Genomic DNA, 121,896 nt, shown 5'->3' with positions numbered 1-121,896 from the left:
TCCTCGAAGGGTATGGGTTTTTTTTTTAAATTGTTCTATTGAGTTTAATTTAGAGAAGCATGGGTAACTTCTATCTTTTTTGATGTGAAATCACATGGGAGTGAACCTTAAGCTTTATTTCCACATATAAAGTTTGGTATTTGAACCATGTAATGGGTTACTGTTAACAATTGCCCTTTTGAGTCTGTTGGAAGTTCACTTGTGCAAGGAAGATACGCTTTAAACTGAACTCTCTCACTCTCAACTGCTTTATTAGTTTCTCAGCCAAGTAACAATTAGATTACAATTCTTTTATTGCATCTCAGCCAATACTGTCAGTGTTTGTATCACAATAAATAGTGGGTTTGGAAAGTATTGTACGAACATGCAAATTGCGTGCTTGTTTGGGCTGGGAAGTCATTTGATTTATATAAACACCAGGAAGTAAACGTAGAGAAAAAAAAACTCGCTAGTTGGTTCCTCAATTTTATTTGTGCTGCAGTGAGTGGATAAGGCAGCTGTAAATTTTCTCTGAACTGCTTTCTATTCAATGTGCAAAAACTTCGGTGTGTGTTTTAAACGTTCAGGAATCCACATGTAGAATATTTCCCTTGGATTGATAAAACCTCAGTACAACTAAAAGACCAATTCTATCCGACTCCCATTTGGTCACTGCGAGAGGTAAGTAATTTTCAGTCCCTGTGCTGCTTTTGAGTGAATGAAATGGACGTGGTGTGGAGCTTTGATCTTTTTTGCAAGCTGTTCCGTGCTTTTATCTTAAGGAATTAATAGCTGTTTTAACATAGTACAAAAGCAGTTCGGAATGTGTTTACCAGCACACTATCAGAGGCAATAAAATCCCTTGGTATTTGACTTGGTGCTTATTGATATGGATAAGTCGTCTTGGATACAAAAACCTTCAAGGTTACAAAGTGTTTCCCCTGCCAGTAACCAACTTATTTTTTAATTAATGGATTTTCTTTTAAAATGTGGATCACCATGTAAATATTTGCCAGCACGTAGCACTCGGAACTTTGAGGAAGCTAAAATTGGGCTTTCAGCAAGAAATGCAAAGCTTTATTGAACTAAAAGGGTTTGTGGAACTGCAAATAGAATCCCATTTTCTATGTTAAAGAATGAAGATGGGATCAATTTTCCAAATGTATACCTAGTTTTATCTAATTTAATGTAATCTATATCTTATGTTCCAGTAAAGTGCATTGGGACATTTTTGCCATGTTAACAATGCTATATAAATGCAGATTACATGGGATTTCCTTTGGTAATGACCAGGTGCTGCATTTTTTGTAAATCAGTGGACTTCACGATGAAAATGCAACTGTGTAACTGTTGATTTTGCTTTTCCTATTTTCTCTCTTCCAGGTTCATCTTTTTTTCTTGTCTTATTATCATCTCCCTTTGCTTTGCACCATCATTCCTTTGGTCATTTAATCTTTCCTGCTTTCCACCCTAAAAACCTTCCTTTTTGTCCTTCCCTCTTTCCTCGCCTCTATACTTGCTTAAAACCTGTTTACATCTCTAACTTTTTCCAGTTCTGGTAAAAGGTCATCAACCTGAAATATTAACTCTGTTCCTCTCTCAAATGCTGCCAGACCCACTCAGAAGTTCTAGCATTTTCTATTTTTATTTTAGATTTCCAACATATGTACAGTTTGCTTTTTTATTACTTGTGCATGGGATGTGGGCATTGTTGGCTGAGCTAGCATTTATTACCCAGCCCGAATTGTCCTTGAGAAGGTGGTGGTGAGCTGCCTTCTTGAACCGCTGCAGTCCATTTAGTGTTGGTACACCCACGGTGTTGTTAGGAAGGGAGTTCCAGGATTTTGACCCAGTGATGTTGAAAGAACGGTGATATATTTCCAATTCAGGATGGTGTGTGCTTGGAGGGCAACTTGAAGGTGGTGGTGTTCTCACACATCTGCTGCCCTTTTCCTTCTACATGGTAGAGGTTGTAGGTTTGGAAGGTGCTGTTGAAGGAAACTTGCTGAGTTGCTGGAGGGCATCATATAGATGGTACACACTGCTGTACAGTTTGTTGGAGGTGGAGGGAGTGAATGTTTAAGGTGGCAGATGGGGTGCCAATCCAGTGGGCTGTTTTGTCCTGGATGCTGTCAAACTTCTTGAGTGTTGTTGGAGCTACACTCGTTCAGGCAATTGGAGAGTATTACATCACTTTCCTGACTTATGCCTTGTAGGTGGTGAACAGGCTTTGGGGTGTCAGGAGGTGAGTTACCATCTGCAGAATTTCCTGCCTCTGCCCTGCTCTTGTAGCCACAGCATTTATATGGCTGGTCCATTCAGTATCTGGTCAATAGTAATTCCCAGGATGTTATTAGTGGGGGATTCAGCAATGTGATGCCATTGAATGTTAAGGGGAGATGGTCAGATTCTATCTTGTTGGAGATGGTCATTGCCTGGCATGAATGTTACTTGCCACTTATCAGCCCAAGCCTGAATATTGTCTAGGTCTTGCTGCATATGGACACGGATGGATGCAGTATCTGAGGAGTTGCGAGTGGTGCTGAACATTGTCCGCTGATGATTGCACATCTCCACTTCTGACCATATGATTTAGGGAATGTCATTGATGAAGCAGCTGAAGCTGATTAAGTCCAGGACACTACCCTGAGGAAATCTTTCAGTGATGTCCCAGGACTAAAATAATTGATCTCCAACAAACATAACCATCTCCCTTTGTACTAAGTATGACTCCAACCAGTGACGTGCTTTTCCCCCAATTCCAATTGCCTTCAATTTTGCTAGGTCTCCTTAATGCCACATTTGGCCAAATGTTTTCTATATAAATGCAGGTTGTTCCTCGTACAGATCAGTTCCTCGTACAGATCAGGTTAATTAATCATTAAACACTTGCTCTGTGTTAACTTTCAAACATTTGAATTGCCCCTCTTAAGGCTGTTATCAGTGAGATTGTCCAAATGCAGTAACTTTAAAACTTGGGATTAAAGTGAAGGTAGCACACCATTTAGTTTTACTGTTACCTTAAATCAACATTTTCAACACTGCTATCTTGAACTAGCAACTGTGAAAATGCCTGCTTTCATTTAAATTTAAATTAGGGATTAAAGTGAAGGCAGGACACCATTTAGTTTTACTGTTATCTTAAATCAACATTTTCAATACTATGCTATCTTGAACGTTTATTTAAATTATTTTATTTCCCGAATTAACAGTAAACCATATTGATCTGTATCCTTGGTTGGGGAGTGATGGAATATGTCAGCTCCAGATATGGCCATGGATGCCTTCAATGCTGTTTTTGGGTGGTACAGGAAGGAATTTCTTGACTAGCATTCCAACCCTTGATGGGCAGTTTGAGATTGGCAAATATTTTCTCAAGAGAAATATGTGAAAAGCTGTCAATTGAAGCTGGATTTTTGTACTGAATGTGTAAGGCTGCCTTTAAGATTTGAGACTGCTAAAATGTGAGGAGGCTGAAGAAAGCAAAATAGAGGTAGTCTGCTCAGAATTACAGATTATTTTGAATTGAAGTTAAGCAACAACAAAACCATCTCAATTTTTATTTGTTAAAATTGCTTAATATGACATATTTCATTTGTGGGAAGTGTTTGAATAATGATTTAAAATCAATAGGAATAAACAATATTTTAGTCTTGATAGCAAAAGAATAAATTATTACATCCATGAAAAACTGTTGCTATAACTAACAGTAATCTTTTGTTATGATATCACAGAACTGATCTCACAATGGGTCTAATAAGTTTCTAACACTTGTATTTGGTCTTGACCCAAAGAAACTATTAAATATTGATGTGCATAACTATTTGGATGTATTTGTGCATGAAACGAAAAGTTAACATGCAGGTAAAAGAGTGTGAGAGGAGGACCCATAGACAGGCAGCAGCAGCACCGAAGGGAGTTATCCAGTCCAGTCCAGTCTGCCGCTCCAGAGCAGACCGATCACATTCTGAGAAAAATAAAAGTGTATTGTCACAGGAAAACAGGTAGTTGATTGATGAGTATTTTTTCTTTCAAAACTCCAGTAACTTTAGTACTTGTAAGGTTTTATTAGTTGTAGTATTGTTTACTAATAGTAAAGCTTATTAGATTGGCTGGTGAGTATTTCCTATTTACCTGAACAAAAATGGGATAAGTAGAACATTTATTGAAATAATTAAAATATAAGCACAAGCAGGCTAGAGACAGTAATTAAAATGTAATTAAGCACTATAAAGATGGTAGGGTGGGTGATATGTGACAGCAGCAGAATATGGGAGCTCCACCTGTGAGATCCAAGGCAAACATGTTTACAGTAAGTGTCTGTGGTTGGGTGAACTGCTGCCCAGTCATTGAGCGGGAGGCCGAGCTGCAGACACTGCGACACATCAGGGAGAGGGAAAGTTACCTGGACGCTTTGTTCCAGGAGGTAGTCACACCCCTTAGGATAGGGTTGTCTGATATGGCTCAGGAACAGGACAGTGTGACTGCAAGTGAGGCGTGTATGGGGATCTAGAAGGTAGGAGTGGAGGACCCTCAGCCTTTGCAATTGGTGAACAAGTTGGAGGTTCTTGCAGCTTGTATGGAGGAAAGTGGGGGCTACAAGGTGCATGAGCAAACTGATCATGGCACCATGATACAGGAAGCCATCCAAACTGGAGGGAGATCATAGGAATGTAGTGGTAGTAGGGGACATTATAGCCAGGGGAACTAACACAGTTCTCCGCAGTTGAGAGCGAGAGTCCAGAAGGCTGAGTTGCCTGGCCAGTGCCAGGGTTCGGAGCGTCTGCTGTCAAGTGAAGAGGAACTTGTGTTGGGGACGGGGGAGGATCCAATTGTTATGGCCCAAGTGGGTACCAGTGACAAAAGTAGGACTAGGACAGAGTTTCTGCTTGAAGAGTATGAGCAGCTAGGGTCTAAATTAAAAAGCAGAATCTCAAAGGTCGTAATCTCGGGATTATTGCCTGAGCTGCGAGCATGTTGGCATGGTGTAAATAAGATTAGAGAGACGAATGTATGGCTCAAAGACTGATGTGGGAGAAGTGGGATTTTGATTCATGGGGCACTGGCACCTGTACTGGGGAAAGTGGGAGCTGTACCATTGGAGTGGTCTTCACCTGAAGTGTGCTGGGACCAGTGTTTTGGCAAGTTGTATCACTGGAGCGGTAGAGACGACTTTAAATTAAATAGTGCGGGCTGGGGATCAAGTGAGCGAAGACATGACAAAGAGGGAACACAAAAGCAAGGTCGCAATAAGGGTAATAATAATGTGTGTGGCAGGAAGGGACAATGTACAAATGTGAGTCAGCTGATAAGGCTAGGGAGGTTGTGAAAATAATAAAAAGACAGAATTAAAGGCACTCTCTGAATGCACACATTCACAACAAAGTAGATGAATTGACAGCACAGATAAAAGTAAATAGGTGTGGTCAATTGCCATTACATAGATGTGGCTGCAGGGTGACAAAGGCTGGAAACTGAATGTCCAGGGGTATTCGACATATAGGAAGGATAGGCAAAAAGGGGTAGCTGTTAATAGACAATGAGAGCAGTATATTAGTGAGAGAGGATCTTAGATTGAAAGATCAAGATGTAGACTCAGCTTGGGTAGAGCTAAGAAACAGAATGGAGCAACAAACATTGGCAGGAGTCATTTATAGGTCGCCAAACAGTATTAGTAATGTAGGGCATGGTATAAATCAAGAAATTAGAGCTGCATGTAACAAGCAGTAATCATGGGGGTTTTTAATTTTATATAGATTGAATAAACCTAATTAGCACTAATGCTGTGGAGCTCAAAGTCCTGAACTTTATACAAGATGGTTTTCTTGAACAGTATGTTGAGTAATTAACTAGAGAATGGGCTATTTTAGATTTAGTATTGTGCAATGAGAAAAGGCTAATTAATCTTATTGTACAGGAGCCTTTAGGGAAGAGCGGACTATAAAATGATAGAATTTTACATTAAGTTTGAAAGTGATGTAGTTCAATCTGAAACTAGGGTCTTAACTTCATAGTTTCCTTTTAGATTTATCAGGGGTCAGTTAGCTGTGGTAGATTGGGAAACAACATTATAAGGTATGCTGGTAGCCAGACAATGACTAGCATTTAAAGAATTAACACAGTTTACAACAAATTTACATCGCTCTTAGGCACTAAAACCCAGCAGGAAAAGTGACTCAACCATCTCTAACAAGAGAAGTTAGATTGTATTAGACCAAAGGAAAAGGCCTATAAAGTTGCCAGAAAAGCAGTAAACCAGAGGATTGGGAGCATTTTAGAATCCAGCAAAGGAGGACCAAGAAACTGAAGGAGGAAGAGAAAATAGAATAAGCAAGTAAACAGACAAGAAACATAAAAATGGATAGTAAAAGCTTCTTTAGTTGTGTAAAATGGAAAAGATTAGCAAAGACAAATGTAGGCCCATTACACAGATACAGAGGAATCTATAGTGGGGAAACAAGGAAATGGCAGATAAACTAAACAAATATTTTGTCTGTATTCATGGAGGAAGATACAAAAAACCTCCTAGAAATACTAAAGAACCAAGGAACCAATGAGAATGCGGAAAATAAATCAGAGTGAAAGTTAATAAATCCCCTGGATCTGATGATCTCTATCCCAGAATGTTGAAAGAGGTGGCTAGTTAATGGACAGAAAACTGAGAGTATGAATAAACGGGTCATTCTCAGATTGGCAAGCTGTGATTAGTGGGGTACCACAAGGATCATTGTTTGGGTCCCAACTATTCACAATCTGTATCAATGATTTGGATATGGGGACAAAATGTAATATTTCCAAGTTTCCTGGTGACACAAAGCTAGGTGAGAATGTGAGTTGTGAGGAGGATGCAAAGAGCTCCAAGGGGATTTAGACAGACTTAGTGAGTGGGCAAGAACATGGCAGATGGATTATAACCTGGAAAAAATGTGAAGTTATCGCCTTTGGTAGGAAAAACAGAAATGTGGCGTATTTCTTAGATGGTGAGAGATTGGGAAGTTTTGCGTCTGTGAATCTTTAAAAGGTGTTTTCCCAAAGTCGCCCGTGAACAATGTCTTTGTATATATGTTTGTGCGCCTGCATGTGTGTACACTTTCTTACCCGTGGAGCGGGAAATTCAACTTAAAATAGCAGCAAAGCCTTTTTACTGAAAAGGAAAGGGTTAGTTTATCTCACTCTATTACTCTGGAAGTTACCTAAGAAAAAAAATAAAGTTACTAACACATAAACACAAAGATTAGTTACAGAAGAAGATAAAAACAATACTTGCAAAAATTGGATCAGTTTGGTGTGCTTGAAGTCGAGATGTTGCGTTCTCTGAAGTGAAGGTCTTGAGGTTACAGAATTGTCTCTGCAACTCCGATGGCTTTTCCACTCGAATTTCTAGAGGTTGCTTTAACAGGTACCTTAGTAGATGGAATCAGATTTACAGGGAGGAGAGGTTCTGTTCTGCAGGCACGGCACTTTTAACTGCCTAGTTACTTTACAGCGGATCAGTAGCTGTTTTGGATGCCTTTCTTTATCTGTCCCTGGATTGAAGTGTTTTCCAGGGTCTGCATTTTTCCTACCCTTTTTGATGCTTTTTGCAGGTAAGGCAAGGTGGTCACCATGTGATCTTTACAACAATGCCGAGTCACTTTCCAACCAAGTAATGTGATGGTAAAATCACAGAATCCAAGGCCTGAATTTTTACGGGGACAGAGAGGGTCTCTGGCTTAGCCAAATGGTATCAGAGCCCTGATTCTGGAAGTCCCAACCCGACAGCCGCCATTTTCACCAAGGGAGGACGTAAATGGGGCAGGTTGTAGTTTGCACGTTCGTGGTTCATGGAGATAGCTGCACATATAAAAGTGCGGCTGCCTTCAAATGGATCCAATTTTTGTTTGTGTGATGTCCAAAACATGACTTGTGGTCTTTACATTTCTCAGGAAAAGATCTAAACTTGCTGGAGTTCTTTGGAGAGGTAAGGGATCCTGTTGGATGGGCCCAGGGTTGCTTTGGACAGGTCAAGTGCCCTTTGGGATTGTTAACAGTAGACATGGGATTGTGTAAAAGGTGGATAATCCTATTGGAGCTGTCAAAGCATCTAAATCTCCTGTCCTTTACGTTTTAAAAAGTTGTCAGTTTCTTTTTTAAAAATCAGTGCTTGCTATTCCACTCTCTCTGACATAAACTTGATCCTTATCCTTATAGGATTTGTGCTACATGACTGATTTTAGGACCTATCATTATCACAGTAGGGTGCCTGACTGTTCAGGTTTTGATTAAAAGCTCCAAATGGTAATAGCCTTTGTAGAGCTATGAATACAAATGTTTGTTTTTACAACGGACTAAGTACTTGACAGAATTTCAAGGTACTGAATGGGTTTTTCAGTTTTTTAAAAAGTGAAGTCATCAATAGACACTTAGAAATTTATTTCATCTCAGCATGGATCCTGAGGTCTGCTCATGGTGAGTTGGCATGGAGGGTGTAAGGGCAAAAGGTAAGTGGGGGGCATGGGTTACCATGAGTTGGCACTAGGTTGGCATGGGGCTATAAAGGGCCATGGGTGGGTAGAGGGGCATAGGTTGACATGGAGAGTATGAGGGCCCATAGGGGTTGGGTGGGAGACATTAGGTGGCATGAGGTTAGCATGGATGGAGAATGGGGTGTGTGTAGGGATTGAGGGCTGTTTTTTGTTTTCTTTTGCTTGAAAATCCCAGAGCATCAAGGCCAGCCTTTTTTTACACAGCCTGCCTCTGCACCTGGCAGTCCCTGTGGCTGCCTCCAAACTGTTTCTGGGGGCAGTGAGCCCGACTCCTGTTAACACCCTGGCCCCTAGAATGAAAGCTAGAACATCCAAGGCACTTTCTCCCAAGTCGTCAATTTTTCCAACTCTGGAGCAAAAATCCAGGCCCAAATGTCAGTTCGAGAAACTGAAGATGATGAAAAGGCAATAGTACATATCTCAGATGAAAAGCCTCTAATACAGTCAGTCAAGTTTAGAGGCACTTTGGCAGTGCTAATATGCCAGTGTTTACATGTCAGCAATGTACAAAAAGCTTGATAATCTTTAACCAATTTGTATTTTGAATTTCCCCTAAAACAAAATGTGGCATTTACAGTGAAATTTTTAAGTCTGTATACTTTAAATGTTAGCTTGGCTCCATGGTCATCTCTGACTCTGAAAATTGTAGGTTTGTGTGTAATACTGAAAATGTGATACATTGTCAGATATGGTGTATTTTGGAAAAGATGCTAAGGAAGTGCTCATGTACCTGATAAAATATCCCATCTTACTTGCAAAGGGACCTCTTCTGCTATCCTGGCCGGTAGCCATTCTTCCAACATGCAGCACCATATAACAGGTTACCTTGCCTTCATCGCATTGTTATTTGTGGGATCTTGTGGTGTACAAATTGGCTGTTTTCCTACAAACAATTCATAATATCATAGGATGATGCAGCTCAGAAGGTGGTCACTTGGCCCCTTGCATCTCTGCTGGATCTTCGCTAGAGCCAGCCAGCTAATCCCTGCCTTCTCCCTCTCAAAATCCTTCCTAAAGTATGGCGCCTGAATACTCTAGTTCAAGCTTAACCAGTTTTTTAATAGAGGTTGAATATTACTTCCTTGCTTCTGTATCCTACGCCTCTATTAATAGAACGAAGGATCTTATACTAATCCTGCCACATTCGAGAATTATCTGCATATAACCCCAGGTCTTTTTGTTCCTGCACCTTGTTTAGAATTGAGCCTTTAGTTTTTATGGCCTTTCCTCATAATTCCTACCCAAATCCATCATATCACAACTTCTATTAAGTTCAATCTGCCATGTTTCTGACCATTTCACCAATCTATCTATGCACTCAGAGGTCTATTACTATCCTCATTGTTTACTAAATTCCTCAGTTTTTTTGTCATCTGCAATCTTTGAAATTGTCCTGTAAATCCAAGTCCAGATAAATAATATACATCAAAAAGAGGAGTGATTGTGGGGAATAGCACTGTATATATACTTCTCTCCAATTTGGAAAACAATCATTCATCACTACTCTCCGCTTTCTATCCCTAAACCAAATTTGTACCCATTGTGCTGCTGTTCCTTTACTCCAAAGGGCTCTAATTGTGTGAACAAGTTTATTACGTGATACTCTATCAATTGCCTTTTGAAAGTTCATATACACAACATCAAGCATTGTCCCCTCATCAACACTGTCTGTGACTTCATCATACAACATCATGTTACTCAGACAGAACTTATGAGGAGAAGGCGGGAGAATGGGGTTGAGAAACTTATCAGCCCTGATTGAATGGCGGAGCAGACTCGATGGGCCAAATGGCCTAATTTCTGCTCCTAAGTCTTATTATGGTCTTAACTTGCCTTTAACAAATCTATGCTGACATTCCTAACCCATACGTTTTCAAGTTTCAGTTTTGTCCAGGATGATTGTCAATAAAAGTTTCTCCGATGCCTGTAATTGCCAAGTTTACTCCTCCCTATTTTTTTGTAACATTTGCATTGCTCCAGTCCACTGGCACTACTACCTAAAGTGGAGGTTCTGACCACTACTTTCTAATCCTCAATTTCCACCCTTGTCCCAGTAACCTAGAATGTAGGATGAGTTTTCTACTTAAAGTACTGACAGCCTTTGAATTACAACACAGAGATAAAAACAAAAAAACTGCGGATGCTGAAAATCCAAAACAAAAACAAAAACAGAATTACCTGGAAAAACTCAGCAGGTCTGGCAGCATCGGCGGAGAAGAAAAGAGTTGACGTTTCGAGTCCTCATGACCCTTCGACAGAACTTGAGTTCGAGTCCAAGAAAGAGTTGAAATATAAGCTGGTTTAAGGTGTGTGTGGGGGGTGGAGAGAGAGAGAGAGGTGGGGGGGGGTGTGGTTGTAGGGACAAACAAGCAGTGATAGAAGCAGATCATCAAAAGATGTCAACAACAATAGTACAAAAGAACACATAGGTGTTAAAGTTAAAGTTTGTCCCTACAACCACACCCCCCCCTCCACCTCTCTCTCTCTCTCTCTCCGCCCCCCACACACACACCTTAAACCAGCTTATATTTCAACTCTTTCTTGGACTCGAACTCAAGTTCTGTCGAAGGGTCATGAGGACTCGAAACGTCAACTCTTTTCTTCTCCGCCGATGCTGCCAGACCTTCTGAGTTTTTCCAGGTAATTCTGTTTTTGTTTTTGTTTTGAATTACAACCTATTTGCAGTGGGAGGAAAGTCTGTGACAGGCTGGAAGGCTTGCTTTCAGTCAACTTAATTCTCCATTCTCGCTCTGACCTCTGCCCTCAGCTTCCTGCACTATTCCAATGAAAAACAACCTAAGTTTGAGGAACAGCACTTCATCTTCTGATTAGGCACTTTACAGCCTTCTGAACTCAACATTGATTCATTGGTTTCTGTTAACAAGCACTCCCGTTCTATTGGCATGTTTTTGTCAATAAAGCTTTTCCCATTTATACCTTCTCATAACATGTTTTCTTTACTGGTTAAATTACCATCCCCTTTTGCCTTGCACCATCATCCCTTGTATTCTTTAATCTCTCCTGTTTTTCACTTTTCAAATACCTTTCTTCATGTTCACCCCCTGCCTTTCTTTGTCACTGTTCTTGCTTAAAACCTTGTAACCACCTCCTAGCTGTTTCAAGTTCTGATGAAAGGTGATCAACTTGAAGCATTGACCAGAAATTGATACTCACCGCTGCACCCCCCCACCCCCCCAACCCCAAACCACTACCACCACCATTCCCGCATCTCCCCAGAGCAAGTTGGGTTGGCAGGCAGGGGATGATATAAAATTGGGCAGCAGCATCATGCTAACTGCCTATCTCCCCCCAAAATGGGTATTTTACCTGTGGAGACATCGGGTGGACTGCTTACCCATGTGCCAATTGAGGCCCTTAAGTGGCCACTTAAGAGACACCTCATGCTAGTATCTTACCCAAGGTGGGGGAGGCTGTTGCCAAGTGTCCAGGCTGCCCAGTGTTGTGGCTAGGCTGGCGGGTGGAGGGGGTGCCTTCTGGTTGGGCATACTGTGCATATTGGAACCCCCCCCCCACTGTTGATCTTGGTCTCCCACCACTCATTGGGGCCTACCAGCTTGGCCCAGGAGAAACCCTGAACTTGCCTGTAATTCTGGGCTGGTGGGGGAGGTGGGGTTGGGGGGGGGGGCGCTGGCGGGCGCGGGGCAGGCACCCCATAAAATTCAGTCTGTTAATTCTGTTTCACACACTCAGATGCTGTCTGACCTGTTGAGTATTTCCAACAATTTGTTTTTAATTCCAATTTCCAGCATCTATAGTCTTTTGCTTGTCCATCTTAATCTTTAGTTATTTCTAAAACTCATTTGCTTTGTCTTATTTAACTTTGTCTTTGTTACACAATGATACAGATGTTTTCCAAACTTGTAGGTTGTTTGAGTACGTCTGTCAATTGATATTTTGCTGTGCAAAATTTTGTGTTGCCAGTTAGTGCCTACTATTGGGCAAAACTGATTGGGAGAAAGGATTGAGAATGAGACGGTACAGATTTAAAGTAATTTTCAAAATAAGCAAAAACAATATGAGGAAGAACTTTTTCATACAGCGAGTGGTTGGAATGCTTGGCCTGAGTGTGTGGTGGAGGCAGGGTCAATCGAGGCAATCAAAAAGGAATTAGATGGTTATTTGAAGAGGAAAAATGTTCAGGGTTACAGGGAGAAGACAGTAGAATGGCAGTAAGCCAGTTGTTCATTTGGAGAGCCAGTGCAGACACAATGGGCCAAATGGCCTCCTGCACTATGACTATTTTGTGAGTGTGTTTAAAACTACCCAAGCGTTTTTTGCACAGGATCTATAGTAGCCAGGAGAGTGTGTTCAACATCTGCCTGTGCTGGATTCCATAGAGAAAGAGATTAGTTTTGCTTGGAAATAGACTTTCTAATTTGAGACTTAACTTTTTGGATTTCTGCAGGGATCATCATAGATGAGAACAACTGGACTAAGCTGATCTGTTGGTTTGCTTAACCAAAAGAAGGATCTCTATTTTAGGTGTGACCCAGTGAGAGATCCCTGTGATGTTGTGAGAACGCTTCATTTCCGCTTAGACTTTCATTTCTCCATTTTAGCACTATTTAAAGATCGAATGCTCTGTGCACTGCTTCTCTGGAGATTAAACTGTATTATCTATTTGGCATCCTTTTAATTTGCTTGATAAAACAAATGGCCTGTTCACTTGGATTTGAATTTTCTTAACATTAGATCAACACTGTGTACTTAAATTGTATTACATTTCTGCTTTTCTAATATGATTCATTGTTTATATTGAATCACAAGTGGCTCTTTTTCTAAAAATTCTTTTTCCCTTTTTTTAAAAGAAAAAAGGCTTTCTTTCAGTGCCATACAGGTTGTTTTGGCTGAGGAGGTAGGAGGCAAGCTGCTCTCATGACTTTGAGACGGGTCGTAGTGTCTGCTCTTTCACCCACCTCCCCCATGTGGCTCTGGTAAATAATGTGAAAGACCAACAAGGACCTAACTGACCACTTCTCTTTTTGTGTTTCTTCTTGTCATGCAAGGAGCTGTAATAGCTTCCTATCACTCTGGGAAAAGCACTCCTTAATGGTTGAATGGTTTGTCAGTTTCCCAACTGATCCAGTTCAGCAAATGCGTTTTCATTTTTAAATAAACACACACAGGCCAGGAATTTCCTCAGAGCTACTCCTCCTTCATCATGGTACTTGTATTGACTAATTTATGGCAGCACAGTTCTGAGCCAAAACAAAAACAAAAACAGAATTACCTGGAAAAACTCAGCAGGTCTGGCAGCATCGGCGGAGAAGAAAAGAGTTGACGTTTCGAGTCCTCATGACCCTTCGACAGAACGACAGTTCTGAGCCATACAGTCCTGTTAAAATTTGGATAAAGAAAGCCCTTCAGACCATTTGATCTCTATTCTACCAATACCAATCTTCCTGCCTTCCTATTGCAGTATTCAGCTCTTTCGTAAATAGGTCACAAGTCTGGTCAAAACCATAAGTTATACTTGTTGATGTTTATCCTCTATTAACTCTTTACACCCCTTTGTCCTCATCCTGTTTTGATTAACTATACTTTTACTTCTTATATGTTAGAGAAAAGCGAGTTGCTCAGGGATGGAGGTAATGCAGAGTTATTAAACAATTATTTTGTATTGTTCCTTTTAGAGATGGTGGAAGAAAGCATGTAGATATACTTCAGGAGAATATAGAATCTTTGTTAGCAATACCATCAAAACATTTTTTAAAAACTGTCTTAAAACAAAGCAGCACACACCTTGGGGTGTTAGAACAAAATTAGAGAGTTGGGAGAGGCTCTGGCCACAATTTTCAATTTGCCTTAAATATGCAAATTATGCAGTGGGAGGAGAACAGCCATTTTAAGTCAAATGCTTTGGGAGAGAGAAGAATAAACAGACTAACTACAAACCAGTTAATGTAATATCAGTTATGGGCCAACACTGAAGGAGCAATTTTTAAGCTGAACTACAAAAATCAAATTAGAAAACTGCTATGATCCCAACATTCATCATTTTAACCGCTGAACAGGGAAACGTCCAAATTGGCTAGGGTCCTTCTTTACGTATGCATGTTGGATCCTGTTTATGTCATCAAGACCCTGCAGCAATTTGAATTGTGGCCTTGGTGAGGAAACCATTGAGCTTTCCTTCAAGATGCAGATTTTGGGAAGATGGTCTAGACCAGAAGAGCACCAAGTAGGTACATTTTTTTTTCTTTTAAATTTTTGTCCTTGTGGGGTCTGGAGGATCACTGCTCCACTTCTGGACCACAAAGGGAAAACTTAGTCTTTTGCTGCCCCCTCTTCCCAAATGTGAAATTTCCATGATTTAAACCAGGAAAACAATCCAGCCACCTATCTGTCAGTGGGTGGCTTCAGTACCAGATGGTTTTTTAGATGCTTTCCACCCATCACTGGATGGAAGCCAGTTGATGGGATTTAAATGAAGCCAGGGAGTTAAAATAGCCCAGGCCACATCTCTGGAGCAGTGGGTGAATTCCCAACTTTTCTTGCTATGCACCTACATAAGAGTTAAAATCCAGAGCCTTGGCTGGGGGGGGCGGGGGGGCGGTGGAATTTACACATTCTCTCCTGCCGCCAGCAAATTTGTAGAGGGGTGGGGGCAAGTAAAATAAAACGGGTGGCTAGCACCTCATCTTCCCACCCAGCCCCGAGCTGTCCCCCATATTATGATGGGCGGGTAATATGTCAGCCCACCTGCCCTTAGCCTTACTGAGGCCCTTAAGTTGCCAATTAAAAGTTACTTAAGGTCTTGTTTCATTGCTGCTGTCATCACATGGTGAGTGGGAGAAAGCGGAAGGAAAGTGACCAGCCTGCTACTTTAGCAACTCTGGGTAAAAGCTGGGAACCTTCTCTGGGGTTTCTTCTGTGCCAGTCGGGGGGCATTCTGCCTCAGGGACACAGCCTCCAGAACTGGAAAGTCTCTTCCTACCCCCACCCCCACCCCCTTGCTAGGGGCCTCAAAACCTCCCTGACCAAAAACCCTGCAATTAACTTGATGTCCAGCATCCATGATCATCTTCTATAGACACCCTTGCAGTCCCAACACTGCCGCTACTGCATTCTGGTGCTGCTGGGACTAAACTACCAACCAGATTGGCTGGCAGTTCTCGAAGGCAGGACTTACTATCCCTGAAGAGCGGAAGCCCCACTCTCACCTTGTTAAGGCTGTCCCCCATGTATTGTTGTTGTGGGGCAGCCTTTTTTAAAGTTGTCAAGCTGCTGAATGGAGCCCACCCTGGAAAATTCACCCCTTACAATCCATAATTTGAATGGCCTTGCTATTTATTGGCGAGATAGGCAGTATGAATGAAAAGTTTGTGTGCTGAGGCCTAGAAAGATTTTGACTCCTGAACATTGTTTGCATATTTAGGCTCCTGCTCCCACCCAAACCTGAGAGGGATCACTGCCTGGCCAGTGGGCTGGAACTAAAATTCGGACAGCAGAAGGCCATGGCCTGACTCTTGTAGGAAATGTCCCTACCAGTTGGAAAATGGTTGGGCGAAGGAAGGACATCCAGAGGCGATCACAATCTGAGGGAAGGGTTGCCAGGGCAAAGGTGCCCCAAGGTTTGTGGGGGCCAAAGGCACACTGCTGCTCTTCTTGGCCTATAAGGAAACTCAAACAGAATTAAAATGTACAATGCTGGGCCTGTTCCAGCACTTGATCCAGAAGTGCAGAAGCCACCACTGGTCCTTGCTCAGGCCTCAGATTAAAACAGCAGATCAGGACTTCATGACATTACTAAAACCCAACCTGCATATTTAAAGAGATGCCCATTGACTTGAGGTCTTTGCCATCTGGAAAGTAGCGAGTAACCCTTTCGTTTCATTTTTACAGGTTTCTGCTTTTCATAGGGAGTTACAATCAAAACCAATAAGTGAATATTTAGAAATACATCAGCTAATAGGGACCACAAGCATGGATTTATTGAGAGCAAGCGGTTACTATAAGGATACATAAAAGTTATCTATCATGTGGTGGATTTTTCAGAAGGAATTCAATAAAATGTCTTGAGTTTTGTTAGAAAAATTTGAGTGTATGATAGACAAGGATATGTAACAGTCCAGATCAAAAGATGGTTGTTAAACAGGATATGGAGAATTAGTGTAAATGATTATTCCTTGATGGTTTGGACTTGGATGTGGGGGGACATGTGTTTAAAATTTGGTGATGAAACGAAAGGATTCAGTAAAGTTAAGATGATAAAAGTCTTCAGGAAAACCTAAGGAACTTTTAGTGTTTCTGAAACAAGCAGAGAATACTAAAGTAATTAAGTAATGATGAATCTGTAGAAAGTATTGGTTAAGCTACGATTGCACTGTGTGCAGATTTGACTGCTCCATTATGAAAAGGCCATTAAAGACTTAGGGCAGCACTTTACCTGAAAAGGGGAAACGGATTCAGGTACTAAATGAGCAGAGGATTAAAGTAGCACCTTGTCTGAACCCAACATGGTCCCTCCCACTTCTGAGTTTAACCCAGATGGGTTTGCAGGCAAGAGGAGAACCCCTGCGGAGTTGTTGGATAAGTAATTAAAATATTCAAAGAAGCAATTAACTGAGTATTTAACCCAGGATTTTTGCCTTTGAAAGCCCATGCACTGTTTGTTAAAGCAGCGTGGAATTCACCAGGTGAGAGCGCAGCAGGGAGTGCTTCTTCAGTGAAACTGACAAGCTGGAAAGCCTTCAATTAGTGAAACTAAACAGTTGCAGCCATGTCTGGGTGAAAGGTTGGTACTCTTCTCCTGCAAGTGTGCTCTTACTGCTTGGCTGGTTCTTTCCAAATTCCTGTTCACTTGTTTTGGAGTTCTGTCTTGTCGTGCTGTGCTTCGCTGCTACCAGCCGACACTGCAGCATGGGAGCGGCTAATGCAGGTCTACCTTGGATATCTGATGTGGAACAAGAGAAACAGCAAGAAGAACAGCTGCCTCCTTGACCATTTGCTGCTCCACAGGACAAAGGAGTTGGACGTGGAGAGAGACATGACACTTGACATGGGGTTTATAGCAGAGGATCAGCTTCCTTGACCTGTGTGAACACCAATACCTCAGGAGGCTCGAGTTCGATAACAAGTCGCTACTAACATCTGCAGCCTTCTGGAAACAATCCTCCTTGCCAGTCGACCAGGTGGGGCATGCATTGCAGGTAGCCGTCAAGGTGGCTATCACTAGAGGCCCTGGTTCACTGTCTTGCTCACTCTTCTGTAAGGAGAGAAACAGAGTTGTGAGAAAGGGATTGTGCAGAAGGAAGGGTGCATGTGTGTGTTGGCTGTCCAGATGGCCATGTGAGGTGCCTGGCAAGAGAGGAATGAGCAGAGATGGTGTGTTCTGTGGAGTGCTGTGCAGGAGAATGCTGGGAATGTCAGAGACCCTAGAAAGTGTTTTGTCATTAACCTTCCCTGCACTCTGAGTTCCTTTAAAGCTCTTTGGGCATTGGCTCTTGGCTAGAGGGACCACACTCCTGCTCATTATCTCAGCCACTTCCGTCCACACCTGATTGGCTGGAGAGGCTGGTTTCTTCTCCCATCCTTAGCAAACAACACCTCATTCCGGTCTCCTGGATCCCACAGCAAGACCTCCAAATAAGAGTCAGAGACCTGGGGAGAGCCTCCTCGGGGATCGCTTATTCCTGTGGTTGCTGAAGCCACAAGAATCAATGGATCAGTAAGCCATTCTGAACCCCACTGCGGTCCCTTTGAAATCCTTCCAGGGCATTATTCTTTCCACTCTCTCTGGCCGAGAAACCCAGAAGCAGGATGCTAATGCTGTGGCTGAGTTAACGAGCCATGGCAAAGCCCACTGTCAGAACAGATGGGTTCCTGATCCGCCACCAGCCTTCTCACTGCATGCAAGTCTGTCAAGATAAGATTTTGCCCACCGAGAGCATAACAAGAATGAACAACAGAAGTTAAGAGTGAAGACTCAAGATTTTGGGATTATTTTTAGAGGATTAAATTTAATAGAGGAGTTTTTTTGTCCCAATTGAGTTCTGTTAGTGAATAGGGAAAGGTTATTTCCTCTGGTTGAGATGTGAGTGATAATGGATCATCAGTTTACAATTGACCCCCAAGTGCAAGGCTGGTTGAGCTCTCATTTAAAATCTTATTTATATCCTCCATCTTCAGTGCACTTCCTCCATTCTCTCAGAACGCTTGGTGCCATTTGGGAATTAAAATCAAAGTAATTTATGTATATCAGGAAAAATAAATTTCTGGATCACCCCACCAAAATCTTTTCCCTCCCTTTTCTCTTGCATAGATGTTATTAGTGTGTTGATTTCCACAGGCCTTAATTTGTAACTGAGTCTTTCATATAGTCTTTTCAGAAGCCTTTTGAATATACTATCACGTGGCTCTATTATGTCATAAGACTTCACTAGGCCTAATTGGGACATTGTTTCCTCAAAAAAATAAATCCACGATTGGTCAGACAAGAGCTGAAGATTTTTTTTTTACACTAATGTTATTAGAATATAATAACATTACCAAAATGCCATTGAGACAGATTATGGCTGGAATTTTTCAAAACGGTAAGCAGTCCTACTGCAAGCAAAAACGGGTCCCTACTCACCCCCACAGGTGGGTAGAGGGACCCTGTGTGTGGCTATTTATGGGTGGCAGCCGTTTGAGGCTGCTGCCAGGACAGCCGTCCAGTTGAGAACAACCGCCCATCTCCTGAAGCTGCCAGTCCAATCAGTGATGAGCAGTTCAATTGCATGACCAATATAGGTTGCCACTGCAGGAAGAGGAGGGGTCTTCATGCTGAGGTGTCTTCAAAGGCATGGTGAGTTTTTTTTTTCATAATGTGTTGGGGTGGGGGCTGTGCACCTTCCAATGGCAGTAGCATAGCTGTAGGAGGCATCAGTGCCATCCAGGTGGGTCATGAAGTGGCCAGAAAGAAGGGCCTGTTCTTCAGGAGCCAGCTTGGAGGCTGCCAGGGTTTACCTAATGGTCTCTATGTGGCAATGGCCCTTCCTGATGTTAGTAAAATGCTGGTGGGGGCAGGAAATGGCTTTTAATTGGCCACTTAATTGGTCTTCCACCTCCAGTCAGCAGATAGCCACCTAGCTGAGGTTCCCACCCTTGAGAATGTCCAAGGTGATGGGAAGATGTCTGGCTCCCCTCCAGAAACCTTCCCCCACCATTTTGAGGCCTCCTGGTCTCCCAAACCATCTTTAGATGGCTGGTAAAATTCAGCTCGATAACTTCATTTAAAATGTATCTGGTTTATTAATTAGAAAGGAAGAAGACACAGGATAGAAGGAAAGGGAATGGCTATAAAATGACTGTCTTGTTAAAACTATACAAGGTGCTAGTTAGACCGCACCTAGAATATTGTGAACAGTTTTAGTCCCCTTATCTAGGGAAAGATATACTGGCATTGGAGGCAGCCCAGAGAAGGTACACTAGGTTGATCCTGGGTGTGAAGGGATTTTCTTATGAGGAGAAGTTGAGTCGGCTGGGCCTGTGTTCATTGGAGTTTAGAAGAATGAGAGGTGACATTATTGAAACATATAAGATTCTTAAGGGACTTGACAGGGTACATGCTGAGAGGTTGGTTCCCCTTGTGGGAGAGTCTAGGACCAGAGGACATAATCTCAGAGTAAGGAGTTGCGCATTTAAGACAGAGATGAGGAGGAATTTCTTCTGAAAGTAGTGAATCTGTGGAATTCTTTACTACAGAGGATTGTAGTGGTTGGGTCCTTAAGTATATTCAAGGCTGAGTATAATATCAGCTTCATGACAGATTTTTAATCAGTAAGGGAATCAGGGTAATGGGGAAAAGGCAGGAAAGTGGAGTTGAGGATTGTTAGATCAGTCATGATCTCATTAAATGGCGGATCAGACTCCAATGGGCTGAACGGCCTACTTCTCCTATGTCTTATGGTCTTAACAGTCTTATATGTGTCATTGGTACAAGCGCAACTGGTTGTATGGTTTTAGTCATGCGATTCCTGGTGGACTTCCTGTTCTATTGGTCCAGAGGTTCTAAATGTAAATTGGCTCTGCATATTCTGAAGCTAGTCTGTATTTCATCAAATGATTGATAGAAAGATGAAAAGTGTCTGCCTTAAGTCTCTCCATTCTTCCTTTACATCTTTGTTACAGATCTAGTCAGTTGCAACTTAAAATGATTTGGCACTATAGGCTTCATGATAACAATTTGCATTTATATAGCATCTGGCAGGGGGATGGGAAGCTGAGCGGGGAGACACAAGAGGGAAACAAAAAAGAATGAAAGGCAAAAGTGTAAGGCAGAAGAAACGAGGGCTAGCAGCAAATATGGCCATTGTGCAACAAAAATGTTTAATAGCTAAGTCTCAAGGCACCGTATTTGAATGCATGGAACATTCGCAATAAGTTAGATGAATTAACAGCGCAAATAAATGTAAACTGGTACGATCTGATTGCGATTACAGAGACATGGCTTCAGAGTACCAAGGCTGGGAACTGAATATCAAAGGTACTTGATATTTAGGAAGGACGGGCAAAAAGGAAAAGAAGGTGGATGGCGTTTAGTTAAGGATGAAATCAACATGAAGTGAGAGAGGATATTAGCTCAGAAAATCTAGGCATAGAATCAGTCTGGGTGGAGCTAAAAAGCAACAAGGGGCAGAACACATTAGTGGGTGTTATCTATAGGCCACCAAACAATAGTGATAAGGTAAGGGATGGCATTAAACAGGAAATGAAATGCATGTAACAAGGGTGCCACAGCAACCATGGGTAACTTTAATCTACCTATAGACAGGGAAAACCAAACTAGCCATAATACTGTGGCAGATGAATTCCTGGAATGCATACGAGATGGTACTTTAGACCAGTATGTCAAGGAACTGACTAGGGAACAGGCTAACCTAGATTTGGCATTGTGCAATGAGAAGGGGTTAATTACTAATCTTGTTGTGTGGGGTTCTTTAGGGAACAGTGACCATAACATGATAGAATCCTCCATTAGGATGGAAAGCGAAGTAGTCCATCTTAAATTAGGATCTTAAATCTAAACAAAGGAAAATATGAAGGTATAAGGCATGAGTTGGCTAAGATAGACTGGGGGACTTCATTAAAATGCATGACAGTGGATAGGCAATGGATAATATTTAAGGAATGAATGTATGCATTGTAACAGTTATACGTTCCTTTCTGGCACAAAAATACAACAGGAAAAGTGGCCCAACCATGTCTAACAGAAGAAATTAAGGATAGTATTAGATCCAAAGAGGAGCCATATAAAGTTGCTAGAAAAAGTAGCAAGCCTGAGGATTGGGAACATTTGGAATTCAGCAAAGGAAGGCCAAGAGATTGATTGATTTAAGAGGGGAAAAATAGAGTATGAGAGTAAACTTGCAAGGAGTATAAAAGTAAAAGCTCCTATAAGTATGTAAAAAAAGGTTTGGTGAAGACAAATGTTGGTCCCTTACAGTCTGAAGCAGGAGAATTTATAATAGAGAACAAAGAAATAGCAGAGCAATTAAGCAACTATTTTAGTTCTGTCTTCACGGAGGAAGGTACAAATAACTTCCCAGAAAAGCTAGGGAATCAATGGTCTAGTGAGAAGGAGGAATTGAAGGAAATTAGTATTACTAAAACAATGGTGCTGGAGCAATTAATGGGATTGAAAGCCGATAAATCCCCAGGGCCTGAATCTACATCCCAGGGTACTAAAGGAGGTCTCCATCGAAATAATGGATGCGTTGGCTGTCATCTTCCAAAAATTCTGTAGATTCTGGAACAGTACTGGCAAATGTAACCCCACTATTTTTAAATAAAAGGAGGGAGGGAGAAAACCAGGAATTATAGACTGGTTAGCCTCACATCAGTAGTAGGGAAAATGCTGCAGTCTATTATAAAGGATGTGATAACAGGACACTTAGAAAATATCAACACGATTAGACAAAGTCAACATAGGTTTATGAAAGGGCAATCAGGTTTGACAAACTTACTGGAATTTTTGAGGACCTAACTGGCAGAATAGATAAGGGAAAAGCTTTGGATGTGGTGTATTTGGATCTTCAAAGCTTTTGATAAAGTCCCACATAAGAGGCTAGTGTGTAAAATTAAAGCACATGGGATTGAGGATAATATATTGGCATGGATTGAGAATTGGTTAGTAGCAGACAGGAAACAGAAGGAATAAATGAGTCTTTTTCAAAGTGGCAGGCAGTGACTAGTGGAGTACTGCAGGGATCAGTGCTTACTCACTTATTCACAATATATATCAATGATTTGGATGAGGGAAGCAAATGTAATATGTCCAAGTTTGCTGGTGAAGCTAAACTTGGTGGGAAAGTGAACAGTGGGGAGGATGTTAAGAGGCTTCAAGGCGATTTAGACAAGTTGAGTGGGCAAAGACAGATGAGGTATAACATGAATAAGTGTGAGGTTATCCACTTTGGTAGAAAAACAAAATGGCAGAGTATTATTTTAACTGGTTATAGACTGGGAAATGCTAATGTACAAAGAGACCTGGGAGCCCTTGTATATCACTGAAAGCAAGCATGCAGGTGCAGCAAGCAGTTAAGAAGGCAAAAGGTGTGTTGGCCTTCATTGTGAGAGGACTTGAGTACAGGAGCAAGGATGTTTTATCGCAGCTGTACAGGGCCTTGGTGAGACCACACCTGGAGTATTGCGTGCAGTTTTGGACTCGTTACCAAAGAAAGGATATACTTGCCATAGAAGGAGTACAGCGAAGGTTCACCAGACTGATTCTTGGGATGACAGGATTGTTTTTTGAGGAGAGATTGGGCCGATTAGGCCTGTATTCACTGGAGTTTAGAAGAATGAGAGGAGGTCTCATTGAAACATATATAATTCTGACAGGGATTGACAGACTAGATGCAGGGGTGATGTTTCCTCTGGCTGGGGGAGGGAGGTCTAGAACAGGGTTTCACAGTATCAGGATACGGGGTAGACCATTTAAGACTGAGATGAGGAGAAACTTCTTCACTCAGGATGGTAAGCCTATGGAATTCTCTACCACAAAAGGCTGTGGAGGCCAAGTCACTGAATATATTTAAGAAGAAAATAGATTTCTAGACTCAAGGTATCAAGGGTATGGGGGAGAGAGTGAGAGTATGGCTTTTGAGATAGAGGATCAGCCACGATCATATTGAATAGTGGAGCAGGCTCAAAGGGCCAAATGACCAACTCCTGCTCCTATTTTCTATGTTTCTACGTAGCATAACTTCCCAGTACAGGAATATTATCAGACGAAGTTTGACACTGAGCCACATAAGGAGGTATTAGAAAAGGTGACCAGCTTCTTGGCCAAATATGTAGGTTTTGAACAGTATGTTAAAGGATCAGAGTAGTTTCAATGTGGAGAGGTTTTAGGGAGTGAATTCCAACACCTAGGGCCTAGACAACTGAAGACTTGGCCACTTATGCCACGGTGAAATAAGTTGGTGACACCACAAACCAGAATTAGTGGAATGTAGAGTTGTCAGAGGATTGAGTGCAGGAGGTTAGAGATAAGGGGGCTGGATTTTCATGAATGAGACAAGCATTGGGAAAGTTTCTGACTACAAACCCATCTCCATTAAGGAGGCCCCCACCCACCATTTTTTCATTCCAGGGAGGTGGGGATGGGATGGAATCAGACCCGCCACCTCTGGAGGAAGGCCCAAAATAGCAATGGAGGCAAGCAGATGGCGAGACTGGCAGACTGGAACAACCGCCTGTTTACTGGGATATTGGCCTGGTTGTAATAAATGCTAGGCATTTATAAACCCTCACTGCCCGCCCAATGAACCCTCCTGCTCTCTTATCCCCTTTGCCCCATTAGGCATGGGAAACAAATGTTGGCTAAGCCAGAGATGCCCACATCCTGTTAAAGGATAAATAAAGTAAATGCTTCCTCCATGCATGCTCCATACTCGCTCCTCCAGCATTCACTATGTACAGAACTAATGAGTCATTGACAAGTCTTTGAAATTTTGTTAGTCTTTGGGAATCACTTTCCCAGGGAGCAGTGGAGGCTGGGTCATTGAATATGATCAAGGATGAGTTACGTTTTTGATCAACAAGGGTTATGGGGGGCAGGCAGGAAAGTGGAGTTCATGCCACAATCAGGTTAGACATGATCTTAGCAAATGGCAAAGCAGGCTTAAGGGGCCAAATGGCCCACTCGTGCTCCTAATTCTTGTGTTCTTGTGGACTGATCCTGAAATGCACAATACGCAGAGGCTTTGCGGGAGGAGAAATAATATCCCAGTTGTAGAGAGGAGGGGTGTTTTGTTTGACATCTCTATTAACCTTGTAATAAGCTGCAGTGTCTTTGAAGAGTTTTTAAAAAAATGTTCACTGCTTGTGTGTTTATTCAGACAAGACTAAGAGGTCTGATGTAGAAAAAAAGCTTCTGAGATTAAGTATGAACGGCTGTGGTTGATGACCAGCCTTATGTGAAGGTAAGAGGCCCAATGTATTTCAATGAGAATGTGGAATGGCTGTGTTTTTTGGTTACCCCACTGGGGGCTAGGGGCCCCCTGTGGTTCACAACTCCTCTGAGAGACTGTGAACCATATCTATGTATGGAAGAGCTTGACTCTATTAATATTGTGGAGGCCTTTGAACAGCTTGCCCCCACAATGGAGTGGCAAGGGCAGGATTGTGTGTGGGTTCATTACCCAAATCCTTATACCCTGCTGGCGAAAATTAGAAATGGGGATGAGGGTGGGAATCCGGAATCGGGTCTCACCTGCCATTTTTAAATGGCTCCTGAGTTGGCCCGACCCAGCAAAAATTTGGGCCAGGGAGTGGTAAGGTATGGAAGGGTTTGTACGTAAAAATGATAATTTTAAATTTGGTTCAGCATTCAGTGAGTACTGGAGAGCAGAGTTTAGTGCATAGTTGGATACTGGTAACAGATTTTGGATGTCTAAAGATTGTGGAGAATTACAGATGGAAGGTCAACCAGGTTTGTGAAGGTACAAGTAGGACACCTTGGTGACAGAGAGGATAGGGGCTCAGCTCAGGGCCAAATGGAAAACAAAGGTTGTTAAAAGTCTGGCCCAGGAATGTTTATGCTGATGTGGACTTCTCTGGCTTTTGAAGCTTTAATTTCTAATTAAGTTCTCACTACATGTTTAACTTAAAAAATGTGACGTACAAAATGTTTTCGAACTTCCTTTCCTATGAAGATTAGTTGGCTGTTTGCTTGGTGCATATTCATTCAGTACAAATAAACTGATGAAACCAAATTAATTTGGGAGACACAGTTGTGTACTGTGATTTTACAATTACTGGACTAGTAATCCAGAGGCCAAGGCTAATGTCCTGGGGTTAAGTGTTCAAATCCCACCATGGCAGCTGATGGAATTTGAATTCCAGGAATAATCTGGAATTGAAAAACTGGTCTCTGTAATGATCATGAAACCATTGTTGATTTTTCATTAAAAACCCATCTGGTTCACTAATGCCCTTTTAGGGAAGGACATCTGCTATACTTACCTGATCTGGTCTACATGTGACTCCAAACCCACAGCAATGTGGTTGACTGCTCTCTGAAAGGGTGTGGCAAGCCACTTAGTTCAACAACAATTGGGGATGGGAGACAATTGGGGATGGGCAACAAACGTTGGCCTTGCCAGTGACCCCATGAAAGAATAAATGAAGTTTGAAAAATTGCCAGTAAATGCATAGGTTGTCAAAGTAGATGTTCACATATCCAATTCTTAAAAAGCAAATGCCTGAATCAGCTGGTTCAAACACCATTCCAAGACTTGAGCGTATAATGAGTTTAGTGGTGAGATGATGGCGTAATGGTAATGTCACTGAACTAGTAATCCAGATGCCCAGGCAAATGCGCTGAGGGCAGGGGTTCAAATCCCACCATGGTAGCTAACGAAATTTAAATTAAATTAATAAAAATAATCTGGAATGTGAAGCTGGTTTCGGTGACGGTGACCATGAAACCACCATCAATTGTTGTAAAAAGCCATTTAGTTCCCTAATGTCCTTTAGGGAAGGAAATCTGCCACCTTTACCTGGTGGTGACTTCAGACCCACAGCAATGAGGTTGGCAAGCCACTCAGTTCTAGGGAAATTAGAAATGAGTAACAAGTGCTGGCCTTGCCAGTGATGACCACATCCCATGAAAGAATTTTAAAATTTGGAGGAAAATATAAAAACCATGCCTTTTTTCAATGGTTCAAAGTGAATCCTGTACTATTTGAAGAAGACTAGCCAATTCTCCTAATGACCTGGACCCTATTCTTTAATTTTAGAAGGGTCCTCAAATGAAGCCATGTGGGTAGAACTAAAAAATAAAAAAGGAGCAATCACATTGCTGGGTGTGTTCTATAGGCCCCCAAACAGTCAGAGAAATAGAAGAGCAGGTACATAGGCAAATTTCAGAGAAATGTAAAAATAATAGGGTAGTAATAGTGGGGGATTTCAACTTCCCTAGCATTAACTGGGTTAGTCATAGTGCGATTGGTTTATAGGGAGCTGAATTCTTAAAATGCATTTAGGAGAGCTTTTTAAACCAGTAGGTAGAAGGTCCAACAAGAAAGAGGGCAGTCCTGGACTTAATTTTAGGGATTGAAGCCGGGCAAGTGGTAGAGGTATCAGTGGGGGATCATTTTGCAGATAGTGATCATAACTCTGTTGGATTCAAGGGTGTTATGGAAAAGGACAAGGATGGGCCAGAAATCAGAGTTCTAAATTGGGGGAAGACCAATTTTTAATAAGATCAGATATGATTTGGCTACTTTTAGGTAAATTTGTGTCGAAGCAGTGGGACTCATTCAAGAAGGAAATAGGCAGAGTACAGGGTCAACATATTCCAGTAAAGACAAAGGGTGGGACCAACAAATCCGAGGAACCCTGGATGTCGAGGGATATACAGGATTGGATAAAGAGAAAAAGGGAGGCTTATGGCAGATACTGTGGGCTCAAAACAGCAGAAGCCCTAGAAGAGTATAGAATGTGTAGGGGGGAAACTTAAAAAGGAAATTAGGAGAGCAAAAAGGGGGCATGAAAAAAACATTGGCAGGTAAAATAAAGGAAAATCCAAAGTTATTTTACAAATACATTAAGAGTAAGGGATAACTAGGGATAAAGTAAGGCCAATTAAGGACTGTAGCAATCATTTGTGTGTGGAGTCGGAAGACGTAGGCAGGGTTCTAAATGAATACTTTGTGTCAGTGTTCACAAGTGAGAGGGATGACGTGGGTATGGAAATCAGGCAGAAGGACTGTGATATAATTAAAGAAATTAGCATAGAAAGGGAGGAGGTTCTAAGCAGCCTGGCAGGCTTAAAAATAGATAAATGTTTAGGCCCAGGTGAAATGTATCCCAAGTTGAGTTGAGTGAGACCAAGGAGGAGATAGTGGGGGCACTGGCAATAATTTTCAATACCCCTGACCACAGGAGATTTTCCAGAATACTAGGGGACAGCCAATGTGGTACCATTATTCAAGAAGAGAGGAAGGGATAAACCAGGGGACTACAAGCCAGTCAGTCTAACCTCAGTGGCAGGGAAACTATTGAAAGCAATTCTATGGGACAGAGTTAACCTACACTTGGAGAGGCAGGGATTAGTCAAGGACAGTCAGCATGTTTTTGTTACGGGGAAGTCATGTCTGACCAATTTGATTGAATTTTTTTGAAGAGGTGACCGGGTGTGTTGATGAGGGCAATGCATTTGACATGGTCTACTTGGACTTCAGCAAGGCTTTTGATAAGGTCCCACATGGGAGACTGATAACGAAGGTAAGAGCCCATGGGATCCAAGGCAATTTGGCAAATTGGATCCAGAATTGGCTGAGTGGCAGGAAGCAGAGGGTGATGATCGAGGGGTGTTTTGTGACTGGATGCCTGTGCCCAGTGGGGTTCCACAGGAATCAGTGTTGGGTCCCTTGCTGTTTGTGGTATATATAAACGATTGAGATTTGAATGTAGGAGAGTTGACAGTAAGTTAGTGGATAACATGAAAATTGGTGGGGTGGTGAATAGTGAGGAGGATAGCCTTGGATTACAGGAGGATATAGATGGGCTGATCAGTGGTAAATGGAATTTAATCCGGATAAGTGTGAGGTGATGCACTTGGGCAGGGCAAAAGGCACGGGAATACACGATGAATGGTCGGACCCTGGGAAGTACAGAGGATCAGAGGGACCTTTGTGTGCATGTCCACTGGCCCTAAGGTAGCAGGATAAGGGGGTTAAGAAGGCATATGGGATACTTGCCTTTATTAGCCAAGGCAAAGGTTATAAGAGCAGGGAGGTTGTGCTGGAACTGTTTAAAACACTGGTTTAGACATCTCTAGAGTATTGTGTGCAGTTCTGGAATCTGCATTTTAGGGAGGATGTGATTAGACTAGAGAGAGTGCAGAAGAGATTTACCAGGATGTTGCCTGGGCTGGAGAGTTTTAGCTATGAGGAGAGATTGAATAGACTGGGACTATTTTTCCTGGAGCAGAGGAGATTGAGGGGGGACATGATTGAGGTGTATAAAATTATGAGGGGCATAGATAGGGTAGACAAGAAGGAACTTTTCCCCTTAGTGGAGGGATCAATAACCAGGGGGCATAGATTTAAGGTAAGGGGCAGGAGGTTTAGAGGGGATGGGAGGAAGAATTTTTTTCAGCCAGAGGTTGGTGGGAATCTGGAACTCTCTGCCTGAAAAGGTGGTAGAGGCAGAAACCCTCATAACATTTAAGATGTATTTGGATGTGCATTCGCAATGCCATGGCATACAAGGCTATGGGCCTAGTGCTGGAAAATGAGATTAGAATAGTTAGGCACTTGTTTGACTGATGCAGACTCGATGAGCCTTTTTCTGTGCTTTAGAGCTCTGACTCTATGACTCTTTCATTGACCAACCCCATTGATTAACTGGTCACTCCTTTCTCTACAGTTTATGGGATCTTGTGTGCAAAATATCTGGTGTTGTCCATCATAAATTTGGCTAAGAAGGGAACTGAGAAAATATTCCTTTGCCCAGTCAGGAAAGGTAAATTGAAGTTCTCATGACTACTTGGGGAAGCATTTTTGCTTGCTAGTCCACTCCCTTAAAAGTGCAGAAATCGAAGGGAAATGACCTTGGGTGGAATTTTATGTTGGTGATAGGGGTCTCGCCTGTTGACTGAAGAACCAGCAGGAGCCCCGCATTGTCTGCATTGGAGAAGGCCCACCAGCATGAAGTGCCCATGAGATACTTAACTGGCCAGGATTTAGGACAGCTCTCCATTGTCCCAGAGCCACCAGGAGTGGTGGCTGCTGCCAGTAAGCACACTCACCAAAGCCCTCATATCAACAAGGGACCCAGGCCACAGGTGAGTGAGGGCGTTGAGAGGGGTCGCTGGCTAAGGAGTGAGAGGCGGTCGGAAGAAAGGGACAGGAGGTGGCTCTCTGCGCTTCCCCCCACCAAAAAAAAACCTCCTTCCTAATGCTGGGTCCCTTGATCAGGCACTGCCTAGCAGAGGCACTGCACCACTCCCCACCACAGAAGCCGACAAGCAAACCCAACAGGGTTTGTTTTTTGGGCTTCCTGCATGGTAATTCCCTTGCCTGCTTCTGGTTGAATATCAGCAGCAGGAAAAGGCCCTTAAGTGGACATTAATTGCCCACTGAAGAGCCTTATTTAGCATCAGGACAAAAATCACAGAATTACAAAACTGTTACAGCAAATTCCAAAAAATTACCTTCCTCTGAGTGAAGAAATCTCCCTTCATCTCAGTCCTAAATGACCTATCTCTTATTCTGAGACACTGTCCCCTGGTTCTAGACACCTCCCCCCCTCCCCCCACCCAGCCAGGGGAGAAATCCTTGCTGTTTCTCCCCTGTCAAGCCCTGTAAGAGCTCTGTATGCTTCAATGAGATTGCCTCTCATTCTTCCAAACTCTAGAGAATACAGGCCCAGTCTCATCAACCTCTCCTCATACAATCCTGTCACCTCAGGAGTCAGTCTGGTGAACCTTTGTTGCACTCCCTCTATGGCAAATGTAACCTTCCTAGGATAAGGAGATGCAAAACTACACACTATTCCAAGTGAGGTCTCACCAAGGCTCTATACAATTGCAGCACAATTTCTGTACCCAAATCATTTTGCAATAAAGGCCAACATACCATTGGCCTCCCCAGTTGTCTGCTGCACCTGCATGCTAGCTTTCAATGACTCATGAACAAGGAAATACTCTTTTTTTTTTCTTATCAAAGTGGATAACTTCATATTTTTCCACATTATATTCCATCTACAATGCCCTTGACCACTCACTTAGCTTGCCTAAGTCCCCTTGCAGCCTATTTGCATCCTCCTCACAACTCACATTCCCACTTAGTTTTGTGTCATCAGCAAACTTGAAAATATTACATTTGGTCCCCACTTCAAAATCATTGATATAGATAGTCAATAGTTGAGGCCCAATCACTGATCCTTCGTTATCCATTAGTCACGGTTTGCCAATCTAAGAATTACTCTTATTCATAATCTCTGTTTTCTGTCTGTTAACCAATTCTCTATCCATGCCAGTATATTACCCCAATCCCATGCACTCTAATTTTGTTTACTAATCTCTTGTCTGGGACCTTATTGAAAGCCTTCTGAAAATCCAAATACACTACATGCACTAGTTCCCCCTTAACTATTCTGTGAATTACATCCTCAAGAAACCCCAACAGGCTTGTCAAACATGATTTCCCATTCGTAAATCCAGGTTGACTCTGCCCAATCCTATGATTATTTTCTAAGTGTCCAACTATCACATTCTTTATTATAGACTCCAGCATTTTAACTACTACTGATGTCAGGCCATTAGATCTATAGTTCCCCATTTTCTCTCTCCCACCTTTCTTAAATGGTGGGGTTTTTTTTTGTGAACTTCCAATCTATAGAAGCCATTCTGGAATCCGAAGAATTTTGAAAGATTATCGCCAGTGCATCCACTATCCCTCAAACCACCTCTTTCAACACTCTAGGAAGTAGATCATCAGGTCCAGGGACTTATTAACTTTCAGTTCCATTAATTTATCCAGTACTTTTTTCTTTACTAATGCCAATTTCTTTCGGTTCCTTATTCTTGCTAGCCCTTGGTTCTTTAGTATTGCTGGCAGTTTTTTTGTACCTTCCTCCATGAAGACCAACATAAAATATTTTAGTTTCTCTGCCATTTCCTTATTTCCCCATCATAAATTCTCCTCTGTGTGTAATGTGCCCATGTTTGTCTTTACGAATCTTTTCCATTTTACATAAACTTTTGCAGTCCATTCATGCTTTTCTTGCTGGTTTACACTCCTATTCTATTCTCTCTTCCTTGCTAAGTTTCATGATCCTCCTTTGCTGAATTCTAAAATGCTCCCAATTCTCAGGCTTACTACTCTTTTGGCAACTTTATAAGCCTCTTCCTTTGATCTAATACAATTTTTAACATCTCTCGTTAGCCATGGTTGGATCACCTTTCCAGCTGGGATTTGTACCTCCAAAGGAATGTAAATTTGTTGTAAACTATGTATTAATTCTTTACATGCTTCCCATTGTCTGTCTAAAATCATACCTTTTACAGTTGTTTCCCAATCTACCGCAGCCAACTTGCCCCTCATACATTCATAGTTTTCTTTGTTTATATTTACGACCCTAGTTTTGGATTGAACTGCATCACTTTCAAACGTAATGTAAAATTCTATCATTATCTTATGATCACTCTTCCCTATAGGCTCCTTTACAGCAAGATTATTAATTTGCCCTTTCTCATTGCACCTACTAAATCTAAAAGTGCTAATTAGGTTTATGCAATCTATATGGAGGTTACTGCAATGATTACTGCATTACCTCTTGTTACATGCACCTTGATTTATACCATGCCCTACATTACTATTACCACTACTACTGTTTGGTGGCCTATAAATGACTCCTACCAATGTTTGCTGTCCTTGCTGTTTCTTAGCTCCACCCAGACTGATTCTACATTTTGATCTTTCGATCAAAGATCCCCTCACTCAATGTACTGATGTCATCCTTTGTTACAACACTACCTCAGCTTCTTTTCCTTTTTACCTATCCTTCCTATATGTTGAATACCCTTGGACATTCAGTTTCCAGCCTTGGTTACCCTGCAGCCACATCTCCGTAATGGCAATTGATCATACCTATTTACTTCTATTTGTGCTGTCAATTAATTTACCTTGTTCAAATGCTGTGTGCATTCAAGAGTGGCTTTAATTCTGTCTTTTTATTATTTTCACAGCCTCTCTAGCCATCAACTGTTTGTACGCTCTGTCCCTTCCTGCCACACACTACTTATCATACCCTTATTACTACCTTGCTTTGCGTTCTCTTTATCACATCTTCCCTCACTTGATCCCTAGTCCCCTCTACCACCCCAGTTATATCACTCACCAGAACACTGTCCCAGCACAGGTGAAGATTGGCACCAGAACTGGGGAAAGTGGGAGCAGTACTGTTGGGACAGTGTCCCATGAATAGAAACCCATTTCTCCCACACCAATCTTTGAACCATGCATTTATCTTATTTATCCTACACCAGTTTGCTCGTATCACAGCTAATAGTCCACAGATTATTACCTCTAAGGTTCTGCTTTTTAATTTATCCCCTAGCTGCTCATACCCTCCCAAGTGGAACCTCTTTCCTAGTCCCGTTCATGTCGTTGGTACCTACATGGATGATGACAACTGGATCCTTCCCTCCTCCCAGTGCAAGTTCCTCTCAGCCCAGAGCAGATGTCCCAAACCCTGGCACTAGCCAGACAACTTGGCTTTCTGGACTTGTGCTCCCTGCTGCAGAGAGCTATGTTTATCTACCCTGCCACCCCCCCCCCCCCCCCCCCCCCTATACTTTCCCCAACTGCCACTACATTCCTATTAATTGCCCCTGCTTGAATGGCTTCCTGTATCAAGGCGCCATGATCAAGTTTGCTCATCTACCCTGCAGTCCCCACTTCCATCCATACAAGCTGCAAGACCCTCGAAACTGTAGGACAATTGCAAAGGCTGAGGCTCCACCACTTCTACCTTCTCGAACCCCATACCTGCCTCACTTGCAGTCCCTGACCAAACTCTGTCGGGGGGACATTAAATTCAGCCCTTTGTACCTTGAAGAAAAAATCCTGATATAATTCAGGGCTCTCTACAATAAGGCTCTTCAAACTTGTTAGATGACTCAAATCTTTGACAAATAACTGTATTTCATTGGCGGGTAATGTGCAGTCTACATACGTTCAGTGAATTCCTTTTGCTGTTCTTGTGGTGCCACAAGGCACCCATTGCACTTTCCTGCCTGCAGGTAAGGATCTGAGGACCTTCAGGCAAAGTTTTTTGGACACTCGCATGGAAAATATTTTTGGGATATCTCTTTAGGATCCATTTTTTAATCATTCCTTTTTCCATGCAACTTTAAACTAAATCAAAAAAATGCAAAGCCACTTTCCATTTGAAGGAAAAAATACTTATACCTAAGTCTAAGTGATCTAGAACTGAAGCCAGGAGAACTGAAGGAAGGACTTGTCAATTCTCCTTGTCCTCCTGATGCATGTTTTCAGTCCTATTTTTAAAATATATTTTAAAAATAATATAGCCACTAAAATGGAAAGATAAACGGATTTTGTATTTTGAAAGTAAGGAAGCTGCTGCAGAAAGATATTTTTGCTCAAAGGGCCTTTTTTGGAATTTGCTGAGAGTATTATTGAATAGCGCTTTAAAAAAAACTATTCCATTCACCCAAACCAAAGATCAGAATGTATTCGCTGAAGAATTGAAGTCCTGAGACTGACATTTTTAGCTTTTGAGACAATGAGTTTATCTGCAATCTCTACCATTTCAATATCCAACAGACCAACTCAAGTCATTAAGAATTGTATATAGATTATGTTAAACTCGAGCAAGGAGAGTTTAGGTGAGATTTTGTCAATGATTTCAAGATTTTAATAGCCATTGATAAATTGAACTTTCGTAATTGGTTTGACATAGCTTGAGGTTACAGAGTTCATGGTTCAGAAAAGGGGTGAACAGGCCAATTATATTTAACTTCATACAAAGGTTGATATTCATATCGTGAAGTCTGGAGGTAAATACTGTTGGCAAATTCAAGTGATTGATTTTTTTGTTAAAAAAAATCAATTGAGTTACCTTAGTCAATTGCTAGATGGGCTGCAGTTGGTAAGTGTATTTATTTCACTAAACTGGCCTGGATGACTGCTGGAGTATGGAATGAATTGAACAAATTTGCTTAGATAATTACTGGCAGCATAGCTCCCTGCAGTTCAATGCATGCTGAAACAGTGGTAGTGTAGCAGTTTGTGGTCACATCTGCAAATAAATTGTTCTTATAAGGGACTCCGGTCTAAGTGTCTGAAGGCGTTGTTATTTTTGAACATATCTGGTTGTGGCACCGGTCACTTCTCCCCTGCTTTTCCTCTCTCTCACACCCAACAAAAACATGGCAAAGTAAGTTTTCATTTTGACACTTTGATCACTGAACCACTTGTCTCCCCTCAAGCTCACTCAATAATCAAACATATTTTGTATTGCAACCCAGGCACAGTCCCCTGACAAAGCAGGATGTCTGAGTCTGGCAGGGAGTTTAACTTTCTACTTCCCCCTTCCACCAAACGTGAAAGATGCCTTGTCCTGCCAAAAAAACTTCTGACAAGCTGCCTTCATCAACTTAACTCCCAACCCCCACCCTGCCCCACTGAGCCACCATTTTCTAGTATGCCATATTTATAGAATTCAGATGTACGCAAGCCTCTCTCAAGATTATGCACTGTGATTAATTCATCTTTGCCAGGCTGATAGGCTATTTCTCAAATTAATATTCCTCTCAATCTCCTCCAAAGATAGTGTTTTAGCACACCTATGCCAACTGTCCCATTTAATTATCACTGTGGGAAATACCCTGCAATTAACAAAGTTCTTTCTATATTGTTCTGAGAGGAAATGTTTATTTTTCTTGAAAGTGCAATTAAACTGAAATTTGTCTTGGGGTTGTAAATTACATGTGTCCAGCTATATTCTGTTATCATACTTTAAATGGTGTAAGTGACTGGCAAAAATTCCACTACTTGCCCCTATTTCTGTGGGGATGGCATAGAAGAAGATCTCTGCTTGAGAATCTGTTTGGATTTACAGAGCTTTATGTGCCAACTTAAATGTGCAATGATGTAAGTGACTGGCAAGAATTCCACTACTCATTCTTTATTTCTCTGGGGATGGCATAGGAGAAGACCTCCGCTTGAAAATCTATTTGGCTTTATGGAGCTTTATGTGCCAACTTATAATCAGCAGTGGAATTTTCAACAAGGGGAAGGACCTGGTTGACTGACTATAAGTGAGCTTGCCTTTTGATAGCCTCATGACTAATATCACACCACATTTTTCCCCTAAAATTGGGTAACAGTTTGCTAAACATTTGTCCTGTACTTTTGCGGAATATACAATATAACTGGAGCCCAAAAAGAAAAAAACAGTTCGGACCAGTACTCCTATTTCCCAGTTTTTACTGGTGTTCCATTTTAAGGTATACGAGACCGGTTCGGACCAACATTCTTATTTCTCAGTTTTTACTGGGTTTTCCTTCTGGGAGCTTGAGGAGCAAGACTCATTGTCAGAGAGAACAGATGTTAAGAGCAAATCACCAGTTGCCTTATCCATCGATTGCTATTTGTCACTGTAAAATGTTAATACTCCAGCATTGGCTCAAACAATTCTCAAATTGAACTGACTAATGTTCCCTGATGCAAGGGGCTAGATTTTTGTGGAGTTGGGTCAATTCCAGAGGTCTTTAAAAATGGCAAGTGAGACCCAAGTTCCACCCCCATTTCCAGCTGCTCCTATTTTTGCCGGTAGAGGAAAGGGGATTGGGGGTGGGGTGCGGGGCATCAATGGATGAGTGTAGCTCCAACAACAGTCGAAGCTCAACACCATCCAGTACAAAGCAGCCTGTTCGGCACCCAGTTCATCACAAACATTCACTCCCTCCGCCACCGATGCACAGTAGCAGCAGGGTGTACCATGTACAAGATGCACTGCAGCAACTCACCAAGGCTCTTTCAATAGCAACTTCCAAACCCACAACCTCTACAAGGTAGAAGGACAAGGGCAGAGGATATGTGGGAACACCATCACAGGAGGAGGCTATTTGGCCCATCCACCTGTAAGTTCCCCTTCAAACCCTCACACCATTCTGACCTAGAATTATATAATCATTCCTTCACTGTAGCTGAGTCAAAATCTTGGAATTCTCTTTCAACAGCATGGCGGGTGTACCTACATCACATGGACTGCAGTGGTCCAAAAAGCTGATTGCTCATGGCCCCCTCGAGGACCATTAGGAATAGGCAATAAATGCTGTTCTAGGCATATCCCGTGACACCCATATCCCGTGAAAGAATAAATTTAAGAAAAAGTCAGAATTGGAGGGGCATAGTTATTTGAGGGTCATAGGGCTGGAGGAGATTAGAGAGAGAGGAGTGAGACCATGGAGGGTTTTTGAAAACAAGGATAAGAATTTTAAAATCATAAGATATTTTTAAAAACCTAGTTAATCAAAGTAGTGTACAATATTGGATGTTCCTTCGTGAAAGAAGTGGTACAACTGTGTTTTCAAATATATGGAATGGAAATCATTTGAATAATTTTATTGCACTTAAATCACAAATCTTCATAGCAAGTTTATCGATCAATAATCGGGATCAATGCTGTATATTGTCTTAGTACATGGATTCTGTATTTTTAATATCTTTTACATTGTATTCTATGATTATAACTGTTTCCCATTTAAAAACTCCGATACACCTCTCCAATATTATTGAAGGCAGACAAACAGTTGGTAAGAAGGGAGAAGATTCAAATAATTATTTCACTGACACATACTTGCTAACATTCAAAGCAAGTTTCATTGTTCACTCAATCTCTCTCTTCCTCTGACGTGGAAAAAGAAGTAAACCACATGCCCTGTCAAAATTGTGGGCTGACTTGCCAATTTTTGGTATTCTTTCTTTCACACTACTGTTAACTATGTTGAATCATTTGTCTTTGTGCCCCAAGCCCAGGGTTGTTTGCCAAGGTCTGTTGTTAAAACCTCTGTCCGTGTTGACCTTTGTGCCTCCAGCAGCAGGAGGAGTGTGATGTCGATTTCCTCCCCATAATGATTTTCCGGTTGGTCTGTTAATAAAGATCCAACCTCTCCTCCTCCTTCCTTGGGCTGTGATTTACAAAGTGGCAATCTCCTGTTAAGGGGCCTGGGATGAGACTGTTGACCATTATTGTGTGAATTTGAAGTAGGCAGTGAGCCACAACATTTAGCAAAGTGAAATATATCTAATTTCAATAGACATCTTCAATGCCCTGTGACATACACTTTTTCAAAGTTTGTGCAAATTAATTTTCTTTGAAAACATAATGCTTAAACTCTAATATGTTCTGTGGAGAATACATCATTTGTTCTGTTGGGAAAATAATCAATTCCAAATGTACAAACATACAAAAATAACAAGCAGGAAAGGACCCGCTGAATCACCTAACCTGTTTTGCACAGTTGTGATGCCTTATGCATCAAGGTACACACATTTCCCACCCATCCAGACCATGTTAAAATAAACTGATTTTTATTTTGAAACTGGCCTACTGGGGGAAGCAAAACCATAAAATTACTCTGAGCCCCTTAGGCACCTTGAATACCTAATTGTTGAGTAGATTCATTCTTCTTGAGGAGTAAGAGTAGGAGCAATTGCACTGGATTAAAAATGGGCTCAAGATCAAGAGGTCAATTCAAATTGAGGGGACAAAAGGCTAATGTGCTGTGAAGGGACACTTATTTTGCAGAATTAAAATTGCCACGTACCCAAGATCTGTTTCTGAGCTAGCTTGAATAATAGCATTCTAATTGTTGTATTTTTAACAGCAGCTTTGAAGTTGGGGAAATATAGGGATGTAGTATCTGAATATCAATTTTGTTTTGATATGGTAACAGGCACTCTAAAAATGAGTGCAAAATTTTGAATAATTGTAACTAGTAAACCTTTAGTTCCTCACATGTTTTGAGTAAAGTGTCTTTATACAAAGACAGTGTAGTTGGTCTTGGGCAGTAGCACAAAATCGGCAAAAAGTGAGCCAGTAGCTTATTTAACATCCAATCTGGTTCAGTTTTTGTTTGGAGTTCCATTACTGCCAAGGCAAGTATTACTCCCAAAGTGTTTATGGAAGAGTGACAATAGGCTTTGAAATAAATATGCACCTTTTAGAATCATTGTTGAATACATAGCAACATGAAGTATGCACAGCAGTTAGTTCTGTAGAATTTAACCACTGTATTGTTTTACAGAAAATATGGGATGTATAAAGTCAAAGAACTTCACTGAAGAACCTAAAGAATTGAAGGAAAAACCAGTACGTAAATCTGAACCAACTATTTATGTGAGAGATCCCACATCCAATACACAAGTGCCAGTAAGTAGTGAAGTGAAGGGAAAAACCTCAGGGCACAAAGCTGGATACATGCATGACTGACCTATTGAAAAATCAGTTGTCCTGATCACAATTCTATGAACTGAAACTTCTGATTTGTCTAATTCACTTTATTTACCAATCATCACTTCATCACCAATAACTAATGTTGTATTTCATTTTAAACAAATGTCATGAACATCACTGAATTAAAACAGTTAGTTGTTAAAATATTCATCTCCCCCAAAGGCTCCCTATCGTGCTAGACTCAAACTTGCATCTTTCTCGATTCCTCTTTGTGCCCCTCCCTGAGCTCAACTAATCCATAAGACTCACTTCTTGCTCCATTGCTGCTTTGCTACTGATAGATGTAAAAGGTTTCCTCTCCTTTCATTTTGATGCTGCCAATGCATTCTCTGTTCTAAATAATCCAATCTCAAGCAATCTGTGTGCAAATTTACCTCCCCATCTCCAATCTCCCTTTTGTCTACCAAGTGTTTTGTCACCTTCTTAATTTGTGTCTCCATGACTCCATGGCAGGATTTTTCATTGGTCGGGCAGCTCGGCGAGAGCAGTCAGAAACCCGACCACCACCTGCGATCAGCTCCGCGCCGCCATTTTATGCAGGCAGGCCAATTAGGGCCCAACCAGCATAAAACCACGAGCGGTAGCACTGAGCGCTCCTTGTGCGGGCGGGGAGGAGGAGGGAGAGTCGGGTCTAGCGCTCTTTTGCACATGCATGCAAAAGAACGCTTCAATCTCTGAGGCACAGAGCTGCCTGGGGGCGATTGAAGCGCTTTTTAAAAAAATAAATAAAAACAATAAACATTTTAATGAAATGTTCCCTCATGTGACTGTGTCACATGCGAGACATGGTTTTTTTTTCCAGAAAATTTTTTTATATGATCATTATTAGCTTTAAGAAACCTCATTCCACTCGTAGTTGAGGTTTCCTAAAAAACGTAAAGGCCACTTGGCCTTTTCGCCTGCCCGCCAACCGTTGGGTTGGATGGGCAGCATAACATTCATGTTAGTTACCTGTTTAATGGCCTTAATAGGCCTATCAATTATCGGCGAGCGCGCAGCCAACTCTGGCACGTGCCAGCCAAACGAAATATCGTGAGACAGCGCAATGATGTCTGGACGCACGCCTGATTGCCCAGCCCCACACGCTCATTGGAAAATTTTGCCCCATGTTTGAATTGCTGCAATCTGGTTTTCACCCCTGCCACCATCATTTTGGTGAATCTGCACTACATCCCTCTAAGACCAATATATCCTTCCTGAGGTGTGTGTCCAAATAGAATACAATATTGCAGCCGGGGCCTGACCAAGACTCAATACAACTGTAGCAGGACTACCTCTACTTTGCCATTTATCACAAGGTGGTTGAAATGTGATAACCAAAGCTGAATATAATTAATGTAATGTAGTTTCTTCAATTTGTATTTGCTACTTTGGTTATTTCTCTCAAACTATATTTACTAATGATTCTTCACACCAAAGACTTGTGTAACATCCTGCCTAGGATAAAGGTTTCGATACTCTTCCAGAAAGTTCCCTTCATTATGTAATTTCAGATAATATTTAACAATGTTTTGCTTTATTTTTATAAACATTGAGCATGTATGTGCTAAAATACAATAAAGCACACTCCTATTTGTTTTAGCTCTGAGATTTCTAATGGTAATCCTTTGAGCTGACGCTGTTGCAGTGAAATGATTACAGCACCAGTTCATTCACTGATGGCTTGATCATTGACCCAGAGTAAACTGAAATATGTTTTAAGTTCTTGAATACTTATCTTGTTTCAGAATCCAAACCAGGATTCTCATCTTTTACCTGGCCAGAAGTTTCAGAAGTTTGAAGGTAAATTTATAAGCTGCTTTGTATCCGTGTGGAATCATTCTTTCTATTTTGACATCACAATCAAATTAATATACCTTCTATGTGTACAGAAACTGATGGCAAAATAGTTATAGCCTTGTATGCATATGATGGAAATCATACAGATGACCTGAACTTCAAGAAAGGAGAAAGACTGAAAGTGCTTGAAGAGTAAGTACTTAACATTTCCCACTCTTATTCACTAAGAATATATGTGCAATATTGGCATTAAATTCAGTGAAATTGCCTTGTATATACTGTTATCAGCTAATAGTAGGCAGGCGACAGAATTGCCTTTGCCAATGTGAGCTCTGCACAAGATACAAACTGGAGCCGTTGTCAGTAGTGATTCGGATCGATCCTTTCCTGGGAAGGGCCTGATGGATGAAGAGTGAGGTATTTCTTGCCTTTCAATAAACTTGGAGTATCAACATCTCAGCCACTTCAGGATGTGGTTCCTGCCTATCCAAAGATACTTCAAAAGATCATTCATGTGGAATCTGCTCTGCAGACAGTATTGAGGTTGAAACTAAACATTTATAGCCCAAGGCTATTTAACCAAAGGCGGAGGAGGCCCATGCTTTCCTTGTGGGGCCCAGAGAACTCTCCTGACCCTCTTGGTCCTCAAGGAAACCACCAAAACTTATTATGATCACACTCCTGCTTGTCCCCGTATTTCTCGGGTGAGTTTGGTATTCAGTGTGACACACGTACACGATCTGGGATTAAAATCATATTGGGGTCCTATTGCATTGTAGGACCCTGACATTCACACATTTGAGACCCTCGCCTGACTGGCTATTGTTTCCAAAGCCTCCTGAGACCCGACAGCTAAAGGTGGCAGTAGGGGACTGCTCGGGTCAGACTTAGAGGTGAGTACTCTGTCCCTCTTTTAATCACTTACCAGCCCTGTTCCCATTAACTGCCAGAATATCAGGATTCATGTCTATTTGGCAGTTTCTGGAACTTAGTTGTTTCTTTCACCTGTGAATTCTGACTCTCTTTGCTGCCACTGCAGATGACCATCCCTAGCCCCACTTGTGAATTATCTGTACCCTGAACTATTCAGCATTGTCTTTTGGCTGACCACATTCTGAATAGTTCTCTTGCCATGACTGAGTTCTGAGTAGAACAGTTGACTTGGGGGTCTGATGTCAGGCATATGATCGACATGTCCTGCCCAGCAGCATTCTGAATAGTACAATTCAGAAACCCCTGATCTTGTCTGATACCAGGGGCAGAATTTTGCCGTTGGAGAGCAGGGGGCGGGGCCCGCTCACCGGCTCATAAAATGATGTGGGATGACATCGGGCGGAACCCCCAACGTCATCCCGACCCATTTAAATTTTCAGGAAGGCGGGGGCACAGCGAAATCAGCTGCGGGCCTGCCAACCTGTCAATGGCCAATTGAGGCCGATGGCAGGATCTTTTAAACAATTAAAGGACCTGCCCGTCCAACTTTAAGGTTGGCGGGCTGGCCAGGAGCCCCAGCGAGCAATAGAAAAAGCATGAAACCTTACCCACTGGCGGGATGTGGTTTCATGTAGGGCTTTAAAAAGTTTAACAAACTTATGTAAATTATGAACATTGTCACATGAGGGGGACATGTTAGGGAATTTTTTTTTCTATTTTTCATACTCTTAAAAGTGTAAGCGATCTCCCTGAGGCAGCACTTAGCCTGAGGGAGATGTACGCATGCGCGAAAGAGCGCACTCACTTTTGGGGAATTCCCCCCCCGCCCCACCCACACAGGAAGCTTATGGAGCTTCCTGCCAGCTGGGTGGACCTTAATTAGCCTGCCCACATAAAATGGCGGTGGGGCCCGCTTCTCCGGAGGGGATCAGCTCCCCGTACACTGGCGATTGAGTCAGGCCCACCCGCCCGACAGGCAGAAAACTCTGCCCCAAGGGTGTGGCTGCTAAAGGAGAGTCATCTTTTTTGGCCCAGAAGTTCAAGTTTCTGAAACAAAACCAGAAAATGCTGGAAAAACTCAGCAGATCTGGCAGCATCTTTGGAGAGAAAAAGGGAGTTAACGTTTCGAGTCTTCAGAATAGGAGAGAGGTAAAAATGTGATGGGTTTTATAATGTGAAAAAGAGAGGGTGGTGCAAATGGAGGAAAATAGAAGTTCAGGGATAGATTAGAGGGAAGGTGAGATTAGATAACACATATATCATGGAACACAAGACAAAGGGACTGGTGATGATAGTATTAAAGACTAGAGCTTTGGTCCAGAGTAGGTGTTAATAGCAGAATAAAGGTCAGCATTGTTTGAAAGTAAAATAGCAGAATGTGTTAACAGCAGAAAAAGGGTCAGTGCTGTTTGAAAGTAAAAATATGAGAACAGGATACAGATTGGCACTTGGGAGGGGAATAAAACAAAATGGAGGACAGAGTACACGGCCTGAAGTTGTTGCACTCAATATTGAATCCATAAGGCTGTAAAGTGCCTAAGTGAAAGATGAGGTGCCGTTGCTACAGCTTGTGTTGAGCTTCACTGGAACATTGTAGCAAGCCGAGGATGACAAAATGTGAGCGTGAGATCAAGGTGGTGAATTGAAATGGCAGGAAGTTCGGGGTCATGCTTGTGGACTGAGCAAGAAATTTCTGAAACTGGATTGACAAATTCTGATGACTCTCATATCTCAATCCATACCCGTATTGAAAATTCCCTCTCCACTGGCTCTAAGATAATACTGTATATAGTGATAAGCTGGCTGGGGAGGAGGGGAGAGCTCTGGTACCTCAAGCTCAACTCCCTCAAATGCTCAACTCCACCCCTTGAGATTGCACTATTATTTACTGATGCACATGCAGTTAACTCTATATTATCCTTAGCTACCTAAATTTGGATTTGAATTATGCTGCCCACCTTACATATATGACTGTTCCTGTTTGGTGGCAAGAGTTACAGTTTTCAGTAATCCATAACCTTGTGTGTCCTCCAAACCACCTGACAAACTGCCATATAGTTTGTGTGCTGTGTTTAATCAGGAAAAGGTATTGTCACTTTTGTTATGTACCACATCACAAAAAGATTGAATAATTGTATTTTACAATTTGATACCACTCATTAGCATGATCTCCCCAGCCCTGTTGACTGTATAAATGGAGAAATACTACCTGATTTGAAGTATTTGTGGAAAGCACAGTAATTCGTTATTTTATTTTTATTGTTGTGTAGAAACCATAGGCTTGATTTTCAGTGTCACTCAGGCTGGAAATGGGCAAATGAATGTTAAAAATAGTGCTGGTTTCTTGATTCCACCCTCTCACCCCAGGCCATTTCCCTAGAGGTACCTGCCCACAAATGGGGTGGCCCACAGAGGCCAACCAGGATTTTCCATTGAACTCCAGTTTCCTATTTTTAGTGGGGACCAGTTTCGCTGCCTGGCAGGCAGCGGACCGAGGTGAGAGGCAAGTACAGAGCTCCAGGCTGGTTTAGAGGTCTTGCTTGCCAGTGTTCTGCCTCCACAGTGATGGCCTGGTTGCAAAAGCCATTGGAGAGAGGGCACCTCCGTTTTGATGCAACTTCTCCCTCAGTTACCTTCCCTCGCTGCCTGCTGCTGCTTTCAAGCTGGAAGCTCTGATTGGCTCTCCAACTTTGAGAGCACACCACTGTCCTTAATTGGATGGTGAACACATCCTCTGGCTATGAATTGGCCTCTGGGGAAAATCACATTTACTATTTCCCACAGTTCAGGGCCCCGACCAACAGTTAAGACTAACTGTGGGTTTCAGAAGCCCACAGGGAAAATTCTGCCCCATGTTTGGGTGAGATTACTGTCCTCAAACTCAGCTTTGGGAAAGAGGAATAAAAATTGTTGTTATCTTTCTTCTCACTCAGTTTTACAAAATACCTTGACCATAGTGTCCTATGGCTGAGCAAAGCCTCACTAGTTAATCAACTCTCCCTAATATAAATATACCTCATCAGTTATAATTCAACATTGCAGCAACTTTAAAACACTTTCATGGTTTATTTTTGCCTTCAGCTGTATAAACTTTATCAATAAACCTTAGCCACTTTCCAGTTATTTAATTTTAGGTCTGGTACAACTTTTTTTTAAGAACTCACCTTGTTGAGCCTTATAGAACAGAGTTCCTAGACTTGATCACCTCATCAGATTCCCCTGGGTCAAATAGAGGTAATGTTCCCAATTCTTAGTCTTGTTTTCAGAAGAGCATTTTGTAATGCCACCCTGCTCCCAACAGATAGACTACAGTGAGCTAAGGCTTTTGTCTTATCAACCTGGATTGTAAACAGTCTTGTTTTAGTGTTAGAGAGGAAACCCAAAAGGAAATGACTTCCTTCACTGTGCAAGGCATCTATTCTCTGATACACTAAACTAATTCTGCCACATGGGCTAGAAAGCAGACCAGAAATGTATATTGGTGCACATGGACAACAGTTAATTTAATCACGTAGATTTTCATCGTGTCACCTGTGCTTCAAACTACCACTGCTGATCAACCACCTGTTATTCTTTAAAGCAAAATGCAGCTACTTTAACTTGCATAGAAAATCTACCATTTTGATATTTTGCCATATCATTTCTGGGAAGCAGGAAGAAAAAAGTTTCAACCCAAGCTATTTTAAGAATGATAGTGTCATTAAAATTGGATTTTTCTACTTCCCTCCCTGCCTTTCAAAAGCCTATAGTTCTCACCATAATTCTTTTGTCACTTCTAATTCTCCTGCGAGCAATTGGTCAATGCTGTTCCACATGATGTCCTTTTGGACATAGTATTTTTAGCATAATAAAATGTAAATGGAAACTTTCTTTTTTAAGTTTAGCATTTTGACATGTGGTATTTAGTTCATCAGTTACCTCACTCATTCCAGTGTCGAAATGTGCCTACGCACACACACACACACACACACACACACACACACACACACACACACACACACACACACACACACACACACACACACACACACACACACATTTTTATTTCCTGAGATGTCAGAAACTTCCTGACTAACACAGTTCCTTCGGACACCAGCTGACTTTGGCAGCCATCATTGCACAATGAGGAATTTATGTGCTAGTCATCTGAATTCTGTGCTGAATCGTGCCCTTTTCTAAGCAGTATCAGCATCTTCCTATTACCAGGAATAAATGTTAGATGTTGCACCTTTCCCAACTATCATTATAAAAATTAAATATTACCACTTAATAAATCTATTAACATCAATTCGCTAAGTATTGCAAAGTAAACCAATCAAGCACAGATTTTAACAGAAAACTTACTCAGTTCCAAATTCGGTTTCTGGAAAAACTAAAATTAACATTTGCATTCTTTATTCAAGACCAGCATCAAACATTTGCTTGTTTGAAATGTAAGCTAAATATGGAACGTTGGGAAGCAGATGTTAGAGTTTACCGCATGCCTGTAGAAACAGATATCCAGAATGTTTCCTGGCTGAGATGAAGAAATGGGATCTAGCAGGTTCCATTTTCTCCGACAGAACTTCAACTATTTATTGTGATTTTTAAATAACTACATAAATGAATTTAGCTGCATTGTCCCGCAGCACTGAAATGATTTTATTGTTACTTAAATGGTTTCATCCCAACAAACTGCAAATAACTGTTTTAAAGCAAAAGATTTTTGTGAGGGGTGGTAGTGAGAAGCAAACTCAGGGACCTAGACTTTCTGATAGTAGTATTCATGGTAATCTATTCATTTTAAATAGGTTATCAGTTGTCTAAACCAATTGTAATCTGGGTTTTCTCCCCATGGAATATGATTTGCATTATCTCTTAACTGTTCTTTAAATGTATTATTTTTCTTGTAGGCATGGTGAATGGTGGAAAGCCAAGTCACTCGTAACTAGAAAAGAGGGATATATTCCCAGCAATTATGTGGCAAACATCAATACACTGGAAACTGAGGAGTATGTTGCTATTATTTTTATACTTAAAAGAATTTGATTTTTGCTCCATATCATATATGCAAATTAAATACTCAAACTTTTGATATTTTTGAGGTGGTTCTTTAAAGATATCAGTCGCAAAGATTCAGAGAGACATCTGTTATCACCTGGAAATAAAACTGGTGCTTTCCTCATTAGGGAGAGTGAAACGTCAAAAGGTGGGACTTTATAACTGCTTTTCTCAATTTTTACATGGTATGATTGATCTGACTGGACTGGATTATTGGGTTATTACTGATTATTTAGATGTTTGCTGTTCTAGATAAATCCTCACAAACATCTATTTAATTCTATGGAGTTATGTTTTCCCCAAATTTTAATTTTATGCACAAATCCTCCCTTTGTTCGAAACCACAAGAAATCTTTAGATTAGGAGGAAATTATGAACATCATGCTGAGCAAACCACTATCACTAGAATTTTAAGCTATTGTTGGTATGTAGGAAAAATATAAGAATTAAAATGTATATCAAGATGGCAAAATGCCTTTTTAAAATGAGGATTGAATATTTTTTATTGATTTTTTTGGTTTTTTGAGAGATGAGTTTCTGGAATGCTGAAGAAAAGAGTTCTCTTATTTTAGGCATCCACAGTCCTCATGAAACAGTTCCAGGTTAGGGGTTAAGAAGATTATCAGTTCCACTCCCAACGTTGTGCCTGAATTCCACCCTCTGAGCAGTACCCAATGGTGCTCTTTTTGTGTTCCCCACAGCAGCTGTCCTAGATATAGTTACTATAGTTTTGGTAGTCACTTGCCCACTGGAGAGTAGATGAGAGCCCCTCGTCACTTTTTTTTGGGAAGGCCTGCCAAATTAAATGCCGACCAGGCAATTATTTGGGCAGTAGTGGGTCGGAAGTCCCACCCACTGGGAGCTGCCAGCCATAGGGAGGCTGTCAGCTCTTCATTCCTTGGTAGTGACTGGTGGTGGCTGCAGCCAGTAGTACACATATCCAAGGCCTAAGATCTCCATTGGACCCAGCCACAGGTGAGTGATGGTAGTAGGGGCTTGCGAGGTGAAGGTCAAGAAGGAGTGGGATCGGCAGCAAGGCAGAGGGGTGGATCTCAGCAGGTCACCTGCTTCCTGATGCCGGGGTGTCTCAATCATGCACTTAATGCCTTTGAACACAAGACCTCCTATAGCTATACAAGCCCTGTTAAGGCCACACCTGAAGTATTGTGTACAATTCTGGGTATCTTAAAAAGGATATATAAGCCCTGAAAGGGTGCAGTGCAGATTCATTCGTATGTCACCAGGACTCCAAGGGTTAAATTATGAGGTGCGATTACCATAAACTAGGCTTGTGTTCCCTGGAATAGTTAGTTAAGAAGGATTTGATAGAACTTTTCAGGATTTTGAAAGGAAATTAGTAGATAGGAACTTTATCTTTTGTTGATGGGGGAGTCTGGTACAAGGGGAAATAGCCTGGTTTTGATTTTATGGTTATCCAGGAGAGAAATTAGAAGACACTTCTTCACACAAGGGGTGGTAAGTGTGGACCCTCTCCCAACAAGCTGTAGATTTTAGCATAATTATTCCATTTAATGTTGTATTCAATGGGTTTTTGCTAGCCAAGGTATTAAGGGATATGGAGCCAGGTCAGGAATTAGGATACAGATCAGCCATGATCTCGCTGAATGACAGGACGTTCTTGAGGGGCTAAGTGACCTACTCCTGTTCTGTCTTTCTCAGTGATTTGGCTGATTTTGACCCTGTCAACACACATTATGGGTGGTTCTAATAGATATTAAAGATAATTACTGGAATGTAAAAATTGAAGTAAGCACATTTTTATTTTGACAAAAGTCATGCTATTACATAGAGCTCACTTTTAAACCTGTTACGTTTCTTTTCTCAGGTAGTTACTCACTGTCGATGAGAGATTTTGATCCTCAGATGGGCGACGTAGTTAAACACTACAAGATTCGATGTTTGGACAGTGGAGGATTTTACATTTCTCCTAGAATTACATTTGTTGACCTAAATGAGCTAATTAAACATTATCAAAGTAAGTACTTGCCTTTGCACAATATATCTGAGATGTGGCTTGACATAGAACTGCATTTTCATCTTAGAGACAGGCAGCGAGAGTCAGGAAATTTCCTGGCTTGGTGCCTGCCTTGGGAGAAAATTTCACCGGGGGTGGCAGGTGCAGGTTGGAGTTGGCCTGCTGCCTCCAGAAACAGTTCGGAGGCAGCCAGAGGGGCTGCCGAGTGTTGAGGCGGGCTGCTTGAAAGACCAGCCTCGGTGTTCTGAGCCCTCTCCCTTCGCACCCCCTCACCCCCCTACACACTCACCATTCCCCATCCATGCCAACCTATGGTATTTCTATGCCCATTCACCCAGCTTTCTGTCTGTACAAAACAAATGAATCCTATTGTAACAATGGCATGTGTGGAAAATCTTTTTTAAAAAAAACTTTAGATCTGCAGGACTGCTCCTGTGAAGCACTGAAAGCAGGGCTGATCTTCAGAAAAACAGTGGTCCAATTGCTCTCAATACTCTTAGGGGAAACTAGTGATAGTGAAAAACTTGGTTTTGCTTAGCTGATAGTTGGTTTTTACAAAACAGCTAAGATGCATGAGTGACAGGAAGTGCTGCATAGCTGCCAATGGGGGTTGAAACGTGCAATTTTGGCAAGCTGAGGCAGTGCAGTAACATCCAAATGTATTTAACTTTCATCTTTAGATCTGTTGAAGTTGAGCAATTGAAAGGAATATGGCACTAGTGGCTAAAAGGCAATATTACAGGAGGTTGGCCATGAGCCTAACGAATATTAAATGTCCAGATGCTATGTTCGGAAATGGCAGATGACAGAGCATAAGTGAGTCAAGAGCCAGAGCACAGAAGCCAATATGTACAGATTTCTGTCCTTTTTCCTTTTCCGTTCCCGTAACGTAATATATCAATTCTGATAAAATAGAGACAGTTTACTGTAGAAAAAAAGTTATTTTAATAAATGGGAGAACACTGGCAGAAATGGAACATCTTCAGTTAACAGGTTGTCACCATGCTTTGAGTGTGCGTACTCCAAGCTTTCTTTGTGGAACATTTGGATTGCAAAACCCTTTTTGAGCTATTCTCCTAGCCCTGGCAATGAATTTCAGTCTTGATTTGCTGACAGTTTAAAATCTCAAACCTATTTTCAAAAGATTACAGCTTTGTTTATTAATATTGCATATATTTTGCATCATGTGGTGAATATGGAAACCTGACTGCCACAATAAGTTTGGCAAGCATCGAAATCCTATTGGACAACATTGCACAAGAATGCTTGGATATGTTCCTTTCTTCACCTTTGATTGTTTCCCTGAAAAGTCTGTATGTTGAGCACAATACACTATTCCACATTAAACATAATTTGCCAGTCATGGTCCCAATCCCCCAATATATCAAAATCTGCCTGAAACAGTAGAGTATCATTTACATTCCAAAAACTTGCACATATTTTAGTAACATCAGCAAATTTACGGATTGTGCATCCCCACACCTACATTTAGGTCCTTAATAAAAATAATAAAGAACAAAGGTGCCTGTGGATACACTGGTGACTGGTTTCCAAGCAGATCCAAATCCAACCCAACTGTAATAAAAACAAAATACCGTGGATACTGGAGATCTGAAATGAAAACAAAGTGCTGGAGAAACTCAGCTGGTCTGTGGCGAGAGAAACAAAGTTAGTTTTGAATCCAATTACTCTCTTCGGAGCTCCTAACACAAAAGTCATATTAGACTCAAAACATTAATTCTGTTTCTCTCTCCACAAATGCTGACAGACTCAGTGAGTTTTCCAGCACTTGGTTAGATGGATTTGGAAAAACAGTTTTCTGCCTATGTTTTTCCAGCCAGTTCTCAATTCAGTGGAATATGTTACCACCAATACCAGAGGTTCCAGTCTTAAGGAGAAATCTCTTTTTATGTAGCACGTCAATGGAAGTTTTTTGGAAGTCTGTGTGATAATGTTTACTGGACATCCTTTAGCCACAATCCAGGTTATATACAAAAAAAATGCGCAAGACATTCTCTTTGGTTGAAATATTGGATGTCCCTCTTGATCCAAGTAATCCCATATTTCCTTCCTACTGATTCCCTCAAGCATCTTTTCTATTATTGATGTCGATACAGGGCCTACAGTTACCCATGTTCATTGTCATATATTTTTTTAAAAAGATAAGGTCTACATTAGCCTCTGTCCAGTATGCAAAACCGCCCAGAGTGCAAGAATGTGGACCTGCTGATTCCCAAACTCCTTTCCACTATCCACAGGCACAAGTTAAGAGTGTGAACTTGCCTGCACGAGTGCAGATCCAACAACACTCAAGAAGCTTGACACCAACCAGGGCAAAGCAACCCGCTTGATTGGTGTCCCACGTTCCAGCTCCCACATTCACTCCCTCCACCACCGGGTGTGTGGGAGTGGTTGCAGCTGGATGGAGTGGTGGTTAAATCCGTTATCTCCCCATTCAACACACAAATGATACAATAAACTGCCAAAAGCACCAGCCCATTATGAATTTATATCAGGTTTAATACATGAAAGATGTTTTGCATGCATGTTCCTTGTGCCTAATATGTTGAATATTTTTGTTTAATCTCTATCCAAAGCAACTGTACAAGTTAAATCTGCCAATACAGCAGGAAGTTAGCTATTTATATAGTGGCATGTTTCGCATGTATAAAAATCTGACGCCAGCTATTTCTCCCCTTCCCTTCGCAAGAAAAATGTGACCTGCTGTGGTCAATTCTGAAACATGAAGCACAACTAGAATGATATGTATAAATGTATCAGCAAACTCATTACATTAGTGCATGAACCTACAAATAACGCAGAAGCAAAACTTGCACTAACTGCACCAACAACAACTTGTATTTATATAGCGCCTTTAATGTAATGAAAGGTTCTGAGGTGCTTCACAGGAGCATTATAAAATTAAGTATGACACTGAGCCAAATAAGGAGATACCAGGTCAGATGACCAAAAGCTTGGTCAAAGAGGTAGGTTTTAAGGAGTGCATTAAAGGAAAAAAGTGAGGTAGAGAGCTGGAAAGGTTAGAGAGGGAAGCCCAGAGCTTAGTGCCTGGGTAGCTGAAGGCACAGCCATGAATGCTAGAGACTGGGGATGCATAAGGGGCCAGATTAGAGGGATGCAGTTACTTTGGAAGGTTGTGGGGCTGGAGGAGGTTAGAGATGTACTAATATGTAAAATTCAGGAAAAAGAAAATAATTCCTTTATGTGATGCACTGCAATAAATTTAATGAACTAACCTACTAAAGAATTTCAATATTCAAGAAGATGGATCTGTTGTGCATAGTATTTCAGCATAAACTCTGTTTCAATCAACAGAACAGCCTGATGGCCTGTGTCGAAAGCTTGGATCCCCCTGTATTAGCCACAAACCACAAAAACCATGGGATAAAGATGCATGGGAAATTCCACGAGAATCTGTGAAACTGGTTAAGAAACTTGGAGCTGGACAGTTTGGAGAAGTATGGATGGGTATGTGACTGGCAGTTATTTGGCTAATATTATAAATTTATAAAGAATCGTTGCATATCCAATTGAAATTAAGTACTGCGTGGGACCAGGAAATGAGATAGAGGGTCGATATTCTATCATTTGCAGTCAAGGGTTGAAAACGTACCCATTAAAAGCCAAGTCATCTTTGAAAGGCTTTTGTGAAATTTGTTTAGGTGAGGGATTATGTCGGCAAGTGTAAAATTTATACATTGTCATCATTCTCGTGAAATGATGGGGAGAATTTTCTCCTTGTTGGAGGGGAGGAACGAGTGGGTGCGGAGCCGCCACCCGCAATCGGCAGCGCACCGCCATTTTACAGAGCTGCCTCAGGGAGATTATTTTCTTTATCAAAACTTCAAAAAAAATTAGATAAAATTATTCAGACATGTCCCCTCATGTGACAGTGTCACATGAGCTGGGACGTGTCAATGAATTTTAATTAAAAAATTTATTTGATTTATAAAACCTTCATGAAATCTCATCCTGCCCATGGATGAGGTTTCATGATAAATGCGAAAGCCGCCTGGGCTCTTCACCTGCCCACCAACCTTAAGGTTGGACAGGTAGCCCTCTTAATTGTTTCAATTACTTTTTAAATGGCCTTAATAGGCCTTTGACAGTTCGGCAGGTGCGTAGTCAACTCTGGTGCAAGTCCGCCCACCGAGCTTAAGATCGGAATGACGCACGGTGACGTCGGGACGCACGGCCCGACATCACCGCGCATCATTTTACATGTCGGCGAGTGGGGTCTGCTCCCGCACACCGAACTAAAGATTCAGTCCAATGTCTTTAATATAATTCGCAGTGTTCTGTTTTTTTAAAATTCATTCAAGGATGTGGGCGTTGCTGGCTAGGATGGCAATTATTGCCCATCCCTAATTGCCCTTGAGAAGATGGTGAGCTGCTGCCTTAAACCACTGCAGTTCCTATGCTGTAAGTGCACCCACAGTGCTGTTAGGGAGGGGGTTCCAGGATTTTGACCCAACAACAATGAAGGAATGGTGATATATTTCCAAGTCAGGATGGTAAATTTTGTGGTTGAAAATTCTTTTTTGATTACTTTATCCTGAAGATGGATTCCCTTAAAGAACAGGAACATCACCTGAAATCCGTACTTGAACTTGAAAATCCCACTAATTTTACTGCATGGAGGAGTGCCTTGGATTAGATGATCACAACTTGTTCCTGTGTGATCTTTTGGAATATTCATGTTACAAAGGGACAGACTTTAGTGTCCTCGTACATTCCTTTATAAAGAGCTAAGCACCAGTATTTAATTCTCTGGGGAATCCCCAATATTCCACCCTAACTCGAATAGAAGATCACCAGCTTTTTTAATGCTGTTTTTCTGGGGTTTCCACGAATCTTCCGATAGACCATCTGGAGGACCGTGGCAAAGGATCTGCCCTTTGAAGGTATGGATACTTGCCTGGAAAGCCTAGTGGTTCTACAACACTCCATCTTGGGATGGAGAAAGCAATAATCAGCCTCCATGCTGGGGGCTTACCATTGACCAGAAACTGAACTGGACTAGCAATTTAAATACTGTGGCTACAGAACAGGTCAGAGGCTGGAAATTCTGCAGTGGGTAACTCACCACCTGACTCCCCAAAGCCTGTACATCCTACAAGACGCAGGTCAGAAATGTAATGGAATACTCTCCACTTGCCTGGCTGAGTGCAGCTCCAATAACACTGAAGAAGCTCAACACCATCCAGGGCAAAGCATCTCACTTGATTGGCACCCCATTCACCAGATTAAGCATTCACTCCCTCCATCAGCAAAGCATAGTGGCAGCAGTGTGCGCCATATACAAGATGCACTGCAGCAACTCACCAAGTCTCCTTCAACAGCACCTCCCAAGCCTGCGACCTCTGCTACCTAGAAGGACAAAAGGGCAACAGATGCATGTGAACGTCACCTAGCCACACACTATCCTGACTTGGAACTATAGGCATAATTTAGCCCTTGGCAGGTGGGCCCCACCAGCTCGGCGGCGGGCGGGCAGGCAGCCAAACCCCGCTGCCAAAACGGGGCCCACCGCCATTTTGAGTGGTCGAGCCAATTAAGGCCAGCCCAGCGGCCTGCCCAACAGGAAGCGCTATGCACTTCCTGTTCAGGGGGGGAAGGAATCCCCAACTTTCAAAGAGCACACTGCTCCCTGAGGCAAAGTCCTGTCTCAGGGAGTTTAGTGAAAGGTTGGTAAAGTCAAAAAATAGAGACATTTTAAAATTATTAACGTATCCCCCTCATGTGACAATGTCACACGAGATGGGACATGTTGATAACAAACTCATAAAATTTATTACATTTTTACAAAACGGTAATGAAACTTCATCCCGCCAGTGGATGAAGTTTCATTAATAATCTACAGGCTGCTGGGGCTCCTGGCCTGCCCGCCAGCCTTAAGGTTGGCCGGGTAGGGCATTTAACTATCTTAATGAGCCTGTCAATGGCTTTAATTGGCCATTGACAGGTCGGCAGGTGGACAGCTGATTTCGCTGTCCACCTGCTTTCCTTAAGATTTAAATGGCCTGGGACGATGATGGGGATTCCTCGCCGAAGGGAAGATCCTGACCTATATCGCCATTTCTTCACTGCCACTGAATAAAAATCCCGGAACTCCCTTCCTAACAGCATTATGGGTGTACACAAAAAGCAGGACAAATCCAACCCGGCCAATTACTGCCCCATCAGTCTACTCTCGATCGTCAGTAAAGTAATGGAAGGGGTCATCAACAGTGTTATCAAGCAACACTTGCTTAGCGATAACCTGCTTATTGACACCCAGTTTGGGTTCCGCCAGGGCCACTCAGCTCCTGACCTCATTACAGCCTTGGTTCAAATATGGTCAAAAGAGCTGAACTCCTGAGGTGAGGTGTGAGTAACTGCCTTTGACATCAAGACAGCATTTAACAGAGTGTGGCATCAAGGAGCCCCAGCAAAGCTGGAGTTGATGGGAATTGGAGAGAAAACTCTCTGCTGGTTGGAGTCATACCTAGTACAAAGGAAGATGGTTGTGGTTGTTGGAGCTCAGTCATCTCAGCTCCAGGACCTCACTACAGGAGTTCCTGTAGGATGATTGCACAACATTCAGCATCATTTGCAACTCCTCAGATATTGATGCAGTCTATGTCCAAATGTAGCAAGACCTGAACAATATCCAGGCTTGGGCTGATAAGTGGCAAGTAACATTCGCACCACACAAGTGTCAGACAATGACCATCTCCCATAAGAGAGAATCTAACCATTGCCTCTTGATGTTCAATGGCATTACCATCACTGAATCCCCCACTATCAACATCCTGGGGGTTACCATTGACCAGAAGCTGAACTGGATTAGCCATATAAATACTGTGGCTATGAGATCAGGTCAGAGGCTAGGAATAGTGCGACAAGTAACCCACCTCCTGACTCCCCAAAGCCTGTCCACCATCTACAAGGCACAAGTCAGGAGGGTGATGGAATACTCCCCACTTGCCTGTATGAGTACAACTACCACAACACTGAAGAAGCTGAACACCATCCTGGACAAAACAACCCACTTGATTGGAACCACATCCACAAACATTCACTCCCTCCACCACTGACGCACATTAGCAGTAGTGTGTACCATCTACAAGATGCACTGCAGGAATTCACCAAGGCTCCTTCGACAGCACATTCCAAACCCATGACCACTACCATCTAGAAGGATAAGGGCAACAGATAATTGGGAACACCACCACCTGGAAGTTCCCCACCAAGTCACTCACCATCCTAACTTGGAAATTTATTGTCGTTCCATCACTGTTGCTGGGTCAAAATCCTGGAACTCCCTAACAGCAGTGTGGGTGTACCCACACCACATGGACAGGAGTGGTTCAAGAAAGCAGCTTACCACTGCCTTCTCAAGGGCAACTAGGGATGGGCAATAAGTGCTGGCCCAGCCAGTGAAGTCCACATCCCGTGAATGTATTTAAGAAAAAAAACCTGCGCCACATGGAATACAGCAGTTCAAGAAGGTCAGTTAGAGATGGGGAACAAATGTTGACTTTGCCAGCGACACTCACATCCCATGAAAGAATTTTTAAAAAGAATTGACAGCAACCCTGAAATATATTTGGTCTTTTTGCCTATTGAGGGGTTTGGAGGGTTGAAAGTAGGATTACAAAGGAATGAGGGTGAAGAATAAGCTGAAATATTGCAGCTTTTTTTTTTTGATAAATGTATTTATTAGATTTTGGTATTTTTGGACCAGGTTATGGTTTACAGTAATACCTTGTATTGACTGTGTGTTGGCACAATACATGATTGAGTCAAATGCTTTGTGAAAAACCTTTTGCTGTGTTTTAAATCAATGGACAAATGAGACATCAATTTGTAAGCAATATGATTTTTATAGGAATCAATTGGTAATGTTATGAAATTGCATAAAACCACATAGAAATTGCAGTCTCCTCATTTGGGGAAAAAAGTGATACAGCTCTGTCTCATTCATTGTATCAGCTGACTGTCCATGAATTTAAAAAAACTCCTATTCAAGAGGCAGCACAGTGGGCATCATCAGGGTATAGCAGTTTTTAGATAAAAACTGTTTAAAGTCCATTGCAGCCATTACGAGTGTTGGAAAGAATGCTCTTTCCTGTATCATCCTCTGCCCTTTCACTATTTACAATGCTCAGCCTTTTGGTCAACGAAATGTTGTTTAAAATGCAGGTGAGCTGTGCACTGACTGCTGAATGTGAAATGAACAGCAGTAAAGCCTTGTGATGCCCTAAGTGATGCAACTATTACATGACTCCTAAATGCTGACATTTGACATTGTGCTAGGTGAAAATGATTAGGCAAAGACAATGGTAAAATTACCATTTGGTATTCATTTCATTCAATTCAGATTTAAAGTCCAAAGTGTAGATTAACCATGTACATGATTTTTAAAAAAAATATTAAGGTAAAAACTACAGATCCCAGACATACATTAAAGTGGAATATGGATGGAAGAGGCAAGACATTCTGCACATAAAACTTAAAACACAGTAACTTGCCATGGTATTAGTTAGTTTAGCATCTGATAATATAAACCGTACATTCTTTGATTCTATTGTATGTTCTTGTGTGGTTCATTACTGGCATGAAATCATTATAAGTATGAGGTATAGACTTCATTGCTTTTCACACTGTTGAATGTTTAGCCTTTCTTTGGTGAAGAAACTGATATCAATACCAGGAAGTTTGCAGTTCTTCAGAAATAAAATATTCAGGGTGGTCTGAAGTGCAAGATGTTTCCTCTAATTTACGCAGCTAGGCTGACGTGCGCACAGGGTGAAGCTCTTCCTTTCATCATTGTTGTTACAACTGGCACAGTGTGTAACACAGCAGTGAACATTTCCTCTTTTGCTGCCTCTGTCAACGATTCCTTTGCCTTGTAAGGTTTCTTACTGTGATTTTCACAGGACAAGGAAAAATCAGCAGCTTCTGATGGTTCAAGTTTGGGGACTTCATTTACAGAATGCTTTCTACACAAAAGTATCCCTTTCATACATCAGAGAGCTGCTATAAGTCCACTTGCAACAAACTGCAGTTTATAAATAGCTTTGATGTGACAGAAACTTTCATTAAGGTCCTTTATCACAGAGGATTGTCTAGTAAAGAACTAATTTGAGGACATGTAGAGATGGGGAGGAATTTTTAATCTGTTACCTCATATTGAAATTGTAAATAAATGTAGCGAGGTTGTGCTTCATTTTATTATGAATAGCAGAGGAGTTCTTTCCTGTAGATGAATAAACTTTGTACAACTTGTGCCAGGATTTCCCGGTCGGCGAGCAGGAGTTGGGGCCCGTTCGCCAACCCATAAAATGACGCAGGATGACGTTGGGTGGAACTCCTGACGTCACCCCGGCTCATTTCAATTTTCAGGTTGGCGGGGGCTCAGCTGACTCAGCTATCTGCCTGCTGACCTGCCAGTGGCCTATTGAGGCCATTGACAAAGTAATTAACATGATTAGTGGACCAGCCTGTCCAACATTAAGGTTGGCGGGCAGGCCAGGAACCCTGGCGGGAATTAGAAAAAGCATGAAACCTCATCCACGGGCAGTATGAGGTTTCATGTAGGATTTTAAAAATTTAATAAAAGTGTATTTAAAAGTGATGGACATGTCCCAACTCATGTGACAGTGTCACATGACGGAGCATGTCGGGGAAATTTTTTTACGCTGTTTTTACGAATTTTTATAGTGGAGCCGATCTTCCTGAGTCAGCACTTTTTTGCCTCACGGAGATGAGTGCACTCTTACCACCACCACCACCACCGGCATAGGTCACGCTGGGCGGGCCTTAATTGGCCTGCCCACGTAAAATGGCAGCATGCCCCCAATTGGGGTCACCGATCGGAGGCACGCCTGCACACGCGCACTCCTAAACCCCCACCCCAACCCCCTCACCATCGGTGGGGAAATTCTGCCCTCAGTTTCTGTAATGTAACTATCATCTGTGAGGTGTTGTTGGTCAGGGTAGTTTGTAGTGTTAATCTTTGGTCTTCCTTCTGGGGTCACTGAGAAATGTCTGATTACATGATTAACAAATTCTTACAGGGGATAAATAAGGTAGATCTAGCCATTATGGAGTAGATTATACGTAGCCTGTTGCAAAGGAGGGTTCATTTGGTCGTCATCAATTCTTTTCACTTTTTTAAAAATGAATCAGCTGACATGGCCACTATAGTAAGGATCCATATGGGCAATTTCTCATTGAGGTTGAAGACAAATTAAGCTTGAGCTGAACCAACCATTAGCACTTACGGTTTTAGTCTGAAAAGTATATATTCAGGGCTTTGAGCTGAATTGTAAACTATCTGAATCTGGTGAAAGCCTTTTTTAAAAAAAATTCCACTGTAGCCATTTTTAAAAATTGTCAGCCGAAAGAGGCACCATAAATTTTGATCTGTTTGGACAGATTTAAAAAGCAGGGAAAAGGGTGGGGACCCCAGCATTGGTATCAGACGAGGGTCCAACCACCACCAACCCTGCCCCCCCGCACCCCCCCCCCCACCCCAGCAAGCTGCCTGAACCCAGCCTTTACCGAAATGGCTTAGGGATGGGATGGTGCCAGCAAACAGGCATGCCTGTTACCAGCATGGAATTGTGCACCCCCGTACATCTCTGTTTTTGTCCTCATCGGCCCAAGAAAATCTTCTCCAAGTTCAGTCTGTAGCTGACCTTCAGCTTCGGAGCTTAGAACTTAACCTTGCATTAGGAACAGTTTCACGATTTTCAAATGCTCTTTTTTTGCGGTATTGAAAATTCCTTTCCAGAATTTTGTTTTCTAGTTCCTTGAATGGTTAAATTCCAAGTTTTTTGGCAGTAGTGAGATCTGGTGCAGGCTGAGGATGATGGTCCTGTTTTGTTTCAGATCTAGTATATTCTACACACTTGTAGGGTTGAAGGCTTTGACATTTAACATTTTTAAAAATCAAACAGAGTCATAATAGCACAGGAGGCCATTGGGCCCATGAAGTCCATGCTAGCTCTCTGTAGAGCAGTCCAGTCAGTTCCATTTCCCTGCTCTATCCCTGTAGCCTGGCAAGTTTATTTTCCTCAAGTGCACATCCAATTTCCTTTTAAATCATTGATAGTCTTCATTTCCACCACCCTAATAAGCAGTGAGGTCATTACCCCTTGCTGTGCTTTAAAAAAAATTCTTCCTCACACATTTCCCTGCCCCCCAACCCCCCCACCCCAGCTTCTCATGCCCAAAATCTTAAATCTGTGTTCCCTTGTCCCCTAGCCCTTGTACCATCAGCTAATGGAACCAGCTTTTCTTTGTGCACTTTATCTAAATCTGTCTGATTGTTGTACAGCTCTGTCAAATCTTCTCTCAGTCGCTTTTTCTCCAGAGCAAGCTAACCTTGGAGCTAAAGGTTCCTTATCCCTGGAACCATTCTGGTAAATCTCCTCTGCACCTTCTCCAGAATCTTCACATCGTTCCTGAAGTGTGGTGTCCAGATCTGGATGCAATACCCCAGCAGTGGCCTAACATTTGCCTGAGTTTTGCATATGGATGTGATTCTAGCTGCTGCTTAATTTAGTTGGGGAATGCTTAGCTGGGATCCCTTCCATTAGTGCAGGACTTTGTATGAGTAGCCCTGAGGAGGCTGAGACCTGATTCGTGGATTTTTTTTGTCAGCAATTGCTGGCCTTGTCCACAAAATACTTGACTTGTATAATTGATTATTCTTAAGAGGTAGATGGGATTGGATAGAATTTGTCATGCCTACTTAAATTAAAACAAAAAAATTGCCTTCATTTGGTACATAATTAAACTTCCACCTTTACAGCAGTCCAAAAGTTAAAGTTGTTCCTCCCTATCCGAGATACAGTAGGTGGAGGTTATAAAAGTGCTGTAAACCCTGCACTGAAGCATCACTCCAAATTGTTATCTCTTTTGCTTACAGAGCATGTAACTTTTATACTAGTTAGTATGCAATGTGCACTTCATTTTATTGAAACAAATTTGGAATTAAAAGTTATTAGATTCATTCTTTTCTTCTCTGTTCCATTCCCTCCCCTGCCCCTCCTCCCCCAGCTTCCAGTGAAGCTAGTAGTCCTGAGCAGTATTAGATCAGCTAAATTACTGCACACTGTCAATTTCCATTATTTTAGATAGTTTTTTAATAATCAACAATGAACTTCATTTATTTCTAAAGTGAGTTCAAGAGCAGAGCGACCTAAGGGTTTATGTGCAAAAATTGTTGAGGGTGGCTGAGCAGGTTGTGAAAGTGGATAAAAAAAGTAAGGGACACTTTATAATTAGTGGTATAGAGTACAAAAGCAAGGAAGTTTATGATGAGCCTTTATAAAACTCTGGAATAGTTTTTCCTGGAAAAATTTATTGATTTTTTTTGTTTTCAATTTCCACCCCTTTCTCACTTTCACATGGTCCATCTTTGACATTTCCCTCCCCTTCCTTGACCTCTGACTCCATTTCTGGTTATAGACTGTCCACCAATATTCATTACAAGGCCACTGACTCCCACAGCTACCTCAACTACAGTTCCTCACACCCTGCTTCCTCTAAGGACTCCAACCCATTCTCTCAGATCCCCCGCCTCTGTTGCATCTGTTCCGATGATGCCATTTCCAAAACTGCACTTCTGATATTTCTTCCACTTTCCTTAACCAGATGCTCCCCCCCACCACTGTGGTTGACAGGCCCTTCGACTGTGTCCAATCCACCTCTGCCCTCACCCCTTCCCTTCCCTTCCAGGCCAGGATAGAGTCCCCTTTGGCCTCGCTTTTCACCCCACCAGCCTCTGCATTCAAAAGATCAATCTCTGCCATTCCTGCCGAATCCAGCATGATGCCACCACCAAACTTATCCTCCCCTCACACCCCCACCTCCCCCGTCAGCATTCTGTAGGGACTGTTCCCTCCATGACACTCTGGTCCACTTCTCCATCAGCCCCAATACCTGATTCCTGCCGCCGCCCCCTTCCCATGCAATCACAGAAGCTGCAACCTTCCTGCCCCTTTACCTCCCACCCCCACCCTCCTCACCGTCCAAGGGCCCAAATATTCCTGCAGGTGAAGCAACACTTACAGTAGACCAAATGGTGCAAGTTATCTGTTGCTTCCAATGCAGTCTCTCTCTATAATGGAGAGACCAAATGCAGACTGGATGATCGCTTTGCGGAATACCTTCTTTCAGTCTGCAAGCATGACCCTGACCTTCTGATCGCTTGCCATTTCAACACACCATCTTGCTCTCGTGCCCACTTATCCGTTCTTGGCCTGTTGCATTGTTCCAGTGAAACCCAATGTGAACTTTCATCTTTTCGATTGGGCACTTTGCAGCCTTCTGGACTTAATATTTGTGTTCAACAATTTCAGACCATGAACACTTCTCCTATTATTTATTACTTTTTTAAATGTATTTTTACTTATTAATTTTTTACTTATCATTTTTCACCACCACCTGCACCACCGCGCGCCCCCCCCGCCCCCCCAACCCCAACGCCACATAGGGCCATCAGTCACTTGTTACTATGTTGTGTCTCTGCTAGTAACGCATTCTACTATCTTAACTTTATGCCACTATCAGCACCTTCGTTAGTCTTTAACACTCTTTGTCCTGTGTCCATAACATCTTTGTCAAAAAATCCATCAAATTTCTATTTCTCTAGCTCTGAAGAGGAGTCATACAGACTCAATGTTACCTCTGTTTCTCTCTCTACAGATGCTGCCAGACCTGCTGTGTTCTTCCACTATTTTCTGTTTTATTTCAGATTTCCAGCATTTGCAGTATTTCACTTTTATAAAACTCTGTTTTGGCCTTAATGAGAGAATTATGTCCATTTCTGGGCACCACACTTTAACAAGAATGTGAACGCTTTAGAGAGCGTGCAGAAAAGATTCATGAGAATGATTCCAGCAATGAGGGACTTAGTGTGTGGGTAAATTGGAGAAGCCTCTCCTTAGAGAAGAGCAGTTGATAGGAGATTTGATGAAGTGCTCAAAATCATCATGGGAGGTCTGGACAGAGTAGATGGGAGGAAACTGCTCCCATTGATGGCAGGGACGAGAACGAGAGGACATTGATTTTTAAGGTGATTGCTTCTTTTGCTAATGATGACTTGAGGATTTTTTTTATGCAGCAAGAGGTTAAGGTTTGGAATGGGCTACTTTAGAACGTGGTGAAGGCAGAAACAATTGGGGCTTCCAAAGAGGAATTGGACATAACCTGAAGAAAAAAAAATTGCACAGCTACAGGGAAAGGACAGGGAAGTTGGATTAACTGATTTACTTTTACATGGACATGATGGGCTGAATAGCTTCCTCCTGTGGGGTAACCATTCTAATTTAGTTAGACATGATTTGCCTTTACCAAAGCCATGCTGACTCTTCTTAATTAGCCCATGCGTTTTCAAATTTGTTTATTTTGTCCTTGATCGTTTTCAATAACCTCTCCACCAGGAATGTTGGGCTGGCTGGCTGTAGTTTCCTGATTTATACCTCTCCCTTTTCTTGTGTAGTGGTTTAACATTAGCAATCCTCCAGTCCTGTGGCACCACTCCTGTATCCAATGAGGATGGAAAGATTGTGATCAATGCCTCTATTTCTAATTTTATTTCTTTCAACAGCCTAGGATGCATCCCATCTGCAGCAGGTAACTTTACTTTTAGTAATGATAATCGTTTTAGTACATCATCTCCATCCTGTCCACAAATTCCTTTTTTTTTAGTGTAATCTTCACATCATCCATTTCTTTTGTGAAGGCAGATGCAAAGTTTTGCATTATCCTCTGTCTCTGCATGGACCTTAGTAGGTCCAACCTTTGCCCAGCAAACTGCTTACAATTTCTGGGTGCAAAGTTCAGTCGTATAACTTCAAGTAGCACTGAGACTTGCCTCCATTCTTCAGGGACAGGCAGCACTACGGGCCACGATATACGTAGTTTACATGCCGTCCGTCATTGATATGAGAATAGGCAGCTGTGTCCCACCTCGAGCGCAGTGTTCTCCTGACGTGACACAGCCTAACTGGCTGATCTGACGCCAGGATGCACAGGTCCTGGCAACCCAGGAGAGGAATAGGTGACCTGCCCACACAGATTGCACCTGTTATGGGATCAGCAGTTCTGTCGAAGGGTCATGAGGACTCGAAACGTCAACTCTTTTCTTCTCTGCCGATGCTGCCAGACCTGCTGAGTTTTTCCAGGTAATTCTGTTTTTGTTTTGGATTTCCAGCATCCGCAGTTTTTTTGTCTTTATCTCTTACCTCTGGCCTGACTGTAGCCCACTTGTGCTCATTTGACTTACCATGTAATGATTCCAACTCTACTAACCTCTGAAGTACGTGCAGTGCCAGTACCTGAGCTGGTGACCACAAGTGTCATGGCAAGTTCATCATCAGTACTGTGCTGTTGCTCTCCCTCTTCCTGGCCCTGGTTTTGTTCAGGTGCAATGAATCCCATCTTGTGAAGGTACCCGATGCCCCAGGAATCTGAAATGCTCCCTCTTACACCACTTTTCCAGAGTTTACCTATACCGTCTTCCTGTTTCTATATTCATCAGCAAGTAGTTCTGGAATTAATCCTGTGATACTACCTTTGTGGTCCTGTTTTTAATCTTTTTTCCTTCCTGATTCTCTGCCTAAAAGACCTCAATGCCTTTTCTACCTAGGTCATTGATTCCTTTCCTCCACTTGGAATATCCTGCACCTGCTCAGTGATATACCTTATTTTGGCACCAGGGAGGCAGCATACCACTTGGCAAACACATTTATGGTTACAGAAACGCCTGTCTATGCCCCTAACTATCAAATCTGCTATGACTACTGCGTTTCTACTCTTATTTTTTTCCCCTGTGTGAAGTCAAGTCTCTTGGAGTTTAATTCTTACTACATTCTTTCAAGGAGTAGTCACCCTATTCCATATTCAAAACGGGAAACTGGTTAGTAAGTGCCACTGGCTTGGGGAATTCCTGCATTACCTGTGCCTCTCTCCCATTCCATCCGGTAGTCACCCATTCCCTCACTTCCTCCACCTTCCGTATCTGTGGGGTGACCACATCCTGTAACATATGAAACTTGGAGCTTGAGTTCAAGGAGTTGATGTCTTTCCGTGCACGCAAGATTATCCAGGACTCGTGAAGTATACTGAAGTTTCCACGTGGTTCAAAATGTGCATGCAATGGGTCTCAGTTGGTTTACCATAGTGGTAAATTTGGTGACCTCTAAATCTGAGACCCTGACCACAAAATCAATTAGCATTGAATTATAAATATTGAAGACCACAGTGTAAGTGTAAATTCATTCTTCCCGCTTTGCTGTGCCGTAAATTTTCTGACAAGGTATGCTGAAGGACTGCGGGGAGAAGGACATGCTGGAGGACTTATTTTGTTAATGTCCTTTCACTTCGCCATTTTGGATAATTTAGAAGCTCACAAGTTATTAGCCTCTGCGCCTTTTTGCTGCTTGGAAATAAGGTGCATTTTCATCAGGTGAAATGTAGCCCCCTCTACAAATGTGTGTCGCAGACTCTGTCCCAAAAAGTGAAATTCTTTGTCTTTTTTTTTATATTCATTCATGGGATGTGGGTTTCACTGGGTTGGGCCAGCATTTATTGCCTGTCCCTAGTTGCCCTTGAGAAGGTGGTGGTGAGCTGCCTTCTTGAACCGCTGCAGTCCATGTGGTGTAGGTACACCCACAGTGCTGTTAGGAAGGGAGTTCCAGGATTTTGACCCAGCGACAGTGAAGGAATGGCGATATATTTCCAAGTCAGGATGGTGAGTGGCGTAGAGGGGAACTTCCAGATGGTGGTATTCCCATTTATCTGTTGCCCTTGTCCTTCTAGAAGGTAGTGGTCATGGGTTTGAAAGGTGCTTTCTAAGGAGCCTTGGTGAATTCCTGCAGTGTATCTTGTAGATGGTGCACACTGCTGCTACTGTGCGTCAGTGGTGGAGGGAGTGAATGTTTGTGGATGTGCTGCCAATCAAGCAGATTGCCCCAGACGTTTTCCAGCGTCTTCAGTGTTGTAGGAGCTGCACTCATTCAGACAAGTGGGGAGTATTCCATCACATTCCTGACTTCTGCCTTGTAGATGATGGACAGGCTTTGGGGTGTCAGGAGTAAGTTACTCATCACATGTCTGACTGAAATCCTTCCTCTTTAGAGCATTGCCCTCTGTCAGTCATCATCCAACCATAATCACCTTTATAAGATCACACTACACTGAAGTAGGAAATATGTACAAAAGCATAACCCAACTAAGACTTCAATACGGGTTTTAGCATGCATTGGAATCCATTGACTTGGCCACTGGGTAGTTCATTTTGTTGGGTTTACAAACTTAATAAATCCAAAAAAGATTTGTAACAAAAGTTGGAGACTACAAAGTACAGGTAGTATATTTGTCTGTTTATTTCTGAAACTAGCATTATTTAACGTTTTTATTTTGTGTAGATTTGCCTGGCAAATCTTAGACATTGGTTAGCTCTCAAAGCTTAGGCCTCCTTGTATTTATATTTGTAAACTATTGCATATTCACAAAGGCTCACTTCCTTTGCACTGTTGTTTATAATACGTTGAGAGTGCTGATGCTATCTATTACATGAAGTTTAAATGGTCATAAGAACTGGGGAGCAGGAATAGGCAATTCAGCCCCTCGAGCCTGCCCCGCCATTCATTACGACCATGGCTGATCTCATTTTGGCCTCAACTCCAATTTCCCGCCCTCTCCCCATAATCTTTCAACCCATTACTAATTAAAAATCTGTCTATCTCCTCAAATTTATTCAGCATCCCAGCATCCGCTACACTCTGGGGTAGTGAATTCCACAGATTCACGACCCTATGAGAAAGGTAATTCCTCCTCATCTCTGATTTAAATCTATCACCCCTAAGCCTAAAACTATGGCCTCTCGTTCTAGAATGCTCCAGAAGGGGAAACATCAGCTCCACTTCTACTTTGTCTATCCCCTTTAGCATCTTTATATACCTCCAATTAGATCTCCTCTCATCCTTCTAAACTCTAGTGAGTATAGGCCTAAATTGTTCAATCTCTCCTCATAAGACAAGCCCTGCATCTCTGGAATCAATCTAGTCAACCTCCTCTGAACCACTTCCAATGCAACTACATCCTTCCTCCAAATAAGGGAACCAAAACTGTGCACAGTACTCCAGGTGCGGTCTCACCAATGCCTTGTACAGTTGCAACAACACTTCCCTATTTTTATACTCTATTCCTTTAGCAATAAATGCCAAAATTCCATTTGCCTTCCTTATTAACTGCTGTACCTGCATACTAGCTTTCAGCAATTCATGCATGAGGACACCCAGATCCCTCTGCACTGAAGCATTCTGAAGTTTCTCTCCATTTAAATAATAAGTCGCATTTTTATTCTTCCGACCAAAATGGATAATCTCACACTTATCCATGTTAAACTCCATCTGCAAAATTTTGTCAATTCACCTAACCTGTCCATATCCATTTGTAAATTTCTTATTTCTCCATTGCAACTTACTTTCCCACCTATTTTGGTGTCATCTCCAAATTTAGCTTTAGTACCTTCTAACCCTGAATCCAAGTCATTAATATAGATTGTAAATAGTTGGGGCCCAAGGACTGAACGCTGTGGCACCCCACTAGTTACAGCTCACCATCCAGAAAAAGACCATTTATCCCTACTCTCTGCTTTCTGTTGGTTAACCAGTCCTCTATCCAAGCTAATATATTACCCCTAACTCCATGTGATCTCATCTTGTGTATTAATCTTTAGTCTTTGTTTCCATCGTTTAGAGACCTGAATATGTGTGCATTTCTTGAGGTGAGGATGTGTTGTTTGAATGATAGTGCATTATCATTCTAATGAACCTACATGTGATGTAAGTCAAGGATCCTGCAATGGATCCTAAACAATGAGGAACACTCTTATGTAGCAGGATAGCTTTAGTTTGCGTAGTACTGACACGTGCTCTAATGAGAGCAGTTCATAACGTAATATTTTGGAACTTTCTTTCCACTTTTTTGGGGTTTCTGTTGTACTGTTAGGTTATGATTGTTGGAGAGATCAAACCAAATTACACTTCAACAGCCTGTTTTCATAGTGCATTTAACTTAATAAAATACAGCTCCCACTTCCCAGGGACAAAACCACAAAGGAAGAAGAGTTGGAGGAATAATTGTCGAAAGGCAGGGGCTGCATTTTTCCAGCTCTGTGACGTTAAGCTTGGAAGCAGGGGACCCGTGGGGGAAACGGATCAGCTGCCCGTGAGGTGAGCTTCTAAAGAGCCCCCTGCCATGTGCAAAACTTCCTTCTGGCTTGCAGAGCCACTGGAGCCAAAGTCTCCATGCTCCATTGATGCGACTGCAATTACAGCTGCACCTGGTCCATTGGATGGATTTCCCATCCATTGCTATGGACCTACCACTCTAGATTTTGTTTATTTCTACACTGCTGTGCAATCCAAGGAGGGTACCTCCATGTTGAGATGCCCTCACAGTCTCCGACTTGCCTTTTGGCAGCACCCACCTCTTCCAGTGGGACCGCTGAGGCTCCGCAGCTGCCAGCCCTCTGCGCCTGCAGCATCAGGATGAACGCCATTTAGGAGGCCGTTTCCTGAAAGGTTACTGAGCCGGTCTCACTGCTGACAAGTGGGAGCTCGGGACCCAAAGCCCAAAGGAAAATCCAGGCCGTAGTCACAGAAATGGTTTTGAGGCTTTCAAAGGGAGTGGAGAAAGATAAGGCAGATCTGTTTTGTTTTTTTCTTAACCACCATATGCATTTTCATTTGAGTGCCAACGGCCAATGATCTGAAATTTTTATCAGTAGCCTTAATATTTAGGTAGGCTTTAGTAATATGCTGGAATAAATAACAGAAAAAAATCTTTGGATAAATCCAGTAAATAAGTAATTAACAATGCTTTATAGGTTATTTCTCTTCTTCGGATTGAATAAGTCGATTTCACTATAAATGAAATAAATAACAACAGTATGATACATATACATATATAATAGAAAATATGCTATCCATCTTCCCCTCACACACACTTTTTTCTTATTTCCTACCAGAGGGAGATATACAAACCCAAGTCTCAGAAATTAAATTTACCACACAGTAGTTGCTATTGTTGCAGCAGCTATATTGCCTCTGTGGCCATTGACACAGCAACTTCGATCTCCCATATCAATGCCCATATGACTATTCAGAAGAATGTCAGTCTGGAACCACCTTCTTCAATAGTAACGATATCTGTTTTTTATAGAATTTTTTTTTCTTAAGTTTTCCCTGTATTTGCGTTGCACTGAATTTTGATTCCCCATGTCTAGTATTCCATTTTTTTTCTTGTAGCCTTGTAGAGTTGCTCTTAATTTGAACCTGGATCTCTAAATTGCTCTGTTCTTCTATATTGCCTAGCTTTCCTCCATTTAATTTTTTTTATATCAAAATTTACCACCCCATTCTCACTGAACTCCATCTGCCACTACTTGCCCATCCCATCATCTTATTCATCTTATCATTGGCCACTGGAAGCTTCATTTGGCCCTCCAGATAATCTACTAAGCCTTGGAATTTTGGAGCATCTTTAAATATGAATGCTATTTAATTAATTTTATGAATTTGCAATCAGTAGGAAAGGCACACTACTTGAGCAACTATTTTTCATGCATACACTGGGTGCAGATTTCAACTCTGTAGAACCTCTGGGGCATTGTGGTTGAAACTGACTTTTCCGCAAGAATGTTCACTGCGCTGCTTCTGGTCTGGTCTGCACAGCGCCACCATATTCAGAGTAGCACTCGTGCAGGCGTTTCCTACATGCGCTTGAAGCAGCTAGATTGGGTCAACCCTGTATCTCTCACTGGCTAATGTGATGCTCAGTACCTTGGGCCATGTAGCTTTATTATATGAATTTGGACGTTGCTGAACAAGGATCACATGTTTACATGTAAGAGAGGGCCAGCAAAAGTGTCACTTAAAGAGACAGGCACTCAACTTGCAGGTGAAGTAAATTTGAAGAAATCCTGCTAATGTGAAGTTTCTGGAATACTGTAGAGTGCTGTGGTGAGTTCCTGGATTGTTATCCCCATCCTCACAGGGAGGAAATCAGTTTAGGTGACTTGCCCACACAAAGACTGCAACGGATATGGGAATACCAAGTCTTGTGCTTCTGGGTCTTGGATATGACTGGACGATGGAGCAGAAGCTGTAAATGGGGGAAAGCTCTGCAATGCCCAATGGCCTATTCCAACTTGGAGCCAAACTCGTTCATGCTTCTTGACAGTAATGGAAGGTTGTCTGGCATGGTCTGCAAGCCAACCAATGCATCCAGCGTCTCGGTAAACATGCCCATCAGAGTTCTCCTGCTGCCCATCAAGTTGTAATCTGAGCTCCTTGTAGAGGGACTGGTCTGTGACAACACCCTCCAGGGAGTTAAAAGGGAACCATCCTTTACCCCTGATGTGGCTGCATCCCACTCAGGCCTGGTGTCTCTCAACCTCCTGATCCCATCTCTGTACTAAGCCCTAAGTTACATGTAGTGCCAGTATCTGAGCTGGTGGCCGCGAGTGATTGATTGCACATACTGCTTTATCAAAGGTGTGGTGTTGCTTTCTCTCCTCTTCATCTTGGGGCTGCTGTGACTGGGCAAGTGGAAGTTCTTGGGTGTCTGAAAGCAGGAACTCCGAAGGGGTAGGTTGAAGTGAGGGAAGGAGGATGGGGTAGGAGATACGAGACCTGTGGTCACACGAGAAGCTTGTATTCATGCCAGATAGCTGGATGAGGGTCCTCGATGTGCTCAGCAATGTCGGATGCCATGGGCTCTGGTGCAACCAGTCCCATGGTGCTGAGACATGTCCTCCCCATGGCTCAGGAGATGATGGTATCCTTGCCCTTGCATCTTTGCTCTGTTCCCTTGAACTTTGTGCAACCTTGTCCTTCAAGAGAGATGGCAAAACATTACTGTGTAGCAGTGTTTGAGTAAAGCTGAATAGTTCAATGTATGTGGAGGCAATAGGAGATGGGTGTGAGGCTGGCATCATTTGAATGTGTGTGAAGGTGAGATGGAGTTTCTGGATTTTAAATATAAGTCCTGAGTGCCAGAAGCTGCTGCTGGGAGAGTGATGGGAGTTGTGTGCATTGAACAGCTTGAGAGGTTGGTGGGGCCGTGGATAGGAGATGTCATATGAAGATGCATTCACTGACCTTGACCACCCACATAAGGCCACGAGACTCCTTGTGACACTGCAGCCAGGTCCTTAAGTCCAGACTCCAGGAGTTGAACTCCCTGGCCAGCTGCTGCTAATCCCTTCAGAGAGTAGTTCTTGTGGGCCTCCTGTCTCCTGGCAGAACAGTGCTGTCACTCCTCCTGCCCACTTCCACTACTTTAAGGCTTCCAGCACCAATTTTGTGACCCTGGAGCCCTGTCTCTGCTCTGGTGTTCCATTTTCCATGTTTGAAATTGCGGCAATTGTATTCAGCAGCAGTTTCCTGTCATTCAGTGCAGTTTCTCTTCAAGAGGGACAGGCTGCCTTTAAAAACAGAAGTCTGGCTGCACCATGTACCAATGGCACATTGCTACTAGGTTCCCTGCTGAGCACAAAGATAAGGCCAAGCGGTTATGTTACAATTGTGAAAATCAGGTGGCAGTACCAAATATGTGTGCTGCCCCTCTTCACTGGAACTGGCAAAGCCAAGTCACAAATCATAATCCCTATGCCCAGTTAACAGCGTTATCCAATTTTAGCTGACCGCTTAATTATTAATTCACAAGCAATTGAAAAATTACAATTAAAAGTTTTAGATAGTTTTTGAATTTGTATAACGATTGCAGCGTTTTAATCTTCATTATAGTTGACTAATTGTAATAAAATTTTGTGCTTGAACCAACAGTGGAAGTGTGTGGGAAGAGCTAAAATAAATTGACTGCAAGGAGTTATTTATTCATGCATCAGTGGAAGCAAGTGGAGTGCATTCAAAGGCATGCAACCAAAACTGCATAAAAAATGAATATCCAAGAGTAAAGAGCAAAGAGGGAAATGAAAATGAGTATAGCTTGAAATGTTAAGCACAAGCAAGAAATCCTTTCACTGTCATACCAAAGAGGAGCCAGGGAAGAGTAGAGAATGGAGCAGAAATATGTTCATCCTATCCACTTTATCTAGGCTCCTAATTTACTCACTTCCAATTAAATTCCCCCCTCAGCTGCCTCTGTTTCAAGAAAAGCAACTCCAGCCTATTCGATCTTCCATAGCTAAAGTTCTCCAGTCCTGGCAACATCCTTGTAAATCTCTTCCATGCCCTCTATAGTGCAGTCCTGTGCTTGCTGTAATGTGCTGACTAATAAATGAATATTTCCTTATCATTAGGAGCAAATTTAACTGATATCTGAGCATCTAAAGAATAGAAGTTAACATGGTTTTGGTTGGATAGGATCCTCCATTCTACACATTGATTTTTCTTGTGGAAGAGACATCTCATTTAGACTATATGACATGGTGTTTGCAGATTTCTAAATAGCCTTTGAATTTCCACCTATTTCAGTAACAGTCTTTCCTAAGGAACTTTATCGAAGTATAACCTGGACAAGGATAAAGAATTAGCTGAAGGAAAGAAAACAATTCAAAAATGTTAGGATGTTCTGAAATGACTTCCACTAGGTTTGAGGCTGGGGCCTTTACTGTTCCTAATCTATAATAGATGATTTGGATACAGAAATCCAATGCAAACTCAACTTCACAGGTAATATTAACTTGGGGGAGGTGAAAAGTATTAAATAACCAGGGCCCTACAAAAGGAGTTGGATAAAATCTGCAACAGAGCAAGTAAAATGCACCAAGTTATGAATTCATAGGAAACTGATGTTGCAAATATATTATGGACTGAAGAAATAACTAAGGCTGAGGCAGGAAGAGGCTTGGACGTGACAGCAGATTTGGCACAAATTTAATTACTGTAGAAAAGTAATAATCAAAGCATAAACAAGTGAAGAGGGGACTCACAATGTATATCTCCACCACACTTTGTTTACTCAATTACACAGCTTTTCCTTAAGACTTTTCCCTGTTTTGTTGATCCTCTAACTACAAAGCTGTAATGAAACTCAAAATGCTTGACCTTAATCTGAAGATGGAGGTTGGGAACTCCTGTTCCCAATGAACTTTGGGCCCTTTTGCTGATGAGCTAGCCAGGAAACGGTGGCACATGTGCAGTTTGTTTATTTTACCATCTTCAGGCTAGGAACCGGCCCCGTGCAGAAGCAAGGAAGTGATATCATGTGAAACTGCAGGTCAGGTAACCTGAACTGCACTCATTCAAGAGTCAGGTGATTGTAACAGAGGGGAGTCAGATAATGTGCTAGGGAGAATGAAGGACCTTCATCTAGATGAATGAGCTAAACTGATTTGAGATGTCCTCCCTTATTTCTATCATCTATCTTTGTTGTCTTTACTACAGAGAAATAAATTGAAATTGGAACTTGCAGTTTCCCTATCAGAGAAATCATTTATAAATCTTTGTTAACAGCTTTCCTTACTATACTTGTATTCATTTTGTTTAGGTTACTATAAAAATTCTACAAAAGTAGCTGTGAAAACTTTGAAACCAGGCAGCATGTCTGTGGAAGCCTTCCTTGAAGAAGCCAATCTAATGAAGAAACTCTTACACGACCGATTGGTACGGCTCTACGCAGTGGTGACTAAAGGAGATCCAATTTACATTATTGCTGAATTTATGGCCAATGGTCAGTATAAACACCGGAATTAAGCACAATGTTTTTTATTCAGGGCTGATGAGCAGCATAAAACCTGGGTACTTAAATGTACAGCTTTAGAAGGCTGTTTACTGTGTGACAATCCAAGCAGGTTTGGTAAATTTGCCCCTGCTTATGTTTTTGCATCCAGAAATGAACCTTCTTATATCCATTTTACCCTCAATCCATCTTCAACTTTTTTATTTCAAAGTTTATAAGGAGGAGTGTGAGTGGTTTGAGTACAAAACAAATAATGGTAGTCAAATTAAACTGAAATGATACATGTTTCTGCAACGTCTTCACCTCTAAAGCATTGCCAAATATGTATGATAGTATGATATAATACATCTCTCTAGAATATATGCTGATGTAACTCATTAGCAAAAATATTGAAAGGAACTTTGAGAAAGAAAATTTCTTTGGACATATTTTGCATCTCCTAATTTGCAATCTAATGGAGTCTCGATATTTTGCCGAGTAAGGTGTTCTGCAGTGTACTATTGCAGTATTATCTATAATATAGTTAATGTGTGGTTGAAGCATTCCAAAGGTATTGCACCAATAAGATGGTGTGTGGCTCAGGTTAGGTGGCCCATTAAAAGTGCAGTAGGGCTCAATTAATGTTGTATCACCATTCCGTTGTAAATTTCTTATCCAGCCTCACTCTCATCAGTCCAAAGTAGATCGAAGTCAAAATAACTTTTCTATCACCCCTTCACTTGAGTCTTTAATCTCACTTGTCACCTGAATTGTACAGAAAGGATCAGAAATTATAATTGCTTAAGTGTTCTTTTGCCAAATCATTTTGACAAACTGTAATTGGAAGTGCAAATTCTCTTTACAAAGAGAATTGCATTTAAATGCCCTCAATACATCTGCTATTGAAGTGAAACTAATCTCATAATTGCATGTGGAGCAGTCATGTACACTGTAGCTGATTGACTGGCAACAAAGGTGTGTCCCTCTTAAGTTTCTACATCAGAAAGCATTATGAAAATTAATTACCTCCGCCACAGCTGAGCTGCATAATGTGAACCTTCCCAATCTTCATGAGTTGGAAAATGGCCTTTTGCCCGGCGTTCCCTTTTTCTGCTGGGAGGACAATCTTTCTTCCATGAAGAACATTGTTTTCTCACCCCATCTAGCCACTGCCCTGGTGTGGTAAATCTAGCTAACTGATATGGATGGGGAATAACAGCCCCTGCCCAGTGCTGATGAAATTTGGAGCCTGATTGAGGGACCTTATTGACCTTAGCCACCATCCACTGCTTCCCACCACCACCGCCCCCCCCCCAACCCCAGCCAAACATCTCTCTTTTCCCACCTCTTTCATCTTCCTCCAGTCCCTTCCTCACTAACCAGGTAATAAGGAGGATGAGGTATTGAAACCCTGGTGTTGCGAGGACATGCCAAACTAATAAATGGACAATGAGAAAGTATCGATGAGAAATGGCTACTTGGATTGTGTTATGTGAGCACCATCTGACTCAGGTGAGAATGCTGATACTGAGCCAAAGCTGACACTGTGACAATATACTAAACACTTTGAGGGCAGCAATTGGAATAACTCAAGTGCCTAGGTTGTAAATTCTAGAAAGGCTATAATCACATGTTAGAGTACTCTACAGTGATCTCATAATATATTTCTATAAATCACAGTTGAACTCCAAAAAATACTATTATTTCAGCATCCACTTTTAAAATGTCAAAGTTTACAGAAATTGGTTAAATTCCAACAATAAAAATGTTTAAGAGCTAATTGGAATTTTATCTATAATTGTTTTCTTGTTACTCTTAAATTCTTTATTTATCTAAGTTTTTAAATTTATAAATACAGGTAGTTTACTAGATTTCCTGAAGACAGATGAAGGGAGGAGGCTTATATTACCAAAAATGATTGACTTCTCGGCACAGGTGAGTTACAAGAAAATAAGTTTTTTATTTCTTAAATGGTTTGGCCCGTCTTTGTGTAGAACAAATCTTCAGATTGTTTTTTCTCTCAGTGCCACACTTCCATACGATAAATTCAAATTGGTTTCTGACATTACTATAGTGACCGTATTTCAAATAAAAGTACTTCATTGGTTGCAAAGTGCTTTGGGATGTTCTGAGGTCATGAAAGATGCCAAATAAATCTCTTTCCTTCAATATCTAGGTGCTTAGACCAGCATTTTGAATCTGTTGTTATTCCTTGTTTTATAAATCAGTATTAAAACATCCATCCAATCTCATGCTGGGCAAATGAGAGGTGAAAGAGTGTTAACTGTAAAATTGTGAAATGCGACCCAAATGCATTATATATGCATTTGCCACCATTTTTACATTGGCTGGTTGTGTGGAGTACTTGTGTCATGACTTGTTGAAGGAGGACACTTCATTTTAATAATTTTTTGTAAAAATCCAGCAGTTGGGAGCCTGATTAAAATTTAACAGCTGCAGATTGGGTTTCCAGGGTTCAGGAAACTATACAGCTAAATGGAGATGGGAGCTGTTTGCTGCAGAAGATAAATGTTTTTAAGAGCATTCCTTGCGAGCCAGATAAAGTAGAAGTGTTTCCCTGACCCCCTCCAGCAAACCTTCCACTGTTTCCAACCTCCTCCCCTGTGATCTGACTTTTTTTTTTCTCTTTCCCCTCCCCTTAACATGTGGTCTTTTGATTTTTCTTTCCCTCCCTATCGATCTCTGGCTGAAGCCACCCAGCTCCCCACCTAGCCAACCCAACAGTCCCCTGCTGCAACCTTCTGCAGCTGGCTTTCCTACCTGTCAGCCTGTCAATGTGGCTGGCTCCTGGACAGGAAATGTAATTATAAAAAATTATTTGGTCCTGTTATCATTGAGGATAAAGATGTTCGTGAAACCTGCTCCTCCAGTGAATTATTTAATTGTCCACCACCACTCTCGACTAGATGTGGAAGAACTGCAGAGCTTAGATCTGAACCATTGGTTGTGAGATCATTTAGTGCTCTGCCTATCACATGCTGTTTGGTGCGCAGGTAGTCCTGTGTTGAAGCTTCACCAGGTTGAACGTCTTTTTTAGATATGCCTGGTGCTGCCCTGGCATGCCTTCTTGCACTTTTTTCATTGAACCAGGGGTGACCCCAAGCTTGATGGCATTGATAGAGCAAGGGATATACCAGGCAATGAAGTTACAGATTGTGGTTGTGTACAATTCTGCTGTTGCTGATGCCCCACAGCACCTCATAGATGCCCAGTTTTGAGTTGTTAGATCTGTTCGAAGTCTATCCCAATTAGCACAATGGTAGTGTCACACAGCACGATGGGGATGGTATGCTCAGTGTGAAGGCGGGATTTTGTCTCTCAAGAACTCTGTGCGCAGTGATCAATCCTCCCAATATTGTCATGGACAGATGCATCTGCAAAAGGTAGATTGATGAGAATGAGGTCAAATAGGTTCATCCCTCGCCCACCTGCAGCAGGCACAGTCTAACAACTATGTCCTTTAGGACTCAGTCAGTAGTGGTGCCACTGAACCACTCTTGGTGATGGATTTTTTAAAAAAAATTCATTTATGGGATGTGGGTGTCACTGGTTAGGCCAGCATTTATTGCCCATCCCTAATTGACCTTGAGAAGATGGTGGTGAGCTGCTTTCTCGAACTGCTGCAGTCCATATGGTGAAAGGTACACCCACAATGCTGTTAGGGAGGGAGATCCAGGATTTTGACCCAGCGACGATGAAGGAGCGGCAATATATTTGCAAGTCAAGATGGTGAAGGGCTTGGAGGAGAACTTCCATTTTGTGGTGTTCCCATGTTGCTGCTGCCCTTGTCCTTCTAGATAGTAGTGGTCGTGGGTTTGGAAGGTGTTGCCTAAGGAGACTTGGTGAGTTCCTGCAGTGGAGGGAGTGCATGTTTGTGGATGGGGTGCCAATCAAGTAGGCTGCTTTGTCCTGGATGGTGTTGAACTTCTTGAACTTTGTTGGAATTGTACTCATCCAGGCAAGTGGAGAGTGTTACATCAATTCCTGACTTCTGACTCGTAGATGGTGAACTGGCTTTGCGGAGTCAGGAGGTGAGTTAACACACTGCAGGATTCCTGGCCTCTGATGTCTGACCACAGTATTTATATGGCTAGTCCAGTTCAGTTTCTGGTGAATGGTAACACCCAGGATGATGATAGTGGGGGATTCAGTGATGGTAATGTCGTTGAATGTCAAGGGGTGATGGTTAGATTCTCTCTTGTTGGAGATGGTCATTGCCTGGCACTTGTGCGGCACGAATGTTACTTGCCGCTTGTCGGCCCAAGCCTTGATATTGTCCAGGTCTTGCTGCATTTGGACATGGATTGCTTCACAGTATCTGAGGAGCCATGAAAAGTGCTGAATATTATGCAATCATCAGTGAACTTGTGGAAGGAAGGTCATTGATGAAGCAGCTGAAGATGGTTGAACCTAGGACACTACCCTGAGGAACTCCTGCAGTGATGTCCTGGAACTGACATGATTGACCTCCAACAACTACAGACATCTTCCTTTGTGCTAGGTATGATTCCAATGAGGAATTTTCCCTCTGATCCCTATTGACTCCAGTTTTGCTAGGGCTCCTTGATGGCGCATTCAGTCAAATGCTGTCTAAGGAGCCTTGGTGAGTTCCTGCAGTGCATCTTGTAGATGGTACACACTGCTGCTACTGTGCGTCAGTGGTGGAGGGAGTGACTGTTTGTGAAACGGGTGCCAGTCAAGCGGGCTGCTTTGCCCTGGATGAGCTTCTTGAGTGTTGTTGGAGCTGCACTCATCCAGGCAAATGTATTCCATCACATTCCTGACCTGTGCCTTGTAGGTGGTAGACATTGATGTCCCCCACCCAGAGTCCATTCTGTGCCCTTGCCACTCTCCGTGCTTCTTCCAATTGGTGTTCAACACGGAGGTGTACTGATTCATCAGCTGATGGGGTGTAGGTAGTAATCAGCAGGAGGTTTCCTCGCCCATGTTTGACCTGATGCCATGAGGCTTCATGTTGTCCAGAATCAATGTTGAGGGTTCCCAGGACAATGCCTTCCTGACTGATACTACAGAATGTGTTTGAGATAACTATACTTTGTTCTTTTCCTCAATAGTTCTATAATTTTACTTTCTGCTTAGAAAAGATAAGAACACAAGGAAAGCCAGGGATTTTGTTACACTGCCACACTGCAGTTAATCCCTCTGGTGCATTTTCTCTCCTATTATAACATTTTAATTATATTTTGTGTAACACAAATGGGCAGGAATTTTTGGAAGGTGATGTTTTCCACCCTGCCATAGTTGGCAGAGAGCGCATCCCCACTGATCACAATAGCTCCACAGCCATTTAATGCTCAAAGTAGCATTCATTGGCTGGATACTGGACTTCCATCCCTCACTTGGGCAGAAGTCCCACCTTAGAGCTGCTGGTCAATCTGATTTGGTTGGCAGCTCTGTACACTAGTCCCCGCAGCACCAATAGCACAATGGCCACAAGCAATTCCCAGACTCAAGTCCTGAAATTCAAGTCGAGCTAAGTGTGGGTGGTCTCACAGTGGGATGGGGAGGTGAGGCCCGGGAAGTGCCAGGTGGGGAGAGTTTGGGGGTCTTGATGGAGGGGCGGAGGAAGTAGCTAGGGGTGGGGGCAAACCTTAAGGGTGTTGCACCTAATATGGAAAGGGGGCCCTTGAGGAAGGCAACACCCTACCCGCTCCCAACTCCCCCCCCCCTCCCAAATAGCACCTGCAGCCCAAGCAGGGTGACATGGTGAGCCCCCTACACCTGAATTCCTCCCACCAGTCTCTTGGGGGAGTGATGGCATAGTGGTATTGTCACTGGACTGGTATTCCAGAGACCCAGGGTAATGCTCTGGGGACCCGGGTTTAAATCCTGCCACAACAGATGATGGAATTTGAATTCAATAAAAATCTGGAATTAAAAGTCTGATGACCATGAAATCATTGTTGATTGTTGTTAAAAACCCATCTGGTTCACTAATGTCTTTTTTAAGGAAGGAAATCTGTCATCCTTAACTGGTCAGGCCTACATGTGACTCCAGACCCACAGCAATGAGGCTGACTCTTAAATTCCAACTGAAATGTCCTAGCAAGCAGCTCTGTTGTAACAAACTGCTACAAAATCACAAAAAAGGAATGAAACCAAAACGACAACCTCAGCCCTGTCGATACTGCAAAGTCCCCCTTACTAACATATGGGTGCTAATGCCAAAATTGGGAGAGCTATCTCAGATTAGTCAAGCACCAGACCGACATAGTCATCCTCACGGAATCATACCTTACAGATAATGTCCCAGACACCACCATCACCATCCCTGGGTATGTCCTGTCCCACCAGCAGGACAGACCCAGCAGAGGTTGTGGCACAGTGGCATACAGTCGGGAGTCCTCAACATTGACTCCGGACCCCATGAACTCTCATGGCATCAGGTCAAACATGGGCAAGAAAACCTCCTGCTGATTACAATGTAACGCCCTCCCTCAGCTGATGAATCAGTGCTCCTCCACGTTGAACATCACTTGGAGGAAGCACTCAGGGTGGCCTGGGTGCAGAATGTACTCTGGGTGGGGGATTTCAATGACCACCACCAGGAGCGGCTTGATAGCACCACTGCTGACCGAGCTGGCCAAGTCCTAAGTGACATAGCTGCTAGAGTGGGTCTGTGGCAGGTGGAGAGGGAACCAACATGAGTGAAAACCATACTTGACCTCATCCTCACCAACCTGCCTGCCACAGATGCAACTGTCCGTGACTGTGTGGTGGCCACTCCCACTGATACTGTCATTGTGAAGACAAAATCCCGGTTTCACATTGAGGATACCCTCTATCGTGTTGTGTGGCATTACCACCATGCTAAATAGGATAGATTTCAAACAGATCTAGCAACTAAGACTGGGCATCCATGAGGCGCTGTGGGCCATCAGCAGCAGCAGAACTGTACTCTAACACAATCTGTAACCTCATGGCCTTACATATTCCCCCCCCTCTACCATTACCATTAAGCCAGGGGATCAACTGTGGTTCAATGAAGAGTGCAAGAAGGCATGCCAGGACCAGGCATACCTAAAAATGAAGTGTCAACCTGGTGAAGCTATAAAGGAGGACTACTTGCATTCCAAACAGCATAAGCAGCAAACAGTAGACAGAGCTAAGCGATCCCACATCCAACGAATCAGATCTAACCTCTGCAGTCCTGCCACGTCCAGTTGTCAATGGTGGCGGACAATTAAACAACTCACTGGAGGAGGAGGCTCCACAAATATCCCCATCCGCAATGATGGAGGGGCTCATCACAGCAGTGCAAAAGATAAGGCTTAAGTATTCGCAACAACCTTCAGCCAGAAGTGCCGAGTGCATGATCCATCTCAGCCTCCTCCGGAGGTCCCCAGCATCACAGTTGCCTGTCTTCAGCCAATTTGATTCACTCCACGTGACATCAAGAAACGGCTGAAGGCACTGGATACTGCAAAGGCTATGGGCCCTGACAATATCCTGGCAATAGTACTGAAGACTTGTGCTCCAGAACTTGCCGCACCCCTAGCCAAGCTGTTCCAGTACAGCTACAACATTGGCATCTACCCAGCATAAAATTGCCCATGTATGTTCTGTACACAAAAAGCAAGACAAATCCAACCTGGCCAATTTCCACCCCATCAGTCTACTCTCATCAGTAAAGTGATGGAAGGGGTCATGATCAGTGCTACCAAGCAGCACTTGCTTAGCAATAACCTGCTCACTAATGCCCAGTTTGGGTTCCGCCAGGGCCACTTAGCTCCTGACCCTCATTACAGCCTTGGTTCAAACATGAACAAAAGAGCTGAACTCCCGAGGTGAGGTGAGAGTGACTGCCCTTGACATCAAGGCAGCATTTGACCAAATGTGGCATCAAGGAACCCTATCAAAACTGGAGTGAATGGGAATCAGGGAAAACTCTCACATAACACAATCCTGGAGATGCTATTATCATAATCTGTACCATGTTGAAAGAAGTCAGAAGTTGTTTGGCTGCATCTCACGTTTTTTCTAAATTAAATTCAAAAGGTACTTATCGATGGGGAAGGCTACATGGCCCATCATAGTTCATCCATCCAGAATAGTCCTACACTTCCCATTCTCTTCCCCCTCAACCCCAATTCCCACTCCTTACTCACCTTGCTACACCTAATTATTTCATTTTTTTTCCTCATGCCATTGTGCTGAGCATTTTACTTATTTGGGAGTTTTACATAGCTAATGTCATCCAGTCACTATTGGTCATAGTTCACTTTCCCTACAAAAAGAGAGCTGCAACATTGTTTTTTTTTATAAAGATTAATCTTTGGTTCAGCCTCAAAATCTTAATTGTAATGCAGCTTTACTTAAAAGCTCAATACAGTTTAAACATTCTTTTCATCTCTAGTGATAATAGCTCATTGTTACTGCAGTTTGTTTTAAAAACAAAATAAACCATAATTCATTGTTTCAAGAAGGGCCTCAGACTCTGAGTTTTCAGCAATGTACTCCAGCAACATTTTCCATTTCCAGACTTTTGCAATTGGTAAAAACAGACAAGAAAACATTCCTCTTGAGTTGACAGATTTGTAATATGTGCAGTGGCCTTGAGTTCCAACATAGGCTCAGACAACTTTTACTGGAAACTGTTTATATTTTACTGTTCTGCTACAAGCATTTCCTGTTAAACACATATATAAAAATAACAGTATAATTCAGTCAAACAAAAAAATTCTGCTTGCCAAATCAAAATTTTGTGCCTGAAGGCCTATTATTTTAGGCCAGTGAGTGGTTACTAAAATTATGCTTGCAAACTTACACAATTCTTAGTTTGGATATTGATTTTATTTCTGAACTTGGCATTATAGTTCCCAAACTGGTACTATGCATAATCAATGCTAGCAGCATATTGAACCGTCCTGTGCGGTTTTTGAGCTTCTGGTTACTAGAGGGAGGATTTTCCTTTTGAGTTGCACTTGCACTGAGTTTTCAACCTTTTTTTGATTTGTAATATTCTAGTGTCAATTCTATCAAACGCTGGAAGCACCTTCACAAGATGGGAAGGGGAATAACAGGCACTCAGTGCAGTCAATGATTGGCAATCCCCTACCAATTTTTTGTGTGGGATCTGGCAGAGACCAGATGCATTTTCTTGGCCTTAAACGTTGCAGACTTTGAATTCTGCTGTAGTCATTTCCTTCCCTCATGGCAAGTTCCCAATTGCAATTGATGAGCTTATTAGAAGCTGGTCAAAAAATTATAACTTTAGCTGATCCCGGAAGATTTGCTGAACCATTGGATGGGTGGGATTCTCTTCCTCCCACAATTACACTGGCATAGCTGGTGAAAAATATTAAATTCTAGAACAAATGAAGCACTTGCTAGACTTTGATTATCAATACTATTTCAGTAAGGTTGAGGATTGGATCAAATGGCAAACATTTATCTAGTCTGAAAGATCTGATACAAAGGCCTGAATTTTCACAACATGGGAAGGACTCAATGCTTTGGCCAAAATCGCTCTAGATTCCGGAAGTCCTGCTCCCGAACCCTGTACATACCATTTTGGCTGGGGTGGTGTGGGGGGTGGTAGGTAGGAAATAGGGGTGGGAAGTAGTTTGCATGCCTGTGGTCCACAGAGGCAGCTACACATGTAAAAGTGCAGCTGCCTTCAAACAGAACCAACTTTCAATAGTGGAATGCCCAAAACACTACAGGCAGAATTTTATTATCAGGTGTAAAATCGTGCAAGAAGACGCTGGGCTAGTGTCCCAATGTTATCGCGCACTCACATGATATCTCGCTCGATGGGCACACTTCCGACTTCTGCATGTGCCCAATAACAATTAAGAGGGCAATTAAGCCCATTAGTGGCACAGTTGTCTCCGATTTTTTTTTGTGTGGTCCGTCTAACCTTATGGTTGGCTGACGAGCGAATCAGCCAGGTGGCCTTTGCATTTTTCATCAAACCTCTCATCCAAGAGTGGGATGAAATTTCTGTTATGAAATAAAATAAAAATAAATATGAGGACAGTATTTTTATCAGCTGTATTTTCAGGTGACTGGTGCATGGGCATTTTTTTTTTTTTGCAGCTTTTTAAAACATTTATTTTAACATTTCAGGTCTGTAGTTCCCTGAAGCAGCTGCCTGCCTTTGGGGAGCTTTCTTGCAGCGCTAACCCATGCCTGCAGAAACGTCATTGCCCGCCCCCCACCCCGGCAGCGCTGAGCTTTTCAGTCTGCATGTCATGCTGGCTGGCCATTAATTTGCCAGCCAGTGTGAAATCGTGGTTGGGGGCCCATTTCCCAACTGGTCCCCAGCCTGCCGATTGCGCGCACCGCCAAAGATAAAATTCAGGCCTACGTGTGTGTTTTAGGCATTTGAGCGAAAGGGCTAAAGCTGCTGGAGTTATTTGGAGGAGGTGCCCTTTTGGGGGATGTAAAATTAGACACGAATGTGTGTAAGAAGTAGATAAACTCAGAGGAACTGTCATGGCATTTAAATCCCCAAGTTCTTAAAATTTTTGAAGTAAAGAAAACATCCTGCTGTTAAGCCTGTGGTCTGTAATTATAGAATTAGTGCTGCATAACTGATTCTGTCACAGTGGGAAGCCTGCAAGTTCAGTTTAATTTGACAGTTCCAAGTAGTTATAAAGTCTTTGAGGTTATGAATACAAATGCTTGTTTTGATGAGAGATTAAGTACTTGAAGGAATTTAAATGTATTGAATGAGTTTTTATGAGCGAGTCTGTTTCTTTAAATATTGAAGTCATCAATAGACTTTTAGAGCTTTATTTTACTTAATCACACCATGACTGCTAAGGTCTTCCCATGGTGGATACTGTGTGTTGGCATGGGTAAATGGTGGATGGGGGTAGCATGCGTTGGCATAGGGGCTATAAAGGGCCATGGGGATGACTGGGGAGTCCATGGGTTGGCGTGACTTATAAAGAGCCATTTGGGTGGGTAGAGAGGCATAGATTGAAATGGGTATGAGGGGCCATGGGGGCTGGGTAGAGTGGCATAGGTTGGCATGGAGGGTATGAGGATCCATGAGGTGGTTGGGGGCATGTGTTGGCATGGATGGGAAATAGTGGTGTGAGTTTTGACCAAACCTTTCTTTACTCTTACTGATATCTTTTTTTTTAATTCTGATCATTACCCATGTAAAGAGTGTTGGGATGATTTTCTATGTTAAAATGTTTTTTAAATAAAAGTTGTTGTAGATTAATTCCATTTTTAAAAAATAAATAAATAAATTATGGGTCAGTTAATGCCCAGGTTCACTCTGGTAAAATATAGAAAATGAAAAATAAATTTCGATTCTCGATCCTTGTTACACTATGGAAGAATTGATTTAAGATCTTAACACCTATTGTAATCGCATGTTTAAGCTGAGTCAGATGTTTAAATTGAGTCAGATGTTTGTCCTGTGTGTGACTAAACTGATCTGGCCAACTTCAGGGGAGTTCCTGGTTGACTAACAGGCATGTTTCCAACCCACTAATTTTCAGAATGGCTCCGATACTGAAGATGTTAGAGTTTGACATGCAGCCCATTATACCTGTTAAGAAAGCGCAAGTGATCAGCTTAGAAGCTGCAATAGCTGACAACAAGTGGGGGTGGGGGGTGGGTGGGTGGGGGGGGCGGTGGGGTTGGGGGGAAGCAAGGACTTCAAGATTTTTTTCCAAAACAGTTTGAGGAATAATCTTCTATTTAAGTTCTAAAGAGTACTATCATCTGTTATTAAGGAAAACTAACTGGATAGGGGCAAGAAAGTATCACGGAAGAGTTAGAATAGGGTTGGAGCACACGAGTCAGTAGAAATGCTATGACGTATTTGTTGATATTTGATGTACATTACATTAGAACACATAGACCCTTTTAGTTTAAAACAAAAACAGAATTACCTGGAAAAACTCAGCAGGTCTGGCAGCATCGGCGGAGAAGAAAAGAGTTGACGTTTTGAGTCCTCATGACCCTTCGACAGAACTTGAGTTAGAGTCCAGGAAAGAGCTGAAATATAAGCTGGTTTAATGTGTGTGTGTGGGGGGCAGAGAGATAGAGAGACAGAGAGGTGGAGGGGGTTGGTGTGGTTGTAGGGACAAACAAGCAGTGATAGAAGCAGATCATCAAAAGATGTCAACGACAATAATACAATAGAACACATAGGTGTTAAAGTTAAAGTTGGTGATATTATCTAAACGAATGTGCTAATTAAGAATGGATGGTAGGGCACTCAAGGTATAACTCTAGTGGGTTTTTTTTTAATAATGGAAATAGGTGGGAAAAGGAAAATCTTTATAATTTATTGGAAAAAAAAAAGGGGGAAACAGAAAGGGGGTGGGGATGGGGGAGGGAGCTCACGACCTAAAGTTGTTGAATTCAATATTCAGTCCGGAAAACCGCGGAAAACCGAGGTTTTCCACCCACGGTCGTTGACAGGGCCCTCAACCGTGTCCGGCCCATCTCCCGCGCATCCGCCCTCACGCCTTCTCCTCCCTCCCAGAAACATGATAGGGTCCCCCTTGTCCTCACTTATCACCCCACCAGCCTCCGCATTCAAAGGATCATCCTCCGCCATTTCCGCCAACTCCAGCATGATGCCATCACCAAACACATCTTCCCTTCACCCCCCTTATCGGCATTCCGTAGGGATCGCTCCCTCCGGGACACCCTGGTCCACTCCTCCATCACCCCCTACTCCTCAACCCCCTCCTATGGCACAACCCCATGCCCACGCAAAAGATGCAACACCTGCCCCTTCACTTCCTCTCTCCTCACCGTCCAAGGACCCAAACACTCCTTTCAAGTGAAGCAGCATTTCACTTGCATTTCCCCCAACTTAGTCTACTGCATTCGTTGCTCCCAATGTGGCCTCCTCTACATTGGAGAGACCAAACGTAAACTGGGCGACCGCTTTGCAGAACACCTGCGGTCTGTCCGCAAGAATGACCCAAACCTCCCTGTCGCTGGCCATTTTAACACTCCACCCTGCTCTCTTGCCCACATGTCTGTCCTTGGCTTGCTGCATTGTTCCAGTGAAGCCCAACGCAAACTGGAGGAACAACACCTCATCTTCCGACTAGGCACTTTACAGCCATCCGGACTGAATATTGAATTCAACAACTTTAGGTCGTGAGCTCCCTCCCCCATCCCCACCCCCTTTCTGTTTCCCCCTTCCCTTTTTTTTCCAATAAATTATAAAGATTTTCCTTTTCCCACCTATTTCCATTATAAAAAAATTTAAAAAAAAACCCCACTAGAGCTATACCTTGAGTGCCCTACCATCCATTCTTAATTAGCACATTCATTTAGATAATATCACCAACTTTAACTTTAACACCTATGTGTTCTATTGTACTATTGTCGTTGACATCTTTTGATGATCTGCTTCTATCACTGCTTGTTTGTCCCTACAACCACACCCCCCCCCCCCCAACCTCTCTGTCTCTCTATCTCTCCGCCCCCTACACACACACTTTAAACCAGCTTATATTTCAACTCTTTCTTGGACTCGAACTCAAGTTCTGTCGAAGGGTCATGAGGACTCGAAACGTCAACTCTTTTGTTCTCCGCCGATGCTGCCAGACCTGCTGAGTTTTTCCAGGTAATTCTGTTTTTGACCTGCTTTCTAGGAACTTGTCACAGTCCCAGTGTATTAGAAACAGATGGTTGTATCGCAGGAACTTATGAATAATCATGTTGCTGTGCCAACTTTAATCCTGAATAACAATTTTCTATTGACACATTTGTTTCTGTTGTAAACAATGTAAGATGCATTGAGTTCATGTAGTATCCTTTCATTTTTGGGGCATGTTCCAGATTGAAGGTGTTAAGGTTTCCTGATTATAAGAGTTCTGCATAAAATATATTGAGCTGCCTAAACTCAGTGCTGGTGTTATGTCTGTAATTTGGAATTTATTTGCGATCTCACTCACCCATAGTGGGCGATTGACATGATTAAAACTTCACAAAAAAAAACTTTTTTTATATCAAAAGCATCCTCTCCAGTAATTTCTGCAGAGGTTCTCATTGACTCCATTCTTGCTTGAGCTCCTTGATGCCACGCCCTTTTAAATGCTGCCTTGATGTCAAGGGCAGTCACTCTCCCCTCACCTTGAGAGTTCAGCTGTTTTGTTCATGTTTGAGGTCAGGAGCTGAGTGGCTCTGGTGGAACCCAAACTGGGCGTTAGTGAGCAGGTGCTGTTTGATAGCACTGTTGATGACCCCTTCCATTACTTTATTGATGGAGAGTAGACTGATGGGGCACTAATTGACCAGGTTGGATTTGTCCGGCTTTTTGTGTACGTGACATACCTGGGCAATTTTCCACATAGCCGGGTAGATGCCAGTGGTGTATCTGTACTGGAACAGCTTGGCTAGGGGCGCGGCAAGTGCTGGAGCGCAGGTATTCAGTACTATTGTCAGGACCCATGGCCTTTGCAGTATCAGCCATTTCTTGATATCACATGGAGTGAATCAAATTGCTGAAGACTGGCATCTGGGATGCTGGGGACTTCCAGTCCCTGCAGCGACAGAAGCTGTTGTGGACAGAAGCGGAAGTTCATGAAGCCCACGGAGCCTAAGTCCAGGGAGTGCACGGAAAGGTGAGTTTTCAGGGTCTCTGGGCAAGGGGGTGGGGTGGGTGCAGCCACGTAGGAAAGACCTTTGCCAGGTGGATAGTGGGAAATTCCAGGAGGTGTGGGGGCGGGGGGGGTTTGGGCGGCTGGGGAGGGAGATCCAGCAGACAGTGGACCTTTTGGGCATGGCCCCCCCACCCCCAGGCTTGAAGTTACAAAGGACTTCGATTGGAGGTGCATCTCCCCCACTGCCCTTCTCACCCGAGACCTAGACTCGATCATTTTCAGCCTTCCCCCACACCTGGGAAATCCTCTTGCCAGTCTAAACATTTGAGGCTGGGTGGGAAATGGCCTTTAAATGATCAATAATTGGCCACTTAAGGGCCTCCATTTGGGCAAGGACGAGCGACCTATCTGATGCTTTGCCCACCCCAGCGTAAAATTACTGAGAGGTTGGGGTGGGCGGGAACTCAGCGGGAAGCCCGTTTGTTCACGCCCTCCTTCCCCCCCCCCCCCCCCCCGCAAAAGAAAGCTGCTGGGTGGTGGTGTATGAAATTCAGGCCCAGGCCTGGATGAAATGTATCTCGGCTGTTAAGCGAAGCAAAGGAAAAAGAAGCAGAGACTCTGACCATCATTTTCCAATCCTCTCTGGATTGGCATGGTGCTGAATCACTGCTAACATTGCACTGTTCTTTAAAAAGGAAGAAAGGCAGAGCCCGAGTAATTACAAGTTAATCAGGCTAACCTTGGTGATGGGCCAATTATTGGAAAACATTCTGAGACCGTATAAATTCTCATTTAGAGAGGCATGGGTTAATCAAAGAAAATTTGCCAGGATTTGTTGAGGGAAGGTTGTGTTTGATAACCTGATTTGACAGTCCTTGTTACCTCAAAAATATTCATTGAGGATAATGCATTTGATGTAGTTTACACGGATTTTGGCAAATCTTTGATAAGACCCAAATGGCAGATGAGTCAGAAAACCAAAAATCCATGGGATACAAGGGAATGTAACAATTTAGATCCAAAATTAGTTCAGTTCAGTGGCAAGAAACAGCGTTTATGGCCAATGGGTGTTTTTTGTGACTGGAAGGCTATTTTCAGTGAGGTTCCACAGGGCTCAGTCCCTTGCTTTTTATGGTATATATCAGTGATTTAGACTTGCATGAAGGGAGCATAATTGAGAAGTTTGCAGATAATATGAAAATTAGTCATGTGGTGAGGAAGAAAGCTATAAATGGCAGGTAGATCAATGGATTGATCAGATGGGAAGAAAAGTGGCAAATGGAGCTCAGCCTGGAGAACTGAGGTAGTACATTTACAGAGCACAAACCAAGCAAGGGAATATACAATAAATGAAAGGATACTAAAGTGCAGAGGAGCAAAGGATCCTTGGAGTGATTTCTACAGATCCCTGAATGTAGCAGGGTAGGTAATTAAGGTGGTCAACAAGGCATAGGGATACTTTCCTTTTATTGGCTGAGGCCTAGAGTATAAGAGCAGGAGGTTTTCTAGAACTGTACAAAACATTATTTAGACCTCAGCTAAAGTACTGCAAACAGTTCTGGTCACCACATTACAGAAAGGATGTGATCACACAAGAGACAATGCAGAAGGGGTTTATGAGGATGTTGCCAGGAATGGAAAATTTTAGCCACAAGGAAAGTTTGGATCAACTGGGGTTGTTTTCTTTGAAACAAAATAAGCTGAAGGGAGATTTAATTGAGGTGTATAGAATGAGAGGCCTAGATAGAGTGGATAGGAGGAACCTATTTCTGTTCAACATGGGCATAGATCTAAATTAATTGGTAGAAGGACTAGAGGGGAGTTGAGAATTTTTTTTTTTACTCTGAGGGTGAGGTGAATTTGGTACTTCCTGCTTAGAAGAGTGGTAGATGCAAAAGCCTTCATCACTTAAAAAAAGAACACTTAAGGTGCTATGACATTTAAGGCTATGGACCAAGAGCTGGAGGGTAGGAGACTGGATAACTCCTTTACAGCCAGCACAGACACTGTGCTGAGGGGCCTCCTTCTGTGGTGTAAATCTTTCTATGTTCTATGTTTTGCTGTTCCATTTGATTCTTAATTTGTCTCAACATGCTTAACACTGATTTTGGGTAGCAATAAACAAAATGCTCTATTCTTCAACAGTGATATGCCTGACTTTGAACAGAAATTCACCAAATGACCATGATTTTAGCAATTTAATTTCATGCTCTGGATTGTTTATGAAAATGCAGTGTTTTTCTAAAATTCCATGGGGTTACTTCATTTGGAGATTAGTAGAAAGCTAAAAAAAAAAATTATGCAGTTACTCTGGAGGTGTTGCTATAGTAATGGCAGAAGAATCCCTGTGGAATTTCAGGACTTTCCTGTTCAGTTAGCTTGCTAGATTGTTCATAATTTATAAACCGATGCTTACCTCCTAAAACCCATGGCCTATGCCACCCAGAAGAACAAGGGCAGCAGTACATGGGAACACCATCAGCTCCAAGTTCCACACCATCCTGACTTGGACATATACAGTATCGTCACTCTTTTATTGCTTTGGCGTCAAAATCTAGCAGTATTGTGGGAGTACCTTAAAATGAACTACAACAATTCAAGTAGAACTACCTTCTCAAGGAAACTAATGATAGACACAACGTCTATCCAGAGGATTTTTTTAAATATAAATGTAGTTTCTGGAATTCTTAACAATTTTTAGAAAGATTTGCGGTCATTGCTGCACTAAATTTTGACTTTCATATGCTCAAATGCACCAAATTGGTAACACAGTCATCATACTTCCCGCTAGTACATCAAAAAAGGGAACTGAGAAAATGAACACTTGCTGATATAAATATTATTGGAGCATAATGTACATATATTGGAGACAGATGTGTTTTACCCATTTGTTGCTACCTGATCAACATAACAAAATGCAAACAGCGTTGAATGTAACTGAAGCGAGCCTACACATGTAGCTGAGGAACATGGGTCATTGCACTGTCTTCCACCACCCCACCCTGTCCCTTGCCCCCATAAAAGGTTAATGTCAACAAGCTCCTTTCCTTCATATGCTCTGTGATTGCTGTTTTTACCCTTCAATTTGAATTTAACTAAAATACTGGGCCTTTTAATGAAAAGTACATATAATTTCCCTCAGTGTTGCTTTTGAGTTTTGCACCTTTATAAATGCTTTTCCACCATTTATTCTGTACACAGTATATTAGGTATGCTGTTTTAGGTAGATTACTGGGAGAAAGTCAATGATGTATAGCTACAGCTGCTTGCGTTGGCTTGGTTCCAACGATGTTGGCTTATTGCATGGCTAGATAGCATTCTGACTTTGACAAGAAAACCAACAGTGGAATCTTGTGGAGGTGAGGGGGTGCCGGCCGTCGGCGGCAGGGACAGCGAGACTCATGCACCCCCTCCTCCACCCCCACGCTGTCTCCTTTCGAGAAGGTCTTCCCCTGGGGTTGATGGGACCCGGTTGGGGGGTGAGTGTGGAAGTCTCACCTGCTAATTTGACAAGACAGCCTTTAAAGTAAGCGCAAGCACCAATAAACCTTAACCCTTATATAAATCTTCAAAGCAGCACTCGGACCAAGCAATTCATCTTCCAATTTTTGATTAGCTGACCTGGGGGTGTAAGTAGAATGGCTGTAGAAGAAAATGTGATTTAACGAGTTTGGTTTAGATTATAAACAAGTGAGTTAATTGTACTTTTAATATCTTTAACATAACTGACTATTCAAAATATTCATGTTCTTTGATTTTGGTTGAGTAAGGTTCTTTTGTTTTAAACAGTGAACATTGAGGCTTCATTCTTCTATTAAGTACCTGGGTTTTCGGATTCCTAAAAAAAAATCAAAACCTATTACTGGTCTCTACTGAGATCATAACATACAATCGTGATAACTCATTGATCAGCCCCCACCTTTCCCCTGAACTGAGTAGTTGGATGATGTATATGAAGAATTTGCAGTTGAATGTGCTAAGGACACTGCCAATACCTATGGAATTATACCCAAGCTCAATTAAGTACCTTCAGGAGTCGAAGGAAAAAGTTAGCAAAGCTAACAAAGCTTGGCAAACAATTTAATGATACCCGTTTTTATATAAATGAGAAAGAAAGAACATTGTAACAGTTTTTAATTAGGTCACGGTACATGCTAAGGCAAATGTTGCAATGGTTTTGTCTAGTTTACCATCATTTTTATTTTGATAAGTGCACTCATCCCACAAAAAGACTGTACGTCCCATTTAGTTTACCACCACATGACAGAAATTGTGTTCTAATGTGTACACTTTAGTTAGATTTCTGAGAAAACAATTGGATGAACGTGTTGTCGGCCTTGTTCAGAAAGGGAATATTGTAGCACTTTCACAGTCAAAATGAAATCCTGTTCAAAAGGTCTGTTCACCAAAGTTCCTTTTTTAAAAAGAAACTAAACCATTGCGTCTAGCATTACAGTGCTCCTGGGTAAGCATGGTTCACAACTACTCGCCCACAGTGTGCCTGACCACAGTAATATGGCTGAAGTAGATAAACTGATGCATGAGTATAATGCTCCACCCCGACTCTCCTCCCCACCCCCCGTTCCACCGCCCCCCCCCCCCCCCCCCCCCCACCCCCAATTCCATAGAGCAGATTTTTGTTTCTATACGTTCACCTACTCTTGCAAAATTAGTTCTTCACTGTCTTTCATAGTTCTGAGAGGTATATATGGGCTCACTCTTCAGTTACCTCAATGACACACACATAAACAAATTTATTTCTCTCCGGTTTGTTCAACAGAATTATTCATGCCATAGAGGTTCCCATTTTGGATTTAACTGGTTCAGCGTAATTTATTTGTATATTAAGATTTAAAGGATGTTGGTTATCTACCCTGTGCACAATCTTCCGCATTCTGTGTACATAAGTTCAAGGCTACATTAAAGTTCCTTCAGTTCTCTTTCTCGAATATTGTGACTGGGAAGTTTCTGTTTTCTGTTTCATTACCCTACTCCTTATTTACATTAGGGTTATGAATCAGCACAGTGCATTGAAAAAGACAGAGCAGAATTTTATGCCCCCAATCCTCCAACACAGGAGCATTTAGGGAGGCATCGCCCTTGGGCCAAATAGAGTCCCTTAAGTGGCCAGTTTATGAGCAAGTATCTCATTCATGGGTGTCCACCAACGATTCTAATGTCAGCCTGTGCCTGGTTGATGTACTGCTCTATTTTTGTTTCTTATGGTCTCAACACTGCTTTGGGGATTCACTTCCTCTCTTTACATCATACCATGAGGTGATGAAATGTGGCAGAAAGAAAATAAATTGTATTTATACACAATCTTTTCACACTCTTGGGACATCCTAAAGTCTTTGAGTTAATTATTTTAAAAATATAGTCAGTATTATAATGTATTCAATTGTGGCAGTCAGTTTACACCAGACAAGATTCCACAAATAACAATGAGGTAAGTGACCAGTTAATATGTTTGTGATGCTGGTTGAGGGATAAAGGTTTGTTGGGGCACAGAAATTCAATAATGGTATTATCCCTGTGCTGAAGTAGCTAATCTTCTGCAAGACATTTACAGAATTGACTTCACTGTCTGAAATAATGGGGTTTGGGGTGGGATTAGTTACAATAAAGCCATACTTCTAGTCTAAAACAAATTGGTTTTCATGCTTAAACACCAGAGCGAGCTATTTTATATGAAGGAGCTTTCAACCACTGTCAACTGCAGTGATAACGAGTTGACATTGCGGATGTGGAAAAGATTGCTGGAAATGAGTTACATGGCAGAATTTATGTTCCCCCACCAGTGGGTTTGTAGGGGGGTTGGTGGTCTGTAAAATTCCTGGGATGGAGTTCCTGCTACCTAACCTGTCCGCCATTTTACGCGGAGCAGGTGAGGCCTAGGGTGGCCCATCCCTCCTTGCCCTAATTGAGGCCTTCTAAGTAGCCACTAATTGTCCATTTGGCCCTCCTTGGCTCCTGGTCCCAGTTGGGCTTAAGAATCATGTCCAACATTTCGGACTGAACCTTTCATCGGAACAGGAATGGAGTATTGATTAAGTGACTAAAGAGTTGTTGGTGCAAGGCAAAAGAGGGTGATATTTGGACAAGTGAAGAAACAAAAGATTGGCCTAGGGGAACTGTAAATAGCAAGAGCACAATTAATACTAGCAACTGCTGTCTGAAACAATGGGAACAGTAGTTATGATCTGAAATCATTGACCATAAAGTTGAGGCTAGAATGCTGTAAAGTAAAACTGGTTATCTGAACAGGACTGCTATAATGGACATGCCCCACCAGAGTTTGAAACAAGCCATTGTTGCACCTGCTCAAAAAAGGCAATGCAACAAACATGGGTATATATGAATCTAATAGGCTCACCTTAATAACTGGCAAAATAATGTATTTGCTCAGGAGGAACAAACTTCAGGAGAACCTATATGAAAGTAATATAGTAAATGGCAATTAATACTGTTTCAGAAGGGGAGAACATCATGGCTGATTGATATTCTTGACATTTGAAGGGCATATGATAGAATGCAGTAGAGTTTGCAGAAAATCATCAATAAAGTGTTAACATGAAAACAAGCTTGGGTAAAATCTGGTAAAAGAGGGGCCAAAGTTGGAGTCTAATAATGAGAGTAATTCTAAGTTGGTAAAATGTACTGAATGAAATTTCCCAAAAATCATGACTGGGGTTCTTACTATGCTTAACGTACATAAGGCCTGGAATCAGAAATGCAATGCGAGCTGACTATAGTCACAGATGATACTGAATTAAAGGGAAAGTTCAGTCTGATGAAATGCCCAGAGAACTACGGAAAGACCTAGACAAAATTTAAGTGGGCGGAAATATAGAAAATTAAATTCAGTACAGATCTGTTCAACATATGGGAATAAAAAATGCAGCGTGTAGCATATTTACTCTGACAAATGTAGACTCTTAGGAGGGAAACTGAAAGTGATCTGTGTATGAAAGCAGATTTTACTATTTCATTGTGGTATAGTGCTTAGTGACCCTGCATCACCTAGGTGGTTGTTCCAAATTTCCACACCAGGAGTCCCCACTTCCCTGACTCGGTTGAGACCTGGAATAGAGTTGAACACTGGGACAGCAAGATAGAAGACACACAATAAGCCCTAGGGGTTGGGGCATTACAGTTACACCCGGGCAGACCTATCCTCCATTGTAAGCAGGTGCTGGATTTGCAAGATGCATGGGACAGGTGGGTACCAGCAATGCACCTACATTGGCAGGAATACTTAATTATCCCTTAAAATTTTGTATCTTTTCTATGGTGCCACAAACTTCTGTAGGGTCAGCATTGAAGGACGTTGGCATACATGATTCTGACATAACTAGCTGGGCTGTTTTCAAGGGCTTTCAGTGCCTGAATCTCTCATTCAGCCTTATTAACATTATTGCACACCAGTTCTTCCTATGAGATTTGCACTGGGAATTAAATTTTATTCAATTTCCAGAAACGATATATATAATGCAAAGTTTTATTAGATATTTGTAATATTTGATGCTGCAACATGCAACAATCTAACTCCTAAAACGTATTGTATTCTATTGTAGATTGCAGAAGGAATGGCATTTATTGAAAGAAAAAATTACATCCATCGAGATCTTAGAGCAGCTAATGTTTTGGTATCAGAAAATCTGATGTGTAAAATCGCTGATTTTGGCCTTGCTCGAATAATTGAAGATAATGAGTACACAGCCAAAGAAGGTACATTTCAACAGTCTGAGCTGAAAACTTGATAAGAATTTTACAAATGTTTAATTCCACAAAACAGCTATGAACTTTAAATTTAAGGTGGTTATTGATAAGTGAAGCATAATTTAAGAAAGATGTTTTATTTCCTTGGTTATAATACAAAACTGGGAGATAGCTGACCTTCTTTTGGTCCTTCAGTAATTTGAGGTGACCTTCCTTAAGGTCACCTCTTCATCTGTTTTTGCCATTTCTGTCAAAATTACAAATGTGTCTGTTACTAGTCCAGGGTTTAATGAGGCTAAAGCCACCTTTACACTTTCCTGGCTCAGTGGATCTTAAAAGCCATGAGGGGATTTATCATTCAGTTTGTGTACAATCTACGAGCTGCTATAAATTTCTTGCAGTCATTGCTTCCAGACTCTTTCCAACTGATTTGTGTCAGATTCCTAAATGTTCACTGTGCATCATTAATCACAAGATCCAGAAAATCATGGTAGAAATTGTTATATAATACAAGATAATAAAAACAGCAATTCTGGAAAAATTCAGCAGGTCTGGCAGCATCTGTGAAGAGAGAAACAGAGTTAACATTTCAAGTCCATATAACTCTTCAGAGCTAAAGGGAATAGAAATGTGATGAATTTATACTGTTTGAGGGGTTAGAGCAGGTGGAGCAAAACAGAGGGTCAGGGATATGTGGGAGCTCAGGATATTGACAAAGATGTCATGGACACAAGACAAAAGGAGTGTTAATGGCATTGTTAAAGACTAAAGGTGGTCCTGATATTGGCATTCCCTCAGGTGAAGCAGTGCTTCATTTGCACCTTCAATTTGGTTGCCTTGTTCACTGCTCCCAATGCAGTCCCCTTTACATTGGGGGGACTAAATGCAGACTGGGTGACTGGTTTGCAGAACACCTTTGCTCAGTCTGCAAGCATGACCCAGACCTTCCTGTCACTTGCCAGTTCAACACACCATCTTGCTCTCATGCCCACATGTCTGTCCTTGGCCTGCTGCAATGTTCCCATGAAGCCCTATACAAACTGGAAGAACAACACCTCACCTTCCGATTACGCACTTTACAGTCTTCTCGACTTAACATGAGTTCAACAACTTCAGACCATGAACTCTCTCCTCCCTCTTCGCCCCTTTTTTTGATCCAATTTTTAATTTTTTTTTATTTTCTTAATTTCTTTTTCTATTTATCCTTTTTAAAATCTATTTTCCCCAACTCACAGGGCCATCTGGCATTTCTTTCTTTATTTGGCTTTCACAGAACGCTGACCATTGTTCTGCTGTTAGCACGTTCTGCTATCTTTCTTTTATGCCACTATCAGCACCTTCTTTAGTCTTTAACACTACCGTTAACACCCCTTTTTGTCCTTGTCCTTAACATCTTTGTCAATCTCTCCCGTGGTCCCACCTATCCCTGACCTAATTTGCTCCACCGCTCTTAAACAGAATAAAATCCAGCACATTTCTATTTATCTTTAGCTCTGAAGAGTAATACGAACTCAAAACGTTAACTCTGTTTCTCTCTCCGCAGATGCTGCCAGACCTGCCGAGTTTATCCAACATTTTCTGTTCTTATTTCAGATTTTCAGCTTCTGTAATATTTTGCTTTCATATAAGAACCTTTATTAAACAAGCAACATTTTGTGATGTCAGCTGATTTTAGTTGGTGACAAAACTGTTACAAATCGAGTTTTAGCTTAGTAGACATGGTATAAAGGCCAGGATTGTCTGGCCCTGTTGTGGCAGGACTCGCTGCAGGTAATGCAGCCACCCAGCCAAAGCCAATGGACTTTTGGCAGGACTGGACAATCCCGGCAGTGGGCAGACCAGAAAATCCTGCCCAAGAAAAATATTTGTCTTGGAGTCATCCCATGAACCCTGGAGTGGTTAAGTATCTAGTGAAATACTGGTAGCAGTCCTTATCAGTACATTGTGATGCATGATGATCATGACTTGTTTTGTTGGAGAAACCATTCAGAGCTATAGAAGATGCCTGTATAGGTTGATTTCTCAATGAACTTACAAAACTTTGTTATAGTACTACAACAAGAATTCTAACTTGCCTTTTGAAAAATTAAGCATGATATTTATGTATCTCTGCTAGTTAAATGAAATATAATAAATGTGGAACAAAATCTCTTAATTTTAGTGGAAAACATGATGGACATGAGCATATGACTGTGCCTAATAGCTTAGAGTGAGGTTGGAAATGCACAAACTCTTTGTGATCATGCGACCTATGATCTAATAAGATTTTATCTTTGGTTTTTAACTAGTCTGAAATACTAGAGCTGAGATGCTGTTCCGGATGGGATTAATTAAAGCTACCCTGTTACTAAAGTATCGAGTCATGTTTTGGACTGCCTCTAGGTTTTCAATGCTGGTGAAAGCATTCATAACATATTGGAAAATTTAACATCAACCTCTCTTGGACAGTATCACTAGCTCAAACATTGACTCTGTACAGAGCAGTTCATATACAGAATAACTTTCACTTAATTTTCTTCAACATGTGCCATTCTATTTATCAAAGATAGGAAAATTTATCTTCTGTTCAAGAGGTTGGCTCTGATAGCAATAATGACCATGATCCAGGACCTCCTTGTCATAAAGGAAAACCATGGAGCCTAGAAAGAATTGGTTACAAAGTTATGTTGTCACGACTTTATCATCATACCATATCAGTAGAAAATTTTAATTTCTATTTAACTTTCACAGACCCTGCTTGATTCCAACATCATCCTTTGACTATTCTACAGATTTTTTTTGTTTTTCATGTTTGTCAATGTTTCTTGGTTTCTTTTCCTGAGCTTTATATGGGAAGGGAAGATGTGCTGCAATGTCATCATATTTATGCATAGCTGCTTAATATTTATTATCCTTGTACAATGTCATTACTTCCATTTTTAACTATTTCTCACTTAGAAGGATGTTGAGTTCTAAAAGGTAAACTGAAGTTTTAAAAGATTACTTAAGAAATATATTTTGTTTCAGGAGCTAAATTTCCAATTAAATGGACAGCACCTGAAGCTATAAGCTATGGATCTTTCACAATTAAGTCAGACGTTTGGTCCTTTGGGATACTCTTGTATGAAATCGTCACATTTGGAAAAATTCCGTATCCAGGTAAGAGCACCCACACCATACAGTTGCTGACCACTGTGGCATATTACAGCAGGCATTATTTGCTCCACATGACTGCCTCAACAGTGATATTAGACTTGGATCTAAATATTTTCTTCAAAGGATCCTTCACCTTCCATTTTCTCCTTTCCTTTCAACTCTTGCTGCAATGTGACAGGACTCTAGTGCATTGTCCAAGTGGCAATGTAAAAATCAAGAACAGAGACTGCCTATTCAGCAGTGGAGGATATCACAGCAACTTATCCTATTTTTGTCTAATATTCATAAATGCACACTTCCAACAGGGATCTAATAGCAACCAGACTCTGATTCTCTTCTGCATTTCATCCTTGCTACTGAGGTTAATTGTAATACCCTAGATAACTTGACAGAGGCTGGGGAATCAAACTTGAGGATTAGCAGTGTATCAGGAGGGCACCTGTGACAAAGTTCTCATTTTAATAGTTTCCTCTCCTTCATCCCAATAATATGCCCCAACCTCATCAGAACAGTTGCACTATATAAGAGTGACATTTAATCATTCATCACAATAGTTACCCTGAGTGAGATGTTACATTGATTTCTGACATAAATGCTGTTTTTTTTATTTGGTGGAGCAATGATTGCTAGGAACACATCAGAGGATAGTGGTGATTTAATTATTTTAATTGAATTTTTTTTTAAAACTGAGATTATCTATGAAAACATATTTTCTCTCTCTATTTAGGGATGTCTAACACAGAAGTTGTAAATGCTATTGGGCGTGGTTATCGCATGCCACGTCCTGAAGAATGCCCACAAGAGCTGTATGATGTCATGAAAGATTGTTGGAGAACTAAAGCTGAAGATCGGCCAACCTTTGAATATCTTAAAGAGCTGCTTGAGGACTTTTATACAGCAACAGAAGGCCAATACCAACAGCAGCCATAGAGAAATTTAAAAGAAACAAATCCATAACTAGAACAAGCTGTTAAATTATGTGAAAGAGAGTCTTCCGTTTGATTGACACCAGCTGTATATACCATAATTAGTGTGCAGACTAGTTATTCTTACATTCTTCATTCTTGTTTTTTTAAAATTCTTAACATTTCATTTCTTTAAAAACATCACTTCAGTACCACTTTTTACTGGAATGAAAAAGCTGGTTTTTCACAAATTTTGCAGTCATAATAACTGATATTTGACAGCTTCGATGAAGTGTTACTACATGAGATTTTTACTGTGTGTATGTGCAAAATGCAGAAAATTGTATATATAGATAATAGCAAAGTCTACAGTATACTAACATTATACATAAACAAAATTGCACTGACTATAGTACAAAGGATTAAATGTTAATACATCATATCCTTTGCTTTAAGATATTTTATATTCATTATTTCATTTGGGTTTTGGGATTGATAACAGTACATCAAAATACGTGTACAATTTATACACATTCCCACAAACAATTCAAAAACTATCCAGCACCACAGCTCCAGATTTAATACACTTCTTTTGAAGATTTGAATGAAACATTGGAATAAAACTCCATGAGCCTGAAATGAGTTGAACTCTAATTATGTTTATGCATTTTTCAACTGATTTTCCAGAAGTGAATTAACTTTGTGTAACCAGAAAAATTTCACTCTTCCTTTATTGTAAATGGTATTTTATTCCATGTATTTTGTACAATAAAAATTGACCATCAGTTTTAATGGAACTGTTAATGGATGTATACCCTATTTTGTAAAATGTGCAATAATTTGCTTTGATTTTTCTGTTTTCCCTTTGTGGGAAGCAATATACAATAAATTATGAATTTGTAACATGAATGTTGATTTAGAATAAAGGCAATTATTACATCAGTATTTACAATATAATTCCTTGGCAAACTACAATTTTCCAAGGAACTTTGCCATCTAAAAATGGCAACTCAAATTTAGAAAGTCTGAAGTCCAAGGCAGACCAACAAAATTTTATAAATTTTCCACTTTTCCACAGAGGACGAATAAGGAGGCTCAAATGAGTTGTTCGAGGTAAATCCCAATGAGTTGACCCAGTGACAAACAAAATTCAAAGCACACTCTTTTTGGAGAATATAACAATTGCTGAATCATATACAATGATTGTTGAATCAACAATTAACTTGTTTCAACTTGAAACAAAAGCAACAACTGCCAGCATACTAAAGTGAATTTGCAAGATAGATGTAGATTGTAAAATTATTTATAAGCTATAGCCTTGCTTGCTAAAGGTTTGGAATCATTAAGAAGAAAACTGATACCTTTCTAGCAGCTACCAAGCAATATTATATTACGAATAAAATTGGTGCTATGAAAGGGGTTTCATTGTTAAAAGGTGAAGTTGAAAGAGGCTGGTGAGATAATGAGAATTTGAATTTAGAGTAGCAGCTCAAACATAACACTTAAAATTCTAGGTTATGACATTCGTTTGAAGTTTCCCTCTGGGATTTTTAAATAGCCCTGCTTTACCAACTGCATCAGTCATAACAGTAGAAAGCCCAATAAGGGAGGGGGCAGTTCTGGACCTAATATTCAGAAATAATCCCAGACAACAGGAAGGTGCATCAGTAGGGGAGCATCTTGGAGATGGTGACCATAAACTCAGTTACATTTGGGATAGTTACGCGAAAGGATAGTCTTGGGCTGGGAATAAAAGTTCGAAACTAGGGAAGAGCTAATTTTACTAAGGTGAGATATGATTTGGCCCAGGTGGACTGGGAGCAGTTACTTGCAGATAAAACTGTGTCAGAGCAGTGGGAGGCATTCAAGGAAGAAAAAGTGAATACTGGGCAAATATGTTCCCATAAAGACAAAGTGGGTGACCAAGACTGAAGAATCCTAGATGTCAAGGGCCATAAAGGTTAGGATTAAGAAAAAAAGGAGAAGCTTATGGCAGCTACCGAGGGTTCAATATGGCAGAGTCTGTAGAGTATGAAAATGCAGAAGGGAACTCAAAAAGGAAAGCTAAGCGAGTGCATGAGAAAAGGTGGATAGGATAAAGGAAAACCCAAAGGAGTTTAAAAAAAAATAAAGAGCAAGAGAATAACTAGGGAAAGAGTAGCACCAATTAGGGCCCATAGAAGTAATTGGTTTGTGGACCTGGAAGACGTGGGTGCGGTCCTCAATGAATACTTTGTGTTGGTCTTCACAATGGAAAAGGACAATGCAGGTATAGACATCAGGGTGGAGGACTGTGAAATATTAGATGAAATTAAGATAGAGAGAGAGAGCGCGTGCGGAGGAGGTACTAGCAGGTTTAACGGCCTGAAAAGTAGATAAATCCACAGGCCCAGATGAAATGTATCCATATATCCAAGGAGGCAAGGGAAGATATCAGGGGCCCTGGCAGTAATTTTCAAATCCTCTCTGGTCAGAGGACTGGACGACTGCTAATGTTGTCCCATTATTAAAGAAGGGAGCAAGGGATAGACCAGGAAATTAGAGGCCAGTCTAACCCCAGTAGTAGGGAAGTTACTAGAAAGGATTCTGTGGCACCGAATATATCTGCACTTGGAAAGACATGGATTAATCAGCATGGATTTGTTAAGGAAAGTTTGTGTTTGACAAATTTGATCAATTTATTTTGAGGAGGTAACCAGGAGTGTTGATGAGGGTAATGCGTTTGATGTGGTCTACATGGACTTTAGCAAGGCTTTTGGTAAGGTTCCTCATGGCAGACTGGTCAAGAAAATAAGAGCCCATGGATATCCAAGGCAAAGTGGCATGTTGGATCCAAAATTGGCTGATATGCAGGAAGCAGAGGGTGAATGTAGAGGGATATGGGTAGACAGCTGTTTCTGTGATTGGAAGTCTGTTTCTAGTGAGGTGCTGCAGGGCTCAGTGCTGGGGCATTTGCTGTTTGTAATGTACATAAATGATTTGGACTTAAATGTAAGCGGAACCCACACACAACACGTAAAATGATGTGCGGTGATGTCAGGCAAACATCCCGACGTAACCGTGTACCATTGCAATATTTTGGTGGGCGGGCATGCGATGATCTCTGATGTGCACCCGCCATTAATTAATGGGCCACTTAAGAGCCTTGAGACACCAATTGACAGTGATTTTTTTAGGGCCCGTGCCATCTTCGGGTCGCCACACGAGCACAGTGGGCAAGTGAGTAGGAGACATCCACGGGCGGGATAAGAGGGCTCAGTGGGGTCGCGAGTGTGCCCTATCAAATATTTAGTTTGGAAAGTTACTGATACTTGCCTGTGAGATCTGCAATACTTCAAAACGCATACCGGCTGCTTGGACTCTCAAACTGCAGGACAGCACTCTGCAGTGAAGAATCGTTTTGGGGCCTGCAGGTTTCAGGAAGCCTTCCTTAGCCTGGGAATGGGAGTTGAGCTCTTCACTGGAGGCACCTCCTGAGGAGAAAAGGAGGGTTAGAATAGAGAGGAGGCCAGGACTACATGTTCACCTTTGGGAGGAGTGGCGCAGGCATAAGGGGTGCAGGGGCAAGAGGTAGTCCAAGGCAGAAGGGGTCACAGAAGACACCACTATCCTGCTGCCAGGGTATACAGGCAATGAACCAACTACCTCAATATGTCTGAGGTGCAGTGCCAAAGGAAGCTCCATCTCTCAAGGGAAATGATCAACTATATCTGTCAGATGATTGCACCTGAGATCTCTGTTAACTGTGTGGGTGGACACCCAATGCCAATGGCTATAAAGGTCACAGCTGCCCTCAACTTCTATGCTTCTAGTTCCTTCCAGGGGTCAGTGGGTGATCTTTGCAATGTCTCCCAATCAGCTGTCCACACTTGTGTCAAGCAGGTCACAGACACTCTGTTCAGGTGTGCATTGACCTTCATCCACTACCGCTGGGACCAGGCAAGCCAGACACAGCGAGCCAGAGGCTTCGCGGCCATTGCTGGCTTCCCCCGCATCCAGGGTGCAATAGACTGCACACTTGTGGTCATCAAGGCACCAGTTGAGCCTGGTGCCTTTGTCAACAGGAAGGGCTTCCACTCCATGAACGTGCAGATAGTGTGTAATCACAAGATGCAGATTCTGCAAGTCTGTGCAAGGTACCCAGGCAGCTCCCATGACACCTACATCCTCAGACACTCCCAGGTGCCGGGGCTCTTCAGTGCTCCAGCCTGGCTTGATAGGTGGCTGCTGGGTGACAAGGGCTATCCGCTCAGAAGGTGACTCATGACACCTCTCCGCCATCCAAGAACAGAAGCTGAGCAGCGCTACAATAGGAGCCAGGCCTCCATAAGAGCTGTGGTGGAAAGAGCCATCAGTCTTAAAATGCGCTTCCGATGCCTGGACTGTTCAGGGGGTGTGCTTCAGTACCCCCGCCCCCCCCCACCCCCCGCCAAGGTCGTGTGTCACTGATAGTAGTTGCATGCTGCACTCTCCACAATCTTGCATTGGAAAGGGGGGTTGCTGTGGACAAAGATGTAGTAGACACAGTGGCTGCGGCTACACATGATGAGTCCAGCAGTGAGCCCAAGGTTGAGCACGCATAGGGAAATGCAGAGGGCGTGGACGCTGACCTGGGCATACTCCAGGAAGGCAGGGATGCCTGGGAGGCTTTAATCCAATGAACCTTCAGCTAGCACACCATACATGGACACACCAATGTGCATCCTTGTCCCCCAGATAATTATGTACTCATCATTCCATAAGCAATAGTCAAGCCATGTTGTAAACTTCAATCACTGAACATTCAGCACTGCCATGGCTGTTGGGAGAACAATGGTGACCTCAATGTTAGGCAAACATACCTGCCCGTGGCACCCCAGCCTCACTGACACCGGTGGAACTGGGCGCATGGCGCCTCTCCAAGTGGCTGAGAATCGCCAACTAGGCCTGCCCTCCACCAGCCCTCACCCACTCGGCGGCATTATGTGCCTTCTCCTCCTGAGAAGGAGAGAAAAGCATTGATTAGTGCAACTTGTACCTGGAATCTCTTCACGGATGGCCCACCCCAACCAGAGTGGGACATTGCAGGGCTCCAGTGCCTCCTCACCCTGCTGCTGCTGAACACTCTCACAGGCCTGTCTCAATATGCCCCTGTACCCCCCACTTGTCCAAACGCTGCCTACATCACATTTGGCAACACACAGTTTAACCTTCCACAGCAAGGAGGTGCAAGCACATGGAGCGCAGAGGGCAGCAGATGGTTGGGTGCCTCGTCACCTTGAAGCTCCCCTCCCAGCATGTCATCACCCTGACTTTCACATGTCCTGGAGTTCCAGCACTGTGCCTAGGTGCAGCTCCTCCAGGTTGCTCCCAGAAGAGTAATGTAGGTCTCAGTGTACCACATGCTGCGGGGGCAGAACCCATCTCTTCACCACCCTCTCAGGGTGACCTCAGCATGGGCAATACCTGCGAAGGACACTTGTCGTCAGTGATTCAATGCAGTCACTACAGTCAGATTTGGGGGGGTTGACAGGGGGGGAAGGTCCCTGCTGGGTTAGGTGACCAATGCCAACATGGTATTCACTCTTACGAGCGCAAGAGGTCATTGAAATGCTTGCGTCACTGAATCTAGGTGCGCTGCATCACATCATGGGAGCTCATGCCCTCCACATCCTCTGCCCAGGCAAGTTTGGTCATGTGGGGGGCCTCCTCCTCCCATCCTGGGGTACGAGGACCTCAAGGCAATTGTCCAAAAACGAGGGGCACAGCACCCCCAACCTACCCTCCTGCCTGGAGCCCATCCAGTATCCATGTTTGGCAGCCTTTGAAATGCTGCAGCAGCTTTTTTAAACAGGCTGCGGGGTTGCCATTGGGCCCAGCGGTCATTGCAGTCCCGCTGCCACCCACCCACTCCCGCTGTCCTCAGGAGCCGTGGTTCACACCGGGCAGATTAATTGGCCTGCCCAGGTAAAATGGTAACATAGTCCTGATCGTGGGTGGCACCCGCCAGGCAGAAAATTCTGCCCCAGGAGGATTTCAAGGGACTAGTCAGGTGGGCAGAGCAGTGGCAAACTGATTCAACCCAGAAAAGTGTGAGGTAATGCACTTGGGGAGGGCTAACAAAGCAAGGGATTACACTATGAATGATAGCACCCTGGAAAGTACTGAAGATCAGAGGGATCTTGGTGTGCATATCCATAGATCCCTGAAGGTGGCAGGGCAGGTGGATAAGGTGGTTAAAGCAGCATATGGGATACTTGCCATTATCAGCAGAGGGGTAGAATACAAGAGCAGGGCGGTTATTCAGGAACTGTATAAAATGCTGGTTAAACCACAACTGGAGTACCGTGTGCAGTTCTGGTCACCACATTATAGGAAGGGTGTGATTGCACTGGGGAGGGTGCAGAGGAGATTTACCAGGATGCTGTCTGGGCTAGAGGGTCTGAGCTATGAGGAAAGATTGGATAGGCTGGGGTTGTTTTCCTTGGAGCAGTGAAGGTAGAGAGGGGACATGATAGAGGTGTATAAGATTATGATGGGCATAGATAGGGTGGATAGGAAGGCACTTTTTCCATTAGTAGAGGGGTCAATAACCAGGGGGAAAAGATTTAAGGTAAGACATAGAAGGCTAAGAGGGGAGTTGAGAAAGTTTTTCACCAAGAAGGTGGTGAGAGTCTGGAACTCTCTGCCTGAAAGAATGGTTGAGTCAGAAACTTTCATAACATTTAAGAAGTATTTAGATATTCACTTGCATTGCCATAGTCTCCAGGGCTATGGACCAAGTGCTGGAAAATGGGATTAGTGTAGTCAGATCTTTGTTGACTGGCGCCGACATGGTGGGCCGAATGGCCTCCTTCTGTGCTGTAAACGTCTGAGTCTATGAGATGATAAACTCATGAAGTGGGGACTTTGAACAACTGCAACACAAAAATTTGGTAATGAGTTTATTTTCCAGGGGGAAAAAAAAGCAAACCCAAGCTCCCCCAACCTTTTTCAACATGGAACACATTACTGCAAAGCAACTAGTGGAGGAGCCTCCCACTTGAAACAGGTGGAATCTGGTCAGAAGTGGGGATGATTGCTGATGATTATGCAATGTTCAGTACCATTTGCAACTCCTAAGGTGCTGAAGCAGTCCATGCCCAAATGCAGCAAGACCTAGACCACATTCAGGCTTGGGCTGACAAGTGGTAAGAAACATTTGCAACACACAAGTACCAGGTACTGACCATCTCTAACAGGAGAAAATCTATACATACTTTCCCCTTGGCATTACCATCATGGAGTCCCCCACTAACATCATCCTGCAGGTTACCATTATTCAGAAACGGAACTGGACCAGCCATATAAAAACGGTAGCTACAAAAGCAGGTCAGGAGGCTGGGAATTCTGTGGTGAGTAACTCACCTGACTCCCCAAAACGTGTCCACCATCTACAAGGCACAAATCAGGAGTGCAATGGAGTAGTCCAATCAGAGACTAGGGTCATCAAACTAAACAAAGGAAACTGCTGGCAAATATTTAGGGAATGAATGTATGCATCGCAACAGTTATACATTCACAGCAAGAAAAGCAGTTCAACCAAAGCTAACAAAAGAAATTAAGGATAGTATTAGATCCAAATGGGAGTCATATAGAGTTGCTAGAAATGGTAGCAAGCCGAAGTGCTGGGAGCAGTTTAGAATCCTGCAAAGGAGGACCAAGAAGGGAAAAATAGGAGTATGAGATTAAACTTGCATGGGACATAAAAGCAGGCTGTAAAAGTGTCTATAAATATGTAAAATGAAAAACATTAAGGGAGCTATGTTTGTCTTCATTACAGTCTGAAACAGGAGAATTTATAATAGAGAACAAGGAAATGGCTGAACAATTAAACAACTACTTTAGTTCTGTTTCACAGAGGAAGATACAAATAACTTCCCAGAAATGCTAGGGAACCAAGAGTCTAGTGAGAAGGAGGAATTGAAGGAAATTAGTAGTAAAAAAAAAAGTGCTGGAAAAATTAATGGGACTGAAAGCCGATAAATCCCCAGGGCCTGATAATCTACATCCAAGGGTACCAGAGGAGGTGGCTATAGAAATAGTGGATGTATTGGTTATCATCTTCCAAAATTCTGTAGATTTTAGAATAGTCCAGGCAGATTCGAGGGTGGCAAATGTAACCCCACTATTTAAAAAGGGATGGAAGTAGAAAATGGGGAATTGCAGACTGGTTAGCCTACATCTGTAATAGAGAAGAGGTTGAGTCTATATGTGATAATAGGACACTTAGAAAATATCAGTGGGATTAGACAAAGTCAACATGGATTTATGAAAGGGAAATCATGTTTGACAAACCTACTGGAGTTTTTTTGAAGATGTGACTAGCAGAATAGATAAGGGAGGTAGTTGCAGTGTATTTGGATTTTCAGGAAGCTTTTGATAAAGTCCCACATAAGAGGTTCTTGTGTAAGATTAAATCACATGGGATTAGGGTAATATACTGGCATGGATTGAGAATTGGTTAGCAGGCAGGAAATAGAGTAGAAATAAATGGGTGTTTTTTTTTTGAAGTGGCAGGCAGTGACTAGTGGGGTACTGCAAGGATCAGTGCTTGGGCCCCAGCTATTCACAATATATATCAATGATCAGATGAGGGAACCAAATGTAATATTTCCAAGTTAGCTGAAACATGAACCTTGGTGGGAATGAGTGTGATGAGGTTGATGTTAAGAGGCTTCAAGGCGATTTAGACAAGTTGAGCGAGTGGACAAATACATGGCAAATGCAGTATAATGTGGATAAATATGAAGTTATCTACTTCTGCAGGAAAAACAGAATGGCAAAATATTATTTAAATGGTGATAGATTGGGAAATGTTGATGTACAAAGGGACCTGGTTGTCCTTGTACACCAATCACTGAAAGCAAGCATGCAGGTGCAGCAAGCAGTTAAAAAGACAAATGGTATGTTGGCCTTTATTGTGAGGGGACTTGAGTACAGGAGCAAGCGTGTCTTACTGCAGCTGTAAAGGACCTTGGTGAGACCACACCTGGAGCATTGTGTATAGTTTTGGTCTCCTTACCCAAGAAAAGATATAATTGCCATAGAGGGAGTGCAGCGAAGGTTCACCAGACTGATTCCTGGGATGGCAGGTTTGTTGTGTGATGGGAGATTGGGTCAACTAGGCCTGTATTCACTGGAGTTTAGAAGAATGAGAGGGAATCTCATTGAAACATATAAAGTTCTGCCAGGGGTGGACAGACTGGATGCAGGGATATTTCCTCCGGCTGGGGGGCCTAGAACAAGGGGTCACAGTCTCAAGATATGGGGTAGACCATTTAGGACCGAGGTGAGGAGAAACCTCTTCGCTGAAAGGATGGTGAACCTGTGGAATTCTCTACCACAGAAAGCTGTGGAGGTCAAGTCACTGAATGTACTTCAGGAGGAAATAGATAGATTTCTAAACTCTAAAGGCTTGAAGGGGTATGGGGAGAGAGTGGGACTATGGTGTTAAGATAGAAGATCGGCCATGATCATATTGAAAGGCAGAGCAGGCTTGAAGGGCTGAATGACTTACTCCTGCTCCTGTTTTCTATGTTTCCACTTGTTTACCTGCCCCCATAACCCTTAACTCCCTTGAAGGTCAAAAATCTGTCCATTTAACCTTGAATACTTTCAATAACTCAGCCTCCAGTGCTCTCTGTGGAAAAGAATTCAAAACACCAGCGACCCTCAGAAGGAAATTCCTTCTCACCTCCATCTGTACATAAGTTTAAATTCCTTTAACTGATTTTTTAAACATATGGTGGCAGCCACAATCTCCAAACTACTTTAAGCTACATTTCCAAAATTCATATTATTGTCTTGTTTTGCAAGGTTAAAACAGAATTAAAAGTTGAGAGTTCTGTGTCTTCTGTCAATGCAAAGTTTATGCTAATTTTCAACGATGCAGTTGTGTTCAACTGGTCATTTATGTTAAGCAGTTTTAGAGAATACGAAGATGAGGGCACAGGTAGAGGAAAGGCCTGCCACCCAGTGCTTTATAACCAAGAAAACGAGTTTGGCACACAGTTCAAAACTGTCCCCCAACCCTAAACTCTCTCATACTGGTTCAAGAGAGAGAAAGGCCTTCAGGTCAAAGGTGCACAACAGACTGAAAAGGAACTCTTGCCAGTCGTTGCCTACAGAGTATTGGAGAAAGGGGGAAAAAAATTGTCCATAGCAGGCCTGTCCTGGAATACAAGTGACATCAGAAAGTGGAAAAGGCAAAATAAAAGCTGCACTCTTGTACCTCTGCATGGCACTCGTGAACTGCCCTGTCTGGACATTGGCTGCCAGCCATCTGAGTTCTTTGCAGTCAGCAGCCATACTCAGGGAGTGTCCTGGCTACCTCATGCTCCGGGCCATGTGTGACCTTGGAACTTTCCCTGCGCTTTATGATGTTCACACGTCATGTTCATTCCCTCCCTCCCCATCGAGCAGCTCACACACTGGCACCACATTCAGCAAACCCACACAGTCGACACATTGCACAGGCAGTCAGTGGCAGGCACACTGCACACACACATCCAACTCTGCCAGAATCAATAGCATGAACATTCTCATTCTGTTGTTGTGATTGAAAGTGTGATGTTTCAAATACACCTTTGTAGCGGCAGCTGTCAGAAACAAAATGAAAAGGGCAAAATTTCATAATCCCAAAGTCAGAGTTCCGCCAAATGGCAGAAACTTCTCACCCCTGCAGCACCTAAAATGTCGAGGCCCCTCAGGATCATAAATGTTTCAAAAAGATCATCTCTCATTCTTCTAAACTACAATAAGTATACCTGGTCTGGCTTAAACACGACTGACTCCAGGCCCATAGCTATATGGTTGACTTGTAACTGCCCTCTGAAATGGCCTGGAAGTCACTCTGTTGTATTCAAGAATGCAGCTCACTACTATTTTCTCAAGGACAATTATGGATAGGCAATATATGCTGGTTTTGTCAGTGATGCTGACATCTCAAATTATTTAAAAAAAGAAAGCAATTTGCATTTCCCACACAAATTTTTATTGCTCAACATTTTTACAAAAGTAGCTTTAGTTACTGTGAACATTGCACCCTCTACTGACACAAGATGAATTGAAAAAGGCTTCCAAAATGAATATGACATTCCTCAATTGAAATAGATTTTACAGAGACTGCTGCCCTCTGATGGCAAGCAGTGTTGTATTATTCATAAAGACATAGAAACTAATTGTTATAAGAATGTACATCCAGTGTGCCCCATTTTGCTAGAAGGAAAACACTGCAGATGCTGGAATATGCAAAAATGTGAAGTAAGAGTAGGCAGCTATTTGGCCCCTCGAACCTGCTCCACCATTTAATAAGATCATGGCTTCTCTGTGTTTCGAATTCCATTTTTCCATCTACCGCTGATAACCCTTGATTCCCTTGTCTAAAAAGAATCTACCTACCTACGCCTTAAAAATATCTAAAACCCCACCTTCACCACCTCCTGAGGCAGGGTGTTCCAAAGTTGTGCAACCCGCTGAGAAAAAATTTCTCCTCATCTGTGACCTAAAAGGATGACCCAATTTTAAAACAGTGCCCCCTAGTTCTGGACTCACCCACAAGAGGAAACATCCTTTCGACGTCCACCTTGTCAAGACCATTCAGGATCTTAAATACTTCAGTCGTCACCCCTCACTCTCCTAACTCCAGTGAAAATAAGCCCAGCCTGACTAACCTTCTTTCATAAGGTAACCCACTTATTCCAGGTATCAATCTAGTAAACCTCCTCTGAACCACCTCTAAAGCATTTACATCCTTAAATAAGGAGACCAAAACTGCACACAAAATCCAAGATGTGGTCTCACCAGTGCCCTGTATAATGGAAGCATAGCAACCTTACTTTTATGTTCAATTCCTCTTCTAATAAAGGTTAGCATTCCATTAACCACCTTGATTACATGCTGTACCTGCATACTAATTTTTTGTAACTCATGCACCAGAACACCCAGGTCCCTCTGCATCTTGGAATGCTGTTGTTCTCTGCTTAAGTAACATTCTGCTTTTTTGTTCTTCCTGCAAAAGCGAACAACTTTTTGTTTTCCCACATTATATTCCAATTGTCAGATCTTTGTCCACTCACTCAACCTATCTATATCCATCTGCAACCACCTCATGTCCTCTTCTAGTTTCCTACCTACATTTGTGTCATCTGTAAGTTTAACTAACATATCTTTGCTCACTTCATCTAAGTCATTGGTATAAGCTGTAAAAGGTTGAGGCCCCAGCATAGACCCCTGCAGGACTGCACTCATCACATCCTGTCAGCCAATCAGAAAAAGATGCATTTATGCATACTGTCTGTTTTCTGCTAGCCAATCTTCTATCCATGATAATATGTTACTTCCTACACCATGAGTTTTTATTTTCCACAATAACTTTTGATGTGGTACCTTATCAAATGTGTTCTGGAAATCTAAGTAGATTTAGAGGCCTCCTTTATCCACAGTGCATGTGACTCCTTCAAAAAAAAAACCTCCAATAAATTGGTTAAACATGATTTCTGTTTCACAAAACCATGCTGAGTCTTCCTGATTACCTTGAATTTCTTGAAGTGCCAAGCTATAACTTCCTTAATGATCAATTCTAACACCTTCCCCACGACAGATGTCAGGCTAACTGGCCTATAATTTCCTGTTTTCTGCTTCCCTCCCTTCTTGATTGGAGGAGTTAGATTTGCTCCTTTCCAGTCTGATGGAACCCTCCAGAATCTAGGGAAATTTGGAAAATTAACACTAATGCATCAACGACTTCATTAGCCACCTAAGACCCTAGGATGTAGTCCATCAGGACCCGGAGACTTGCCAGCCTGCAGCTCCCTCAATTTGCTCAGTACCACTTCCCAGTGATTGTAATTTCACCAAGTTCCTCTCTCCCCTCCACCTCCTGATTTAAAGCTATTGCTGGAATGTTTTTTTTAATCCTCTATAGTGAAGACAGGAGCAAAATATTTGTTCATTTCATCTGCCGTTTCCTTATTATCTATTAACTCCCCATTGGTCCTCGAGAGTAAAAACACTCACTTCACCTACTCTTGTCCTTTTTAAATATCTGTAGAAACTCTTGTTATCTGTTTTTAAGATTTCTCACTAGCTTCCTCTCCTGATTAACCTTTTAGTCATTCTCTGTTCTTTATATCCTGACTAATCATCTGTCCTGTCACTTAACTTTGCAGTTATGTGCTTTTAAATTTGATGCTTTCCCTAACTTTAGTTAACCATGGATAGTGGGTCCTCCCCTTAGAATTTTTCTTTATTGTAGGAATATACATATTCTGAGTATTCTGAAATATCCCCTTAAATGTCTGCCACTGCTTCTCTATTGATCGATCCTTTAGCTTAATATTCCAGTTCACTTTAGCTAGCTCAGCTCTCATGCTCACATAGTTGCCCTTATTTTAAGTTTAAAATAATAGTCTTTTTTTCCCCCACTCTTCTCCCTTTCAAACTGAATGTAAAGTTCAATCGTATTGTGGTCGCTGCTACCTAGGGGTGCCTTTACTCAGAGGTCATTAATTAATCACATTACACAATACCAAGTCTAAAATAACCTGCTCTCTGGTTGGTTCCAGAACATGTTGCTCTAAGAAACTCTCTCAAAAGTATTCTATAAACTCCTCATCCAGGCTGCTACTGCCAATCTGATTTTTCTAGTTTATATGTAGATTAAAATCATCCATGATAATTGCTGTCCTTTACAAGCATCCATTATTTCTTCTTGCATACTTTGTTCTACATTGTAGTTACTGTTAGGGGCCCTGTCGACTCCCACTAGTGACTTCTTTCCCCTGCTATTCCTCATTTCCACCCAAACCGATCTTAATCATGATCTCCTGAACCAAACGGATGACACAAAGATTGGCTGGGTGGTTAACAGTGAGGTTGAGTGTCTTGGGCTACAGGAAGATATAGACGGGATGGTCAAATGGGCAGATAAGTGGCAGGTGGAATTTAACCTTGAGGTGATACACTTTGGAAGGAGTAATTTGACAAGGAAGTATTCAATGAACGGCATGACACTAGTAAATTCAGAGGAACAAAGGGACCTTGGCATGTGTGTCCATAGATCTCTGAAAGCAGAGGGGCATGTCAGTGGGGTGGTAAAAAAGGCATATGGGACACTTGCCTTTATCAATCGAGGCATAGATTACAAAAGTAGGGAGGTCATGTTGGAGTTGTATAGAACCTTGGTGAGGCCACAGCTGGAGTACTGTGTGCAGCTCTGGTTGCCACATTATAGGAAGGAGGTGATTGCACTGGAGCGGGTGCAGAGGAGATTCACCAGGATGTTGCCTGGGATGAAACATTTAAGTTATGAAGAGAGGTTGGATAGACTTGGGTTGTTTTTTTTTGGAGCAGAGAAGACGGAGGGGCGACCTGATCGAGGTGTACAAGATTATGAGGGGCATGGACGGGGTGGATAGGGACCAGCTGTTCTCCTTAGCTGAAGGGTCAGTCACAAGGGGACATAAGTTCAAGATGAGGGGCAGGAGGTTTAGGGGGGGATGTGAGGAAAGACTTTTTTACCCAGAGGGTGGTGACGGTCTGGAATGCACTGCCTGGGATGGTGGTGGAGGCGGGTTGCCTCGCATCCTTTGAAAAGTACCTGGATGAGCACTTCCTACATCATAGCATTCAAGGCTATGGGCCAAGTGCTGGTAAATGGGATGAGGTAGGTAGGTCAGGTGTTTCTCATGTGTGAGACTCGATGGGCCGAAGGGCCTCTTCTGCCCTGTGATTCTGTGAAGGTCATCTCTAACTATTGCACCACTGCCAATCTTGATTAACAGTGCTACCCCTCCACCTTTACCTAGCTTCCTATTCTTCTTGAATGTCATATACTCCTCAACATTCAGGATTCAATCGTCATCATCCTGCAGCCACATCTCTGTAATGGCCACCAGATCATATTTATTTGCTCAGACATGCGCTATCTATTCACTTACTTTGCCTTGAATGCTACACGCATTCAGATTCAGAGCCTTAGTCTTTGTTATCTTTGTAACATCTAGTCTTGACTATTGGTGTATTCTTAGGTTTTTTCTCTCTGTCCCTTCCTGCCTTTCCCTGACCCTCATTTCCCATATTACTATTTTTCTCTTCTTCCTCAACTCTACCCTTTGATTTGTTACATCTACCCAAGCTTGATTCCTCATTCCCCCTTTTTTTGTTTAATGCTCTATTTTCCTAATCATGCAACTCGCTAGAACACTGGTCCCAGCGAGATTCAGCTATGGAGCATCACAACAGTACAACCCCTACTTTCCCCAGTGCTGATGCCAGTGACCCATGAACTGAGACCCACTTTTCCAACATCAGTCTTTGACCCATGCATTCATCTCTCTAATCTCATTTGCCCTATGCTAATTTGCACATGGGTCAGCTAGTAATCCAAAGATTATTACCCTTGTGGTTCTGCTTCTCAATTTTGTGCCCAGCTTCTCATACTGACTATGAAGGGCTTTCTTCCTTGTCCTGCCTATGTTGTTGTTACTTACATTGACCAAGACAACTGGATCCTTCCGCTCGCACTGCAAGTTCCTCTCCAGCCCTGAGCAGATGTCCTGGACCCTGGCACCAGGTAGGCAACACAGCCTTCTGGATTCTCACTCTTTGCTGCAGAGAACAGTGTCATCCCCTTTACTATACTGCCCCCTACTTCCACTATATTCCTGTTTGCTCCCCCCACTTGAACGGCTTCCTGTGCCATGGTAAGCCTGCTCATCCACCTTGCAAAACTTGCTTTCATCCACACAGGTTGTGAACACCTCAAACCTGTTTGACAATTACAAAGTCTGATGCTCCTCTACCACTATCTGCTCTGTCCCATTACCTGCCTCACTCACGGTCACATCCTCCTGTCCCTCACTGCTGACCAAAACAGATGACCCTATTCTAAGTGACCGCTTTCTTAGAACAAAGTGTCCAAGCATTTCTCCCTTTCCCTAATGCTGTGCAGTGAGTGCAGTTCGGTTTCTAGATCAATAACCCTGATCCAGAATTCCTCTAGCTGCTCACACTTTCTGCTGACATGTTTGCCTTGAATCACCTTGGCATCCAAAGTTCCCACGTTCCACAGCAACAATTTACTGTTCCTATTAAATGCTAGCCCCACTGAACTAAAAGTTATATACTTCTTAATTACATATGCATGTTTTTTTAAATGTTTATTATTTTACTTTTTTATTGTCATTTTAATTTTGAAGTTTGAAAGTTTTAGTTCTTTTTATTTATAGATCTACCTTAACCCCCATGTCCTAAATTGGCTATTAACACACTTTACACTGAACACATAGCTGCCAATCAACTTACTAGTTTCCTGTGATGTCACAGCTGTTTTTTTCACTGCTGGCTCACAGCAGCTGGAATGATAGGCAGGTCAGCTCCCACTCCCAGCAAGGTAGGTCTCACTCGAATCCCCGGGCTTTATTTATAGGCGGTCCTCAGCTCCCAATTGTACACCATCAAGAATCCAAAGATTACTAATGCATCTGCAGAGGTATCAGGTCATGTTAATACAAACCGGGCAAGGAAATGTACATGGCAAACACACTGTCACATGCATACCTACCCACGTGCATACCTACCCATCACGGAGGAAAAGGGTAAAGGAACGGAAGCACAGGTTCACATGCTGACAAAGAACTTAGCGGTGGCTGTAACCAAACTGGATGAGATCAAGGAAGCGACCAAAAACTATTCCAGCTTGAGAAAACTGCAGCAGATTGTGCAAACTGGCTGGCCCATATATTGGATTGGAGCCCCTTCTGCTGTACAAGAGTACTGGAACTTTCATAAGGAACTTCATGTAGAAGGAATACTTTTCAAGAGAGAAAAGATCACAATTCCTCCAACTCGAAGAAAGAAATGCTGCAACACATACATGAAAGTCACCTCGGCATAGAAACATGCAGGAGAAGATCTCGTGATGTAACGTATTGGCCTGGAATAGGAGGACAAATTGGGGAAATTGTGAATGCATGTGCAGTGTGCCAAAAATTCTGTAAATTACAACAAAAAAAGCCACTTCAACCAGTGTCCCAGAGAGGCCCTGGCAGAAAATTGGAGTGGACTTATTCATATTTGACAACAGTGAGTACCTACTAGCAGAAGATTATTACTGAATGCTTTTTGAGTCTGTGCTGCTGAGAAATGATAGTAACAGCATCACTTTAAATCAACTAAAATCAATCTTTGCTCGCCACAGCATACCTGAAATGGTCATTTCAGATAACAGTCCACAATTCTCAGGCTCTGAGTTTCGCACGTGACTGGGAGTTTTGCTACACTACGTCAAGTCCCAAATATCCACAATCCAATGGAATGGTGGGACATACTGTGCAGACTTTAAAACACCTTTTGAAGAAGGCAGTGGTGGATGGAAGAGACTTCTACCTGGCTCTGCTGAATTTCAGGAATATTCCATTAGAGGGCATTGGATCATCTCCAGCACAGCTCCTAATGGAGAGAAGACTAAGAACTAAGCTTCCAACTGTACCCCAACTGTTATTTCCACAGCCAATGAGCTACAGCCTGCAGGACCTGCTCAAACTGAGACAGCAGAAACAGAAACGGGACTTTGATCAAGGTGTCTGACCTCTGCCTGACTTGAACATGGGAGAGACAGTGAGGATTCAGCATGAAGGGATCTGGAATCCTGCTGTTGTCACAAGAATCACAGGAGAACCAAGGTCTTACATAGTGCTGACTCCAAACGGACAATACAGGAGAAACCAGAAATTCTTAAGGAAAAGAAATGAAATAGAAACCTGCTCTGAACCAGAAATTGTAGCTGAAGATCAAAATCCAGAATGCACCAGTGAAGCAACAGATAACCAGACAAAGCCCGAGAATACTAATAACTATCCAAAGGGTGATAGTGACAGAGCTAGAGAAGATCCCACCTTCGGTCTGTCCCCAAGCATTACCCAGAACTCCCTGTCGCTTGCCATTTCAACACTCCACCCTGCTCTCATGCCCACATGTCTGTCCTCGGCTTGCTGCATTGTTCCAGTGAAGCTCAACGCAAACTGGAGGAACAGCACCTCATCTTCTGACTAGGCACTTTACAGCCTTCCGGACTGAATATTGAGTTCAACAATTTTAGATCATGAACACTCTCCTCCATCCCCACCCCCTTTCTGATTCCGCCCCCCCCCCCCTTTCTTTTCCAATAATTTATATAGATTTTTCTTTTCCCACCTCTTTCTATTATTTTTAAATGTATTTCCATCCACTGTTTTGTTTCTACCTTTTAGCTTTTTTGATTCCTTCACCCCACCCCACCCCACCCCCACTGGCGCTATCTGTACCTTGCTTGTCCTGCTTTCTACCCTTAATTAGCACATTCCTTGGATAATATCACCACCTTCAACACCTCTTTGTCCTTTTGCCTGTGACATCTTTTGGTTATCTCCACCTATCACTGGCCCTCTATCCAGCTCTACTTGTCCCAACACCCCTTAAACCAGCTTATATTTCACCTCTCCTCTATATTTACTTAGTTCTGTTGAAGGGTCATTCGGACTCAAAACATTAACTGTGCTCCTCTTCGCAGATGCTGCTAGACCTGCTGAGTTTTTCCAGGTATTTTTGTTTTTATTTAGAGAAGATCCCACGTCCTTCAAAATCACCTGTCACCATTCAGAACATCCAGTGGAAGAATTGTAAAAAAGAGATACAGAGATGAGTAAAAGACAAAATAGACTGATCAAAACAAAGCGAAAAAGAAGAAACTTTGTGTACTTGAATTATATAAAAGTTTTTTTTTTAAAAAAAGGAAATGTCACGATAATAATTGATTGCGGTAGTGGACTCTAGTACTAGATACTATATGGTACTCTGTATAAATAGGGGGTCACCTGACCCGAGAGGTTAAGGTCAGATGGCACATGTCGGAGTCTGTCTTGATAGAATTCAGTTACTGCAGATGTGCGTTTATATTAGGAAAATTTGTTATCATCAATAAAGTTAGCTCAGCTATAATGTTAACGGCCTGTGTGCATCATTAAAACAGAAAACAAAACACGGGAGACCCAAGGTTCGACAGCTAGGAACAACCCAAGTCAGAGGGAAACATAAAGGAAAAGTTGTTAACTCTATGTTCTATGTCACAAACAGATGGCCCTGCTATCCTGGGGTTGAACAGTTCTGAAAAGTGGCAGCCGATCTCAGTAAACTAAGATGGAGGAGGTGACATTGAGGGTTGAAGGTAGTACACGTATTGAAAAGTGCCATCCAATCAGAAGCAAGGAAGATCTGGTACAAACGTACCCAGAGTGGTTTAATGAAATGTTGCATGCTTTGAAGATTTTGAGTATCATGTTCATATTGACCCAGTGATTAAACCAGTGATTCACCCCCCCCAAGTAAAGTACCTATAAAACTAAAAGGAAAGTTTGAAAGACAGCTCCAAGAGAAGGAAGAAAAAAAAGGTGGTCACCAGAGTCATAGAACCTATGGGATTGGGTAATTTCCATTGTGGTAAAAGAGGTCAAATAGATGGCTAAGAATTTGCTTGAATCCCAAAAGGTCTTACTCAAGGAACAAAGCAGAATCACACCCTATTCTAACACTGGAAGTGACCATACCAGCATTGCAGCGACTAAAGTTTTCAGCAAGCTTGATGTCAGAAATGGCTGAACTGTGAAGCTTGATGAGGAATCTTTGCTCAACATTCAGCACACCCTTTGGTCAGTACAAATTCCTGCATCTATCTTTTGGCCTTAAAGTGAGCCAGGATGCATGTATTCCAGCAAACCAAGACATAGAGGGTGCAAAGGAGGAGTTGGCATAGCTGATGATATTCAGATCTATGCTGTTGATGAAAAGGATCATGACCACCATCTACGTGAAGCCATGGAGAGAACCATAAAGGCTGGGATCAAACTAAATCCAGCAAATGCTTGTGCTGGTGACAAAATGCCGGTGCTTTGGAATAGTGTACACACCTGATAGAGTCAATCCTAAAAGAGTCACAGCCATTTCCGAGATGGAAGCTCCAAGTGACCAGAAAGAGTTGAGAAGTTTCCTTGGCTTCATGGGTTCTTTCATACCTTATGTCAGAACACACAGAAAACCTATGAGAACCAATGAGAGAAGATGCTGACTCCAGTGGTTAGAGTCACATGAGAGGAGTTTCAACAAACTATGCAAAGAGGCAAGTCTGCCATACTAAAACAGGGAGAAACCTGTCTGCAAGTAGATGTTTCTACAAAAAGACTGGGAGCAACCCTAGTACAAGAGGGAAGACTGATAGCATACACATCCAAAGCTCTAACATCAGATATATCAACATAGAGCGCTTTTGGCAGTGGTGTATGGATGAGAGAAATTCCATACATATTTCTAGGAGAAAGATCATAACGGAGAGTGGTCATTGCCTACTGGAGCAGATCTAAAAGAAAAATCTGTGCAGAACACCAGCAAGACTGCCAAAGTTACTAGGGGCTTCAGAGTTACAATGTCACTGTAAAATACAAGCCAGAAAGGGAAATGGTGCTAGCAGATGCCCTATCTCGGTTGTTGCCACAGAAAAAACATAAGATAAAAGATCTGTGAATGTAACACCATCGAAATCGAGTCAAATTAGAGATGAGCCAAGCAAAGATGAAGAGTTACAGATGATCTCTCAAGTGATCTAGGGATGGCCTGATAAGACAGTAAGCAGCCAGCAATACAGCAGTATTGGTCTATCAAGAAATGGTATCGTGTTAGAAGATGGTGTTCTGCTAGCCAGATCCAGAATAATTGTACCCAAAACAATGCAGGAAGAATTTCTCCAGAGGATACATGAAGGCCACATGGGAATGGACAAATATAAGATCAAAACCAGTTCAGCTGTGTACTGGATAGGCACCTACAAAGACATCAAAAGAATGGTTTTTACGCGCAATGTATGCCAGAAGTATAGAAATACACAGCAGAAAAAAAGAGATGATAGCAGCTACTGGATGTACCACCCAGATCTGTGGGAGCAGATTTATTCTCACAATCAAGAATGGTATCTCATAATTGTAGACTACTACTTAAAATTCCAATAAGATAAATGTCCAAAAGATGAAAGATTTGAGAGCTGACAAGATTTGAGAGCTACAACAAGTCATCTCAGCATTGCAACTTCTGTTCAGAGCAAGGGATTCCTAAAAGAATAATCTGTGACAATAGAACCCAATTCACTCCAGAGAATTTAAGGGATTTGCTGAACAGTATGGGGTCAACATTACCACCCCATTACTCAAGTGCACAGGGGTTTACAGAAAGAGATGTCCAAATGGTCGAGAACTTTTCACAATATGCTGACACACAAAAGAGAGACCCAAACTCTACATTGTCACTTTGATCTATACCTCTCAAGGCAGAGATGAAATCGCCTATAGTGCTGTTGAATGGAAGACAATGACAAATTTGCAAAGCAACATACTCCTTCCAAATGACCAGGAGGAAGGCAGACAACTCACTTATGCACAGGTAGGAAGGAGGTCAACACTTCAACAAGCATGACAAATTCATACCTGAGATTTTGAAAGGACAAACTATACATGTACAGGAACAAATCATGAAAACATGGAACCCAGCAAATGTCAGTGAAGCCGAGACTCCAAGGTCATACATCATTGAGATCAAAACCAGTAAGCAATCAAGAAGGAACAAATACCATTTTCAATCTGCACCTAACCTGGAAAAGCAGAAAAAAATCATTAATACCAGCACCACCAATAACCAGCAAGATATCAACAACATCACTAATAAGTAACGTGACATCACCAGCAAGTGATACAACAATAGCAACATCAAGCATGACTCCTACATCAAGAGTACCACGCACATCACCTGTGCGGCATGCCAAGTCTACAAGTTGGGAGTACAACATTCTACCAGTGATACCCTGAATAATATTTTTAGAAGCAAACAAGCTATAAAAAACACTCAAGGTGTTCAGTTTATTTTATAAATGTTGATTGTTAACTTTTTTTTGTTAAACTTTAGTTTAAGGATTGGAAGTTATATTGATAGAAGCATTATATATACTTTGTTAAATAAAGAGGGATTTGAGATTA

At 42.2% G+C, this 121,896-nt stretch overlaps 1 protein-coding gene across 4 annotated transcripts; it reads left to right on the top strand.

Moving 5' to 3' along the window:
- The first annotated feature begins 417 nt into the window (after nt 1-417).
- On the top strand, nt 418-100,732 carry lyn (LYN proto-oncogene, Src family tyrosine kinase). Of its 4 annotated transcripts, none has more exons than XM_041189734.1 (14): nt 418-660; nt 24,854-24,937; nt 38,809-38,873; nt 40,745-40,799; nt 40,889-40,988; nt 46,622-46,720; nt 46,814-46,917; nt 48,616-48,765; nt 52,102-52,254; nt 73,312-73,494; nt 75,341-75,417; nt 95,639-95,792; nt 98,790-98,921; nt 99,646-100,732. In XM_041189734.1, the coding sequence occupies exons 3-14, from the start codon at nt 38,814-38,816 to the stop codon at nt 99,846-99,848; spliced, it is 1,470 nt and encodes a 489-aa protein (XP_041045668.1). In that variant the 5' UTR covers nt 418-660; nt 24,854-24,937; nt 38,809-38,813; the 3' UTR covers nt 99,849-100,732. The 4 variants fall into 4 exon arrangements, with proteins under 4 accessions (XP_041045668.1, XP_041045666.1, XP_041045667.1 ...); XM_041189732.1 differs by having other exon boundaries at nt 38,809-38,933; XM_041189733.1 differs by lacking the exon at nt 24,854-24,937.
- Nucleotides 100,733-121,896: the final 21,164 nt, after the last annotated feature.

The sequence above is a fragment of the Carcharodon carcharias genome, chromosome 6 (assembly GCF_017639515.1).
Source record: "Carcharodon carcharias isolate sCarCar2 chromosome 6, sCarCar2.pri, whole genome shotgun sequence".
Taxonomy (NCBI): domain Eukaryota; kingdom Metazoa; phylum Chordata; class Chondrichthyes; order Lamniformes; family Lamnidae; genus Carcharodon; species Carcharodon carcharias.
The sequence above is the reverse complement of the archived record's forward strand: the minus strand, read 5'-3'. Positions and strand labels throughout refer to the sequence as shown.

Bases quoted from the DNA above. Each gene is read 5' to 3' on its own strand.
- lyn (XM_041189731.1), top strand. From the start codon at position 38,814: ATGGGATGTATAAAGTCAAAGAACTTCACTGAAGAACCTAAAGAATTG. The intron at 38,934-40,744 runs GTAAGTAGTGAA...ATCTTGTTTCAG, and splicing joins CATCCAATACACAAGTGCCA to AATCCAAACCAGGATTCTCA. The intron at 40,989-46,621 runs GTAAGTACTTAA...TTTTTCTTGTAG, and splicing joins AGACTGAAAGTGCTTGAAGA to GCATGGTGAATGGTGGAAAG.